At 47.4% G+C, this 121,754-nt stretch overlaps 3 protein-coding genes and 1 non-coding gene across 5 annotated transcripts; 1 reads left to right on the top strand and 3 right to left on the bottom strand.

The window, feature by feature from the left end:
- Positions 1 to 6,470: 6,470 nt before the first annotated feature.
- LOC144136519 (amine oxidase [flavin-containing] B-like) lies at positions 6,471 to 74,872 on the bottom strand. Its single transcript, XM_077668897.1, has 14 exons — positions 74,719 to 74,872; positions 43,063 to 43,157; positions 42,030 to 42,173; positions 40,158 to 40,265; positions 38,929 to 39,020; positions 37,203 to 37,344; positions 36,035 to 36,095; positions 33,080 to 33,168; positions 30,360 to 30,519; positions 27,323 to 27,422; positions 24,946 to 25,057; positions 22,914 to 23,011; positions 6,880 to 7,057; positions 6,471 to 6,681 (listed from the first exon to the last, which is right to left on the bottom strand). Exons 1-14 carry the CDS (start codon positions 74,768 to 74,770, stop codon positions 6,526 to 6,528), a joined length of 1,587 nt encoding a protein of 528 aa, XP_077525023.1. The 5' UTR covers positions 74,771 to 74,872; the 3' UTR covers positions 6,471 to 6,525.
- A 9,949-nt stretch (positions 74,873 to 84,821) lies between these two features.
- On the bottom strand, positions 84,822 to 84,894 carry TRNAR-CCG (transfer RNA arginine (anticodon CCG)). Its single transcript has one exon. It is a non-coding gene; the product is annotated as a tRNA-Arg (tRNA).
- A 5,976-nt stretch (positions 84,895 to 90,870) lies between these two features.
- On the bottom strand, positions 90,871 to 103,406 carry LOC144136525 (putative phosphatidate phosphatase). Of its 2 annotated transcripts, none has more exons than XM_077668903.1 (6): positions 103,145 to 103,406; positions 101,194 to 101,319; positions 97,902 to 98,003; positions 94,170 to 94,451; positions 92,323 to 92,505; positions 90,871 to 91,275 (listed from the first exon to the last, which is right to left on the bottom strand). In XM_077668903.1, exons 2-6 carry the CDS (start codon positions 101,230 to 101,232, stop codon positions 91,153 to 91,155), a joined length of 729 nt encoding a protein of 242 aa, XP_077525029.1. In that variant the 5' UTR covers positions 101,233 to 101,319; positions 103,145 to 103,406; the 3' UTR covers positions 90,871 to 91,152. The 2 variants fall into 2 exon arrangements, with proteins under 2 accessions (XP_077525029.1, XP_077525028.1); XM_077668902.1 differs by having other exon boundaries at positions 101,194 to 101,345; positions 103,145 to 103,405.
- Positions 103,407 to 109,694: 6,288 nt separating this feature from the next.
- On the top strand, positions 109,695 to 118,882 carry LOC144136537 (carboxypeptidase inhibitor-like). Its single transcript, XM_077668924.1, has 3 exons — positions 109,695 to 109,917; positions 116,339 to 116,455; positions 118,605 to 118,882. The coding sequence occupies exons 1-3, from the start codon at positions 109,869 to 109,871 to the stop codon at positions 118,727 to 118,729; spliced, it is 291 nt and encodes a 96-aa protein (XP_077525050.1). The 5' UTR covers positions 109,695 to 109,868; the 3' UTR covers positions 118,730 to 118,882.
- The last annotated feature ends 2,872 nt before the right edge of the window (positions 118,883 to 121,754 follow it).

Below are 121,754 nucleotides of genomic sequence, written 5' to 3' on the forward strand. Positions count from 1 at the left end.
TCTGCGGTGGTGGACGAGCCCAGGAATGCTGCGTGCGTCTGGCTGTGCAGCCGCAGGGCGGGGACGGTGGCCGCCGCTGCGAGGGAGCAGCTGTCTCTGACCACTGAGCCGTCTGTACACAAACTCGGAATACGGACCCTGTTGGATTCTCGAGGAGACGTCCTCAGTCCCGGTTCCGAAGGCTGCCGTTGGCGTCGGTTCTTAGGCGGAACGGCCGGGGCTGGCCACACTTTCATCAGGCAGCATTGAACACTGAGCACGCAAGGCAGGAGGCACATCTTGCCTGCCCACAGATAAATCACTTGAACACTGAGCACTTGTGCCAGAAGGCACATCACATCCGTTCACATCCGTTCACATCACTGTGGAGGTGGGACGACATGGATTGTCCAGCTGGTGGCTGTGAAAAAATGGTGAAGCGAGTTCTAGCTTTTGAAGACTGGGGTACCGATGATGCATCAGGAGGCTGCCGAGGCAACACTGGGCCCGCCGAGACTTGATCCTGTGCATACCTTTTAGAACCGTAGGGAAAAGGTAACTGAAATAAATCAAAATGTTCATCCTCTTCCCGATTCAGTTGTCTCGGTACCTTTGCCAGCTTGGAAGCCTTCCATACCTTGCCATCATCTAGGCGGTATGATGCTGGACCATGTTGTTGAATGACCTCCCGTGGTGCGGAGAAACGTCTGTCTCCTTTGAACTGAATGAGGGGTTTACGAACTGTGGCAAGGTCCCCTGGCTAAATTCCGGGTGGTCGTGCTCCACGTTTGTTATTTGTGTATTCTTTCATCACTATCTGTTTCTTCTCCATCCTTTTCCTCAAATCTTGAATAGCCAGATATGGATTCTCAGCAAGCAATGACGGAAACCCCACAATATCTAGCTTTGCACGAGATCTATATATGCCCAAATACTGTGTCATTGTGGTTTTCAAAGCCGACGTTCCAACGATGACAGTTGAACAAAAGACTTGAAAGTTCTGTTAAATCTTTCGATTTTTCCGTTGGCTTGCGGGTGATATATTGGAGAATGAGTTAACTTGATAGCCCTATTACTCATAAATTGCTTAAATTCATTTGACATGAACTGAGGGCCTTGATCGGATACTATCTCTTCTGGATAGCCTTCATGGGCAAAAACATTGGGTAAGAAATCTGTAATATCTGTAGTTGTTACATTATCTGTCATCTTCACCTCGGGCCATTTCGAAAAATAATCAACTAAATTGATGGCTCGCTCAAACGGACCGACTATGTCGATTGCCAACTTTTGCCAAGGCTTCTCTGGAAAAGGAACAAGGTGCAAAGGTGGCACAGATGTTTTCGCCGTTTTTACGTCATGAATGGTAGTAGTTGGAATGATCTCTTCCTCCGACGCGTATACCGTAGCTGGAATGTAATCTTCCTCTGACTCGTATGCCGTAGCTGGAATATAATTTTCCTCTGACGCGCAGTCTTACACTTCTCTCACAGAAGATCGATGCCGATTGCAGACTGACTGAAAATGTCTAACTCGTCCACAATAAAAACAGCTTCATCTTTGTGCAGGACAGGTAGGTGCCGATGCTATGTGGCGATCCGATCCACATCTGTAGCAGTAGCAGTGTGGCATGTTGCGCGTTGCGCGTCTGTTCGCGTTCATTGACGGGACGTTGTCGAAAAAGTTGCGTTCATTCGGAACGCTGGTAGCAACGCTGCTGAAGTTGCGTCTACTCGTAGACGGTGTTACGATGCGTTGTTGCGCCGGGCGTCTTGAAACGGAGGCATGGTTTCTTGACGTCGGGGACGAGCTTGATGTACTTTTCCTTGAATTTGCGGAGGAACTCGTGACAACGATGGCGTTGCTTGGCGCTGTGAACAAACTTCTTGTATTGGTGCTGCGACTTGTTGAGCGTCGCGAGCCTTTTGCTCATACCGCAAAGCAATATTCGAAGGTGTAGAGAAGGAGATATCGGATCCTTCTAACAAAAGGCGTCCGAGAACACGTAGCGATGAGACGCCGGTCACGAACCTGTCTCTCATTGCTTCATCTGGGGACGCAAAATGGACGCGTTTTCCAGATCTCGGAGTGCGGCGATGTATTCTGTGACTGACTCATCTGGCTGCTGCACGCGGTTGTAGAATTTAGGTCGTTCTACAACCAAATTTGTCAACACAGAAAACTCTTGGGCAAGTAATGTCACTGCATCCTGATACACATGTGGCGCAGTGCCTGCCGTCTCTGTGGACGCTGATGCTGGAAGCGACGCAATCTCCGCCTGCGTCGTAGTAAAGTGCAAAATAAATCCTGCTCAGTTCGTCCCCTAAATTGCGTATCAACAATGATTTATTGCCTTCAGGTGATGCTGAAGAACCACCAGATAAGTTCGAATAAAGTTGAAATGTCTGTATCCATTGTGCCCAAGGCACCGCCGGCCGTCCCGGTCTCTGAAGGAAAGACTCAGGTGCATGAACGCCGGAGAACACTTGTGTCACGTTCGACATTTTTTTGTTGATAATCTTGTTTATAGCTTGTATTTCTCTAGTGCAATCCGTCCCTCAATTCTACTTTCAAACGTCATCGACAGAAATGACGTATTCGCCTCCCGAAGCAATATTCAATATGGCGTTTGGCTTCCTCAATAGTCGGTTACTCGGCCTCCCGGTCTCTCAATGGCCGGTCATGAAAACGGCGGCAGCTTCCCGGCTCCTCCAATGGCCAATTACGAAACAACAGCGGCCTCCTGAATCGCTGCTAACGAAAATGCTGACCCAGTACGACGTACTTGCGGTTCTTCATTCCTTCCGCATTGAATACTGAACATGAAAGTTGGCGGCCTCCCGGTCTTCAAGATTGCCGGTTACAGAAAATGGCGGTCAACGGTCTTCCTCTTTCCTCGTCTGCGCAGCAACAGGTTGCACACAATGGCGGTAACTGCGTAGGTCCGCTAGGCTTAGCTACCTCCTCAACCGGCTGAGCTCGAGACGCCTCAAAACGTAACCTCGCTCATTTTCACAAGAACACTCTTCACGCATCTAGGAACGCCGGTGACGGACGCTATCACTAGCTTTCCATAGCGTCAGTACTCTGGACGAACGCGGCTTCTCGGCAGCGGCCCGGTACTCAATGACGACGCAGGAGGAAGCAAGCAGACGCCGAAATCCTCCAAAGAAGAAGTTGAATTTGCCGGCTAGGCCTAATAAATCCTGTCCTCGTCACCAATTTGATGCCGGCCTGGACGGCCGCAAGAAGTGTGTCGAGGCTGAGCAAAACATGACGAATGACGTTAATGGCGGGATGGGTTTTTATATGGAACGATCACATGGCAATCCAAAGTACAAATACACATAGACAAGGCCAAATCCAAATCCAATCCAATCCCTCAGTCCCGTCCTGTTTTGCGGTTTTGCTCTTCATGGTGATCTGGAACCCTCATTATAGCTATCTTATTACCACGTTGGAATCTGAGCAATACAAGGCTGCTCGATTCATCGTTTCCCGTTACTCTCGGTATCAAAGTGTAACAGCACTGAAAATATCGCTCCATCTCCCGCCTCTGGTCATGCGCAGAAAATTCAGCCGTTTATCTTTTTTCCATACTCTCTACCACAGCAACACACCATTTGCAAGTTCACATCGTCTTCCGGCACTGCACACATCGACTCGCGTAGACCATGCGAAGAAGACTAAACCCATTTTCGCTCGGACAGAGCGACACAAATACTCACCTTTGGTACTAACTATTGGAGTGGAATTCGCTTCCTTCTAGCATTGCGGCTGTCGTTGAAACATCATTTCAAACAGCTCTTTGGTCATACTTAGAAAATTCCAATGTAGATTGATGTGCGTTTTTTTTCTTTCGTTTGCTTCAGTGTGTGCGTGTCGGCTGTAACGTTCCATGAAGTGTTAGATGCCATGTTTTGTAACTTCTGAAGGTGCGATTTTTTTGTTTTGTGGGATTTGCTACATGCGCATTTTTTCAGTGCCCCCCCCCCCCCTCTCCTATTATTTTGTACCGCATTGGGCCTTTAGGGTATTGAAATAAATAAATAAATAAATAAATAAATAAATAAATAAATAAATAAATAAATAAATATGATATATGCGACAAATCTTTTTTGCATTGATCGCTTTCCCATTGCACCTTTCAGCTGATTTCACCGTCGCTTTTTTCGTTCAGCTACTGCGTAGGATTTTGGTGGTTTGATGCTTCTGGAATGTGGATGGAGACTACAAGGTGCGAGATGCATGTTTACCGGTGGGCACCCAACGGATGGAGCTCCGGAGGAAGCAATTTCCGGGACCGGATACCTCAACTGCGCACTGCCAGCCAGCTTGCCTATGGTGCTGCAAAGGGCAGAGCTCTTCGATATTCCCAGTTGCGAAACTTCACACAGGGACATGGATGCATAGGAAGGAGGAATAAACATTTATTGAGAGATGGTTGAAGCAAAGCAGGTGAAGTCTTCAGTTCAAGACTTCAGTGGCTCTGGCCGACGCCGTGGAGATGGCGATGAGCGCCACGGTGGCGCTGGTCAGCCGCACCTCCCACTGCTCCAAGGTCGCATTGGGCGGCTTTAGGTGGCGTGGTTTATGGGTGCATGCCAGTGTGATATGACATGAAGAAATGTAGGGGTGGCGCTGCATCCGTTGGGTGCTGGCAGTGTAGAGGGTGGAGGTTTGGGGAAACAGTCTGGATTCGGCGCAGCATGTAGTCATCACGGGAAGAAAGGTGCTTGCGAGGGGGCGAGTAGATGAGCCGATTGAATCGTAAGCATATATAGGGTCCATGTGTCAAAAAACACTGGTCCGAGGTGGCGGAGATTCGGGTGTTTACTGCTACTCGCGGTCAATAACGTACGCCATGTTCAAGTTGCTAATTTCGAGACTTGATAGACGCACGGCCACCTGACACCAAAATCAGTGAAACAGATGCGTTGACACTTAACAGCAATCTATTGGTATCACAGTGAGCGTAGTCAGCTGAATTAAGAGGTATCTGCCGCTTTCAGATGGTGCCACCTTCCGTAAACACTTCTAAGCAAGTAACGTTGCTTGTAAGGTGACTACTGGCACTAGTCACTTTTTGAAGGGGAGTTTTTCTTCAAGGTTTGCAGCTCTCGAATCTAGAACAGTGGGAGGCCGCATTGAACAGTTCCGACTCGAACACACACATCCGGGCTGTGACGAGAGCCATAGAAGTCGCCGAGCGCCACGGGCACATGGCCACTTGATGGGGGCTATACCCCCCACCCCCCCATCTGCTTCTTTTGTCGACGAAAATAAAGTTTATCCTCCTCCTACCTGCAGTTATCCACGCCAAACACATACCGGGGAAATGATAACATACCTTAAACTTGACTCGGAAAAAAAACTAGCGCCGCCCGACAAAACACTCAACGGCACAGGCTGGGCTTACAGGCCGGCACCTACACCAACCTAGAAAGATACCATGCAGTTTAGTCAGAAAAATACGATAGGTCATGTCTGCAATACGGAAATGTCTCGAATCTCTACCACGCAGTCTGGGCGTATACAGCAAGCTCTGCTGCTCAGAGGAGCAGCAGGTGGTGAAGCCAAGGTCGGTCGCAGATGGCGCGGCGCACAGCATGACATCACAGGGCGCAGCTGCATTTCTCCTATTGCTACGGTTGATGAGAAATTTCGCATTAGAAGAAAGAAACCCGGGCTCGTCAACGCGTGACGCACAGCGTCGACGCAGAGATCCTCCGGACACAGAGCTGGTCGACGCGGGGCCACATCGACGCAACATAAAGACTACGTTCGAACGCGAACGGCGTAAGCTACAGCGAGAGGAGTCTGGCTTCGTTATACCTGGACCTCGGCTGCTAATGATCTCGATCTGTATCTCGTGAACGAGCCGTGGACTACGTGAAATGTGATCTGAAAGAGCACAGGGCAGACCTGCGTCCTGACGTCTGCATGGATCCACCCGCTAGGGTTCATGAAAACAAGGTCACGCACAGACCTTTCTACCTGGCGAGGTCGATGTCGAAAGACCTCATTTCTGGACTGTTGTAAACCGTCCCGCTGCCGCTCGCATCTACCGTACTAGCGCGAGTTGTGCACAACACCTGGGAGCCCTTATTCGAAAGGTCTTAATTCCCATGCAGGATCAGCGTAAAACAGGCGGTGCGGCGTTCTATCACTTCGCACGATGGAAATTTGGACAGCATTAACTTGGTGATGGGAAGTTTCCTCGCGTTCGTTACGTCACGCACGTGAGAGATTCCGCTCTCGGCACTAGTTGAAAATTGCTCGACGTTCTGCCTTATTGAGCAAATAGCCGCCCGTGCAAACTTTCAGTTTAATGCATATTCGAAACTAAATTCGCTACCGTTAATTCTCAGGAAGTATCTCGGTCTGTATCCACTGAAACTGAACCGCATACTCATACTTCGAAATGTGTCAGCGCTCCTTTGTGAAGATACAGCAGCGCACGTGTTTGCGACAGACAACACTGAACACAGTTGAAAACGGAACGAAAACACTGTGTATTTATATTTGGCACACAGCGACGGGCGGTCACTGTCTGAAGGAAGGCAAGCGATGCCCAAGAAAGGCCCAGCCTGCAGCAGCGCCTGCGGGCACTGCGAGGAATGCGACAAGCGACAGGAAGACGCCGACGGACGGTTGGTACTTCTCCATGAACGTGTCTGTGAACGGGATCTCGGGGATGACCTGCGTGCGGGACGACATGGGTCACTTTGGGACAGTGCAATCGACAAAAAAAAAAAAACTATAGCTTTCACTCAGACTTCGAAGGAAGTCGAAAGTGAACTGCGAACTGCTCTGTCACGGTGAAAGTGCTAGCGTCTTATTAAATCCTTCAAACGTACACGTTTCCGTTCTAAACATGTTATGCAAGGATGGACTCACGTCGTCGCAGGGCGCTTCGGGTTCCCATATGCGCTCCTTGGGGACGAGTCCCTGCGCGTGGAGGACCTCCTTGGCGGCCCGCTCTCCCGCCTGGACGGCGCCGTTGATGTAGCCGGACCATTGGCTCGCCGTCTCTGTGCCAGCGAAGTACAGCCGCCCCACGGGCTCCCTGATGCCGCTGCGTACAGGGAAGAGGGGAACGCCTGTGAGGGCCACGCCAGCGGCACACAGAAATTCGAATCTTCCAAGTTCATGCGGAAGGAACAGGTGAACATGTCCGCTCAGCAACGCTTTACGTATGGCGCCAACCACGAGACCCCGTTACTCGAAGGTTCGTGTATTCCGCATTTCGAAGCACAGGATTGCGGGCTATAAACTCTAGGCCACGGCGTCTGCGCCTCGATGCGTGCAAATACCGAAAAGCGCTGACAGTGAATTTTAGTTCGTCGAAACAGGCGAAACCGACTTGGTCAAAACAGCGGCTGAAGCGCAAAAGCGTCGACACTTCGCAGTGGAGTGCGATACGATAATCGTTACTCCGACGAATTACTGATGACTGTCTCGAACGCGTCGCCAAGTGCGACTGCTGATCCGCTCACTTCAACTCTCCCGCTCTTTCACAATGCCCGCAGTATTTTAAAAAATCGGTAGATGCCAACGAAAATCAGTATTTCCATCGCATAAGAGTGTGTCAGGTGCCCGCTGTGGCTGCGTCCATTGCCAAGAACTCGGCACAGCGCCGCAATCGGTGGACTTCAGCATCAACGCTTTTACGAAGTTTGGAGGCTGACCAAGTGAAAAGCGCAAAGTCATGAGATATCATGCAGGCCCGCTTGCACAAAGCAAATATGACTGTCTAGTCTTCACCCTAACCATATTCGTGGTGCTGACCCGAAAGACGCGGGTTAGATCCCGGCCGCGGCGGTCGAATTTAGATGGAGGCGAAATTCTAGAGGCCCGTGTACTGTGCGATGTCAGCGCACGGTAAAGAACCCCAGGTGATCGGAATTATCCGGAGCCCTCCGCTACGGCGTCCCTCATAGCGTGAGTCGCTTTGGGATATTGAACCCCCACAAAACAACCCCTCACAAACCCCCACAAAAACCCACAACCCTCCCCCCCCCCCCCCCCCACACACACACACACACAAAAACGCTAACCCGGCCGCGGCCGTGTGATGTCAGTGCACGTTAACGATCCCCAGGTGGTCGAAATTATTCCGGAGCATTCCACTACGGCCACTTCGTTCTTTCTTCATCTTCCACCTTCCTCTCTTCCCTCACTGCGCGGTTTGGCGCCATTTACGACGCCATTTACTTTCCGCAGAAACCAGTATTCAAGTCTGCGTTCGTGTAATTAATGCGAAAGTACCAGATGAACCAGTTCGTCATCTGACCACAAAATCTGTCGGCAAAATGTGTCAGAGAATAACAATAACATAAGATAATTGGGGCCTATATGGGAATCGAACCACGCCCGCCCGCGAGCGAGACGAAGACGCTACCACTCCTCCACTTTTTGAACCGCTAGGTTCACCACGCCATGTGAAGCCAATTTCGCGCTGCCTGGCACAGCCCTCTACTGCGCAAGCGCCGAGCAACAGGTGCGCCGCCGCCGTGCGTGACGTCACAGCCACGCAGCGCAGTTCTTCCATTTGAGACGAGTTGGCGCCACAGGTGCGCTCAGAATTAGCTCAGAATAGCGCGAAACATTGCGCTATTACGTGCCCCCTTTCTCCCACCCAACCCTGGTCCCCAAGAGTGATGCCGCGCCAACATAATCCGGGACCAGTATCCCCTCCCCAGAATATCCCAAAGTATCAACCAATTATTACGGGCCTCGTAAGCCGCCGGTGTGCACTCCTCGACGCAGCAGTAGAATTATCGCGGGTGGCTGCAAGTAAGTGGTTATTAAAATAATAATAAAAAGGAAGGAAACTATTTTGCTAGCCCCGGCATCTGCCATCGATACTGAAGCATCTGAGCTGGGGCAGCGGAAATAAAGGATAGCAGGCAGAATGGAGAAATGAAATGACGGAGGTGAGGGGACAGGAAGAGAGGATAGAGGGAGAGGTAATATACACAAACTATTTACACGATAAGAAATGTGTCCAGGTTGCGCACTTGATTAGTTCATGATGGATCAATAAAAACACGCGCACAACAATATGTTCACTACAACTGGAGTGGGGCGGCCAGTTATTAATCGTCCAAGGTAGAACTCGCGGAGCGTTCGGTCACTGCGTGTAACTACCTGGCAGAGAACAGACGGGACGTCAAGCCCGTCTGTTCGAGGAACGCGCAGAGGCTCACCAAAGTTCGCTCACGGGTGCGCGCACTGCCCTGCTGCCACAATAGCGTCTTGAGGGAGTCTGGTAGGATGCCCAGCGCCCTATAGGCCGCGAACATATCGCGACGAGCATCGGCGTACGTGGCACAGTGAAGGAGCAGGTGCACTAGTGTTTCCACTGCACCGCATCCGTCACACACATTACTCGTCGCGATTCCGTGACGCTCCCGCCTCTTCACACATTCGGCTTTCCCCAGGCCACATGCCCGGTGAACGCCGATAGTGTTCTTTCGACAAAGTTGTGGATAGACCGAGGAAATACCTGCTGTGTTGTGGATCGCAAGAATTGTGAGAGACTTAAATGTGCGAGATGCGACCGTTTGCGAGCTTCACGGAACAGAACAGCACAATGACGTACTACCCCTGCTCGCGCCAGTTCGCCATGCACCCTTTCCGAACGGGCGAACGCCACAAACACGTTCGCGAGCACTAGATAGCCAATATAGAAAGAAAGGTTTCGATCTTCTAAATTCTGCGAGGGTAAGTGCACAACATAGCCGCATGAACAAGCAGTTCCGCCATCGAAACCGTCACTTCTCGCTTTCGGTTGCTGTGCAGTCGAGTCTGCGTATGTAGCGATACCCTATTGTTCGTGCGGCTAATAGTCCATTAGGCCATTGTGCGGCCATTAGTGACAGGAGCGCCCGAGGCCGAATTAGGAACGGAAAAGAAGGACAACTTGCACTCCTACATAACGCTACTGTAGACTATGCAGTGCACAGCGGTGCGAACGGACAACGCTTACCAGTCCGTGTATTACATTACCTCTCAGTGATCATCTGCGTTACGGATTCTGTGCTGACGTAACTTTGAACTTGGTTTAGTATGAACGCGTTGCCATGCGTGCGTTATAACAATAATATCGCGGAATCCTTCGAAACGATTGTGCGCCAGCTCGTGAAGGCTACTGGATGCATGGTACAGCTACGATGATAGTTAACATTTGTGTGTATTTATTTTTTGTTCAAGTGAAGCAAGTAGATACAGCATGTTTGAAGATTTCATCTGAGAGCAGACAGCTATTCAACTTTCACAGCTCCCATCGAGGATGGAGTATGCCGCGACTGTACCTCCCTATATCTGAAGAGAGACCATGCAGTGATCACTGAAGAATATAGGCCGCACCAAGTAACCAAGAACGCTGGCTAACATGTCTGCTGAAAGGTAAATCCTGTCAAGCCGAGCACTAGAGGAGCACTGAAAATGAGTAAATGTCACTTATCTTGCTCAAAATCCACCAGGTTGTATTCGCATCCCAAATCTAAGTAAGGCAGCACTAGGGTCATAAAGCTTAACACTGTTCGGTCATCATTCCTACAAACGCAACTGAAATCACCCAACAGCATAATTTTACGATCCTTGCACAAATGGTCGACTAGCGACAGAGAAAATAGCCTTCTATCACGCTGCTTTACAGGGGCATAAACACAAATAATTCGACAATATACGCCCAAAATTGGGAGGTCACAGCAGATAAGTCGCGGATCATCATCCAATTATCTTCCCATAATCTGTGCAATACGACACGGCAGTAATCCCCAGTGTGCTGGCCAGGAATAGCATGCACCCTCCTGATAGGCCTCTGCAATGACTATTACGATGACATTGAATTCTGACAAAAAAAAAGGCTCCACAGCAGCTTCAGTCTCCTAATCAGAGGACAGCTTGGTTTCCTGAATGGTAGCCACACTCGTACACCTTTTTAAAAGATGCCGTAACTGATGTTGCCTTCCACGTTAAGAAAACCCCTAATGTTAAGGATAGCGACCTGAAATGGTGCGACGCTCGCCATTTTTGGTGTTTGTCTTACTGAACGCCATCCCCTGTACTGTGGTGGCCCGCCTGTAAATCGGCGGCCTGTACGGCAGACATCGCCCTTCGTTTTCAGGTTACCCTTCTCAATGCCACCACACCAGGTGTATTCTGCTCATGGTCACCGACACACACATCATCTGCAGGACGCTTCAAAGGTGCGCTGTTGTCGATCGCCTCTTCCGAGACAGCCAAGGCCAAGCCCTTGAAGCCAAGCGGACCACGTCACTCGCAACCACGCTGACAGCCGACGGGGCACCGAACACACTAGAGGCTGACACTAAAGGCGACACACTACCACACTTCGGCGACGAACGGGCATCGCCGGCGAAGAAGGCATGTCGAACATTCACTGGCTGTAGCGCCTCCACTGACTCTACAGAAGGGGTGTCCAGCTCTCGTGATCGCTGGGTGACAGATGGCTCCTGAGCAGCAAGCACAGGCAGACCTTGGTCCGGTGGCTTTGGGTCTGGAGACGGGAATCCCTGATTGTCCGTACTTGAAGCGGTCCCTTGCCGTTATTTGGTGCAGAAGCCTTTGGCCCTCTTCTTTTGGGAGCTCATGACTCAGTTCACCCGACGCTTCCAAAAACATCCGACGCATCCATATTGTGTTCTGACACCACTTCATCCTCATGTCTCCAGTTGCCCTGGCGTAACGTGTCAGCTGACAGTTGTCTGCTGTGTGCCCGAAGAGTCGGCACTGGGTGCATCGAGGCGTACGACACTGACGCCGTACATGACCCTCACGGCTACAACGAAGACACAGCGGAGGCCTGCCTGGAATCATAACTAAAGCCTGTACCCCGAAAACGTTGACCATGCGAGGAATTGTTCTTGCTGACACTCCGTCCTTAAGAGTGAGCGAGAGTTCACGGTTCGCTGTTTCCATGTGCTCCGTTCCAGGGCACCGCCAGTTCTCACGCTCGATAGTTTTTACAGTTCCAAAAGGCTCCAAAGCTTCCATAATCTTCTGGTGCTCCTTATAGCGCGGGAGCCAAAGAAGCTTAAGCTTCACGTTTTTTGGTGTCCGGGTCAAACACGATATATTTTGGACCTTTGGCGTGGAACTCTGCTTTGTCAATAAGCTTCTGTTTTCAGGAACTGCTCTCGCAGGCAACCATCCAAACGTGGCTCATTTAGTACTGGCCAATACACAGAACCTCATGGAGGTCCAGAATCTGCTCGAGCGCGCCTCGGAAGTTGAGAGCACGGTATGGGCGACCCTTGAGGTCAGCATGCAGAAAGACTTTGTTGAGGACAACGTTACGGGTAAAAAGTCGAGGGAGGACAACTTTGTACGAGTCCGTGGTAAATCCTAGTGTCGGAAGACCTAAGCCAACGGCCTATGCGCTGTTTCCAGCTAGAAGCATTTCAAGACAGCCGTTCATAACGACTTGTTGTTGTTGTTAGCCTATCAAAAGATGGCACATACCCACACTGGGGGATCGGCCAAGAATCGGGTGGCTATTCACCTGAACGCAGTTAACAAAAAGGAAAAGCACGTGGGAGCGCAACACCGGTGAATTTTTCGTCATGAACAGGAAAGGGATGAGTGTTTTGATTTTAAAATTTTAAGAATAATAATAAAGAGAGGAATTAAATATTAATGATTTAGTCAAAATGTAATAATTGATAGAAAAGAAAAGGTTGGAACACTTAGCAAGGCAGTCGGTGAGATTCTATAAGGAAATTTTGAACAGCGGTGCAAACAGATCTGTGGCTGAACCCAAACGTGGTGGCGCCAAATGATAGCAAGAGCGGGCTGCTCAAACTAAGGCCAAGATGCTGGCTGCAAGGGCTCCTCCAGCAACCTTTTTCTCAGTGAGTTGAATCGGCGACAATACAGCCAAAAATGTTCAATAGATTCTGGCTCACGGCAAAATGCGCAAAGGGGAGAGATCGCCAAACCCAACTTGTGTAAATAGAAATTTAGAGGGGGGATGCGGCAGCGCAGCCTCGTCAGGGATACTTCAAGCTGCCGAGAGCAACAAATTTTCCTGTTCCAATAATATTTAAGGTGCTCATAATCCGCCGATGTTAAAAGTGATGTGTCTTGCGTGCTTAAAAACGCACGTCGCCGAAATCTAGATGCTGTAATGTAGGCTGTAGCCGGGATGATTGGCAACACGGGGCCGCTGAGGGAAGCCTTTGCGAGATTATCAGCAATCTCATTTACTGTCACACTGCTGTGGCCGGGAACCCATACTAAATGAACAAGGCTCAAATGCGGAGGAAGTAGGGATAAGAAAGTTGATAAAATGGGACCGTTAACCTGTGCAGCGAGGGACGAACACAAAGATAAAGAATCAGTAATTACTGCAACTGCTGTAATAGAGGGGCCTAGCTTGCGTAGAGCAAGTACAACTGCTAGAAACTCTGCTTGAAAAATAGGGGTGAAATCTGGAAGGCGCAGAGACAAGGACCAGTCTAAATGCGAGCAAAATATTCCCACACCTGCTTTTTCATTGCATTGTGATGCTTCAGTGGCTATTGCTATATCTGTAGGTAGGGTCCTCAGATGATCTTCTAGAAGACCATTTAGAATACCCGGTGGCAAAAGTTTTGCATTTTTTGGGAATATGTCGTCGAAAACAATGTGGATAGTGGGCCCATTCCGAAGCGCAGGAAGGATATCATAAATGTTTACATCTAAAGGCTGAAGTAATCTTTGCACAAACACTACCTGTGGGGAATTGAAACGAGACCAGGGGACACCAAAAAAGGAGGTCGGCTGAGAACAGAAAATGCTTTGGGAGCGGTGGAAATGGGATTCATAGATCCTGAGGTAAGTTTGCACAGTTAAAAATTGAAGTCGTGATAAGAGAGACGGAATGCGGGCTTCAAGGTACAGCACATTGATAGCCACAAATTTTGGAAGGCCGAGGCACATGCGAAGTGCTTCCCTCTCTAAAAGGACGAGAGGGCGAAGTTTATATGTAGCCGAGCCTGAAAACAACACTGACCCAAATTCTAAAATTGGCCTGACATACATTATGTAGATCATTAATAGCGCATCTCTGCGCATGCCGTACCGGTGATGACATAATCTCCGTAACATGCCCACGGCACGAGCCCCTTTCGCCGCGACATGGTCAATGTGAGGTCGCCAGGTGAGTTTGTTATCATAAATGACCCCTAGGTATTTTAGGGATTGAACCTGCGATATTATTTTTAACTGGCAAGTGAGAGAGACCACTACAGGAGTGAATAGAGGGAAAACAGGAGTAGCGGACTTGCCAACATTTAACTTCAGGTGTAATGCGCTCAACCAGTGCTCAAGTGTATTCAAATATGACTGCAACAGACCATGCAGAGAATGTATATCCGGCGCAGCAGCAAAAAACGCAATGTCGTCCGCATAGACGTAAGTGCGTACATGGCGGTGGAGAGGAATTGAGCTTAACAGAATATTAAAGAGCACAGGAGAAAGAACAGCTCCTTGCGGTACACCTCGCGTTTGTCTATACCTCTCTGAATGAACACCATTATGGACGCAAAAGAATTCCCTGTTATGAAGAAATGCAGATATCCATGCAACTATATAATCTGGAAATTGAAGAGACTGTAGCCTATGTATCAGGATGGAGTGTTCTACACTGTCGTAAGCTTTGGCGACATCTAACGTAACCAAAGCCGCGACCAGGCGTTGACGACGAGCAAGGAGAATTCTGCTCTCAAGATCAGCATGTACAGTACTCACGGATTGAAATAGGACATTCGGAGCGCTAGCCTTGCAGTGCCACGCAGGCATGTGGTAAACCACAGGCCGGCTCATTGGCTACTGTAAGGAACAATTCTGCTTTGTAGATGTTCTCCCTCTCGCGCCATACCACAATGCACCACCTTGGTTCCATGAGCGTCTACGGGCGGCGCTCCATGAAGCGACGGCCACGCGCTCCGAATGTCCTATTTCAATCCGTGAGTACTGTACATTCCATATCGAACACCGTGGCCGGAAACCGAGTTGGCACGGGCTGAGTATACTTTTGCGGTCCACAATGGCTGACACCCGAATTAGTAACAACCTTTCTATCAACTTTACAACGTTTGATGTTAAAGAAATTGGCCTAATATTATCCAATTCATAGCCTCCACCCTGATTTTTAAGTAAAGGGATCACCTTGGACAGCTTCCACTCAGAAGGTATCCAAGCGTGTTTGAGAGAGTAGTTTATTAGGTGCAATAAGGAGTTGGGAGACTCTTCAAATAGAATCTTGAGCATCTTTGTGTTAACACCATCAGGGCCAGGAGCAGCAGCTGGCAAACTATGGACAACTTGTGAAAGCTCTGATAGATTTACTTGTCAGGCATTATCATTTGGTACGACTGGTGCAAACAACAATGGTCGCATAGGTAGTAAAGACGAGAACCGCTTTTGCAGGCCTGTGGCTATTAATTCAACCGCCTGGATAGCTTCTACAGGTGACATAACTAGTGACTGAAAATTATGAGAGGACATGAGCTGTTTCCTAGACCGTAGAAAACCGAATAGTGCACGTCGGTTGCCCGCCTTTGAAAGATAATCGAAGTGTTCTGAGTCATATTTTTCCTTTGCGCGAGAAACTGTGCGTTTAAAGGTGGCTGCAATAAATTTATAATCACTCCAGTTATTCGGACATTGGTTATGAAGAAGCTTTTTCCATGCTGCCTTCCTCCACCTGTAATCTCTTGTACAGTCCGCATTCCACCAGTTAGAAGAATTCCCTTTTGTTGGCTGCACCAGGAACTCCGACTTTTTACGGCTTTCCTCAATAGCCAGACATATGCTTGCTGACTGGTGGACCTCGGCGATGTTAGACACTGGAGCAAGGGCAGAGCGCAACGCCGTCTGAAATCTGTCATAATTTACATGTGACCGCAACTGAGAAGACGCCGGAGTAACACGACATATGATATCAAAATGAATAGGTATATGATCACTTGAAGTGCCGCTATCAACTGTCGACCAATTCGTTACGCCAATTCCAGGACTAATGAACGTGAGATCTAAAACAGATTGAGTGTGTGAGCGAAGATAAGTGGCCGATCCTGAATTTAAGCACATCAGGTTGTGATCAGAAACCCAGTCCCAAAGGCGCTTGCCGCATGAATTAGTCCTAAAACCCCAAGACACATGGTGAGAATTGAAGTCCCCAGCCACGAGAACTGGGTTTTTACAGTTTATGAGTAAAAAATCCAGAGGTCTAACATCCTGGACTCCATTGGGGAAATAACAATTTGCTATTGAAAATGGAGAGCACCCAGGAAGTACAAAGTCTATTGCCAAAATCTCACAGTCAGGAGACATTTGTTGAAAAGATACCACAGCCCTGTGGCAAAATTTTGAAGAGACTAAAGTTAGTAAACCCCAGCCTCTTGACTGGCGGTCTAGGCGAAATGACCGGTAATTTTTTATATGAAAATGTTTGTCGGTTGAAAGCCACGTTTCTTGCAGAATTATGACATCCGGATTAAGCTGAGTAGAAAGGCAGTGTAAATCTTTGGAAGCGGAAAGAATAGAGCGACAGTTCCACTGCAGAACTCGCAACGACGCTATGGTTGCGAAAGTCTAGCAGCAGCAACTGCCTGCTCCAAAATGGTATCCTTGGGTTTAGTGCCAAGCTGCTGCTTCTTTGATTTGGGCTGGGTGCCCTGAGAAGACAACGAATGAGACATGGGGGACCCACTGCGCTTAAGAAGCCGCGCATCAGGCTCCACCATCTCAGAATCATACATTATATCAACATCCCTCGAAGTACCCGAGGTAGGTACAGCGGAAGTGACAGAAGTTTGTTCCTGGGGTTGTGATGCTACTGGAATTTGAGACCGGATAAGAGGAGAGGGAATTGCAGTCGAAAGAGGTGCCAAACTAGCCTGCACGGCATGTGTAATCTGAGTCGCTAGAACATTTGTAAAGCACTCCGACACACTTGCGACAATCTTTTCTACCATTTTAGACATCGAAGCCTCCACAGCAGCCGCAATTGCCTGGGACAGCGTCGAGTCTAACATGGCACCTTGCCGAGCGGTCACACCGGCATAACCGTGGGCACGTTCTTTGACCTCTGAAATAGCGTCACGGCGCGAACAGCGTTTCCTGTCAATTATTTCCAGAATTTGAATTTCCTGAGCTCGAGAGGGACAATTTGAGTAATTTGCAGAGTGCGCACCACCGCAAAGGCAACACTTCTCATTCTGCTCAGTGCAGGTGCTTGTTGAATGACCATCCCCACAGTTGCGACACCTCAAGTTGGATTTGCAACCGCCAGCGCTATGTCCATAGCGCCAGCAGTTGTTACACTGCAGAGGCCGAGATGGTAATGGGTCTACCCGAAAAATTAGAGGCCATGCCTTTATTTCAGAGGGGCAGGAAGTGCCGGCAAAGGTAGCAATCACTGATTCAGTGGGCATCCGCACGTTGTTTACATCCCGGCTACAGCGGTGCACAGCAACAACACCTGCAGCCGACAGAAGCTCAAGAGTCTCTGCCGGAGACAGGGAAGAGTCTACACCTCGTACAATACCTTTCGTGCACGCCAGATGAGAAGGGATGAAAGAACTTACCCGAAGGGAGGCAAAGGATGAAGAGTTTAGTAAATCTCTTACACAGGCGAGGTCTGGCGATCTGCACAGAATCCCACCGCGTCCAAACTGGCGAACCTCTGAGATTGACTCATAATGAGAAGTCGCCGACTGGAGAGCAGCCCGAACAGCACCAGGGTTGTTCATTCTGATGGCACCACCATCCTTAGGCACCAGCGCGACAGGGATACTGCCGACACCACTGCGCAAAAAAGCTTCCAACGGTAGGAGATCAGTTGACAGAGAAGCCGACCAGAGGGAACTCCCCTGGCCGGGAGACTGGGTGGACATAGTCCGGGCTTACTGCCTTACCACGCAAAGACGCAGAGAGAAAATGCCACAATCAGCCACCCGAAACTAAGCCGATCGTTCCCAGCAGAGCAGAGCCGTCGGGGCAGCGATGAACAGGACGAACGCCACTGGGTCGAACGATGTCCTCCTAACAGAGCCACGGCACTTTTTCTTTATTGCATAGAAGTACACCCACCCTGACAGATTTCAAGCCAGATTTAACCGGGTCGCGTCCCGCAACCCGTCATACATAATCGCACCAGCATCCTGCCCTCACTTTGCCCGCACATCAAAATTCCGGGAGATACACACATGCATCGAGTAAAGGCAGCCAGGCAGGAGGTCGATCCTGCTCAGCATATACCCCCCGCACCATAGCACACTGTTCTCTGGACAGCGACTTCGTAGAACGCGCTGGCTCCGTGTACCGATCTGTCATGTGGCTATTCCACAGGCTGAACAGTCCCATGAGCACTAAAAGATCACATGGAACCTTAGAACCTTCTATTGTAGGCAAAAATCTTATAGTATAGGGCGTTATCAATCAACGTCCTTTTTGAGAGTATGTTGAAGAACGTCCCAAAAGAAAGATGGCATCAAGACGAAATACAAAGTAATGATACTCAACGTTTCAAGCTGAATAAAGGCGCGTCTAGTGAATACACAGTTCTTAAAAACGTAACTTCGAGATGTGCACTGAGGCCTATGTGAGTAATTATGAGAATGATAATTACAGATGTCTAATCAAGCAAGTACCAAATTTCCTTCGTTTCCGGTAAATTTACTTCGTGTTTGGCGTGCAGTCGTAGCGGCATCATGCGGCATCCATTGAAAACCCCCTCGCAATGTACGGTGCTGGCCCAGCAGATGGCGCAGATGGCGCACCGCACACAGATTTCGCATTTCCTCACGTAAGGAGACTTCAGTGCACCTCAAATTTTTGTTTCCTTGAGGGCTTACTGTCCGAGCTGGTGGGCTCGCCGAAGACTTCACGGGGGGGGGGGGGACGCTTTGTGCGTCAGAGAGAGATCACAACAACACTATAGACTAGGGCGGGTGAAATATCTTCTAGCCGATCCCGGTGTCGTGCAGCCTCTACTACTCGGGTCAGTACTCTAATCGGTGTAAGATATGTAAAGCCAGAGCTGATATCAATCACATTCTTTGGAAACGGCCTCAGGCTCCCTCAGACGGAATAAGCATGAAGTCTTTAGACCAATGGGAGACATTATACTCCTCAGCTCCGATCCGGATAATCAACTGAAGACCGCCCATCTGGCCGAAGCCGCCGCTATAGTCCAAGGTCTCCTGCTGTCGTCTAGGTGGGTAGGCTTAACCCCTTCCATAGATCTGTTTGACAAATAACGGGTTACATATGTGTCCCGTAAATAGGGAACCACCCCGTCTGGTGCTTGCGTGCACCACCGATTTATTTCGGGCTTAATAAATGTTGATTCATGATCATTTGCAATCCAACCCAAAATCCATTCCAATCGCGGCAAAGTGGAGGTGCCCACCGACAAAGTCAGCCAGTTACGCGCCTTTCCTTTCCTAAAAAACCCAAAGGATTTAGGCCTCGAATAAGGTCAGACTGGGATCTGTTTGCTTTGTGTATGCAAGCGGGCAGATTCCGGTGAATGAGCTAGAGCGCACTTTGCGCCTACTAGGCCAGTGTAAAAAAAGAAGTGCAAGGCATTCAACAGTAGAAGTTATACGTCCACACATATATCACAAAATGCAGGGCTTGTTGGGAGATGTCAGAGAAGGAAGAGGTGACCGTTTTTTTGTTTTTTCTGGGTTGCTTTGCACGCACGTGTTCAATAATGCAAGCCTGACAAGATGGGGAAGGGGTGGGAAACGTCCGTTAGCTCAGTGACCTGAAACCGCACGGGAATAAAGTTCATAAAGGGACGATGTAAGCATGCACAAGAAAATGCTAGCCACGCCTCTCCGAATTGGGTTATGGTACACAGCTGATGTAATTTTGCTAATGGAAGAGTGCACGCTTTTGGCGCGACATCCATGTTCAATGCGACGTGGACGGGCGATTCGGCTGGTCTTTCTTTTTAAATCAGAGCTTTATAGTATTCACTGATTACACGCGGCAAAAACAGCGAACAAAGGAAGCGCGAAATGAAGCATAACCAATGCAGGAAAGTCAAATTGTGTACGCGTGTAACTATAGCTCTCTGACTAGTTACACGCAGTCATGTGCAGTTTGAAAGCCGCATAGACTAAAAAGTTGTTGCAAGCTGTTGCTCAAGGCCAATAAAAATTTAAACAAGATAAGCGTTCATTTCGGGCGTGCCACGTGTTCGTCCGAATGTAAGACCTTCATTTAACTACGAAATTAAAGAAAAACAAAAAACGGGACGTAACATAAAAACAAAAACGGGGCGTAACATAAACGCGCAATAAACAAACTTCTGTACGTTCGTTTATTAAGTGTTTTGTTAACCGTAAAAGGAGAGTTTTTGCCCAATTCTAGAACGACATCGTTTTAAACGTCCCTGGCCGCTATCATAGTCAGTCACAATGCACACTACCTGCCACAATGGTAGGATATATATATATATATATATATATATATATATATATATATATATATATATATATATATATATATAGTGATTTCTGGCAGCTGATTTGGTCAATATAATATAAAATCACCAAAAATTGAGAAACATAACAGGATTTAATTCACGACGTTTCGGCTGGAGGACCAGCCTTTTTCGAAAAAGGCTGGGGTTCCAGCCGAAACGTCGTGAATTAAATTCTTTTATGTTTTTTCAATTTTTGATTATATATATATATATATATATATATATATATATATATATATATATATATATATATATATATATATATATATATATATATATATATATATATATATATAAGGAGTCCAATCCCGTACATTTTGTGCGGCCTTCTTGCTAACATAAATTGCCGTAGAGCACTTTGTCCGAATTATAGTTTGCCCTAAAGTGACTGCCTTCATATTGACTCCAAATGTTGTGCCTTCTAGTCGTGCGGGCAGGACACTTTATTTTTCTTTGTTTTTTCTGCAAAGGCGCCCGTGTGCTGTGCAATGTCAGTGCACGTTAAAGATCCCCAGGTGGTCGAAATTATTCCGGAGACCTCCATACGCTGTTCCGGACGCGATCATACAAACCCTAAGAGTCGACCCGATTTCCCGGAACGTCCACCCGGAACACAACCGGGGAAGAAGAGTAGCCAGGGCCAGAGCTCTCCTACACAGCCACGGAGACGAAACGGGGACAAGGCTCATTGACGCCGCGGAATACGCAGAACGCTTGCGATTCGCGGTTGCAGTCGTCTATTCGAGTGGGAAAACGCCCATAACGGCAGGTGTAGCGTGCGAGCGCGCAGAAGAAGAGGAGGAAGCAGCGGTGGCATTCGCCCTCACGGATCTGACGTGCACCACGGTTCTTTGTGATTCGCGACAAACGGTCCGAAACTTCGTCAAAGGATGGATATCACAGAGCGCGGCCCGAGTCCTGAGCAAACGACAAGTCCAGCGGGAGGTAGATTTTTCAAACCAGAATTCAGTGGTTCCCGGCGCACATGTGATTAGTATCGAAGGCATATCGCAACCGAAAAGAGATGGCACACGCCAAGGCACGCGCGCTCGCGAACCGCGCCGGCGACCGTCGTCCATGGGACAGCACCAACGACTGCTTGACCAGCTACAACAAAATTACCAAGGCCCTCTGCCTGACCCGCCGAACCTTCCCTCTGCCCAGCGACAAGCTTGGCGACAAGCCCTCAGACAACTGCAGACCCCAACCCGGAACGATACCACAGACTCGACCCCGGCACATACCCGACAAATATATGCAAAGTCTGCCACACGGATATCGCCACTTTAACCCACATGCTCTGGGATTGTAACAAAAACTCGCACGGTGCTAACTTCGGAACCCTCCCGCCGCGGTGGGCCGCTGCCTTGCGCAGCCCCAGCCGCGGTGACCAAATCTGGGCCGTTCAGCAGGCCCGCGAGGCGACGGCGAGGCAAAACATCGACGTCCAAACGTGGGAGACCTAAGGCCCCGTCGGCGAAAGCTCTGCAGGACTTTTAAATAAAGTTGTTACCGACCGACCTCCACTACGGCACCTCTTCCTTCAGTTCTTCTTTCACTCCCTCCTTCATCGCTTCCCTTACGGCGCTGTTCGGGTGTCCGCCAAGATAAATTAGAGTTACTGCGCCATTTATCTTTTCTCAAAAAACAATTTTCGCCGCGGTGGCTCAGTGGTTAAGGCCCTCGGCTACTGATCCGGAGTTCCCGGGTTCGAACCCGACCGCGGCGGCAGTGTTTCGACGGAGGCGAAACACATAGGCGCCCATGTTCTGTGCGATGTCAGTGCACGTTAAAGAATTATTATTATTATTAAAGATCCCCATGTGGTCGAAATTAACCAGGAGCCCTCCACTACGGCACCTTTTTCTCTCTTCTTTCACTCCCTTCTTTATACCTTCCCTTACCGCGCGGTTCGGGTGTCTAGCGAGATATATGAGACAGATACTGCGTCATTTCCTTTCCACAAAAACCAATTTTCATTTTCATTTTTTTTTCAATCTAATCTCTGCACTGCGCAATACAATGTCAATACACATTTCCTAATCACTTGAGCCGACGATGCAACACGTGACCAGTCACTTACCGTGAAACGGGCTTGAACCTCTTCAACCATGAAGGGCAAGCAGAGCAACGCGCCGCAACAACTACGCATTCGAACGAAGGAGAAATAAGAAAGTAAGAAGAAAAGAAAACAACACCGTTGCACTGCGGCTGTCAGGACAGGTATGTGCATAGCCCACGTAGTCTGGCTAAGTGCGCAGCAAAAGGGAATAGCAGCTGCGTCAGCACGGCGGTTGCGCGTGCGTGCGCACATGTGTGTGTAACTATTCACATGAACTGTTTACGTTTCGTTCCGGCCCGATAGCAGCTCTACTGCAGGCAGGATTAAAAAAGAGCAAATCAAAAGGCAGCTCACTTCCGGAACGTGGTGAGAAATCCAGGTGGCATCATGCACGTGTAGCAGCCCCCCGCGTACTGTTCGCCTGCCCAGTTGTACTCCTCGTAGTGGATGGGCTGCATGGAAAAAGTTGGATTTCCTTGTCACAGAATTAAAAGGCACAAAAGTCTGTTTCTGCACGTTCTCTTCGCATGTGCACCCGCATAGCCCCCCTTAGACTACCAGTCTCACCAAAAAAATTGTTGAAATAAAGCTGTTTTTGCCGTCCGAGGATGAAGTTTATTTTGTTTATAATTCGTTCTTGATAATGCACAGTTAAAGAGGCAGCTACACTTTCAAAGCAAGCTGTAGATTGTCACCATGCAGACTGCAAAAAATATTCGAGCCTTATAGCCATAAAAAGACGAGAGAAGTGCAAGTACATCGTCGAGTTACAAATTATTTAGCTTTGAGGTTTCATGGAGCGCCTTCGGCTTGGGATGCCACCACAATGCGCCGAACACCTTGCGTATTCTTTGCTAGACACTGTCGCTCACAGCGGTTTACCAAGAAGCGAAATCGAAGTTCAAACATGAAGTGGCTCTTTCACGGACCGCTGTGCTATTTCCCTGTGCGGCCGTCTGCCGTGCGGAAGGTGCAGCCAAATTGATACCGCTACTTAAACTGTGTACGTCGCACTGTACTGGGCTATAGGTTTAGAGTACTTAATTCTTGTAGTGTGCTTTGTTTTCACATGGACACAGGTATGCGGCCCACCATCAGGAGCCATAAGAAGCTGCTCTACATTAATTCTCGAAGTGACCAAAAAAAAGTCTCACGAGGAGGGAGTTCGCTGAAAGGCGTCGCGTGAGTCACCTGAGCTATTAATCCATACCACAGAAAATCTACCAACAATGACTTGATATTCCTGAAGATGGACCGGTTTCCAATGCTGCTGTAATTACCACATGGCGCTGAAATAGCTCCGGATTTCGTATCTGTGAATTGTCTCTCAGGCCATCTTGCCCCTACAGCATGAACTGCGGCATGATGATGGCAGACATGCTGTCCGGATATTCACGCAGTACACTGCAATTATGTTGAATTAAAAACCTTAGGGTGAAATAAGTGACATATAGCACAACTAGCACACAATATGAAACATGTGTGCAGATAACGCAATAGTATGCTGACATAAAGATGGCACAAATGGTCAGGACCGCTACCCACCAAGGAGAATGTTGTGGAGCAACCAGAACTAACACAAGCGAAACGCACACAGGTTGCCTGTTCCTGTCTTTCCAGGTTCTGCCGCACGATTATTTTTGAAGCATCCAGAAACTGCCCTGACAACCTGTTCGATAGAAGACAAAACTTTCCAGTATGCGCGAAAAGCAATGTAGGCGCGTAGTTGCCATATAATTCTAATGACGACGTAATTCCTCTATCGCGCAGTTCCGCGCGCGAGTTAAACTTTCACCTCTACAAATGTGTTCTCGAGCCTAGGGCTTCAGACACCGCTCACGCGTCCCGGGAATTTCGTCTCTAATAGAACACTTCCCCTTTTGTTCCTCTTGTCCAGGAAGTTGAAGGAGCTTTCCACGCCCCTTGAAACTTCAAATGAAAATAATTAGTAGCTAATAATTAATTAGTTAGTTAATGAATAAAAATAAATACTTATCAATTAGTAATTAGTAATATATGGGAGAGACCTTTGTCCTGCAGTGGGCTTAGTCGGGCTGATGATGATGACGGCAGTAACTAATAACTGTATTGCGATTTTTTTTTGTCAGGTAGAGTAATAACGCAGAGTAGCGTTTTACGGCTCCTGAAGGTAGGCCGCATACCTGAGCCCGTGAGAGAGCAAATGACACTATAGGAATACTGTACACCTGTAACTCGGTAGAGTACGAGGTAAATAGATTAAGTAGCTAATTACCTAGCGCGGTACCAAGTGGCCACAATCCCCTCACGGCAGGAGGCCGCCCAGGGGAATAGCGCAGCGAGTTGATTCGCGCGGAAGCAACGATTTTCCCCGCTGCGTGATGCAAAACCGGAGCGAGTTGCTCACATGAAGTGCCTCTTCCGTCTTCAAGGCAGCCGCGTACGCCCTGATGATCATCTGCTTCCGCTCATCGGGCGACAGGTTCACCAGGCTCCGCGCCTTGTGGGCTGGCAGGAACCTGGAGGAGAGGGAAACGCAGGGCAGGGGTGCAACAGCACTCAGGAAGGCCCGCTAAACGGGCGAGCTCCCTCGTGTTTTTAATGATTTCGTAGATTTGGTGCGCCAGTGTCCAAATGAGCGCGACCAGGGGGAACGAGAAAGCGCACATACTGGCCCGATGATTCCGGGATCCCAGTGGTGTCTCATACGAAACCCCGTCTCCCTCGCGCGATGAGAAGCCTCTACAGTTCGATGACGATCGTAGTACGCGTCAAGAAATTCTAATTCATTGCAAGCGGTTACAGAGCGGTACTTTCAAATGCGTGTAAGCGGCGGCTGCATTTTTATGGATGAAAAACGCCAGGGCGCCCGTGTGCTGTGCGATGTCAGTGCACGTTAAAGATCCCCAGGTGGTCGAAATTATTCCGGAGCCCTCCACTACAGCACCTCTCTCTTCCTTTCTTCTTTAACTCCCTCCTTTACCCTTTCCTTACGGCGTGGTTCAGGTGTCCAACGATATATCAGACAGATACTGCGCCATTTCCTTTCCCCAAAAACCAATTATTAATATTATTATTATTATTATTATTATTATTATTATTATTATTATTATTATTATTATTATTATTATTATTATTATTATTATCATCTCACCAAAAGCGAAGAGTTTGTGCGACGTAAGCTACAAGCCGGGGTGTTCCCAAACCGCGAGCTTTATAGCAAGTCGCACCCAGAGACTTTCAGTCCCAGGTGCGAATGCTGCGAGAGCATAGCGGATGATCCAAATGATATGGACGCGTCCTAGCTTTGGAGAACCTGACAGAACAAATGAGTCCTGAGAGACACTGCTACTCAAACATGAAGAGAAGGCACAACGCCACAAAGGGGACAACGTCTCGCCCTGGCCGCAGCTGAGATACAGGAGATCCCGGTCGACGGCTGAGGAGGAGGAGGACATGGCTGGGACCGAGCTGCGCCTCGGATCCCCAAGTCAACCTTTTGACGGGTGCTAATAAATACTGTCCCCCCCCCTCTCTCTTTCTGTAGATTTTTGGACATAAAGAACGACGACACAACATACGAAACTGCAGAACTGCAGGTATAAAGGAGATTTTTCAAGAAAGTGGTACAAAAGAGCAAAAATAATGATGGTTATGACGAATATCATTGTTATTATTAGTGGTTTTTGAGGAATGGAAGTGGCGTAGTAACTGTTTCACTAATCGGTGGGAGTGAAAGAAGAAAGAGAGAAAGGGGTGTCGTAGTAGAGGGCTCCGGAATAATTTGGACTAACTGTGGACATTTCTATAACGTGAACTGGCATGACACAGCCCACGGGAGCCTTTTGCGTTTCGCCTTCATCGAAATGCGGCCGCCGCGGTCGGGATCGAACTTCGGTACTCTGGCTCAGTATGCGATCACCCTAACCACTGAGCCCCCGCAGCGGGTCGGGTATTATTATTATACCTATTATTGCTGCTAAATAGGGAAAGGGAAGAGGAAAGGAAAGAGTCAGATGGGCAAGATCTTTCCTGAAGGGGGGATAATGAATGATATATTGGAAGTCCGCAGGAAAGGTAACACCGTAAAAAAGCACAAAAGGAAGAAAAAAGAAAATTTATAAGGATAAATACAAGTACATAAGCAGGATGTACTGAGCGCACAACGAATTAACAAAGCAAAATATAACGCAAAGTGACCAGTCGTGTTTGGAGCTGTCAAAGTTCCACTCACAAATTTGTCAGGTAAAAAAAATTAGTTTGAGAGAATTGTGCACAAAGAGACAAAATGTGTGACATGTTTTTGACATCACAGCAAAAAAAAAAAAAAGATTTGTATTCTGAAATTCCTCTTCGGTATGACATGGTTTCCTGCGGCGCGGAACGTCCGTGCAATTACAGACTCAATTTCCCGAGCGAGAAAAATCGCAGTTTCCAAGTGCTTGTCTGACACAGGCCGGAAGTGAAAATAATAACGCTGCACGGTACTACAAGAAAAGGAAAGAAAAAGGAAAGTAAGCTTGTTAACGAGAAGAGCATTCCTATGTGCGGCCATGTGATGAGAACACAACGTGGCAACCAATTGTTCTCAACAATGAAATAACATTTTCATTGCAAGAAACGCCCAGTTCCTGCGCTTCATACGTGTCCGGCTCATTCCTTACCCCCAACGTATTGCTTTCTCCTAACTTTTTATCTACTCTACGGTCTTCCAGAATTCAATAGACGTCGTCGTACCGCACGTACCATAACCCACTTCAGACGCTTCAATGAACAGCACTTACCCAATAATGGCCGGGTACTGTCCGTCTGGTTTGGTGTCGTCGATGGTGTAAACGACAGGGCAGTCTTCCGACAGCGTGAACAGCATAGCACCAGAGTAACCTGCATGCAAAAAAAAAAAAGAGAACGCTGTCTCGTACTTGATGAACAAAAGCTTTCCCGAAACATGCGTGTGAAGGTAATGATTCTTTACCACCTAAAGCTATGTCCGCCTTGGTGACTCAGCGGTTAGGGTGCTAGGTTGCTGAACCCGAGCACGCAGGTTGAACCCGGAAGTGATTACCGTGTTTCCATGGAGGCGAAACGCATAAGGCGCCCGTCTGCTGTACAATGTAATTTTACGTTAAAGATCCCCAGTTCGTGGAAATTATTCTGAAGTCCTTCGCTACAGCACCTATTACTCCTTTCCTCCTTCCAATCCTTCCTCGATCCTTTCCTTGGCGGCGCGGTTCGGGTGTTCACCCAGAAGTGAGACAATTACTGCCCCCTTCCTTTTCCTCAGAACTGATTTTCAATTTTCTAAGGCTACATAGAGGCCGCAACTACAAGGCACGCCGTAGCGATAATACTCCATACTGATCTCTACCAAACACTTGCACCGAAATATAAGTACACACGGGTGATTCGGCGTTTCGCCTATAGTGGTGAGAGTGGAGGTGGTCTTAGTTATTTTAGCGCTCTTGCAAACAAAAACCCTTCAAAGATCGTGCTCACGATGGACGGCGTACGTCGTGACATAAAATAATAACTAAAACTGCACCATGTAGCGAAATAGAATAATTATTGCCGACAGGGCAGGCCTACGAATCCCGTCTTGGCACGTCAGACAAGCCTTCAGGTGGAGTTTGTGTAGGGCGAACTTGCTGTCAGGCAGCGACAATTATATACACAAAATGGATTGTGCCAGTGGTAAACCCCATGCTTGTCAAGATGCATGCTTGTCAAAACGTGAAGCCGCAGTGCAAGGGCTCCTCTAGGTGAAACAATCTTTTTTATTCTTGCGCGCTCTATTGCCACAGTTGTCCATGAGCTACGACCTATGCATGATAGGCTGAAACAGGCATTGTTTTTTAATCTTCAGCAAGCAATCGTTACTGCAGTAGTTAAGAGTTGTGAGTTATCGGGGTTTCACACTCCAAGCAACATTTCGGGTTATCAGGTACTTCATAGTGGAGGACTTCACAAGATTAAGGCCTCCATTGTGGAGGACCGGTTATCAAGTGACAGGGCGGCTACTGGGGTCATTTAATGCGCGCCGAAATTTCGGCTACACGGGAGCGTTTTGCATTTAGCCTCCATCTAAAAAACACAGGCATAATCGGGATTAAATTCCAGATCTCGTGCTCTACCTCCGAACGCCATCATCACTTAGCCACAGTGGCGGACTATACTACGGCTGTGTCACCATAAGCGAGAGACCAGAAAGCAGCAAAAGGTAAGAAAGGAGAACTAACTCGTAATGGCGAACCTCGGCATGTTTCCCATCGTCTGCATGTGTCATTTCAGCAAAAGCGGACAACTGCAATAGCGAGTGTTTGCACGTGGGACGAGTGCGCTCTTAGATGACCCAGAGAGGTCAAGAGAAGTCCTTCGCTATTCAGCGCCATATTCTTCTGGACCAATTAGCGCTGCATCATAGTTTCAAAGGTGTTAAGTTTGAAACAGCGCGCATAAGCTACACAAAGTTGGAAGGGAGAACATAGCGCGTAGCAGGTACAGGTGTGCCTGAAATCTAGGCTACCACTTAGGACAGGGTAAGATATATGAAATGTAATATGACATGGTGTGATAAGGTAAGATATGAAAGGAAAAGATGTGATAGGATAGAATAAACGTTTCTTCGGAAATGGATGGCTTACTGGAATGTCGTTCGGGTATCCTTGACTTATCGCTAACCTATAGCTGGCATTTAAAGTAGCATGTTAGGACAGTTTACTTCAGGCTGACCTCTCTGCTCTCTTTTTGTAAACTTATTCTCTCTATCTCTAAGCCGCGCACGCACATATAAGTGTTGAGCGCACTGCACGTGTCTAAAAAAAGACAAGACAGCGTGATTTTGGGGGTGTATATTAAACCACGCTGAAAGAAAACGGCTAGCTGTGTGCTATAACTTCAGCGGATCAGAAATGAACCTGCGAAGCATAAGTGAATTTGCGGATAAAAAGAAATAGCACACTCGACACGATTTTTGTCATTTCTTGAAGTCTGCTTCTTACGAGCCATTCAAATACGAATAAATCAGTCTTAAACTCGTGCCACGTTGACAGATTTAATGCTAAGTGCTTAATGCCTGAAGTTTTAACGCCATTGGCGCGCTGCGACATACTCAAATTCAATGGCATTAACCTTACTGCCATTTGTGACCTACTGAGCTCGTCACAACTCATTTGCCGGAGCAATGCGTCCTCTCGTCCAAATTCCACACGTTAGAAAGCATGCAGTTTTTTTAGGAATAACATCCTATCTAGTAGCAAATTGTTTATTCACAGCTCTCAGTCAGGTGAGGTACCTTTAATACATTTTCGATGGCAAGGGTGCCATTTATGCCAGCACTTCTGACAAGGACTCTTGATTTGTGTGTTCGCACGCGAGTTTCTGGCTACTTTTTCGGATTGTCAAGCAAGAAAAGCGGCTTTTTCTACGAAAATAATTTTTATCTTGTATTTTAATAACATTCCCGAAATATTGTGCTCATTATTCTTGTTTATATCTCGGTAAAATTTTCGACTGTCTTGCAGGCGTCATCGTCATCGTGATTTTCGGTTAATGACATTAAATCTGGATGTGTAGCACCAACTCCGAAAGAAATGGCATTAACAAACTCAGACCTTAATCATTTACTGTCATTTCTTGCGTGACGCACGAGTCTAAGTCTGGTGCTCTTTCCTTTTTTTTTTTATGCTCACCTTTTTAGGCCTGCATGAGCATACTTCCGTTCAACAACAAAGTTTGACTAGCAGGAGGCTCGGGAAATATTTTGTCAAGGCGCCTGCTTTTGTGTTTGGCCGGTATTCTGCAGGAAGATAAAGTCGGGCTCACCAATCTTCCTCCAGAATGCTTCTTTGTAGTAGACGAGGCACTTCCAGACAGAGCCCATGGGCATCCGTTGCAGAAGCTGGTTCCGCTGCGGAGGCAGCGGGGGCGAGTAGTGCACCCTCATTTGCATAGGAGGGGCCATGGCCATGATGACATGGCTCCCCTGGTGATGAAAGGACAGAAAAAAAATGATGGTAAAGTCATATGATAGAGCCGACCGGGAATAATAATATCGGTCTATAAGATACGTATGATGTAGACAAGGAATACTTGAATGGCTGAAAGGTGGAAGATAAAAACGTTGAATTTCTTTCTAATCTAAGATATTTTTATTATAAATGAAAACGAATTTAGACGATATTTATATGTTCGTCATGCACATTAAAACCACATTTCTATGAAAAATTCTCAGCAGGAAATCAGCGCTAATTTCTGTCAGTCTCTTTCCGTTCTTCGATTGTGTGCTGTTCCATCTTGGGATCGACCGCAATGTAATACAAGCCTAGGCCAAGTAAGTTTGTTGGATCGAAGAAACCGGTGCCGTTCTGAACAAACAAGGTAACAGGCGCAGATGCTAGCAATTTATAAAACAGCTACGGTCAGCACACATGTGAGCATTCGTTAGAAATGAATCTACGAGACGGCCCCCCGTCGGCCCAGAGTTGGTTTCGTCCGCCACTGAGGACCTCATTCCTAATAGTTGGGACACCCCAAACACAAGTCCCCGAGCATAAATCATTAACACTGGTACGGTCCGCACTTTAAACATGAATTACCGAATAAAATAGCAAAAATGGAGCAAACGGTCGTCTAGCACACTTTGTAGTAGAGGCGGGGTACGCTTCACAAGCCCTGAGGTAGATTTCCATGACTAAAAATACTTAATGCTTACGGTTTACAATGGAAACAGATGGCCCCTTCAAAACACGCGAAGTTCTTGTAGTTTGGTGTTTAAAAACAGTTTAGAAGCTTCCTTCCTCACCCAGAACCCTATCCGAGTGGTGTGTGCAGTGTTTGTGTAGTGGATCCGGCGGACCAATAGAACATCATGTGGGACCGTGCCAGATTCCCGACCGAAGCTGCCTCCAGGACATACCCGCCCGAACTTCAAAGTGCAGTGCAGCTTACAGACAACACTCAACTACGGGCCGTCCAGCAGGTCCGCGGCGCGCTCGAAAAGCACAAGCCTCACGACCCACCACAAACGGGCCGAACTGGGGTAGTGTAGAGTAGGGCATAACCCCGGGTCTACGCTTGGCCAACGTCACGACGCGTTAAACCGTCGGTTGCCAGTATTTTAATAACGTTATTCCTATCCTATCCTAACCTTCCTTTAATTGCTAACTGCGTCAAGGTGCTTTAACAAACTGAAAAATGGGGCTGGTTGGTGCGTGATCTTGCGACGAAAAACAGCGTTTGCACGAGACCGTGGAGATTGTGGACACGGAGACGTCGCAAGATCATGCGTCCAGTTACTACGCTTTGGAGCGGGAGCATGTCTGCTGCAAACATGAAGAAGTGAATACCGCTATTTAGTGACCGAAGTCTACCCCGGTGCTCTGGCAGCGTACCCTTCCCAAAAAGAGAGTGCGCTGTAGGACTTACCGGTACTTGCTTAAAAGGGAACAGCGCAAACACAGAAAATGAGAGGAACGTACAACACAGGCGCTGACTTACAACTGAAGCTTATTCGAAATGTGCGCACGCATTAAGTAGTCCTCGAGGCAAGCTGTCAGCTGAGCCAACGTCCAGGGGCGGTGTGAAGGGCCGGATAAAAAGCGATAAATTCTTAAAAGCTATAAAAATATTTTAATAAGGAACGATGCCTGTCAGTAGAATGACATGTGAAAATTAAAATAGCAGATGCAGGTGAAGGATGAGGATAACGGGCATGCGGTTGGTTAAAAAGGAACGTGGCTAGCACTTTGTGTAAAAGAGGGGTTAAAAAGTACTCCGAGAGAGATAGGATTAATTTTTCAGATCCGATGGGCAGTCTCCTTTGATAATAGTTTATGCATGGACTGCAGACACACGTGCCGCTACGGTTTTTGATTAGGTAAGCTTCATATATCACGTGCGCGCTTTCCGTAGTATGTTTTCAAAATCTTTATCTTGTCGAAGGCTGGCACGCAAGATAATTTTTTACAGTGAATGGGAAAGTTGCTGCATGTGCCGGTCTTGGTTGACTTCGAGTGTTCCATCAGACGCTGGCACTTATCTATGGGGCAGAAACGTGGAGACTAACAAAACGGGTTCAAACGTAAATTGAAGACAACGCCAGCAAGGCATGGAAAGGAAAATGGTAGGAGTAACGTAAGAGACAGGAAAAGGGCAGAGTGGGTCAGAGAACAAACACGGGTTAATGACACCCTAGCATCAAGAGGAATAAGTGGGCTTGGGCAGGGCATGTAATGCGAAGGCAAAATAACCCCTCCTCCTTAAGGGCAATGGAGTGGATTCTAAGGGAAGGGAAGCGTATAAGGGGGCGGCAGAAAGTTACATGGGCCGATCAGATTAAGAAGTTTGTGGGGATACGGTGGCCGCAGCTGGCAAAGGACAGGGTTAATTGGAGAGATATGGGAGAAGCACTTGTCCCGCAGTGGCCATAGTCGGGCTGATTATGATGAAGGTGCTAGAGGAATGTTTACTCCCTTTTTACTCCCATGTAGTTTAATTCCTGCTTAGAGCGCAGAAATAGGCATGCATGTATGCAGCATGCAGACCTGATATTCCTGGCCGTCCAGCGTCCTGACGACCACGCCAGAGGGACTCTGCGCAATACTTGTCACGGGTGAATTGAGCTTCACCCTGTCTGAAAAGAAAGGAGAAGCAAAACAAGAGTTACACTGCAATTCAGGAGGCAGAATGCGCTGTACAACAGCGGAAATTCCGCGTTCTGCCGCTGTGCGGTAACGTCACGCACGCCGAGGATCCAAAGTAGTGGTACATCTGGCGACCGGAGTGAAAACGATTGTTACGTACTTCTAGTGTTCCGGGGCATTATTTAGCTATTGTTCCGTATCCGCACAGTTACTTCGAAACATGCCCTGTCGTCAGTTTTGCATTGTAAAGCACAACGCGACAGGGGTGAATTCCCTGCCACAGGTTGCCTCCAAGCATGCAGCTCCGTCGGCGTCCCTGTTTTTGGTTTTTGGTTTTGGTTTTATGGGGGTTTAACGTCACAAAGCGACTCAGGCTATGAGGGACGCCGTAGTGAAGGTCTCCAGAAATTTCGACCACCTGGGGTATTTTAACGTGCACTGACATCGCACAGTACACGGGTCTCTAGAATTTTGCCTCCATCGAAATGCGACCGCCGCGGCCGGGATCGAACCCGCGTCTTTAGGGCCAGCAGCCGAGCGCCGTAACCACTCAGCCACCGCGGCGGCTGGAGTCCCTGTTTTATATTCACGTAATCAGGTCGTGTGGTTAGTTATGGTCGCGATGGGTGTGTGATTTCTAGTGCATTTATGCTCCATGTGGTAAATAAACTGTTTCAACTATATTCTCTCTTCACATACTTTCATGTAATAGGAAGCGGAATTCTGAATCGATACATCTGGGAGACGTATTTTACAGCGATAGCCATTATTGGTGGCGAGGGAAACCAGCGGACTCTCGCGTGTTCTCGTGACTAGACCGGCACTTGGGAAGGGCAGAGGTGCGAAGAGGGATGGCAATAAAATTGTCTGTGGCCTATGATGTAAAGAAAGGCGCAGTCGTCTCACACTCTGTGTACCTACACAATCCACCAACCACAACGTGAGAGAAGGGACAACGGAGGAAGTGAAATAATAGAGAAAAAGAGACAAAGAGGCGCCGTAGCGGCGGGCTTCAGATTAATTACTAATACCTGGGACTCTTTAACGTGCACTGACATCGCACAGTAAGATGAGCGTCTTTTGCATGTCGCCTCCACCGAAGTGCGGCGCGCCGAGGGCAGAGATTCGATTCCGCGTCCTCGTGCTAACCTAAAGCCGCAGAAGACGCTACCACGTCAGTAGCGAGCTCTGACTGCACACGTATAACGCTGACACAAAATCAACCACAAGAAATCTCACATTTTTGCACATGGTGCTTAGAAAGGAATTTCTTGATGTCGACTCTCTAAATTTAGCGCCGCATTTCAGCTATCATGAGCCAATTATGTGCGCTATGGAGCAAGAAAATTTGAATAGCACGGAAGAATGTGTTGTGTGAGTGTGGTTGTGTGTAGTCTGTATGCAGCAGAGCATACAGTATAGGTTGTATGGTCTTGGTTGTTGCCGTTGTTCCTTGGCAGGATACGACGAGGAACCAGCACTTTTTTCTTCCTGGAGGGTTCCGGAATAATTTCGACCACCTGGGGATCTTTAACGTGCACTGACATCGCACAGCGCCCGGGCGCCTTAGCGTTTTTCCTCCATAAAAACAAACCTAGCCGCGGCGGCTACGTTTTTGTGGAGGAAAAACGCTAAGGCGCCCGTGTGCTGTGCGATGTCAGTGCACGTTAAAGATCCCCAGGTGGTCGAAATTATTCCGGAGCCTTCCACTACGGCACCTCTTTCTTCCTTTCTTCTTTCACTCCCTCGATCCTTTATCCCTTCCCTTACGGCGCTGCTCAGGTGTCCAACGATATATGAGACAGAAACTGCGCTGTTTCCTTTCCCCCAAAATCAATTATTATTATTATTAAGTCAGGTAAGGTTACAAGCACCAGAATGTAAAAAAAAACATCGCTCGCATTCACTGGATATCGAATACTGAAGGAAAAGTCTGGGCTCAGCGCGAGTTGTTTCTCAGCCTGATCTAAAGGCTGCTGCGGCAGAGACCGATGCCTTCACCTTTTCCTAACGCTGTGAATCGAATGGAATCAAAGCACAAATTGGTATGCTGGCTAATCGACTCAAAGGTATCAGAACAAGTGCGAAGACGAAGGAAAGAAGGAGAGGAAGGAAAAATGTAGGAAGGGTGGAAGCGAGGGGTAAAAAGAAGGAAAATTGGGAGGGAAAGAGAAGCAGGGGGGATTGAGGGAGGGAAATGCTTGAACTGGCTTTGATTTATAGGAGCGCAACTTGTTTTTGGATCTTCCGTGTCAGCCTCATAATAATAATAATAATAATTGGTTTTTGGGGAAAGGAAATGGCGCAGCATCTGTCTCATATATCGTTGGACACCTGAACCGCGCCGTAAGGGAAGGGATAAAGGAGGGAGTGAAAGAAGAAAGGAAGAAAGAGGTGCCGTAGTGGAGGACTCCGGGATAATTTCTACCACCTGAGGATCTTTAACGTGCACTGACATCGCACAGCACACGGGCGCCTTAGCGTTTTTCCTCCATAAAAACGCAGCCGCCGCGGTCGGGTTCGAGCCCAGGAACTCCGGATCAGTAGCCGAGCGCCTTAACCACTGAGCCACCGCGGCGGGTGTCAGCCTCATCCCATGCAGTAGCCTTTGTGTTAACGAATCAGATTTTCTCAGAGCCTCAAGGCCTCGTGCTCGATGTCGTCATGCACAGTGAGAGATAAGTTGCCAGCATTGCTGGGTATTGACGATTTAAAATGTGAAAGTCTGAAATTGCCATCATCTTCGCCTCAAATATCGGTAAGATCGATGCATCCGAATCGCCCCGCATTTTCATGCATCGCGGCGGTCCAACTAAGAAGCGATGCACTTTTAGGGGCAGAAAAATATCAACCCACCTCCTAAGGATTCTGCCATCTTGAGGCTAATCTGCATCATTCCTCCCTTCATTTTTCTTTCCTGCAGAAAAGAAACAATAAGTATACATACATTGAGGCGCGACAAGTCTGTTATGTTTCTGATTCCGAGGTTAATTTAAAAGCGATACTAACAACGAATTGATATTAGCGCAGTAGGAAATGCAAGGAAACTTAATTTGTTGCACTTTTATTTTTGTGTGCATGCTACACCACCATTTTATTTTTTAGATTGTCCAAAAAAGTTTTCTTTAATTAAATAAGTTACAAATTCTGGTTAAAATCAGGAGATATCATGCAAGAAATTTCCGGAAGCTAGCATACGGCAGCTTCGCTTGTGGGCTTATGTGTCAGTTATCGGTTAACTCACGCAATTTTGAGCAGCTAAGTGGCTTACTTTACTGCCTCTTTAGCAAAAACAGCGCAGAACAGAGGACGGAGAAAATGGACTGGACCGACGTCTACTTTCTCCGTCCTTCGTCTGTGGGCTGTCTCTGCTAAAGAATCATGTACCAACTACCTCAAATTTCCGTTCTAATTTACTGTCACAGGTGATGCTACAATCTGCAGGTTTTTCAAGCTGGACGAACGAGCGGCGGATTGTGAAGCATAGGGGATGATGATAGTGAATTCTTATGGCGCAAGGGCATCTGTGGCCAAAGAGCGCCATGGCACAAGGTATTTTTGTAACTTTTCACTCTGATTACGCTGAGCACCAGGCAGGGGAAGCTTGTACCGACTGCATTATCGATGGGTACACAGCGGCACTGGGGTTCGAGCCCCGTACCTCCGCATGCGAGATGGATGTTCAACCACTAGGCCACCGCTGCAGTCTAGTGTAGGGGACTAATACAATTTTCATAAGAGGTAGGAATGTAGAGATATTGTTCAAACCAAGTGAAGGTATCATCACAACTAAACCGCTTCGCCCTCAAATCAACATTCTTGACCATTCTGAAGTCATACTAAAGCGAAATCGTACTACATTAAGCGAGGACAGGGAAAACATTTCATGCCCGTCTCGCGCATAATACTTACTACCACATTTTTGCGTCTCTTTATACTTTGAGCCAAGCTCCTAATGCGACTGCATTGTTATCACCGACAACACGTACTACTACAAGCAATTGAAAGATCGTGGCGTCATCACCTGTCCACCGTTCTTGACTGAGATGATCCGCTTGACGCCTCCGCACTGTTTCACGTACCATAGCAACCAAAGCAACGAGCCCTCGTAGGACTCTGACGTAACGTTGATGGCGATGAAGAACTTCGCCATTTCTCGGGCCACGCTGCAGTGCACAGTGAAGGAGGTTAAGAGACCCTGCACAGGGGCTGACGGAGTGTTCCAAGTCCATGGACTATGTTCTACTGGGACTGAATATGTGCATAGATGGTGACTTCTGGAGTGGACTGTAGTGTGGACTGTGTGGAGTGAATGTGTGCATAGATGGTGACTGCGGGAGTGGAATATGGGCTATTATAAGTGACTGTGCGCATAGCGGGGTAGATCCGACAGGTTTTAGGACATTGTTAACATAGAAGTGACGCTACGGTGGAGCAATTGCCGGCAGAATAAGCAAGGCTAATCCCACGTGTAGCATTCAACACCTCAACTCAACTCCAAGTACATAATGGATATCAAGGAGGGAAAGATAAGTCTATGAAGGATTCACTTTACAGTAAAAAAATAAATACATTGACTGGTTCTACATTAAGGCTCACTAAGACCTGCAACATATCAGCTGTATTTGGAAGGCACTTAAAGGGACATTGTGGAGAACTCCACGCATATCTTATTGTTAAAATGAATTCTGCGGCTCTTTCTGGATATTTTCATGTTGTTTTTTTCGTGAGCGCGGCTGCAAGAAAGTGACCAGTACTGCCAAGCTGAATTGAAGCTCACAAAGGCAAATGCTGTATTTTCCTGCCATGCAGCGAGACATTTCACTGTAACCGGTTCAAGAATAAGTACTTCGTTGGCTCTATCACAAACGAATATGAACCACACCAGTCGTATACTATAGCTGAAAGTAGAAAGACAAAATATTGCTTTTTTCGCGTTTCAATTCGGTCCGGTATAGTACAAGCAAAGTAACCATAAGTGGAAGCTGCGTGCGCTTCTTTCGACTGCTCATAACATTTTAATCTTCGGAATCCTGGACAGCGATGTTCGGCGGTGCTAAAGCCTGGGCATCCTTTGTTCGAAACAGCTACAAATGAAGGGAAATATATTGCTAGGCATTACTTTTCTGTATGGTTTAAGATCAACAGAACAACAAAGAGCAGTGGCCACAAGAAGTCTATTAAAAAGATTTTGACGCGAAAAGGTCACTATACGGCTATTCAGCTTCATCGCAGTGATTTATGTATGCTGCTGCTATTTGTGATACAGTAAAACCACGAACCGAATAGGAGAATTTTGTTCTTAAGAAGATGTTAGCAATTTCAATCTCTCTGCGTCAATGAATTCTTGTCCCCGTTCAATCCATTGGCCTTGGTCACTTGATATTATTGTTTGCAGGGTATAGGCTTAGGGTAACGAGACAACGGAGACACTTCACTGTCTTCAGGACAACAGAGCGGATTTAAAGGGAAGGCAACCGTAGCAGTGAGTGTCAGACGGTTAGTTGGGTGGATGAGCTTCGGAAGTTTTGCGTAGATAAGGTGGCCGCAGATAGCACGGCACAGCGTTAATTGCAAGGATATGGGAGATGTCCTGCAGTGGGATGTAGTTAAACGCTGATGGTAAAGATGATGAAAGGTTTAGCGATTCTTACTATGAACTGGCCGTCGTACGGGCCATTTAGGAACGCAGAAGCAATTACCCGACAGGTTAGTCGCATGCTCACATCAGTGAGTTTCACATCTCCCACCTTGTCCAGCAAGTGCGGTCGATAAAGTCCTGGAATGACATCCTGTCCCATTCCTCGGCGTGTGGTGCATCCCAAGGCGAAGCAGCGGGAATCTAAGAGGGTTGTAAAACACAAGCACGAAGTGAGGAAGCCTTATAGTGAATGAGACCAATCTGAAGAGGACATGCTTAAAAAATATATATATATATATATTCGGTGTTGTTGGACATGAAAGAAAAAGGCTAACCCATAATAAGACGAGCAATTTTTAGACAAAAATTGCCGTTTTTGCCAGCTCATGTCCTCTTAAGGAGCTAAACACCAGGCATATATATTTTGTGGGCAGCTTTATGTTTGAGGTAACGGTCTCTTGATTGTGGAAGGCCGTGCACATGGAATGGCTTTTTGTGTTTCTAGACACGCTTGTATTTTGTCGTGTCGACGGTGTGAAAAGCACAACTGTCGCAATGCCTGGTAAGCAATACATGGTATTGAAATCGCCTGCAATTTAGCTTACGCCTTTCTTAGAAACACACATTCCTCTAGATCGAAAAACTCCCCATGCTGGCTTTCGTAACGCTAGGTGTAAAAGCATTTTATTAAGCAGCATGTAGGGGATGTAAAATCTGCATATCAGTTACTTTGAAAAGTCGAATAAAAGGGTACCTTCCATGAGTTAGAAAGAAGGGCAATCATCATCTCAATGATTTTTATTGTCATGAATGTTGAGGTCCACTGCTAAAATTAAGAACATTGCAAAAAATACAATGTATCAGACGTTAGAACATCCACGTTATTTTGTTTCTGGGGCCATATTGAACCATTTTGAATTCATAACACTTATTCTGTGGCAGCAATATTAGAATTTGAGATTTATTAAAGACAAATTTAGAAATGCGAACTTCTTGGTGACGGGACTTAAACAAACCTGGAAGCAATTGCGCTTCTTGTACATAGCCTAATCGGAAATTGTATGACTGCAGCGCGACGAACAGGATATAGAAGGAGGAAACACTCAGGGACACAACAAATCTTTACTGGCTGGTCAGCCAATAAGGATTTCAGTGGTGAGTCAGCGCTGTGTTGTGTCCCTGGGGAGTGTTTCGTCCTTCTATTATGTCCCGTTCGTCGCGCTGTAGTCACAGAATATCGTCACAAACTCGCCGAACAACTTACCTTGTCGAAATTTATAATCAAATTTATGTCAAGCTGTCTATGCTTGAACCACCAAGTAAACGCCTGCGCCTCACCTCCTCTCCCATCTTGTCCAAGCTGCGGAAGAGGTTGTTGACGTCCATGTTGACTATCGGGTTCCAGAAGGTAGGAAAGTCACCGCCGGTGGTCACGTACCGCTGGCCCTGGTCACGTGGGCGGTGAAAATGACATTCGCGAGTCAACAGCAAGTAAAATAAAACTGATGACTGCTGAGTGAGTTGGCGCTGTTTATTACTAAAAGCGGAACAGCGCGAAAGGAGCAAGGACAGAAGACTGTGTCGTGCTACTTGTGTCCTCATCCTTTTTGTACGGTTCCGCTAAGGGTGGTAAGTAAAGTTTTACGGAAAGCTATAGCCTTATCGACACTGCACGCGCCAGTGGCATAGCAAGTGTGCTCTACTACATCAGGCTTGCACACCATCAGCACCTGAGTGGACTGGCCACAAACCAGAGCTTCAGTGACACTATAACGTTCCTTCCGCAGCTCCGAAACTGAAGTGTTTAAAAGAAAAGATACCGCCACCGTCTGGAAGACATTGAAGTAACGAGCGTTAACTGCCGCCATCTTGGATTAATTAATAATGTTATCAATTAATTACTATTATTGGCCAACATCTTGCATTTATTTATAAGTCACCAATAAATCATGAATTGGGTTGCTATATCGATTTATTATGGGGGCCGCCATCTTGAATTTCTCTGACAGAAAATTTCACCATGAAGGGAGGTGGTAGCAGACCCCAAGAAACGAGATGAGGAAGAGCTCAGCGCTCTTAAAATAATTTATAACTACCGCGATCATGGGCCAACCACAAAAGCCCAACGGCAACCCTTCTGGCTGCCGTCGGGTTCTCTATTTCGTACTACGCCACGGTCAAATCCTCGTCATTTTACACCCTCAACGTAAATTGATATCCCTGTCACACGGGCACCGCAAGGGACTTTAAGAACCGGGTCCTTATATCCAAAGGAGTAAGGAGTGCAGCTACACGGCAAAAATGTTGCGCCTTTGCCGCTAAGGGCCTTGGAAGCGAAGGCGCTCGTCAGAGACCCTTGGAGCCCAAAGGCGCGGCCTTAGAGAACCTGCGATCGCAGTGCCATCCAACATCAAAAAGTAAAATCAATAAAAAATAGATACAGCGAACAATGTTTGAAAATATTTTTTTTAATACGAAAGGTGTGTCTATCTTTGCTTTTTGTGCGGGTGTTTATATTTTATGCCCAGATTTCAAGGCAGTGAAAGTGTTGTAGCAACACCGAGTGCCCCTGGTGGCCAAGGCAACACACAAAACCTGCTGCTGCTGAAGAGAGTAGCTGTTGCAGTACTTTTAAGGAAGCTATCCTATCAGAATAAACAAATTGTCTGAGCGCAACGAATGAGCAGAATACCCCACTTTAATTTTAAAACACTCACTTCAGCCGCCTCGAGCACAGCAGCGGGTGCTAAGCCTGAACGACTGTTTCACCTTAGGGCTGCACCGTGTAGCTGCGTCGCTGCTCCTTTAAGCTTTCGCTCCTTTGGTGAAAAAAGGTGCCTTGCTGGAAAGGCCTTCGAGGTATGCCGTGTGACAGGGGTATCAGCTGAATTGCGTCGCCAGAAAAATTGCAAATTTTTACCAGCAGCCTGGTGTCACCAAAAATAATTCAGTTTCTGCGAAATTTGCAATGGTCGTGCTTTGCATTATTGATACGCTCCAGCCAACGACTCACTAAAAAAAAAAATTCAATGTCGCCTTTGTGCGAATAGAAGCCAACACCTGTGGCTCTATTGCAACCAAGCGAAACAACCACACGTGTCTTTGCTGTCTTTTGTGATGTTTCAGGCAAGCACCGCTGGATGGCACTTTCTTCCTGAAGACCCGCTACGTAACCGCCCCTCACTAAGAAGAGCGGGTGTCTGCGCGTACCAGAATGGTGAAGACGGACCGGTCCTCGTAGTAGACGCAGTAGAGTTGCTTCTCGAGGCCCAGCTCCTTGAGAGTGCGCAGCAGGTGGCGCTGGGTGGCGCCAATGTACGCACCCCCGATGTCCAGGTAGCCATAGTGCTCGCCCTGGGTGCGAGAGGACCCGCGTACTCAGCATGCGAGCGCGTCAATGGGGCAGCTATTGTGGCTAAAGTGGTCAACTGACGCGCCTTGGGATTGGGAGGCGGCTGGAGCTCTGTCTTCCGATAGTATCACTCGTTTCCTGTGAAGGAAATGCATCTTGCTGCACAGTTCATCAGGAATAGATAATAAATAGGACACAAATACCTTCAGGGAAATCTTGCGTGTTAGAGGAGTCACAACGCTGAAAAGTGCAAGTATTCAGATTTAACTTACAAGCAAAATAAAAAAATAATTCATGAAACGTACAGGCTTATCCGTTAGAGTAATTTGTGAAAAGTGATGAACACCTGCTTTGAAAGTTCGGTAGCGTGGCAATCATTATTTATTGGTTTGGATTAATTGCTGAATTCTTGATCCCTACTGCCGGAGGTTTCAGGCATCTTTACTAAACACGGCGGTGTAACGCAGAGAAAACGCTACCTTCAGTCTTGCGTAAAATATATTCGTGGGCAACGCAGGTTACCAGATATGTTAATATAATATATGGTTTTGTGCCAATTTTCGATGAGTCACCGTGAGTGGTAGTTAGAGCTTAAAGACATCGCTATAAGCAAAGAACGCACAAAAGTCGACACCGTGTCTGCTCGTCGCTATTACTTTTTCACTAGAAGTGTGATTTCTTCTCAAGAGGTAAATTCATGGCGAATCAACATGTTGAGACATTGGACCTTTTAGTGAATAATTTCTCAGTAAAAGTCACAGATGAGGTCTCTGGAATAATTTCGACCACCTAAGATTGCGTACTGTGCATCGATATGTCAGCACACAATATGATTTTGCTTTTTAGTTACGTGAAGAAATTTCTGAGCGTAACTACGTATCCCCTTCTTACCTGAACGGTGTACGTTCGTCCACCGACGCGGTCCCTGGCTTCGAGCACCACCACTTCTGTGCCTTCCTTGCGCAGTTGCCGAGCAGCCGCCAGACCTGAGCGACGCATACAAATCAGGAATTTCAGCCTACGTCAGCCTGCAGTTCTGGAACGTACTCGAGAGACCGGGTCTAACAATGCACGTATTCATATACTTGTCAATCGAGTACAGACTTGATTTTCTGGCACTTTTACGTTGCGGCACCATCCATTATTTTACTTTCGTTTGCAGGTTGGGCCGCAAAAGCTAAAGCTATTCATGCAACAGAAAGATTGACGTGAAGTGTAAAGGCATCTTGCTGAAGCAAAGTTCCGAGCTTTCCTTTAGTCGGAAGTGTCTACCACATATGAAACCGATAGTTTAGTGTGTATTCTAAAGCGACTGCATTGAAGGCCTACGAAGCAAAGAGATGAAGAGATGAACTAGTATACTTCAATTAAATTCACCTTTGTTTTTCAACATTTCACAATGTTGGTAGTTGTGTTCCGGAAACAACGATAGAAAACATAAAGAAGCATAAAAATCGAGCCCGAACATCTGCGTGAAAACCACATATCCACATCATTACATCATGGCGGAGACGTGCTGGCGGACTCCTAATATCAATTGAATAGCGTGCGCTAACAGGACGAACACAGGAAACTTGGAGAAGACGAAAGAAGCGCAACTTCCAACTTTAATAACCACAAAAAGATGCCTGACGCTCTTTTATAGCTGCTGGGGTGTCGTATCGTACACCTTCACACTCCAGCAGCTATAAAAGAGCGTCTGGCATCTTTTTGTGGTTATTAAAGTTGGAAGTTGCGCTTCTTTCGTCTTCTCCAAGTTTCCTGCGTTCGTCCTGTTAGCGCACGCTATTCAATTGAAATGTACCATCTACCCCGCCAGAAAGTTCTACTCCTGATATCGTGCCAGTAGTTTGCTACCGAATGCTTTCGCCTGGCTTCAGTCCGATAAAATTCAAGGATGCAATTCAACGTGTTTGGTAGGCCTGTTTGCTGAAAGAGTGGACATGAAACGCGCCGTAAAAAATTGAACGATGCCACCGCTCAGAAATGATCACAGAAGGAGTGGCGGCATTCGAATTCTATGGCTTGTTGCAATGCTGCAAGAACGGACATGAGGCTTGTGCACAGTTGGCCTCGCACAGCACAACGAAATGGGCACACATCCAGTGCAGGCTACATGAAGCTTGCCAGGAAGAGCGATGGAGTTAGGGTTATGTTTGGAGATGGGGTGAGCTAGACAGGGCATTCAGGGAGGTTTAAGGACAAGTAAAAAAAAAACTACATTTTGAGGATCATCTGCCGATATTTTCCACTTCCCATGTTGAGTCCCACAGCACAGGGCGAACGCGTTTCACGAAGCTGAGAAAGTGGCTATGTTTCGATGGTCGGAATTTGGGTCACTTTGTTGCGAAGAAATCCAAGTGGCGTGTGGAGGCACATACACCACAATTCCACTTTTCACGTGTTAAGAGATGACAAGCATATCATTGCAGCGGTGTGAGACAGTTAATTTCCAGGAAGTGCCCGAAAAACTCATTTGGATACACGGTATAGGACCCGCCGAGGTGGCTCAGTGGTTAGGGCGCTCGGTTACTTATCCGGAGTTCCCGGGTTCGAACCCTACCGCGGCGGCTGCGTTTTTATGGAGGAAAAACGTTAAGGCACCTGTGTGCTGTGCGATGTCAGTGCACGTTAAAGATCCCCAGGTGGTTGAAATTATTCCGGAGCCCTCCACTACGGCACCTGTTTCTTCCTTTCTTCTTTCACTCCCTCCTTTATCCTTTCCCTTACGGCGCGGTTCATGTGTAGAACGATATATGAGACAGATACTGCGCCATTTCCTTTCCCCAAAAAACAATTATTTTTATTATTATTATACACGGTATGAAACCCACCGCGGTGGCTCAGTGGCTAGAGCGCTCGGCTACTGACCCGGAGTACCCGGATTCAAACCCGGCCGCAGCGGCAGCGTTCCGATGGAGGCGAAACGCAAAGGCGCCCGTGTGCTGTGCGATGTCAGTGCGCGTTAAAGATGCCCAGGTGGTCGACATTATTCCGGAGCCCTCCACTACAGCACCTCTTCCTTTCTTCTCTCCGTCCCCCTTTATCCCTTCCATTACGGCGCGGTTCAGGTGTCAGCCGAGATGCGATACATTTCCTTTCCCCAAAAACCCATTTTCATTTTTTTTTTACGGTATGAAGTGGTAAGGTGCAAAATTGGGCGAGTTGAATTTGATTTATGGTGAAAGGCAGCGCAAAAAGAACAATGACGGAAGGAAGAAGCAAGACATGACACGAGCGCTTTTTTCGCAAGTAAAACTTTATTAAAACAACTCAAAGTGTATACAGACCTCGTAAAAATTTAAAGAAGAGGTAACCAAAAGGCTGTTCTTTTCGCACTATCTTTCACCATGAATGCTTTTGGTTATCTTTTTACGAGGTGGGTATATATATATATATTGTGTTCTTTTCAAAAAAGATTCTACTTGCGAAAAAGCGCCCGTGTCGTGTCTTGCTTCTTCCTTTGGTCCTCCTTTTCGCGCTACCTTTCACCATGAACGGCATGAACAGCCATCGGCAATGTGATACGGCCTTTCCTGGTCGAGCGTGTCAAAGATGTGCTGTGCCGGCATAATCCATAATCCCCACTCTTGAAAAACAAGAGACAAGATGTTTAAACTTAAGATTCTTGTTCAATCTAACCCTTTCGTCCAGCAAGGGGCGCTGAGATGTGGCTAATTCCCGCTGCCTGCGAAGTTGACCTCTTTTGCGCAAAACGAATCAATCCCGAAAAGTACGTTGATCATTTCATGAGTGCAGGAGCATTCCAGATGGAGCGACAAGGATGTGCAGAAGTGTTTTTCGCAAAACGAGAAGTAGGCGTTGAACAGGTCTTCTATATATATACACACACACACACTTGTCTCTCGTGTCTGTGCTGGCCTCGCACCGATCATGTCGCAGTATAACGCTAAGCAGAACACGAGCTACGCCTGGTCAGTATCGGAAAGAACACTCTTGGACTCGCTATCGCCTCCTCCAAAGTAGAGATGTTTCTCTCTGTAGAGAAGCGAGAGCTTAGGGAGCAACGCCTTCTCGAAGGCCATTGATACCTGGACAACAAACAATACTTGACCCCGGCCGGATGCAAACATATATCAGTGATCTTGGAAAAACACGGAACTTTATATATATATATATATATATATATATATATATATATATATATATATATATATATATGCAGGAAACAATGCACCCGAATCCACACAGGTCATCGGCATTCCACCCGGCATGGTTGCTGAGTGGTTAGCGCGCTCGGCTACTGAGCCAAGGTACCCGACTGCGGCGGCCGGGTTTCAATGGAGTCGAAACACAAAAGGCGTCCGTGTACTGTGCGATGTCAGTGCACGTTAAAGATCCCCAGGTGGTCGAAATTATTCCGGAGCCCTCCACTACGGCACTTCTTTTTGTCTGTTCTTTCACTCCCATCCTCCTTTCTCTTACGGCGTGGTTCGGGTGTCCACCGAGATGTGAGACAGATACCGCGCATTTCCTTTCTTCAAAAACCAATTTTCAACGGCACTGTGAAGGAAAAACGCTAAGGCGCCCGTGTGCTGTGCGATGTCAGTGCACGTTAAAGATCCCCAGGTGGTCGAAATTATTCCGGAGCCCTTCACTACGGCACCTCTTCTTCCTTTCTTCTTTCACTCCCTCCTTTATCCCTTCCCTTACGGCGCGGTTCAGGTGTCCAACGATATATGAGACAGATACTGCGCCATTTCCTTTCCCCAAAAAACCAATTATTATTATTATTATGCGAACGATATGCACGTTTCAATAAGGTTGTGAATAATTGGCCCCTCCATAGAATTAAGCAGTAATAAGTGAATTCGTGCCGACCATTTTCATTCCCAGGCGTCATCATGCAGCTGGTTTTTGAAACAAGCGCTTGATTGCTTTGGTTTGCAAGCGTCGTGTGACGCAACAAGTCGAAACTTTAGGACATTCATCCTACCGCACCCACAGTAAAAGCTCGTTTTTACGCTGATAACTTGCTGCCACTTTCTACTGATTGATCGAACTGTGTCAACCTCGGGAAACGAAGCTTGCGCGTTTTTACGTGCCACTTAATGCAGAACTCACGAATATTGTAGCTTATTTTGGACAGAAAAATTAACACCGCTCATCGCTGTAAATAATGAATTAAGCTGCCTATAAATTCAGCTACCTAATGAATTTCGCTGCCTATGACATCAGCTGCCTGTTACGTTGATTTAATTGCACACACGTGGTTTCACATACGGCGTAGTAAGCACATTCAAAAGTGAATAAGGGATTCAAGGATCGCCTGATGCTTATGTAGAGCGGCGCATTGTATAAAGGTAACAATAATAATAATTGGTTTTTTTGGGGAAAGGAAATGGCGCAGTATCTGTCTCATATATCGTTGGGCGCCTGAACCGCGCCGTAAGGGAAGGGATAAAGTATAACGGTACTCCGAGTTACAAATTATGACAGGACGTGGAAATCCAGAACGCCGATTTCAGGTCTCAGGCGGAATACAGTTGTCACTAATATGTGGCATTTTGTTTGTTTTGTCTTGCACACGTGACACGATAACTTGTTCTGGCTTCAAATCAATCGTTTTGTTATGCATGTTTTCTATGTTTTTCTTCTTTCTTTACTGTGCACTGTTGATGCACAAAATATGTTCAAGCACGTACTGCTTGGACCCATAGACAGTGGCTAGTAATGTAGTAGTCTTCCAAGCTATACGTTTGTTTTTGTATTTTTCTGTACTATTCCACTCCTTGATGGGCCCGAGGCGTCTCTGCAGTATATGTAAATAAATAAAAAAAGCGCACATCACTGTAAATCACGATAGTCAGCTCTGCGGTGTAGCTTAACACAAAAAAATGTGTTCCAAGCGAGAGCCCACACAGCATAAACGGCACAGTGGAGAACTTTCGACAACTTCATGAAAATTTCCGTGCCTGAAAACCAAATCAATTTTCGCAATTGTTCATGACAATGTGTAGGCTGAGTTTAAATGTTGAGTTTCATGTTAAGTGGAAAAGGTGGTACAAAGAGAAAAAAAGATAGAGGAATGAGCAAATAAATAGAGAAAAGTGAACTGCAGTAATCTTGGTGCAAGTCTCGGACAGCACGCATTGCTCTGGGAAGTACGCGGGCTCAAACATGCTTTATCTGAGGCCACCGCATTATTATCTTGACGGCGGACGGAAAGGTACTCACGAGGTGATAATCGCGCGAGCGAGTAAAAAAAAAAGTTACAATGGAGCAGGACCATCAGCCTCTCAGTGGAGTTTGCCGTTCCTCGCTTCAGCAGATATATCTCCATACTTGAGCATGACCAATTTATTAATTTATTAATTGTCAAATAAATATACGCCGCTGCATGCGCGTCCTTGAAAGTGACACAGTAGCATAGAACGTGAGTTCATAGGGACCTCCGGTCTCGGGTTTTGTTATTTCCGGAATTCGAGGAAAAAGATCGGGCTCTATTTTTTTGAGTTCATATTCAAGTTGAAATCCGGTAATTAAAAAAATTCTCACAATTAGGAATTTTGCGTCTTGCTCAATTTTTCGATACATTACGTGCCCGATTTTTTTGCGTATTACTTTCATGCACAATCTAGAAATGGCAGGTAGCACTAAGAAACTGTTTACCGAATCAGATTTCTTTTATATTCATTGCAGTCTTTTGTCGCATACTATATAGGCAGCAAAATTTTATCGGACAAGTGTCCTAAAAATATTTATTACAGGCCTGCCTCGCGGATAAGGCATTCACGTCTCCTCATACCTTGAGACATTTCAAGCGACTTGATTACGTGACTGCGCTGAGAGAGTTTTTTTTTTTTTTCACGCATTGTAAACTTTTGCTGCCCATAGTACTTTGCCATATCCCCAAGTGCGGCACTTCCGCGCTTGTTCTAAACCTTTACAGCTTTGTATAATAAAAAAACATTTAAAATCACAGCGGCCATTTTAACCGCAAAATAGCCATGCAGCAGAATGTTGGTGTTGGTATTGTTACATAAAATGACCCCAGTAAGACTTCCGGTCACTACCTGTGTACTGACCTGTCGCTTGTGGAAGTAATTCTTAAATTCATCCTCTAAATAAGTCTGGCCACAAACAGCAACTCGAAATTTAAATGTAAACTCCGCTCAAGAAAAAGTGCAAGACATCAGCTAGTTTTCGTGCTGTGCCTTCAGCAATGTGCACTGAAAAAAAAAAAGCGGTTTATTGAGGCACATTTTTTGGGCAGAAAATCAATTTTTAAGGAATCTGTTCGGGTTGCACGAATAAGGTAAAACCGTGTTTTGCACCAAAACGGAGGGCCCTGTGGAATATGAAGGAGTTAAATGTGGACATGTGTACATGGACAGCAGGATAGATGGCTGGGCCCCTAGGCAACGTTAAAGAGACTGGGTAGGCCTTCATTTTTGGCTGGTTGTAGCGCGCTTTGTATGAAAGCATAGGAGCGCCTTTGCATTACATTGCTTCGTTCAAACCGTGTCAACAGCTTGCTCGCAGCGCGCTTCACCGAAGATGGCGCTGAAGAAGACTGTGAGAGGTCAATCCGCTCGAAATTTTATGAATCCTAGCTCACACACACTTCATAAACTCGTGATTTAGCTGTCGTTTAGTTCGCCTAGAGAAGGCTTCCTCCATTATGAGCGCATTCTGATTCGTCGTTTCTCTAATTCCGTGTACAACCACGGTGTCACCATTGAGGTCAAACAAGTTCACGTGAAAGGTGCCATTCGTAAGAAGCCTATAGCAGCTCCACTTCTGTATCATGTTGTGCCTCACGTCTTGTCATGAAAGCAAACCGGCAGGCCACATTCTTCTGTATTTCTTGCGGCAGTTTTCATACCGTCAGTATTTCAAGTTTAGTTGCCAGTAACTGCGCATCCGAATACGAAACCTATCGCAGAATGAAACGTAAGAATTATTGCTTCCGGTATAACTGTATCAGCGACTAAAGTTTACAAGTTGGTTGACTGTAATACAATCACCTTCATCCGTATACCGGGCTTACAGTCGTTGATCATCATGCCGTCGGATAGCAACCTCCGTTTCTGTTTTATCGTTGCGTTGTTGAACGACTATGTCACTGGTTCATTGCTTGCACAGGAAACAGTACTGCGATGCAGGTCAGCTCCCCCCCCAGGGGAAGCATGTACGCAGATAGAACGCTGCAGAACATCCCTCCAGAACAAACACGGGACCTAGCGTCTGCAGCCTCGGGGGACCGGCGCTTTCGCTTTCCGCGCCAACGAGCTTCCAAGACGGCGGCAGTTAATTTGGCGCCCCGCAGGTCCATTGTTTGTCTGCAGCAGCGTCGCGACCCGACCTTTTGTATAGGGAGCGCTCTGGCCATGCCTCTGCTTGTGTCTCCACTTGGCGACCTTTCCTCCGGATTTTCGATGGTCACAACGTCAGCGCGTTTGCACTCGGCGCACAGCCCTATAGGAGCCCCAGAGTTACTGCCGTAAACCTAACTAGCTAAGGTGTTTCTCTGTTTTTAACTGGTAATAAAAAACGCACAACCTCCCCCCTCCCCTTCCCGCGCAGAAAAAATGGGGCAAACGCTTCCAGATAGGTGGTGCAGGACGCCGATTTTTCTTTTTATTTTATTCACACGCGCACTTACATGCAAAAAAAAAGAGCGGGAGAGAAAAAGAGCAAGATGGTGGAAAGGGCATGGATCAATGACTTACTGCGAAATTTTAGGGAGCAAAAAAATTCACAGGGACGCCTAATTCAATTATGTCTTGGCAGCGCGAGAACATTAGCATCTGTTGATGCCACCACCGGAAGTGACGTCACTGAGGGTCTGGTTATGACACTTCCTGCCTCGTGACGTCACTTCCGTCCAGCCTATGGGAATGCCTTCCGGTCTGGTGACGTCACTTCTCTGCATCCAGCGGGCGAATTTTATGACCGGCGACGCATTTAAGCCCCACAAGGCTTCTAATGCTACTGCATTAAAACATTTAGTTGTGGCCATAGCCTGCAAAACGAAAAATACTGCAAGCCTCTCGCGAGGAATAAAAAACATGGCTATTTATTGACTGAAATTGGCTCTCCGATGTACCCGGATGTATAGCTGTAGCCGCGACTGCATGTACTACTTCGTGTGCGTGGGTGTGCATGTCTTTCTCCCACTACATGACTAGGGGACAGGCTAGCAGACGTATTTTCGTGAAGGCTCCCGTCTTTTTGTCTAGCCTTACACGAGGATTCCTAGGTACGGCTCTCAGCTAATAGCAAATGAAGATTATTATTATTTTGATCAGTGCGCTCTTAAGTGACATGTGACAGGCAGGCAGGCAAGCAGGCAGGCAGGCAAACCAACAAACCAACAAACAAACAAACACAAACAAACAAACAAACCAACAAACAAACAAATAAATAAATAAATCAGTGACTTTGATTAAAGTTTAACGCCCCCGTTACCACTGGTACCACCCACTCGGCGATGTGAATGATAGGAATGGACCTGAAGCAGCCATTAAAACCAAAACTGTAACAGAAGCTATTGAAAAGGTCTTCACATCATAGACGCCCAGTGCTTTGAGTTGAGCCAGTCCGTAAGTGCCGGTAGTTAATTCCGGGGGTGACATTGCGGCCACCTATGTTGCAAGCTCTGCCTTGTCATTCATGCCGACAAGCCTGTTTTCAGTCAAGTTCATGACAGACAGAATTAGCGTGCAGAAGAGGCGCTGGCTACTTCTCGCTTGCCGGTCTTAATCGCGTAATGGACGGCCTTGATTGATTGATCGAGAAAATTGATCGATCCATTCAAAAATTGTCAAAGCAGGTGGCCTACATATTATATTAGTACCGAACTATACCTATGAGCCAGGCCGGCCTTGAAGACCACACTTTCAAGCCCAGGCTGGCGCGAGCTTGTCGCCGCACGTCAGGCAGCCCGGCCACTTTGTCTCAGACCGCAATTGATTTATCGACCGGCGCAGAAACCCTTCCCGGGCATGCCGGTGTGCACACAACGGAACTGAAGGGACGTGCCTGGGATGCCAGGTGCGCCCGGTGTTTCGTCCGCGACGGCCTCCATCGCCCCCCCCCCCCCCCTCTCTCTCTCTCTCTCTTTGTTTATGCTGCAACGCATGAAGCCTCACGCGCGGCGACAACATCGGGTCTGGAGCATCCCATTATGTACACCTGCCCCGCGCAGCGCCTGGGGCTCCATCGCCAGGAACGAAAAAAGAATCAGAAGGAGGACACGCACACACAAACAGGAGCAGGTGTTCGCGCAGTGGCGATGTCGCAAGATGGAATGAGACGCTCGCTGTCGTCGTTTTTTGACATTGCCGCAATAACAATGGCTCTTATGACGGAGATGTTTCAACGCGGAATGTCTTTCCGACTCTTTTGTTGGTTCGCTTGTTCGGTGAGGAAAAAAAGCAAAAATCTTCAAACAATTGCATTTTCAGGCTTCTTTTATTTTAGATATGAGTGTTTTCACGGATGTAGAACGCCTTGGAACGCTTAGTGCTCAGAGCGCCTACGTATAGCACCATGGCGCCGGTCCTGCTGCACAGGCTTCCTTAGCTGTTTTTTCTCCCTCTTTTTACGGCAACAGCTTCCGCTCGTAAAATAAGGTGCTGACGGCGGGAGTTGTCATAAGCAAAAAAGGAAGATTGGCAGTCGGATGAAAGGTTCTTTTACGAGAGGGATTTGCTTTTCTTTGAGAGACCGAAGCGGGCCCTAATGATTATGCTTCTATCTGTTCGAAGTTAATCAAATATTTGAGGGGCTCACCGCAAGAGTTCTCCAACGATGTAGAGTTGGCCGAAGCACCATATTAAGCCCCTTTTGCTAGTGCTCCGAGACGAGGAGATCACTGCACCCGCTCATATAATACATCGTTCATGGAGTTTTCTCTAAACAAACCGGAAACTGATGTGTAATAGCGACGTGGCTATTATCGCAGGACTGCGTCATGACGAGTCGGTTACCATCACCAACCTTGTATTCCGTGGGCTAGCAGCTGAAAGTAGGTTACACAGCAGCGGTGGTCTAGTGGTTTGAGCATCCGTCTCGTAAGCAGGAGGTGCGAGGTTCGGTCCCCAGTGCCGCCGGGTACCCACCGGTGATGCAATGGGTACAAGCTTTCCTCCGGCCTGAGGCTCGGCTTGTTTTGGGTGAATTGACTGGGAAATGGGTTTTTGACTCTAGCATAAGTATACGTGTGCACAATGTACGGAAAAACGTACGACTGTATGCACATTCGCGATTGTGTGATCCTCAGCCACCGCTGTGCGCAGCAAAAACTACACTTGCCATGCTGTCCATATCTGCGTGAGCATACTAGTGCTTCGAATTCATATCAACGCGATATCGACGTCTGGAAGAGGAGTACCTCGTAGCTTTCACTCTGGCGAAGCCAAGGGTTTGCACTGAATGCGATTCTTCGCTCTCGCTTTCGTTTCGGTCACCTTGCACCTACTGCTTCCCCGAAATACTCTGCGATTTCAACGGGGCATGTCAAGGGCTGCACGCCGAGTGCGACACTTCTGCTTACAGTGTCAAGAGCCTAGTTTGACCGGCGTTGACCTGTTTTCTTCGTTGACCGCCAGCAAAGTCTTTCTCGCTCTTCCAATGGTGCCTCCTTCCATCCCTTCCTTTTCGTGGAATACCTCAACGCGGCCTTCGACGGCACTGAGAGCAAATAAAAAGCGGGAACTATGCAAACAATCTGCTAGACCCCGAGGCAAACATCCCGCGTCGAAGATACAGCACGTGGAGTGTGACAATCCCCAGACTCAACAAGCCGCCGAGGACGTCTGGCCGTGGCGCGGATACGCGCTAGGCCCCGTGAGCGATAAAAAAAGACTCGTTGAGTGCCGAGCAACGCTGGCTCGGTTCCAAGGGTGTTCGCATTCAGCGTATACCAGCAGCCCGCGGCGGCGTCCCTGTTGGCAGATAGAGGCGCTCGTCCACGGATGGAGAGGCAGCAGCGTATGCAGCGTCGGCCATCTGTGCCACTCGCCGAGCTGCTTGCGGACTGTTCCTGACAGCCGTGCTCGAGCTATGTCACGCCCGGCTAATATTTTCAATATTCGATGTGCTCCCCTGGAAGCTGTAACCGCGTTTCCTCGGCACGTCTTTGTGGTCACACGGCACTCGGTTACTGGGCGACTTAACGTTTTACGCAAGTCAGCTGGTGTGCTCCTGCATTACATATGTAGACGTATGTAACTGGTCTCGAGAAGAACCAGTAAAGCGTTCGTTTGCATATCAAAGAGCGAAAAGCGAGAGGCTGAAGCACCGTTCGCAATGGCCTAATGCGCTCTTCTCACACGAGACGTGTGACGTGAACCTGATCAGCAGGATACGAAACAGAGCTTGTAAGTTAGAACTTTCGGGCACAGTATGAGACACATTCTTGCTACTTTGCGCCCCTTGCAACTACTGGACGATTGAGCTACCATCGAGATAAGCTACCCGTCAGAAACCCCTTTCATTTTCTGTTCACTCCTATATAGAATGAATCCACCTAGTTTTATAACAAGAATTGAGATAAGGGAGTTGAGTGCTTGGTGCCACGACAATATGACCTTTCAGTTCTCTGCGTACGAAGGTTAGGTGACATTTATTTCGGTATTAACACTACCGTTTTCCTGAGTATAATTTTTATTGCACAGCTAATTTTCCAACGTCACATGTCGCTGTGCCTAATACGTGTCCTTATAGACAACAACACCTCGACGCCATTCTGTTTGTCCTTGTATAAATTTATTTTCCTCCAATCTGTTAAATCTTATTCAGCGCATTTTTTATTCCACTATTTCTCTGTCGTCACTGTTTTGTTCTTCTTTATGTTCTGGAAATAAGCCTTGCGTGTTAGCTCCCGTCCTTTCTTTGTACTGCTGCATCAATAAGTAACGGATCTCCGATTCGCACCGTCGATCGATTCCCTCGTCACTGTGCCCAGACACACAAAACAGACTCGGCATCCGCTGTCGGCTGCTGGATGTAGACCCCGGAAGCCCAGATGCTCCGACTGCCGACAGGCTGACAGGTCGAACGGGCGAGGGAAGGCAGTCGCTGTCAAGATAAATTGGCCATACGGCACAGCGTGGCTGAGTGGGCAAATAGACTGAGAGTAGCGGGATCAGAAGAGAGTGAGATAAAAGAGCTCTGGCAGGTCGAACAGCGCGCCTCTAGTTATCTCCTCGATAAGCGAAGGACAGCACGAAAACGTTATCTTAGCGGAGCATTACAGGCATCAAGAAAAGTACTGGTGCCACTGCAATGGCGGATGACATGAATACTTACAAGCCGGAATGCTCTGATAGTTTGAGCCGCGGCAAGTCACACTGAGATACAGACGTGGGCTCGAGGCACACATTCATCGTCATGGTCGCGAGGGTATACTAACAACGTTAACACATTTTCCAACCATTGCCCGTATTGGTATGGGGCTGCAGAGAGTCGGCCAAAAGCAACCATGATATAAAATGTGGTCTGCAAGAGTATATTACTATTGAAACTAGCTCGTTTGCTTGTACCTCCGGAAAAAAGCTCATGAACATTTGATTCGAGCTGTGCCCCCCTGACAGAGCTAGGCCATATTAGGATATGTTACTAGGCTATACTAGGATATATTTAATAGGTCATAATAGGATATATTAAAATATATGTAGTCACATGCGATAAGGGTGTATTAGGCCAACAGTAGATATTTTTTCCCGTTGGTGATATGCACTGCTTATTTCGCGGAGGGCAGGGTATTGTATATTCGCAATGTCTCAGATCGACAACTAGTTGAACTTGGAGCTCGATGTTAGCTCTTCCTTTGCTGTCACCCACCGGGATATTTAAGCTCTACATACGGCGGGTCAGTCACTGTCGAAGTACAGTCGTGGTAGCCCCGTTTGGTTCTGCGGAACAGTGATGTCCGTCGGTATTATTCTGACGCAAGGGGTCAGCACTATAAGCGAATGGAAAGGTAGCGTGCCCAGTCATTTAAAAATTTTGGTTTCTCAGTGTGGGATAAAGTTACATTCCTCGCAACAGCAAATAGCTTGCAGTCATTACAGAAGAAAAACAGCGCAGCAAAAGACGGGAAGAGGAAATAAGGCGCGACGCACACAACGCTGAACTCACAAGTCGCGAGCAAGCTTGAGCACATGCTTGCTCGCCCGTATCACGCAGAGAGGATGCGTTTCAACTTGTACGCCTATCTGGCCATTCTTCATGCTCAAGCTTCCACATCAGGGCCAACCAATAATGGGAAGCAGTGGGGAAGATGCAGCCCGTGAGGTTTAATTTTACTCCAATTTCGTTATGTGGAATATAACGCCTCGAAGCTGCGTGTGTCCTGTGAGAACGTCGTAATGGAGGGATTCGGATTAATTTCGACCACCTGAGGTTCTTTAAGGTCCGCTAACTTCGTACGGAACTTGGGCATTTTGCATTACAGCTACCGCGAGATAAGGCCACCACATATGGCATTCCACTGGCCCTCTGTGGAGAGTCAAATTTAATAGACTAAAGCACACTGGATTTAATGGCTGCACCACTGTCAATGTGTGCCTGCACCATGAATCTGCGACTTTGCTCCATCGAAGCCGTGGAGTACGTCTTGGTCGAACACCTGGTGTTCTCGACATGTAGCAGTCTAATTCAAGGCGTCTTTAAAACTTATGCGCGGTGTTATTCGGAAGATATTTATGAAAGCGCATTAACTTCGGTTCTTTTCCTTCCGACGCTGTATATAGATGACTGCATTTGGCTTTCATTATTCTAAAAGGCACTTATGACATCTGCATGCACCGGAACAAAGCAATGTTTATTTTGTTGCGGTTTTCGCTTCCATCATCTGGCTTCAGGTACAGAAAAGAACTTCAAAGCCCCGGAATGCGAGGTGCAAATGTTTCAACTTAGCTGAAGATACAAAGCACATTCATAGACGCCTTTCATCTTTGGCGCATTTAGCAGCTAGAAAGAAATAGAGTCGATTGTACAAACACAGCACGGGAAAAGCAGTGAAACACGCGTTACGATTAATTTATTGTTGAGCTTTGTAAATGTTACATCGGCAGAAACATCCGGATTTCTCGGTTGTAATCTTCGTTTCTTATTTTCTGGAACAGCAAGACTGCGCAAGTGGTTAGTGCAGAACTATCCCAACATCTGCTCTTGGGATAGTTTCGGCGAGAGCCGTTGCTATCACCCGTTTTGTAAAGCTGTTAAATCTTACACAGAGGAGGACATAACCCCATAGAAAGAAAAAATAAACAAAAAGAAGGAGCCTCATCATGCATCAGTTTTATGATCACTTTTTGAGATAATTTACCTAACAATAATGCTACCGTCATCATTTTTCGTTGCTGCTTGAAATATCTGTCGCTATTACGAAGCGCAACAACTGACGACAGCGGCGAAAAGTGGCACTCATTTTAGGCGCACGTTTTGCCTTTGTTCAATCCGCAGAGCACAATGGCAGCCATTAGGGTTTGACGTGAACGAAATAAAAAAAAAACATCTGTATTTCAAAACTTCACTTTATCGCTCAGAGCTCCATCTGTCTAGACGCTGTAGCCAAATACAGTACCTAACCACTTTCTCACTACCTGTATCTGGGCTCTTAAAGCAACATTCGGCCATTGCTTCTGCAAAGATTGCGCACGCGTTATGCATTACTTTAGCTCCGCATACGCAGCTACTTCGCCTCCATGAACCGCCGTTTCTGTTAGGTTTGTTAGTATACCGAAGTTTCGCTGCTATCTGTGCATCTACGACGCTGCTACGCAGTGGCTTTTTCCTGTCAAAGGACCCCCTTCCAGCGAATGGCGTCGGGCGATTCTCAGGACCCAGATAGCTTGACAATGCAGGGAGCGGCTCCACAATAGAAAGGGGAGTCTATTCCCGACCATAGAGGGAAGGGATTTTCCCCTTAATCTATACCACTCCGCTGTGTCACACTAGCAGGGTCATGAGAATCGGCCGACGCCATTAGTTGGAAGGGGTTCCTTTGACGGGGAAAAGCCGCTGCTTTCTTAAGTTGTACCCGAGTAACGCGACCCCAGTTTCTTCATTTGTATGCGTTTGCGTGATTGCTGAAACGCGAAAGAGGCGCTGAGCATCTTAGGTCTTCATAGGGACGGCTGCTGAGTGGCCGCCACTGCATTACCATTCCGGCAACTGCTGTTGCAGTAATTAAGCGTCAAGCGTTGGCCTTTCTAAAACACGCCCTTTGCGCCTCAAGCCTACTTCGGTGTCGGGCGCTTGCGGATAAACAACACTAGTGTAAGATACGCTTATGGTTATAAATAACAAGGCGGCTGGCAAGCTCCCAGCGTTTTTGTGTACGGAAAGAAGTCTCAAGGACGGGACAACTCGTGACTTTAACGTCGGTCTGTAACGGACGCTTCCTGGAAAAGACATTGGCGTAGTTTCACATAAAATGACAGTTTGTGGAAGGTCAATTTTTGTGAAACGAGGGTTTCTTCGCTGGTTTGGTATGACGTGGTAATTTATTACCACCAGGTCCACAAGAAGGTTACAGTAGCAAAGTCGTTGCGACACACGCCATAAGCATAAACTTAGGCGACAAGCTCTTATTTATGACTTGTTCGACCCTGATCTGCTACAACCTGGTCGTAAATGGTAAACAACGTACCGATGTTCTCTGGAGCCAAGTCAGCCAATTAAAGTCGGCTCATTCGGATCAGTGACAGCTGCCGTTGGTTGCTGCGTTGTTCCGTTCGTGTCGCGAACATGTCTGAAAAATGCTACATATTTGTAGATATTACTTTATGCCACCAGACACACTGTCGCAATAAAAAACAGCAAGATGTAAAACAAGAGAAGAGTGCGTGAGTAATAAATCAATAAAACTTCGTGACACTGGCCATCTAAAAAAATATGTGAAATCGCTGCTACTGGTAGAAAATTGAGTGTGTGTGCACCTGGCCTGTCGGGAACTGCCGACAAAGAAAGAGGACAGAAAATTGACTGAGGTGACGGTGTTTTGTTCACCGTAAAAGCTTCGCACTGTGAGGAATCGACCTTGTGCTTGAATGTTGGGGAGGGTGCTAGCTTCTCACCTTATGACCGAGTCCCACGCTGATCAAGCTTCGCAACGGTTTAAAGCTAAGTATACTTGCCTCGCACTATTCAGACGCGGTAACGAGAACCGAGTGAAGTTGATACAATTAAATTCACAAGGCGAGTAAACAAACAAACAAAGCTAGCCCCTACTATAGCTTCTTTTATACATTGCCGAAGCGGAATCGTCCACCAAATGGCGTTCCCAATTTGTACACAGAAGCAAAAAGTCACTTCAGGTCGAACATTGAAAACGTTCATATCCCAATACCTTCATGCATCACGTATACAATATTATTGCCTTATAATTCATTAATTTCAGGTGCGCTATGGCGAGTGGCTCACGGATGCTCATAGCACTAGTAATAGCCACATCCGAGGGAAATGGGAGCACTATAATCCAAGATCTCCGCATTATCGCGGGCTGGTGTCAAAGCTGATAAGAGGCTTGGCCTCAATAAGATCAGCTCAAACCGTTGTCTGTTGGTGGTGCTTAATTTCCCGTATGCATCGTGCGAGATCTCCTATGAACAAACTTAACACGAGGGCTCAGCGCGACATTTATGAGGACAAGCGCTTGTTTGAAATCTGCTCTCTCAATAGCGAACGTTCTTAAACTCCTTGCAACACTTCTGACAGCATAAACATGAAAGAAAAGAAACGGTAACGCAAACGTACGCGTGCAGTCGTTCAGGGATATTTATTAGGCGCTTGTAAGTTTCTCCAGATTGCGACTAAGCTAACACGTCTAGATTCATCAAACCTCCTCCCACGCTCTTAGATGATCACGCGTCCTCCAGTTTTACTGTTTAATTCGATACAAGTGTACCGGGAGAAAGCCTTTGAAGAAAGTTTGTGTTTCACTTGCCGGTTCGTCCACTTAAGCAAGCCTTTGGTTTAGGTACTTACAAATAACAGTTCGTAACCGTCATTAAGGAAAGTGGTTCATTTCGATTCAAGGGGCTATCGCGGTGGCTCAGTGGTTGCGGCACTCTGCTGCTGACCCGAAAGACGCGGGTTTGATCCCGGCCGTGGCGTTCGAATTTCGATGGAGACGAAATTCTAGAGGCCCGTGTACTGTGCGATGTCAGTGCATGTTAAAGAACCCCAGGTGGTTGAAATTTCCGGAGCCCTTCACTACGGCATCCCTCATAACCCGAGTCGCTTTGGGACGTTAAACCCCATGAACCAAATCAAACCAAACTAATCACTTCGGTTCAACGCGCCGCTTTTAGAACTTTGCTTCAATCATTTCAGGTGAGTCTTAACGGGAAGGGGAGCAACTAGAGCGCATCGCTAGAAATTCAGTGACACGCTGTGTAATTCGCACACTCGATGATGAAATAAAGTATTTTAGTTGTTGTTGAGTTCCATAAACTTTTGACTGCGGGTGAATGCTATTGGACAAACGAGGGCGCAGCAAGCGCTTGTTTTATTGCTATGCATTGCTTGATGACAGTTTGCAATGCAACCATTTTGGGGGGACGAGACCGCCCTCATCTCACGCGACGCGAATGAACCCGCGCCGCCACCGACAACTAACGCGAGACCGCGCAGCTCGAGCAGAGCTTTGGTTCGAACCATCTCGAGGTAACTCATAAATACCCACTGGAGTGGACCTGAATCGCCGCTTTAAATTCAGTTTTTGTAGCCATTAAGTTGATGTGATACAGAGAAAGGCGTCTTCACAATAAAAGCTTCACAAATACCAGCCTTGCAAGATAAGGTCATGCAAGTAACCCATTTGTCGATATTTGTCTATAAGTTGCAATGTGACGCCACTGGTGCAACGGCGCCGACGCATTCAGACAAATGAGCAAGCGCCTCCCCCCCCCCCCCCCCCCCGAAACACACGCACAAAATAAAAATACAATACCAGTAAAACGAATGCGAACGGGCAGACGGTACGTTGGCTTCCCGACTGGTAATCTTGCACGTTCGATGTCAAAAAGTAGATAAGGGCTATGGCGCACAATGAAATGCTGAATGATTTTCTGAAGGCATTGTCATTAGTGCTATTCCTGGAAGCAACCACGAAGAAACGTAAGGTTTTGGCTTATGGTTTATGGGGGTTTAACGTCCGAAAGCGACTCAGGCTGTGAGAGACGCCGTAGTGAAGGGCTCCGGAAATTTCGACCACCTGGGGTTCTAACGTGCACTGACATCGCACAGCACACGGGCCTCTGGAATTTCGACACCATCGAAATTCGACCGCCGCTGCCGGGAGCAAACCCGTGTCTTTCGGGCCAGCAGCCGAGCGCCATAACCACTAAGCCACCGCGGCGGCAGAAACGTAAAAATTAGGTCTGACTGGAAAGACCGTAATTCGGCTGTTACAGAGAAAAATACGAATGTTTGTCTCAGCGTCGTTTTTATTGTTAATCCCGGCACTGTTTCTCGCTGTAACGCTGAAGTAGACATCGAGGAAGAGTGAGAGTGCAAAAAAAAAAGACAAGAAACAAAAGGAAAACCAGAGCGACTGAAAACCAGACACAAGGGCATTGCTTCCGTGCACGGCTTACAGGATTACTCTTGCCGCTCATGGGCTCCTATTCACTCAAAGCATCAGACGCGCGAAGCCTATTCATTCGCTTCCGCAGGCTTATTGTCGCCGGGAATGTGTTTGTCTGCTTGCTTGCGTGTTGAACCTGCTCGTTATGTTTTTATTTTGCGCCCCCTACATCCAATGGTAGTATTCTTTTCATGCTTTGGTTTGTTATTCGCAAACCCAGTCTCGCTGGTTGCTAACGGGGCTTCCTGCTAACGAGGAAAAAGTAGCTCATGGCCGTTGCGATGGAAGGGCTTTTGCAGATCTTGTATGTTCAGATAGGCCCCGCCAGATCGCTTTCTGTACGGCAGCTTGTATGCCCTTTGTTTCTTTTTCTTTTTTTTTAATGGACGCCACTGTACCCTGACGGTTCGGCCAATGTACACACATCCGGAACCGGCTTAGGCCATGTTCGCGTGGTTAGACTTCCTTTCGACACTGCGATCTTTGCTGAAAGAACGTTTTCACGACGCCGGTGCGATGCAAATACAGCGAGGAACTTCTTGTGAAAGCACGAATTCCTCTCTCCAGCACTCCTTTTAGCCATCGCGTGAAAGGGCGGGAATGGGAACGTCATGAAAGATTCATTTGCTGAGGAAAAAAAAGAAATGAACTAACTCATTCAAGCTTCTATGCCTGTTAAACGCGACCCCTGGTAAATAAATCAGTGTAGACAACTGGCTATCATTGCGAGTACGGCAAATAGCACATTTGTCGGTGTGCCTTCGTTTCACCATGTATCTTTGTTTTGCAAGCACGTAACTCATCTCCGGTTTTGTATTGCTCGGGTACGGCCTTTCTGTGCTTTCCTTGACCTAATAGTGAAGTGTCGTTCGCATCAACAAACACAGAAGAGTGTTTTCCTTTCGGTGACACTCCGGATTGCTTGATAAATCTGTACTAGCATTCTCACTTTAAATAGCAGATTTCTGTTTTATCTGCAGTGGCACCGGATAATTATGCGCAACTATGCATTTTTCATTATATTTATCCTGGTGGCTTTTTATCAAGAATAAAGCGATGGGCACACATTCGCCTGGTTTGCCTGGTTGTAGGATACCCTTTCACATCAGCGGAAGCACGTATGTGTACACTTTAATTCACTAGTACGCACCTGTCGGCGAACACCGCCAGTGTAACACAGAAAGGTTTTAAGGTTCAAAAACTCAACATACCGCTGGAATGTGCTGCCTCGCTCGCACTTCGGTGCTTTGACCCTTGGTCAATCCACGGATGGATTATCGGCGGGCTTGTATACCCGTGCGCGCGAGGACTGCAGGGTTCCGTAGGCACCCACGGGTATCGGCAAACTTAAGTGGACGATGCGGATCCTGGAATGCTCGGGCTGTTTGTGCGGAGCGCCTGCTTCGCAAGATATGCGCTCGGCGTTCTGTGAAATCGGTTTTTGTTTGTGTACCTTCATTCCAAAGAAAATAACGTTCGTTACCATCGGAGAAGCTGCCTTCCATGCAGCACACAGTAGCGCCATCACTACATGACTACGGAAGAAGGTGACGCCCTGCTTTAGGAAAGCAAACAACGAGCCATTCGCGCAATCGACTCTGTTCTCAATGCTCTTGCTTGTAAAAAAAAGGAACAGGAACTACCCTTCCCCAGATACTTATATTAGTGCAAATCAATGTAATCCTTTCACTGCAGATTAAAAGCTTACTCAGTCACAGTAGTCTTGCAGTGTTCGTTACAGAAATGCACAGCCAACAGTGTATCTCAAGCGTCAGGAAAGGAGCCGCTGGCGGTGTGACAAGTTCGCGGCTAAGTCTCCCTTCGGTTCTCGCAAAGCATGTAGCATGATTGACGAGAATTGTTGCACAGTAAGAGGAACAAAGGCCTTACTTTGCCTATCGCTCTTTCTTTCTGTATGGTTTCTTCTTTTCTTTCCACAACGCCTCTTGACTAGCCTTTAGCATTTCCTGTTGCAAGTATAGTAACACAGTGAAACATTGTTTGGTTTGGTTTATGGGGATTTAACGTCCCAGAGCTACTCAGGCTATGAGAGACGCCGTAGTGAAGGGCTCCGGAAATTTCGACCACCTGGGGTTCTTTAACGTGCATTGACATTGCACAGTACACGCGACCCTAGAATTTCGCCTCCATCGAAATTCGACCGCCGCGGCCGGGATCGAACCCGCGTCTTTCGGGCCGGCAGCCGAGCGCCGTAACCACTCAGCCACCACGGCGGCATAGTGAAACATTGCACCAATGCTAAGAGACAGGAGGCGAATGAAGAGCAGGTAAGTAGTCTCTTTGTGCTGGTACCCTGTTTTGTTGTGTTAAAGCCACCAACTAGGCCAGCTGTGCGGTCTTAGTAAATACAGTATTTTCATGTGTAGCTTTTCACTGGCCTTGTTATTTCCTCAACAGGGGGTCGCTGGGGCCGCCTGTTGGTCAGCCCTCGACTCTCATCGACTTTTTTGTTTTCCTTCCTGAAATAAATAAAATAGAGTGCACTAAATATGGTTTAAACTGGGTGCAAATGTAGTGCAATAGTGTAGCGTAATATTCAGTGCATTGTGCGCATTTTGCTACCCAATTTTACAAGAATGCTATAATCATTTTAGGAAGTTTGGTTTTATGTCTGTAGCCTGAGGTATTGTTAATGTGAATTTCTGTGCAGTTTGCCAAGCGCTTCCAATCGAGCTCTTCTAAGCCCGCGCCCGTACAAAGCGATTTGTTCTTTTTAAAAGCCCGTTACAATACGGTAATGGAAGATATTACAGAGCAAGCTGCGGTGTAATGAGGCGGATGCCGGACGCAGCGTTGTTCAGAGTCCGCCGTGCCCTGCGGCGCCTGCAGAGCATTCAGTGAGGCGAGGATGTACGGGTATCAAGCTCCATGCGACAGTTCTATTAACGTTGTGCTACTTGGTTGATTGCTGATTGCGGAACGAGAGGCCATCAGCGCAGCGATCGCTCCGCGTGGACTCTGAGCGCTGACTGCTCTCAATCTAGAGTGTACTGAGCGAATCCCCGTCATTATAGCCTTGAAATTTGAACCTGCAAAGGCACAAAACTTAGAATCCGTGGGATTGCCTGCGCGCTCGCACGTCTCATCTTGTTGCAGGCATAAACATATAGAGTGTCCTGAATTATGAAGGGTGTCATCTGTGAAGGTCTCGTATACAGCCGCGAAATTGGCCCACTGTGTGCACCTGCACTTCATATTGAGTGCAGGGAATATTGTTGCCATCAGGAAGCGTGTGTGAAATGCCCTTCTCTCCTCCTATATTTTCCCTCTTCCTTGTCACCAGGCTTGAAATGAATATCTGGAATTTTTCTTCTTCTCTGTCGTTTGTGTATCGATCGCTTTCTGAGCAATGCATGGCCAAAACCATAAGCAGCCACGGGGCAGAGCCTTCCTCCTAAGAGATTTATGTTCTCTCATTTCCAATGTGAAACGCAATAAAACTTTAGCATTCACTTAACTATTACTCCATAATTATGTGTAATATAAGCGCAGTTCTTCCTGTTTTCTAACCAGTTTTCCTCTTTGCGTATAATATACAAATAGTCCTTTTCAGCCGGGAAATAATCTAAATATGTATCGTTTTGTGTAATGTCGTTTTTCGCTTTCATATTATAGGGCCTGTACGTCTATACCTCGTATCTGCCTAACGCGGGCGAACAATCACAGGAAAGCGCGCGCCGTGACGATGCTCCGCCATGACCCTTTGATATTTGTTGTCAAGCATCGAACGCGAGCAGCTTACATCATGCTACGCGGCAAGCGGCCTATAGCTCTGCGTTGGCTCTGCCGACTCTCCACCGATGCCCATAGCAACGCTTGAAAAATGGGGCATTGTTCATACGCCGACGGGAGCAAGGCAAATGCGGACTGCGCTCTACGCACTTCGCACGCCCGTGCCGTGCTACCGCATGTAGCGCGTTTTCGCCCATTTCCGAGACCATGTTCAAGTTCATTCTTGCACTGTGCCCTACGTTTCCCCTTTGTGATCGTTCTGTTCGCCGCACGTAGTCGGGGGTGGAATTGACAAAGAAGCTACCTCATTCATAAACACAATTTGATCGGCCACTACACGAGCGCCAGCCAAAAGCCATAGACAGCACTGTGAAGGCCAAATCACGATACCTAACGAGGGGGGTAGGAGAGAGAACTTTAATTTCTGAGGGCTTCTCGAGCATAGTGGCTGGTCAGAAACTGCATCGTACAAGTGAAAACATTTGTCAGTCAGCTCCATTCGTTAAGGAAAGAAAGATAATAACTTGCTTGCTCATTGTCAACCTATTCGAAAGATAAGGTCAAGGCAAGCCAAGGCACGCCATGAGCAAGTATTGCACCGCCAAAGCGCGTCGTGTAGGAAAAGTTTTTCACATTTTGTTTTAATTTTTTGTGGAGCAGACACATGATGCGAACTATGGACATTGCAAAGTTTCTTGCCTAAGTCGATTCACGGCGGCGGATGCAGCTGACATGAAAACGCTACCACGGGTAGGGAACCTTGTGCGCACTCCTGCTATGTATTGCGTTCGAAACATCAGTATTTGTGAACAAAAATGAAGAGCTTCCCGGAGCGTCGCTTGCAGCTAACTCAGTTTGCAATCGTATCGTTCGATCCAAAACGTGCACATGATGAGCATACCGAACCTCGCTCCTTCCTGTTTTTTTTTTTGTTGTTCGAAACTTCGTTGCTTCTCCTGAATCGACTTTCTCGCGTCCTCGCTACTTGTACTTTCCCTCTCGTTTCGCTAACTTCGTCAGCGAGGAACAACGCTGCCGCATCACATCAAATCAGGGCGCTCTTATACAGATCAGAACATGCCGGCCACTCGACTCACAGTAGAAATCCGGGCAATAATCTGGTCGTTGACCTGATAAAGAGGAGCGGAGACTCCGTACGTCTGACTCTGGCTATAAAACAAGCACTCTTCGTGTGCACGAGTGCTTCGCTATCGTACAACGGCGCTGATGAAGTGCTCAGCGCAGTCAGACAGGTTCTAGTCGCCTTGAAGTATTCTCCGCCCGCGCGTACACTATTCTACAGCCTTGCGGAGACATGCTTTCATATTAACAGTGAACAGAATGCGAATCATAACTTTCGTATCAGTATATAGGTGCAGTACACGGTGCGAGTGGAGCTGCCATCGTACTGCTGGAACATTACCTTGGTTACGGCGCTTTTCACAGCACTGCGTTTTGGCACTCAGTAGTTAATAAGGCACAATGTAAGAAACTTTGCGCTAGAGATGAATGGCGGAGTTGAGGGCGCACGAAAGACGTGATACAAGGGCACAGATTTATCCACAGAATAAAACGACGGAAATGATGATGACGATAATCCTTTTGTATAAAGATTGACTCCTTGGCCTATACTATCTGTTCACGTTGGGGGATAAAAGTGTAAGAGGGTACGAAGCCAGCCACCGAGGAGTGCCGCCGCAGTCCACACCATGCGGAGGATGCCTGAATCTGCCGCGAAGGCGAACAGCGTCCTTGGGACGCGTCAATAAATGCCCACCCCCCGATAACCGTGGAAATGAAGGAAAATATACCGGAGATACTCTGTTCCCGAACATTTTACCGCATGAAAAATGTCAAAACTTTCTTTCGTTCTTTTTCTTTTTTAATTTTTATTGTTCCTCAAATAACACCTCACATCTCATCGACCACCAGGTGACGCCGGTTACCGGTTTCGACATGCTGCGCAGATGCCCTTAACCCCGAAGAAAGCCCCTCATGCTGTAGTTTCTCATCTCGATTACCGAGAGACTAAAGAAAATGAATCAGGGTAAGGAGATGCTGTTTCTGCTTAGCGGGATGACCAGAATGAGACCCTGAAAACTCTATCGCTGCCCTATATAGCAAGAGCCATATAGGCAGCCCTGCTTTGCCCGCCCCAGTGGCTAAATAACCTGGAGCAAAGGGAGAACCTCGACCCCAAAGACGTCCTGGCATATGTACTAGAGACAGCATGCGTGACGTTTGCGATGTCGGCAGAATGCACCAGAAGAGACTTGGTCACTAGCACTTTGGTTGGACCGTAGCTCTTTTAAGGCAGTCGCGGAAGGCGGACTCGTTATGGGAGCCCACCACTGATACAAAAATAAGCGGTACACTTAATCTCCACCTTAAGGGTATCTCGTGGCAGCGGTAGCGATTATTTTCTATTTTTAGTACCTGTTCTAATGAAACACATCATTAGCATAGTTCAGTAGGCATACCAGACCATGTGATGCACCACAAGACACCCAAGGTCTCTTTTTAACCAAGACGATCGAACGTGTCTTGGGCCTAGGTGTGTGTCTGACTCGCAACCAAAGGATCATGGCTGCGATTCGCAACTAATTACCGAAATTTCCTTTTAAGCACGATTAATTTACTTTCGATCTTTACGTGTGATAACGACATTTGAGTCACGCTACAACCTCGTTATCACAATTTAAATGAAGTTTTAATAATTTCCATTCCACAACTCAACGTGTGACGTCATGACCTTTTCGTTATTCAGGATTTTCTCGACATCTCAACGCCAACGCCCCCAACTACACGGCGGTTTTTCTGCTGAAAGGAGCTTAACGCTGTCGCGTAAAACGGCCATTTCAAAGCTGAAGAACGCTGTTTCGAAGGCTACTATGTTTGATTTGTTCACGCCAGCTCGCTCTAGTGGGAAATGAACAGGACGGGCGCTAATCCTGCGTACGTCCTGTCTTCTCTACGTTACTGTCCTTGGTTCGCGCTGTCGCAAGTATGAACCAACAAGCTCAGAAGCATGTATACCTGTAAGCAAGCGTAATAAAACTGCGCAGAAAAGTTCAGTGCAAAGGCAGCACACGCCGGCTCCCTGGGCGGTAGCCACGGTGGAACCAAGCCAATAGCCGACCGCGATATTCGGGGAAAATTTGTCGCCGGGATTAGCGTGCCGATAGTAGCGTTGTGGTGCGGATAACAAAACATGGCTAATGTTATACGTGACCTCTACCCATAATCGTTAGTATCGCAGTGCAGCTTCCTTTTCATTAATGCGTAAACTTATGACATAGCAAGTGGAAGTTAGGGACACGTTCATACCTGCTGGCGATAAAAACGACTTGAAAACAGAAGCGTTTCCAAGACAAAAAGATTACGACTTTACGGCCACTTATTTGGAGGACAAGCTGTTCTGAGACGAATTAGTGTAATAGTCTATGATAACATTTTGCGCGCTTACAAATGAAAAGATAATCTTCACAGAGGCGGAAATTTATAGGGAAAGTGAAATATCATGTTCCAAATCCCCGCAAGCCCATTGACGGATTAAGGACAGTTGCCGGGCCAGTTGGTACATGATCTCACCGAAAAACAGCGCGCTTACACGGGACAAGAGAAAGGAGACACGCACACACACAGCGCTGACTTACAACTGCAGTTGTAAGTCAGCGCTGTGTATGTGCGTGTCTCCTTTCTCGTGTCCCGTGTAAGCGCGCTGTTTTTCGGTGAGACCATTGACGGACTCAGTCAACGAATATTTAGACCTTGCCCTAGTGTAATTCAATAACTCGTCCATCTCAGAAGCCGTGCGTTCGGCATATCGGGTTGAGGAAGTCCGTTGTTGCTTGACGCACCAGCATGATTCTTAAGACGACGCGGCCGGAGTTTCCAGTGATCGCTTCCAGGAACGCTCGAATCAGCTCACCGCCAGTGCCACAACAATGATTTACAAGAGAGGTATTCGATGTTCAGCGTTTGTCAAAACTACACAGCCCGGTAGTTTTCTTTCAAGCCATGTGGTGGAACTCTTTAGCACCCCTAGAGTTTACAAGCTTGGGACAAAATTTTCTCTCACCCTCCAGTGATTTAGAAAGCCGAGAACATAAGCGAGCTACATGGAATGACCCAGAGCCAAACTGGATGAACTATAAGTTTTAATGCGAGTCATTCTTTAGCTACCGCACAGAGATTTCTGAGTGTATGTATCCATAAGAGTTGTCAGGTTTGGCTAACTTGTGCCAAAATGGCTACTTTTGGGAAGCCTTGGCTACAAAATATTCGAGCTTATTTCATCAGCAATGCTTCATCAGGCGCCATATTTCATCAGGCGCCGTTTTCGGCTCCTTTTGACATCTTGGCTGTAGGTTGGCTACTTTTCTTGCTGCTTTTACGATTTTTGCGGCTCTTTTGTTGAGTTTAGGACCTGGCAACCTTGCACTATTTCTCCATAGCCATCCCCGGCCGGAAACGGTAACCCATGGCCTACCACTCTCCCCGGTTAAAAAATCGCTCCTGTGCCACCGCTAAGGCCCGTGGCGATCCCCGTACAGGGTTAATCAAAAGTTCCCAGGCTAAAGGGACTGCTTTTCTTCGGTATATCCTGGCACTTCAGACGCCGATAAAGCTATTAAGGTTCTAAGTGGATAGAGCTATGCTTCTTTTACCTTCTACATATATTTCGAGCTTCCCGGGAGTATACTGCTCAGAACAAAACAAAAGAACTGTAGCGCGACCAAGACGAACACAAGACAGAGGCACACAGGACTAGCGCTAAACTTCATCTAACTTTATTCACCGATAGCGCAGCAAATATAAGGAAAAAACCCCGATCACGTGCAGACACCATGTCACATACACCACTATTAACAGAACCGTTCAAGATATGCCATCTCCGATTTGTATGAATTCACAGACGTATCGCTAACACAATATACGCCTCTCTTCCTTATATGAAATGCCTCCAGTAGTTCCCTTGCCCTAGTATCTTTGCTTTTGCCCAAAATCTTTATCTCATGAAAGCGTGGTTGACAGTCAGAACACTCAGTGCAGTGCTGAGGAAGATGCGCACCACTTAGGTCTTTCAGTGAGCGCGCGTGCTCACCTGCCCTTTCATTTATGCACCGCCCTGTTTGGCCCACATAGACCTTCCCGCATGACAGCGGTATCTGATAAACCACCCCGATGCAGCAATCCGTAAACTTCTTTGCATGCCTGACGCGGCAACCACTCTTGTCTTTGCTCGCAATTCGCGCGCAGAGCTGTGCCATCTTGCGTGGGGCCGAGAAGGCAACCGGCACGCCATGTTTGTTAGCCACTTTTTTCAAGTGGTGGGCTACCTTGTGCACATATGGCACAACCTCCGGTTTGACAGCCGTTTCTCTGCTGACACATGGTTGCTACAACTTGATGGTTTTTATCTTCTGTAAGAGGGCTTCAGCAACCGCTGTGATGACAGTGCCTGGGAACCCTGCCGAAAGTAATCTGCCAACCTGCGTGTCATAGCTCCGTTGCATAGTATGACAGCACGATTTCATGAGAGCCGATTCAAGGCAAAGCTTGGCAATGGCGCGTTTCACTGTTTTCGACTGAGCCGAAGCATACGGTAGTAACTGCTTCTGTGCTCGCGGTGCGTATTGCCAACATGCATGATGTACACCCACATTGATATTTATGTCTAAGAACTGTAAAGAACCCCGCACAGGCAGCTCATGCGTGAACCTCAGTCCCCCTCCCATATCTTTAAAGGTATTTAACACAGTGCTCACAGCATCTGTGTACGTCAACTCATTCTGTTTTTTAAAAACTACCAGGAAGTCGTCAACATACCTAAAAACTTTCAGAACCCCCTTCCCCGTTAAACTTAGTTCAAGGGCGCGGTCAATAGATGTTAGTAAGTACAGGCGCTACGCAGGATCCAATGCCGATCCCTTGTCTTTGGCGATAAAATTTGTTGCGGTAAGAGACAAACGTCACACTGAGGTAAAATTCAAGCATCCTCATAAAATTATCTATTGAAACCCCTGAGGAGTTCTGAAATTGAACAGCGCCGCTCTCTTCTATAGCAACTCTTACAGCTACAAACAACTCACTGTGGGGCACCGAATAAAATAAATCTTCAACATCCACAGAAAACACATAACCAATGGAAGCATTTCCTTCTAGAAACCTAATAACATCTTTTGAACTGTTAGTATGAAAAGGATCAGATACAGATAGATGACTTAGGTGCTTTTGCAGGTATCTGCTTAGATTAAGCTGCCACGTTTCCGTCTCGCTAACCACGGATCTAAAAGGCACTGACGGTTTATGCGTTTTCGCGGTAAAAAACACCGTAAGCGCATTTTTTTTACTGTTCGTGATGCTACTCGCTAGTTTGTCCAATTTTAAGTCCTTGCACATCTGGGCTGCCTTGCCTTTCACTCTCACGGCGCTGGCTTTCACCGGAACAAAGTTCTTGGCAATAGCTTCACCGGCTCTGACACCAAACTCTTCCTCGGTGAACACCACAAATCCGCCCTCCTTGTCGGCTTGGAGAAGCTGGAGGCTGTTTTCCCTGAAGTAGGACACTATTTTCGTCATGGTATACTTGTTAGCCCTTTTGCCGCTGTTGCACGTCGATCTTGCTAACGCATCCACTCCATCCAGTAGGCATCTTGCCTTGTTTTCTTCAGAAGTCTTTCCTGCTATACGCCTATTCAAGGCAAGGAACTCATGTGCTTCAACATGCGGCTCATGGCTAAACTTCGGTCCTTTGCTCAAAACTTGGTTTACTTCACTAGGAAGTTCAACTTCTCCCACAATAGTCACCGGAGTCTTTGCCTGCGTCTTGCTCTTCGTCGCAGCAGTCCGCATCACTTGGTTGAGTGTGTGGGCCCACCAAAACTCCGTCATTCTTCCAATGAGGCGGCGAATTGCTTGGTGCTTGCTCTCTGCTAGCCATCTCGGATCCATACTGTAGCATATTGTGCGCACATAGTCTTCGCATCTTCTAATCTGTCGCCACAGCTGATCTTTCAAAAATCTGCACAACCGCTTCAGAAGACCTAACGGAGGCTGCAAGTAACCAAAAAGTGCACTCACTTCCCTAGGTATGATATCCTTTCGAAGGCAAAAGGTAATGTATCTTGCCCGACACGTTGACGCAATGATGATGGAGACAAAGGCATCTAGCTGAGAAGAAGAAGACAAGAAGTCACATACAAAAGGGCCCTGAGCTTTTGAAAGATGGTTTAGAAGAACTTTTTGTTGGGCTAGATGGTGCATACTGTAACAAAAGAACTGTAGCGCGACCAAGACGAACACAAGACAGAGGCACACAGGACTAGCGCTAAACTTCATCTAACTTTCATGAGATAAAGATTTTGGGCAAAAGCAAAGATACTAGGGCAAGGGAACTACTGGAGGCATTTCATATAAGGAAGAGAGGCGTATATTGTGTTAGCGATACGTCTGTGAATTCATACAAATCGGAGATGGCATATCTTGAACGGTTCTGTTAATAGTGGTGTATGTGACATGGTGTCTGCACGTGATCGGGGTTTTTTCCTTATATTTGCTGCGCTATCGGTGAATAAAGTTAGATGAAGTTTAGCGCTAGTCCTGTGTGCCTCTGTCTTGTGTTCGTCTTGGTCGCGCTACAGTTCTTTTGTTACAGTATGCACCATCACCATCTAGCCCAACAAAAAGTTCTAATACTGCTCAGAAGCAGACACTGCGGCTTGACAGCTTTTGACCGACTCTGTACGTGGCCGATCATATGACCGGCGCGCCGGCGCTCGCGGGTTGTGTCACTCGTTGCGTCAGATGAGCGGACCCTCACAAGCGACCGCCACCCTTAGAAGGGGGAACTGCTTGAAAGAAAATGTTTACGTGCAGCCCCCAAGCGCTGCCGACACTCAACGAAGAAAGACGATGCGAAGTAACGCCCACAACAGATGCGGGAAGGCGAGCGACCTTCGCTAATACGCAGCGAAAGCTGAGAGTCAACGGCGCCTACAACAGATGCGGAAAGCCGCCCGCCAACGGCGCGCCCGCGAATCCACCGAGAAACACGAGACCAGTTAGGCGTCATAGTGCGCCAGAACGGCTGGGCCGATGCCTACTTTGCGAGGCAACTTATGCAAGACAAGTTCGGAGTGTGTACGATGGACTGTGGTTTACGTCGGAAAGATCTACACTACGAGTTACTCTCACTGCGTCCTCGTATTTGTAGTGAGATGCATCACGACGAATGCACTCACACTTCGTCTACAACAAGCATAGTGGTGCCTGCAACATTTTCAAGCCGCCCTTTCTGACAAGGGCTGTACGAGCTGCATTTTGCTGCTATGAAGAGCAGTTGCATGCAAGCAGCTGTTGTTATTGTTTCCAGTGGTTGCCCAATCACAATTGCAGCTGACGCGAACGTAGACTACGGCTCCCTTCGATAAGAAATTCACTTGCATCTGGTCTATTTCATTCTGTAATGAGAATTATCAGCTGTACAGCTGTGCGACAGATTCAATTAGTGGGGTATATTGCTCTTTTTAAATGGAGACTGACGCGCGCACGCACACAGGCACAAATACTTTCCCATAAAAAAAAAAAGCAGCCGGGAGTAGCTGCTTCGCCGGTCCATCACGCAGAATACAACGAATCGAAAAAAAGCCTCAATGCTTTCTCTGCTCCGATAACACTGTAAAACTATCGGTAAAAAGCACCGGCAAACCTGCATGTGGCATCCTTCCTTTCACTTGACCGTCGTGCAAAATCTGTGCATTCTCTTTCTTGCGAACTGCATGCTCTCGCGGCAACCACGTGCTTCATGCACTCTTCACCTTTGAAGGCCCAACGAGCGGGTAGACCGCACACTACTTCGTGCCTGTGCAAGTATCGGAATCGCGCATATTCGTCAGTTTCGAGAAGCACGCTGTCTCAGCAGCAGAATTTGCCCGACGCAACCGAGCTCGGCAATGTTCGTAGCAGTTGACAGACCTCCGCCTCATTCCCTGCATTTCCGCGTGACCTGTTCTGGCTAGGAACGAATAAACACCACATTTACCCGAGCGTAGCGCGACCACGAGTGAAAAGGGAGAGTCACTTTCGCAAGCGCTGACCGTTACGAGCTAAAAAAGAAACTCTGGTTACATTCTAGTAAATACGGTACTGCTCGGATGCTCGTAAAAACACGCCGGTGCAGCGTCCAAACATCCGTGCCAAATAAAAAGAACAGAACTCACCGCTTACGCCGGCGCCTATGACGATTACGGGCTGGTTCCCGCTATCAGCCATGGCTCGTCGCTGCCGAGTGAGCGTCGTCAGCTCGTCCGCACCGCCGCGAAAGCCTCACGCGCACCGCACGACGCCGAGAGCGGCAGTGGATCGCGGGAGCTTCCGCCCCGGCGTTGGGTAGGCACGGCCGCCGACCCTCCCCCTCGGACCCTCGCCTCGGCCGCGGCCGAGCGGAGTTCGGGAATCTGCGCCGGCTCCTCAAGCGGCGCCTGCCGGAGCTAGCACGAGTGATGGGCTCACATTGTGTCTCCCTCTGCCTTTCATTGTTCAGCAACAACGACGACAACATTGACTATGAGCGGCGGCAGGGCGCTTGTCGTTTGCTTTTCGAGCGTGCTTCGACAGCGAGCTCCGTGGCGGAAACGCGCGAATCCGATGTGTCTTCAGGGAATTAATGAGCGTGGGGGCATGCGCGGAGAAGAGTAGCTTCTAAAAAGAATAGAAATGAAAAACAACTACACTTCGCACCCATCATAGGCACCGAGGAACTAAAAGGCAACAGGTTTATTATTATTTTTAACGCAGCTAGTATCGCGAAAGACACAGGTGGGCCTTGTAGTTACCTTAAATTAAAGCGAAACGAATTTACCCTCACTTTACGGCGATGACTATGACCGTTTTCTCGCTAATAATATTGCAGACTAAGAAAAAAAAACTGCAGAAAATTACGAGTTCACAAGAGTAAGGAGTAGACGGGACGACGCTAGAAACGCAACTGAATTTTATTCGATGAAAATTGTCTCAACAGAGCCGGTGCGCGCACGCGCGTAAGCAACAACGCCCACAACAAATATATAACGAAAAAAAAATGATAGTGCAGGTCTGTTATCTCGCAAGTGACCAACTATGTCCCATTCATGAAATGGTATTCTGTTGAAGTAAAACAGACCGAGCTGTCGCGTAATCATGCACCAACTGGCCCATCAAGCTAGGCTTGTTCAAATAATGTAGACAAAGGAGAGAAAAAAAAAAACAACAGATAGAAGGAATTTAAGACCACTACGGATGAACAGGAACCAAATCGACCTATCCCGCATAATAGTGCATAAGTCTTAGTGCGGCTCACATTTCGCAGGCTGTTGAAAATAGGGAACAAGTAGCTAACCGCACTTGTGAACCAGTTATACATACTACACATGTTTTAGATTTGGCCTTATTGGAAAACTATGAACGTCCAGGCTATCGCGTCAGAAAAAAAAATATTTAGGCGTGTCGTGTGCGCGTTCCGTTCTGTCATTCCTTCGTCCTTAGCACGATACCGAGCAATACAGCGTTTGCATACGGGAGAGGGAATGCACTCCGTAAATCCATGCGGTGCGCTCAGATGCTCTCATTCATGAGGGCAGCCGTGTGTATTAACTCTTAAAAATGCTTTTGTTGCAAGCTATGTAAAGGCACGTTAGCAAGCGTTCGTTAACCTTAACGTGCTCGAAAGGTGCGTCGCGCAGGAAACAGCAACATCTGGCAGTTTCACAGGCAATGATTCATCGCAAATCGCGCGCCCCATATATTACGCAAAGAGCAGATGGTGTCTAAGTACCACATGCCATGCACGAGCGCTCTTCACAAGATCTACCAGCGCCGCACTCACCGTGTTGCTCTTTAGGATCATAACCGTTGGCAAGATGAACCTCACGTGAGTCGAATCCGCGCTGCATATCATGCACAAACAACTAATACGGGAAGTGCCACATCGTTAACTTGACTTCTTCGTACTGCCGCGCACCAGTGTTTGCTCATGTGTGACCCACGGTAGGCTCAACGCAATTTTGGGAGAGGGCGGTCATGTGTCCAGGGGAATCTTCCCCAGGGTGGAGTAGATTTGTAATAAAGGAGTAATTAAGCATTGGAAAGCTATACAGCTTTATCAGAAACGTCACAGTTAAAGAAAAATTCTTCTTGCTCCGGGGTTCGAACCCGGGACCACTGCTTCACCGGAGCAGTCACTGTGCCAGCTGAGCTAACCGGGACTGCAAGAGCGAAAGATTCGCTTTCGTTCCACCATAAGCTTGCCGTCCCTCATTTATTCTGACCAGTTCAGCTCTGCCTGCCTATGCTGGAGAAGGAATTTCCTGGAATTCAATTTCTGCCTTTCTTTTGTCGTCCGTCTCCCGCGGCCGCAAACATCTCTAGCCATCTCAGTGTCTAGGGCAAATGCAAATGCCGAAAGTGACAATGTCAGCGGTGTCGGTCTCACCGAAGACAAGGGCGGAAACTGACTGGTTTCAGTACGGATTGGCAGCGTTCTCGACTACGGCGAACACACAGGATGCTCGGCGCTCATCTTTCGCCGCGAGCGTTTGTTTTTGCGACTTCCTGTACCAGCGAAGATTCCAGGTGGCGGCGGACCGCAGAGCTGACACAACAACGCTATTCTCAGTGACGGAATCATGCCCCTGCCACCGATCGACGTCGAGGATTGCAAAAGGCCCCGTGTGTTCGACGGGGGCGGTCACCGTGTGTTTCGTCCGTGTTTTCTTTCTTTTTTCTGCAGGAGAGCTGGCTTCAGCGTGTTTGTTCAAGGATGTAGTCTCAACATGTCTGCCATTGGTATTCGCAGTCATTTTTTGCAAACCGCTGAAAGGCAGGCACATCAAATGAACCATATTGCAGGTAGTTCCCGAACGGAACGCCCTGAGGACCCACGTAAGCTTTTCTTCTTTCTCTCCATGTGCACATAGCTGAACTAAGATCTCTATTAGACAAATAGCGTAGAAATATACAACTGTCTTCCTGCTGATGCAGTAAAAAAAAAAAGAAATCACAAAAAGGATTGCGTAGCGGGAGTTGATTCTTTTATTTTTACGTTTAAAATGAACTTTTCAGCAACCACTGAATGTGTTGGTTCCGCCCCGTTGCTACAAAGAAAAATGATGAAACAGCAGTGGCGACCAAGTTCAAGGCTATACTGAAACACACAAGCAAACAAGTACCATACAGTGCTAAAAAAAGAAAGAAAAGTCGATGACGATCCTAAACTTGCATTACGAGAAAAATGAAAGCAGATCCGAGCAACCCAGGTGAGGACAAATATACACACTATGTGTCTCACAAACCGTTAAGTCCTTATATGCCAGTCATGAAACGAAGAAACGAAATAACGAGAGAAAGCCGCTCACTTGTACCACCGCGCATCGGCCCTGTCTGCACCGTGGTGTAGCATACACAAATTCTCCTGAGCTGCGTCACTAATGTGCTTGAGCCGTGACTTTGTGGGTGCCAAAAATGAATGCTAGAAACGACTTGTGATGAAGAATAGTCTCAGAGGTATCATTCTGTCTCGACGGTAATCTCTTATAGACGAGTGAATCAGAAAATCGCGAAGTTCAGCTAATAATTGCGCTTATGTGCCGGTAGCAACACGTGGCGCCCGCCTGAGAGCATTTTAAGCGCGCAGAAGGGACCAATAGGAAAGCGAAAGCATCAGAATTTTTTTTCAAGTTGCAATAGCTTGCTGCAGCGTTCATCTATTGCGTCTAAGACGATATTTTTGAGCAATTCTCCGCAAGTGTCCGTTTTATTTTTGACGGGAGACGTAATACACACAGCAGTCATTATTCGTGGAAACATTGAAACCACTATATATGAGCCCGGTAACGTGCAAAGCAATGTACTTGTAAAGATCTTCTAGCGTAGTAAATTTATATTTACTGCGAAAACTCAAACCTGAAACAGTCTGGAAACCATAAACCCGAAGGGATATTTGCGGGTTTATCGCGTAAGTGCCGCATCGCCCTGAAAGTACAAAAGCAAGAGCACTTGAAAAATAGATCAACACACCCATAAACAGCTTACAAGCGCGCGGTCTGTTTTGTTTGTATTTATTTTTTGATATTTCGGTTCATCAGTTCAGCAGGGGCGTTGCCTTATTGTTTTTGTCACGCAGGACGAGTGGAATGACGTATATACGTGTCGCGCGAAAGGACCAGTTTTTTGATCATGAAAGGCTATGACCACACGAGCGAAACTCTACGCAATTCCAGGTGGCGCTTTCAAAAATCCAGAGTACACGTGAAATATTTATATGTGTTCGCGCTTAACATGCGACCTGTGTGGCTTTTCACTCTCTTTTGTGCCACGTGCATCACTGTAATGCCCAGATAATAAAAGTTGTAAGATAAATCTTATGTATTTCCGGCCTTTCGTCATTACGCGGCTCTACAAGGAGGAAAGAAAAAAAAGGTTTAGGTTTCAGGTTTATGGGTGTTTAACGTCGCAAAGCGGCTCAGACTATGAGATACGCCGTAGTGAAGGGCTCCGGAAATTCCTGGGGTTCTTTAACGTATAGTGGTGAGCAGCCCTGTCTAGAGCACGCCGACGGTGCTCAGCGGTGCAAGTCAGTGCCATCTAACCTTAAGCTCTGGGTTCGAGTTATGCGTCCCGTGAGCATGAGCGGCCAAAATAAAGCGGTACATGCTCGTGGGTTCTCGGCACCCTTTCCGTTCAGTGCTTGCGCTTCACGCCGCCAGGGCTGCGCTGCGGCTTCACGTCCGATATCGGAGACCCTGACTCGAACTCTCTTCTCTCTCGTCGGTAAAAATTTGCCGGAGAAATTTCGCTGTTCCCATCGGCAGAAAATGTCATTTTCCTGTGCATATGACATAACTGTCATATACTTTATATACTGACTTCGTGTTATGTGCCCTCTGATGGATATAAGTGCTGTGCCTTTCTACAGCTGGAGTTCTAACTCCATGGCTTACAGCGTCGCCACTAGCGTCTTGGTTGTTTCGCATTACTATCCGTTTTGTACAAATTCAAACAAATTGCGAAGAAGCCAACATCTCGCATCCGATCCGCTCTTTGTGGTGTCCGGCCTATCGCCGCAGTCGTTAATGCGCAGGCGCGCAAAACGAATGAAAGGCGTGCGCCGCTGCCTGCTCGCGGGCTTACCTCAACCAGCCACGCACCGACGAACATGTGGCAATAAACGTCGCTTCGCCCCCTGGAAAATTGCCTGCTCCTTCGCATGAACCACGCAACACAACACTATTTGTATTTGATTCGGTTTTGAAAAAGCACTACTCGCACAACCCTACTTATTACCCACATCGGTTAAGTGAGAGCGGGCCTGCAGCCGCCCTGAGCCTGTCACTCTGTCCTTTTTTTTTTTTACTGCATCAATTTTCTCCCAACAGACAGCACCCTCGTCTGCTCGGCTTCCTTCTTGCCTGCTTGCCGTCACCACCACATGACAGTATGTTAGATGCAATTTTTTTTTCCTGTCTCTTTTTATTCTACCTTAGCATATTACATAAGTAAGAGCTGATAGAGTCACCATGTCACGCTGTGGTTAATTGTTCCTGTGCAGTGTTCTCCCGGAACGGGTATGTCAACTTGCTATCATACGTCTGCACTGTTGTATGGTAGGTCTGCTGCGGCTTTATGTCCCCTAGTTTTGAGCAGTGCTGTTGGTTTTTTCTTTTTTGAGGGCCGATGTATCGGGCCGCTTCTCAAGGTACTATAACGCGATAATGTTAACGCTCCCGTTTTGTAGCGAAAAAGCAAATTTTTTCTTAAAAATGGGTCTACACCCGATTTCTACCCGAAAATGCACCACCTAAAAGAATGAAGTTTTCCGGTGTACAAAGCTGAATACATCACGTGAAATTTACCACCTATCGAGCGCTTATTCCAGAACGGTATTTTCAGTTAAGTGATGATTTTATATCTCTTTTTTACATCTCTTTTATGACCCGGCTTAATTTAAGGATAAAGTCAGTGAGTAAGTTTTTGAAGTGGAGAGCCGAGACCCGGGTACTGAGCAAACGTCTATTGGCATCATTGCATCAACCGCTGCTGATGCTGACGACATCCTTGTCTAAGGGTTTTTGCGTTTAAAGTTGTCGCTGTGATATTGAATGGATTTTTTGATAATGTAAGAACAAAAGCAGGCAGGTTTTGCACTGCTGCGGAAGTGCTACGCAAAAAATGGCAATGTACACGACGAAATAATGGCAACAAATAATAAATGACGGAAATTTCAGATTTTGTAAACAGACTTTTAGTGTAAGCTTGCATTGCATATTATTTATGATACAATGAGCGAAAAAAGAGGCCACTGTATGTCCTGTACAAAAATTTGCGCTTAATTCGAGTCTGGGAAACCAGAATATTGAACTTTTCTCTGAATAACCCGATTTGCGCCGGAATTTGAACTTAACAAATACGGCCAGATTTTTATCTCTCGATACCTGAAAAAAAAAGCAAAGCCCCCAGCATGAAGGACCCAATTTATGCAGTCCAGTCAGCTAAAAAGTAGGCCACTACGATGTAGGAAATGAAGAAAGGCGTTTTCTCTAAATCAGTCACGGCTGCACATATCTGCGTGCTTGTCCTTGTCGGCTCATGTGCAGAAGTATTGACTAGCAATGGACTTCCTAAGCAGAGCCTTCCCTACCGGCTTGAAAAGCCAACCACGTAGAATTGAGGAATTCCAGGGTAGTGAATATATAATGCCTGTACTAGTAAAGTCTAGAACCCCTGTTCTTGAAAGAAGACAACGGCATACCTCATGGCAGCAGGAAACGAAGAAGAAGATGGAGTCAATGGAGCGGAGGTGGAGCCTGCTGGATATCTCTCCGCAAGATCTGTACTGGGACCCCCGGTACAAGCGGTACTTTTTCGCGGGCACCCTACCGCCGCTACCCGGGGACGCGCAGACAAGCGACGCCAGCAACGCCAGCATAGAGTCCACCGTCCAGCTGGCCCCGACCAATCGCTCCCGCAAGCCTTCGATCCTTGTCACCGACGACCGACTGCCCGCGGTCAGAGATAAGAGGCGGCGCCTTTGGAGACTGCCCCGCCACATCTCCTGGAGGCCCTTTGCTCGAGACGGAGGCCGAGGCGTTGCTCAAGGAAGGCCGTTCAGCCAGGAGCAGACCGTCAGTCAGAGAAGGTTGTCCAAGGGAGAGGGCGCCTCCGAAGACCGGACCTCTTCGAGCAGCCCGCTTGCATTCGCCGTGGCACTGTGTGCGTTCTCGTTTCTCCTCGTCCTGCCCGTGACGATGTGGCTCTCAGGCGCCTTCGGGAACAGGCAAGCTCAAAGGCACGCGGACCGGACAACGGACGCTGCCGAGGGCAAGCGCTTCGAATACATGCTATTTTCGGTGAACCCCTCGAACGCGAGCACGCAACTGACGCTGCTCGCTTCGTCGGAGGACGAGGACGACTTGTTGACGGCGAACACGACTGCACTCTTGGACGACTCGAACTGGAGCACCATGCCCACGGACACCAGTGCTAAAGGCACAAGCGGCGTCTGACCGCGGCGGTGCCTGGACGAATATCTTGAGGGGCGGGCGTTCTGCCAACTAAAAACTGAAGTGCGGTCGACGTTAGCACATTGTCTGGCGCAGTATGTAGCGACTGAGCCATTTCAGCAAGTCCCTCGCGTTTCATACGATTTACTTATAAAGGACACAGGCAAACGAGCAAATTAAAGCTCCCGTCCTTCGACAGTTCGCATAACCCAGTTGCCTTGTGTTCAAACCTCAAGTGCACCGTACTTACCCACGCTGCTAGCTGTCGCGCTCTTGTATTTTTTTTTTTACGGAATGCAGGTTAAGTGGCGTCTGCTGGACAATATTTTTGTGGTGTTGCATGAATTTCTGTTCGCACTGTTCCGACCAACAGGTCAAACAATTACAATGTTCCTTATTGAGAGTTTTGAGAATTTGATCAGTGTTGGCGTCTAGAACTCGGCGGTCTTGTTTCAAGGCGCATTGGTACTTTTCTGAAGTCGTTATGAATGTCATGTGAACAATGAATTTCTTCTGGGCTGGGCACATGTACTCCCATATTCAAGCGCGTCCACCTCGTTTCGACGCTCACACATAACGTTCTAACTTATTTGTGACTAAAACATTAGTAGCTTTCTTCTTGGGGGAATAGCTTATTTTACTAGTATTTACTACTAGTTTTACTAGATACCATTTTAGTGGTTCTATTTCTATTGCAATTATATAAAACCGTGCCGAAAGCATTAAATTCAACATACTTTCACATTTACAGCTGTAGCTGCTATTACCGGAACAGAATGTGTCACTTGACTACTTCGTGGTCGCATGAATTAGTCTTCACTGTACCAATTGGGAACGCAGAATGCTATGAAGACTGGAACAACGAGGCATCAGGCCTATTGCTGTATACACAACAGAAACGACTACAATTACACATGTATAATTACAGTGCTGCCCCTATATGAGAAACATTTCACGCATTTACGGTCGTTTCCGCCTGCGATTGAATGCCACTTCTCATAGGGTCACGTGACGAAGGGCCACGTGGTAGTAATGTAGTCTACCAGCGCTTGGGTGGATGTCAATGAGTGTTTACTTTTTTATTTCAAATTCTACTTCCCCCTGGGGGACTCCTCTAACATTGGAGCAACACCGTTACCACTCCGAGTTCGCTCTCGCCCTGTCATAAGCAAGAATTCTTGGTTAGCTCAGTTGGTAGAGCGACTGCTCCGGTGAGACGGCAGTCTCGGGTTTGAACCCTGAACCAAGACGAATTTTTCTTCAACTACGAAGTTTCTGACAAAGCTGTATAGTTTTCCTTTGTAGCCGTATGGCTGCGCTTGGGTGGATGCAAATCAGTAATTACTTCGCTATTACAAAATAAACTCCCCATTGGAGGACTGCCCTAAACAGTTGGACAAGACTTACCACCGGTGCGGCAGGGCATGGTGCATCAAACATCGTGCGCGTAGCCCAAAGCCAAACATGGGCTCGAACGTGCTGTCCTGTGTTTTCATGCAGGTGATGCAGCCAATGTGGCATTTAATTTGCAGTGACAAAGATAAGCCAGTCTGACGCAACAGTGACGCTAAAAACAACGACAGATCGAAAAGAACGCAGACATTGGTGATTCGCGGTTATCACTGCGTCACTGGAGCCTTGAACGGGTCTTGACAAGTTATCCGCAGACCCGCTACACTTCCTGCTAATTTAAGACAAGGAAATCCATAAAACAGCATAATCTTTCCAACCCGAAATTTCGAGACTAAACAAAACACTCTGAAAGACGAAATTTTTGCCGAGACATTTCTTAACCAAGGGAACGGAGCAGCGCAAAAACATGCAATCACACAAGGACAAGACACGACACGACACGAGCGCTCCCTAGCGTTCCCTTGGTTAAAAAATGCACCAACTAGCCCAAAAAGAAGTTTTACCGAGACATTTCTGTGGAAAGCATTTTTTTTTTTTTCAGGTTGTGCCCAGTATTCTTTCAACCCGGGACGCCTGGTGTCTTGAGGTCTTGGGTGGTGTCTTGGGGTGTCTTGGCGTGGGGTAAGCACAAAAGCAAGCAAGCAGGCAGTAAAATTCAGCGTACGGACTATTAACTAAACCAGTTAAGATGAATGCTCCTGAGCAAACACTACGATTTTTCTCGGAATGGCCAGGAAGTCGGCTTCCCTGTCAGACAAAAGTTTCTTCAGAATGGCCAGGCACCGTTATTTTGGACCAATGATTACGAGTAGTGCTAACGATTTCCAGCCTGAGCACAGGTGCGAGTGCTGCTGCGTGTGGCGCCATGTGGCAACGACAGTGACGAAGAAGACGCCTTCTTGCTTGAGGCAAGTAGCCCCATTCCCATTTTAAGTCACCAATGTCACAGTGTTTTATTTGTTCTTCATTTAAATAACCAAATCTGCATGCCATAAAAAAACATTTTAAGTCCCTGTCAGTCGCCACCTGAGTCATGGTCAATCGCCCATAGTGGGTACTCGCTATTATCTTCTTGATGACGACAACAACAGCGTGCTGGGAAAACAACAAGTCCAAGCGGTGATGGCGAGCGCGGTTTGTGAGCCCCAGAAGACGGCAGCACTACGCCATTTTTTCCCTACAATCACGCGGCATTGCCATTGAATGGGAATTTCTGTAGTGCTGGAAAGCCGACTTTCAGGTTTCTCAGCCGTTGGCATAGTGCACAATAAAAATTGTCCTCTAGCGAAAAAAAAAATATTACGGGAGCGAAACGAGTACCCAAACCCGTTCTACCAAACAAATTGAAAGAAAACGCGAAATGAAAAAAAAAAGTTCGTCCACGACAGGATTCGAACCTGCAATCTTCTGATCCGGAATCAGACGCCTTATCCATTAGGCCACGCGGACACGACAGATACTGCCGTCTTAGCAGATGTAATCATGATGGAAAAAGTTAATAGAGTATAAAATTTGTTTGGTTTATGGGGGTTTAATGTTCCAGAGCTACTCATGCTATGAGAGACGCCGTAGTGAAGGGCTCCGGAAATTTCGACCACCTGGGGTTCTTTCACGTGCACTGACATCGCACAGCACACGGGCCTCTAAAATTTCGCCTCCATCGAAATTCGTCCGCCCCTGCCGGTATCGAACCCGCGTCTTGGGGCCAGCAGCCGAGCGCCATAACCACTCAGCCACCGCGGCGGCTGTAGAGCACAAAATTGTATTAACAAAAAATATTAGTACCAAATAGAGCTTATCAGCGAAACTATATACTTCTTCCCACTTGGATTACGTAATCGCGTGAAGGACGGCGGGGAGCCACAAATTTAAGGCTTTCGCGGGCGACTGTACTTCCCATACTTTCATTGCCTACAGCAAACATAGAACCATCGCATATTTGTGCAGTATGGTCGGGTACAATTTAATCCGCAATGCAGCTCCGCCTATATTCGTGAACACCGCAAGCACTTCCTCCGCCACAAGGCAATAATCCGTTGATAAAGCTATTCTTGTTACATAAACCAAAGGTAATTGCTAGACAAAACTATAAGCACAAGAATTGTGAAGTCTTCGCTTGTTTAACAAGGTACAGCATTGAAATGTAAACTTAGTTAACTGCTGTGCTTGGTTGGCGGAGTAATACAACACTATAGTGAACTAGAATACTAGTAGTTCACTGTAACAACACCCTGCGGAGTGCAGAGTATTGTTGCCAACTGCGTTTTTTTCATCTTGTATTCTGCTCTAGGAGATACCTTTTTATAACAGCAGTTGGCAACAACAGCCAATGGCTGTGTTGCCAACTGCTTGTGATTAGCACTTTTTTTTTAGGTAACAAGGAAGCGTTAACTGTGTCTAGGGGTGGACTTATGGGTTACTGTTGGAGGGGTTGTTGATGGCGGGAGGAGGAAGAGGGGTGGTTCCATTCGAACCATGCATTTTTTGGACCCCTTTCGTCCGGAAAATGCTGCCCAACATCGTTTTCCTCTCCGCTTGAGATAGGGGGCGCCATCCTTGCCTCCTCCCTCATAAATAGGAACCTGACTACGGTAAAGTGTACTAGAAGAGTACACTTTATCTGCGGCCTATTTTCTTCACGCCGGTTATGGCGGTCGTTAATGCGGGAGGAGTTTAACTGAGACATATTTTATGCGGCTATAGGACATTCTAATTAGGTTTCCCTTTAGTACTCAGGTAAAAAAAAAAAACTCAATCAGGTGCAACACATACGTGGGCAGAGTGGACAAAGAAAAACCTGTCCTATTTTTTTTTTTAAGACGCACGACTGACACTTTTGCCAGGAAGTAAGACAAATTTCTTGGTACTGTAGGCGATCAATGCCTAAAAAAACATGCCAGCTTTTGTCTAATTCTACTCAGTGTGACAAAATTTGCAGCTTTGTCGTAAAATGATAAAAACAATGTGTAGGTGACGACGAAGCTCGATCAAAAATTTTAAAACTTCACAGGTGGTGGAGGTGTTGCTTACAATATAAACGAGAAATGGAAGGAAAAGAGAGATGCCGGCGGCAGTAGTCTGCTTTCTACTGTCTGAATTATCTGAGCTGCGGCCGGAAGAAATAAAATGTAAAAAAGGGGATAGCAACAAAGGATAAGTAACGCCATCTGTTATTAGACATCCAACTGTTGGTTCCGGCTTCCATCCTTTGTCTCTAGCAAATGTTTCACTCTAACGCCAATAGGTGGCGTTGTCGCTCTTTACTCCTTAGCTCTTTACTCCTTGGCTAGGTGGCTTGAGCCACCGCCCGATGTAAAGGGTTCAGCCGTATCCATCCATCCATCCATCCATCCATCCATCCATCCATCCATCCATCCATCCATCCATCCATCCATCCATCCATCCATCCATCCATCCAGATTTTTTGTGCCCGCCCGTTACAAAGGGAACTGCCGCACTTCATCATCATCATCATCTGTAGCTTGCCATTTAAAATTGATGTCCAAGAGTCCTGGACCACCCTAACTGAACCTTGTTTAAAACATTTTACACTAATGCTGCGTAAATAACTCGTATAAGGTGAAGCGGTAATTTCCCGCGAACGTGATACACGTCGGCCGCAATTTCCCAAGCGTTCTTAGATGTCTAGACGATGTGGGCACTCCAAGTTAGGTGACGGTCAAAGTGGTTGCCCAAATATTTAACAGTTCTTTCTACTTGCGGGACTTCGCGGTCACATGGGTGCAAGATGAGATGGTGTAAGTACAGTCGTTGGCGCAAAGGAACCAGCTTAACACACTGCAATTTGTCCATAAAATAATTAACAGAAACTTATCATAATAACGACGGAAATAAAGTGAGCTCAATTTTTCTAGCAGTAACGTGTGGTGATGTCTGATAATATGTAACGTATGGCGACAATATGTGTGATAATATGTCTCGGTTAAGTCTAGAAACAGGGCTAGAACAAGATAGGAATTTTATATTGCATTCAGAATATAATGGGAAAATTCATCAAGACAGCGCTTAGTATTTCTATTCTTTGTAAAGCCGAAATGCACAACATTGTTCAAAGAGTATCTGCCGCAGAATGATTGCATGACTAATGCAACATGGTTTTCCATAATGTGTGCTATTGATTGCCGTATTGAGAAGGACCCATAATTTGTGAAGTCGCCTTAATTAGTGTTTGTGGAGAGGCCCGACTATACATGTATTAAGTTCTTCAGGTATATCACCATTTCCATATAGGTTTCGAAATATCGAAAGAACAACCTTCAAAACGCCAAAGTTTCTGTGCAAAGCTCTGATACGAATGCCACCGTATCCAGATTGTACGTTTTCATTTTGCACACGATGCTCCATAGATAGTCTACTAATATTAATGGGAGATACACAGTGTGCGCATACGCTCGCTTCGGTACATATGGATCAATATTATTGACTGCTGTTCTTCGCAACTTTTGAAGCGAAAACTTTACAACTCCCCTCCATTGCTTCTTCGCCGTGTGCGTCGTGTAAACGCGTTTGACCTTGAACAGACCTTGAACCACGTGACAGCTGTGACGTTCAGCCGCCGCCGCTGCCGAAACCAAGCGCTTGCGGCGGCTGCGTTTTTATGGAGGAAAAACGCTAAGGCGCCCGTGTACTGTGCGATGTCAGTGCACGTTAAAGATCCCCAGGTGGTCGAAGTTATTCCGGAGCCCTCCACTACGGCACCTCTTCTTCCTTTCTTCTTTCACTCCCTCCTTTATCCCTTCCCTTACGGCGCGGTTCAGGTTTCCAACGATATACGAGACAGATACTGCGCCATTTCCTTAAAAAACTGTTTCAAAGGGCCGTTGGCGTTCATTGTGTTCATTAGCTTTGGCGTTGACAGCGTTCTAGACCGATGATTTTGAGGAAAGGAAGGGCGCTTAACTGACTCCCTGGATCAGTGGACGCCTCAATCGCGCTATGAGGTACGTGGCGGTGGTCAGAGAGAGAGATGTGGGCTAGCTGCATGCATTAGCCATGACAACGTTGTGGCAGACACGCGGCACTGCAGCAAAAGGCCGCAGCGTTCTTTGGGTGACCGACCTATTTCGATCAACCATTAATTCAAATGCCACTTGCCAGGGTGGCAGGGTGGGTGGTGGTGGTGAAAAACATTTATAAGCAATTAAATTTTTACAGAAAGGTGATTGGGGTAGGACCCTATTGGCCCTTTCCCCTCACAGTACTTGGTGGAGCCCCTATTCCGGGGCCCCATTGGCAAGCAACGCCGCCCGCGTCCGTTGAACCAAGGCCTTTTGGCGCGCTGCCTATCGTTTTCGGAACGCACTCAACCTTACAGACGTCAAGCCGCGTCTACTTGCCCGATGCACCACGCCTTTCACCCTCTAACCAGGTTCAGCAGTAGTTAAACCGCAGCAATTTTTTGTGTATCTATGAAAACATCAATACATTTATTACAGAACATATCCACGTTTACTGTAGGAAAATTCTTTGCTGCTTTATCGACGGACAGATTTTATAGCCTACCCATCAGTTCATTCCCCATATTTCATATTTCCTTCTCCTCATGTTTGTTCAGTCGATGGTGGTGAAATTCTAGAGGCCCGTGTGCTGTGCGATGTTAGTGCACGTTAAAAGCCCAGGTGGTCGAAATTTCCGGAGCCCTTCACTACGGCGTTCCCCATAACCTGAGTCGCTTTGGGACGTTACACCCACATAAATCATAAACCATAAAACTGTCGTATTCGGTGAAAGCTGTCGCAGGTGTTTTTGGTTACAACATATTATGCCTAAAGAGACATTGCCGACACTATACGAGTTGAAGAAATGGGTCATACGACGATCATTGTAAAATATAAAAAAATGAGGAATAACTTTTACTTAAATTCTATAAACGTGCGAAAGCAGATTTGCATGAAAGATAACGACGAAGATGAAGATAGAGAATTCTGTCTGTGCCTTCGCGTCGCAGGGGGAAGAAGATGAAGACGGTGATCTGCAATGCACAGCGCGAGTATGTGTTGCAGTTTAACCCGAGGCGTGTTCGGCTGCGTGCTCTCGCGCAGTGGCCACCGAAGCTGATCTGCTCGCGCGGCCGCGGGCTCGAATCGTAGTCGCGGATATTTACTTCATTTATTGGCAGAAACCCACAAACATTGCAAGGTCCTGCTGGGGTTTACCCACAGGAATAGCGATATCGCACTAAAATTACGATTTTTTTTTAGTGGCGAAGTTGACTATTTCAGTGCACGTTAAAGATCCCCAGGTGGTCGAAATTATTCCGGAGCCCTCCACTACGCACCTATTTGTTCCTCTCTGCTTTCACTCCCTCCTTTATCCCTTCCGTTACGGCGCGGTTCAGGTGTCCAACGATATATGAGGCAGATACTGCGCCATTTCCTTTCCACCAAAAACCAATTATTATTATTAAGTTGACTATGGTGGCGGTAGTGATGCTGACAATTACGGACGATGGAGTAGACTTTAGTAGCGCAGCAGATCTCGCAAAGCTATCACTAACAAATGGACGCCACAATTACGGCTAAGTAACGCGAAGTCCAGTGGCAGCTGGCGCGCAACTGGAGTGCAGGGAGAACGACAGTTTACAAGGCCACTTCAGACCGAAGAGATGCGAGGAATGGACCTCCCTTATTAGACGAAATAGGAGAGGCCGGAACGGTCCACAAATAAGATGCAATTGTCTCTGCCAGCCTCCCAAGCTCACTTGAAGTACATTTTTGCTGTGCAGCTGGTTAACACTGAAATTTCCCGTTGCGACATATTGGAGCAACGAGCAAGAAAACCGGCGACACCATACACTTCTTGGAACGCCGTCATGCAGCTGGGTTCTAATATGGTGCAAAGAAAGAAAACTTTTTTTTATGCGCTTTCCACGTCCCGGTCGCTGGTTCAAGTGGCTTTGTTGAGGCTGCTGCTCTGCGCGGTTGCCCAACACGGATGTCACGTGACCCACCAGAAGCGGCCATAGTGTTGAGCGTAGTGCAGCAAGAGGGGCGGCCCAGCCTTGCTAGGGTAAGTGGGGGTAGGAATATGCGCTAGAGGTAATGCGGTGACTCAGTGGCGTATAGGCAGTGCGAGTATGTATGTGTATTTTCAGGGTAGGCGCCCCATACCTCCCAAGAATACGGCAAAGCGGTTGACTAATGTGGTGGAAGTAGAGGTCACAAGGCAGAAGACTAGCACTTGTTTGATGCAAGTAGGTTTGTGGTGAGTGAGATGTGGAGAAGGGGCAGGAACAAGGCGGCATGTGTGAAGTAGTTCTTGGAGTCTGTCTTAGTAATTGTGGTGCACGGCCCTCTAGTCTTTGGGGATGTCACATTCCGGCACAGGGAAAGGGTTGATCGCAAACATTCCGCGAGCGAGGGCTTGAGCCCGTTGGTTCCCTTCTATTCCCTAGTGACAGCGGATGCACTTCAGGAGCATGCCGGCGCAGGTAGTTGTGCGTGGATAGGTCCTGGGAGGGTCAACAAGGTTGTTCAAGCTGTCCGTGCGCACTGAGCAGCGAGTCGGTCTTTTTCGTCGACAGTCAAGCACAACGAGTTCAAGAAACGTCATGCGCTGGAGACGGAGGCGCGGTAACACAACACCCTCTAGTCTAGAGGGTGTTGGGCAACACCACCCTGCAAAATCGCTGAAATCGTCCCGCCTTGTTGTTGCCACGCGCAGTGCGGACCGAATCCGATGCCGCTGTCACACGGCACTAGCAGCAGTCGGAAATGCGGAGTACGGTGCGCCCTGGACGCCATTTTCACCACGCAGCATGGCAGGCGGGTGAGCCCCTGCACAGTTCTTCATAGGTGACAGGTACGCCAACTGGGACGAAAAAGAATGCAGAACGAAATAAACTTCGACGAAATACAAAGAGGGTACAAAAGTATGAACTTTAGATGAACGACGCTAGACAAAAGTAACACAGGGTAAAAAAATTTGAGTGTTGCTGTCATATGTATTGCTGTCAAGAGGGAGCTCGCTGGTCGTTGTTCGTCTACGCCGCTTCATTCGGGCTGATAATAAACCGCATCAGCTGCCCAACATCAGTTCGTGGCAACTGACGGGCGTCAATACTCACGATGTCGCTGATGAATGTCTCTTGCCAAGAAACAGAGATGCCATGGTCACAAAGAGCAGTGCCCCCCCCCCCCCCCCCCCCCCTTCTACCCATTCGTGCAAGTGGGAAAGACGCATTTCGTTCACAACGAAAGTCTGAGAACACTCACTGTCGCCCATTGACTTGAAGGAGTACATGGCGGAAAAGAAAAGAAGAGCAGTGCATGTGGGATGAGTGATGGTGAGTGCCGACCCAGAGATCTGGCTTGCTTTTAGGCGAGATGGTTAGATTACTCAACCCAGTTTCTTACAACAATTGTTTAGGTAACTTGGGTTGTATGCAGAATTGCTGACAACAGTAGCTAGCAATTTTCGGTTTATGAAAGGAGGCCGTTGGCTTAACTGTGCTCATGTAAATGTAAAGTTGCTACTTTTTATGACAAGTAAAATGAAAAAAAAGGAATGCACTTAAGGAAGCTTATCTAGATTTGTTCATACAGCACCTCTGGTAGTTACAAATGCCGAATAAAAATAAATTATGTGTAAAAAAACTATCTAGCCATTGAAACAACTTGGGTCACATTTCGGTAATGTTACCGAATTGAGTGGACAAAATTTTAAACTGTTCCTAATCGAAGTTCCTTTAACAGGTGTCACCTAATTCCTTCAAACTATGATCCTTAACTTCGCATTTTCTTCTAGGAAAGAATTCAGGGTTTCTGTAGCAAGTTTGTCATGTCGCAATCGCGTATTCTGAAGCACTTTGATGCGCCAGACCCTGTCACGCATAAGTTTTCACTAGAATAATCATACCACGAAGGCGGCGACGAGACAGCCCAAGGCAAAGCCCACCAACACGTCCACCCAGAAGTGTTCGAAGTCCGAGACGCGGCTGAGCCCAATGTACCAGGCGAATGTCACCAGGAGAACCTGCAGCGCGCACCGAAGTGCTGTGGCGCCGGATCCCCTCCAAGGAACGCGCACCTGCAGGTAAACCTGCGGAAACAGACCATGGTCGAATAACACGAAAAAACGGGGTCGTACAACAATGTCCACCCGCCGCGGTGGCTCAGTGGTTAGGGCGCTCGGCTACTGATCCGGAGTTCCCGGGTTCGAACCCGACCGCGGCGGCGGCGTTTTTACGGAGGCAAAACGCTAAGGCGCCCGTGTACTGTGCGATGTCAGTGCACGTTAAATAATTGGTTTTTTGGGGAAAGGAAATGGCGCAGTATCTGTCTCATATATCGTTGGGCACCTGAACAGCGCCGTAAGGGAAGGAATAAAGGAGGGACTGAAAGAAGAAAGGAATAGGTGCCGTAGTGGAGGGCTCCGGAATAATTTCGACCACCTGGGGATCTTTAACGTGCACTGACATCGCACAGCACACGGGCGCCTTAGCGTTTTTCCTCCATAAAAACGCACCCGACCGCGCGGGTGCGTTTTTATGGAGGAAAAACGCTAAAGCGCCCGTGTGCTGTGCGATGTCAGTGCACGTGGCGGGTGCGTTTTTATGGAGGAAAAACGCTAAGGCGCACCGTGTGCTGTGCGATGTCAGTGCACGTTAAAGATCCCCAGGTGGTCGAAATTATTCCGGAGCCCTCCACTAAGGCACCTATTCCTTTCTTCTTTCAGTCCCTCCTTTATTCCTTCCCTTACGGCGCGGTTCGGGTGTCCAACGATATATGAAACAGATACTGTGCCATTTCCTTTCCCCCAAAACGAATTATTATTACAACAATGGCTACATGGGTTCCTTTAAATTTTTTTCCAGCACGTAGACGCCTGAATCGCTTCGATGTAAATCTTGCACCCATATACGTAAGATGTCTGGGTTCCGTCATGCGCTGTATTTAAAGCGGCAATGCTCTGCTTAATTCCTCTTCATTGTGAAAAAGGCTTCCACGAGAGAGCCGAAGCGTTTTCTCAACGACGTTTATTTTTTATCAATGTACCATCCCGACCAGACGGACATCCGACAAACTCATGTCTTCAAATAGACTAATAAATTTTTGCATAGACGTAAAAGCGCAAGAACCCTTTCACTTGAAATGAAAAGAAAGCCACCGTGGACTCAGAAGAGTGGCTGTGCGGACCTTGTAAGTGATCGCCGTCACTATCATAAAACTGCCAGTGGCTCAATTAACTTGGCTAACCCTGGAATTCAGCGAAAAGCAAGGACGCTCGCTAAGCGTCTGAGGCTCGTCCACGGCAGCTCCGCTACACGCTCGCGACAGCCACTCTATATATACCCACACGACCTCGTGGCTATGACGTGGTATCACATGGCCTTACGACACCCACATTGGATGTAATCACGTGGCTTCACGTCGACCCATTCGGATGTTCTAAGGCCAAAGGTCAAATGTCACAGGGCAACTCAAAGTAAGCTAAATGTCAATGGTCAAGGTCAGGAGCCAGGGGTTTGACACCATAACTGTACCACAAATGGTCATACACGGGTGACGTGGTTGGGCTGAAGGTCATTCAAGGTCATTCTCCGGCCTACGCGACGACTGCTTTAACTAGCGTAGTGAAGCATTTGCGCTTGAAAAACCGTCACATATTGTACGGTGAGGGAAGTACCATGTTGACGACCCTTCATGACCGCGTTCTTGAATATGCAAATCACCAAAATAGGCCCAACAGATGGCGCTGCTCACCACCATGTAGCTTATGGCGTAGGCGGCCAGCGAGGCGTGTCCCGACACGAAGCCGAGTCGCATGTCCACCAGCTGCTCGACGGCAGTGGTCGTCGGGCACACGAACCAGCTCCGGTACAAGTTGTGAGGCTTGTCCAGCGAGCAGAATTCGGTGAACACCTCGTAGCCGCAGCGGGTGAGGAAGTTCGGCCGCAGCTTGCCGACGCCGTACTTGGCCACCACAGTCAGCAGCCGCGTCACGGCGGCGCCGAACAGGAACGGAGCAAGCAACCCATAAAGGACCTGTAGGCATGTAATAATAATAATAATAATAATAATAATAATAATAATAATAATAATAATAATAATAATAATTGGTTTTGGGGGAAAGGAAATGGCGCAGTATCTGTCTCATATATCGGCGGACACCTGAACCGCGCCGTAAGGGAAGGGATAAAGGAAGGAGTGAAAGAAGAAAGGAAGAAAGGTGCCGTAGTGGAGGGCTCCGGAATAATTTCGACCACCTGGCAAAAACGCAGTTTACGACCGTCCGCAGAGTTTGCTGAGTGGACGACCAAGAGCGCGAAAGAAGTTTCGAACAATTAAAAAGAAAACGTTTTTGTTTTTTGCGCCACGCAAAAATCAAATATCCAGGAATTGTAACTTGTAGAATTGTAACCTGTATGAAAACCCTCCGCGGTGGCTCAGTGGTTAGGCGCTCGGCTACTGATCCGGAGTGCCCGGGTTCAAACCCGACCGCAGAGGCCGCGTTTCGATAGAGGCGAAACGCAAAGGCGCCCGTGTGCTGTGCGATGCCAGTGCACGTTAAAGATCCCCAGGCGGTCGAAATTATTCCGGAGCCCTCCTCTAAGTCACCTCTTTCTTCCTTTCTTCTTTTACTCCCTCCTTTATCCCTTCCCTTACGGAGCGGTTCAGGTGTCCAACGATATACGAGACAGATACTGCGCCTATTCCTTTCTCCCAAAACCAATTTTCAATTTCTGTTGGAAAGGGACCTCTCACAAACAACATTCTAACAGTATAGATTTGGTATTATTCAGTAATCATTCCCCCTCTTATGAAGTTAATGTAGAAATTACTCCTCTGACTCCGAGCTAATGATGTGTTCTGTTCCGCGTCATGATGTTGCACCATTATCGCGATCAACAATAGCCTATTCGGACTAGCGAAGAGTTGAAGAAAATGGCATACTCGGTGCTCTTTCTCACGAACTGTCTTCATTCCAACGACTGCCAGATGATATAAACACAGACGGTGAAACATTGTGGCGCAGGTCTAATGCAGTTTCGTCGTTTGCTGCGTACTTAACAAGACTACGAAGTCGCAAAATATAATTAATGCATGGCTCAATATTTAATTCATGGTGAACGAAAGGTTCGACAGCGACTGAGAAAAACGCAGAAATTCTATCTGTCGCAACGAAAATCGGACAAACTAATCTTAGCAATAAATGATTTGAAATCCAGGATAAAAAGACCTAAAATATATTGCTTTATAAATTCACTTGCTAATTTCCTAAAAAATCCCCTAAAGGGTTCTGGCGTTCAGTGAGTCATAAAACAAGAAATGAAAGCCAGGTGTCTCGGGAGGACAACAGAAATCCGACAACCATAGTGAATAACTACTTATGTCCTGTTTTCACTGAAGACGAAGGAAATCTACCTCGTATAAGCCCCTGCACAAACCAGCAACTCGGACCTCTCACTGCAACTGAAGCTGGAGCCTTAAACCTTTTTCTGGATGTAGACACTAATAAAGGACCCTGGCCTTTTACCAATCTAGCATATTTTTGTGCAGATATGCCGAATGAGTAGCAAAATTCCTAGTAATACCTTCAACAATTTCTTATAGTCCTTCACCCTTCGTATGTAATGAAAAACAGCTAACATCACACTAACACAGAAATCTGGAGGTAAGTTAGACACCTAAATCTTTAGGTCAATGTCACTAGCTAAGTATGAAAGCCACTAGAACACGTCATTTTCAGTACATAAGAACCCATCTAGAAAAAAAAAAACGCACCAATAACACCTCTCCAGAACGGTTTTTTGAGTTGAACATTTTCTACTCAACTAACGCACAAATATTCCTCGGTATTGATAACCAAAACAATGTGCACGTATATTCTTCGACTTTTCGAAAGGTTTTAGTTTGGTTTATGGGCGTTTAACGTCGCAAAGCGACTTAGGCTGTGAGGGACGCCGTAGTGAAGGGCTCCGGAAATTTCGACCACATGGGGTCCTTTGACGTGCACTGACATCGTACAGTAAACGGACCTCTACATTTCACCTCCATCAAAATGCGACCGCCGCGGCCGGGATAGAAACCGCGTCTTTCAGGTGAGCAACATAACTGAGCCACCGCGGCGCTCTTTTCGAAGCCTTCGACCACATATTGCAAATCAAACTTATTACAAAACTCGAACTAAAAATAGGAGCTGGCCCCATTTTAGAATGGATTAGACATTACCTAAATGACCTCACTGAGTCTGTCGAAATTAACAACTAGAAATTCTCGATAGCTAATGTCACCTCAGATGTACCACAAGGAAATGTTCTCGCTCCGGTATTATTAATAATTTCTATAAACGACTTGTCTCCTACTCTTTCCCATAATGTTATACTTTAACAGCAGTCTCCAAGCATAGTAAGAAGAATGGCAGACGACTAATAACTAATAGAAAATCTTTTATCTGTAGCCAGTAAGAAATGTATTTCTTTCAGAACATCCTAAACAACAACCCTCTTGCCAACGCTTAATTACTATAGAAATCTGTAGCATATAGGCCTAGCTTTAAAGCGTACCGCGACCGCCAGCCGCATGCGCGTGCGCAGAACGGTCCGGTACAGGCCAGCTGCTGATGCCCAAAGCGCCTCGGAACCATTTCCGCATGCGCATAGTCAAGAATGTTCCGGCAGATGTCCCTAAAAAGAGGTCTTCCAGCCAATGACATCGATCGATTGTCAGGACGCCGATGTTTTTATCTCATTTCATGGAGACACCTGCCAGTTACTAGCGATTTCAAGAGAACTGCGATGTCATGAAAGTCGGTCGACGCCACTGGCTGGAGGGTCTGCTTTGAGGGGCATTCGCCGCCGCGTGCTTATTCACCTACGTCACAGCGGCCGCCATTTTGTTTTGTCCGTGGGGCACTGCGAAAGGCTCCCGGCTTTCTCGCCTCCTGTTCCGATCTACACTGCTGAAGCTACGCGCCGGACAACAACGTGGCGCCCATGACGTCACGTGAATACCACTATACCAATGCTAAAACATTCTAATGATTTTGTCCGGAATAAACGCACTCAGTATGTCACAAGCTGAAAGTGTCATGCTCCTGTCCGTTATACAGGTGGGCCGGTATGTGGTTCCTATGAAGAATGTGCTCCGTGCAGGTCAGAGCTAAATGGGCGTGGCCTATGCCAGCCTTGGGAGTACGCGTTCTCGGTAGGGCAAGAAAGAAACTGGATTTCCGCCAGAGAAATGCGCAAGATCTATAAGAATTTTATTGTAACTTAACCTCACAATTACACTTAACGCATCTGCCTAAATACGCACACTTTGTGCGTATGAAAAAAGTTTGTTTTTCATGCCACGTTCTGCTACAATACCCGTACTTCGCTCCATCTTATCTTTCTCAGTAATCATCACCCTTATTTTTTTCTGGTTTGCTCGGGGCGCACCATTGGCTACGTTTCTTACGCAGTTCTTACATACCGTTTTCCGTTTGCTCACCTGAAGTGTCGCCGGCACCTGCCAAGAGAAGAAGCTCCCGCCTCTTCCGCTGATTGGCTCCGGCACCCGGCTCAAGATCCGCACCACTTCCACCACGAAGATCTGGGACGGCACACGAACGCAACGGATGGATCTCACTGTCAGACTGGCCTTATACGGTAGCACGTGCGGAAACCTTAGTAGCCGCTTACGATTCCTTCTCTTGTGCAAATTGTGAAACGGTCACAGAAAAAGGTGAGCACGTTTTGTTTATTGTCACGTAATAGTGACGGCAATCAGAAAGACAGCGTAAGGGGCTTCTAAAACAAAACAGTTTATTTGGAAAGCCTGCGTCCACAAAGAAACGTGTTTAGCCGATAAAGGTTCAGCTCAAGTTAAGGACAACGCAGCGAGCTATGGAAAGAAAAATTACAGGTGTAACGTTAAAGGTCCGGAAGCGGGCAGAGTGGGTGAGGGAACAAACGCGGGTTAATAATATCCTAGCAGAAATCAAGAGGAAGAAATGGGCTTGGGCAGGGCATGTAATGCGAAGGCAAGATGACCTCTGGTCCTTAAGGGTAACGGAGTGGATTCCAAGAGAAGGCAATCGTAGCAGGGGGCGGCAGAAGGTTAGGTGGGCGGATGAGATCAAGAAGTTTGCAGGCATAGGGTGGGAACAGCTATCAAAGGACAGGCTTAATTGGAGAGACACGGGAGAGGCCTTTGCTCTGCAGTGGGTGTAGTCAGGCTGATGCTGCTGCTGCTGATGATTAGGCGGTGGCGGCGTCACAAGAGTGATCAGTGGTCGTCGAACTGAATCTTGCCTTTCTAGGCCGCGCTCAATTTAAAGCAAGCAGGCAACCTTAGAGATAAGGAGCCAAAAGCAACTGCAACAATATGAAAAATGTGAAAGCAGTTGCTCTTGGCCGCGATCAATCGAGATGAGTACGGTCGCATCGCTCGTCACAAAGAAAATGGTAACGCCGCGTGCCGGCTGCTTTCAGCGTCATCGAACAAACAGTACAAAGATTCGCGGCATTATTAATGACCTGGGAATAATAATAATAATTGGTTTTGGGGGAAAGGAAATGGCGCAGTATCTGTCTCATATATCGTTGGACACCTGAACCGCGCGTAAGGGAAGTGTAAAGGAGGGAGTGAAAGTAGAAAAGAAGAGAGAGGTGCCGTAGTGGAGGGCTCCGGAATAATTTCGACCACCTGGGGATCTTTAACGTGCACTGACATCGCACAGCACACGGGCGCCTTAGCGTTTTTCCTCCATAAAAACGCAGCCGCCGCGGTCGGGTTCGAACCCGGGAACTCCGGATCAGTAGTCGAGCGCCCTAACCACTGAGCCACCGCGGCGGGGCTAATGACCTGGGACGCTGCAGAATTATTTTAGCAGCATGCGAACATTACTGCCTCCCCACCAAATTTCCTTTCCTTTGGTAGGCTGCCCAAGCTGACCTGGGAAGGTGAGATTATTTGGCGGAACAGGGGAGATGGTCGCGTTTAGCGCAGTTCGGTATCACTGGGAAAGGCGTTTGTCCTGCAGTGAATTCAACATGATGGCGACTGATGAAGAGAACTTAAGGTCTTTCCTCGTCAGCCACTATGTCAAAAATTAAGCATGGTGTCGTTTGCTCGGACCAACACTATCTTGTTACGATGTCGCAGCAACTAGAGCTCTTCCCGGTGTAGCACGCAGAGGATAGAAATGATTGCAGTCACGTTCTAACATAGTCATGAAGCTCTGTTGGCTTCTCCGAAGTTCGGTATGAAAGGATTGCCGAAAGCCTCCAGAGATGTAAATTAAGCATGAAAAAAGAATATCGCATTTTATCATGCTAAGGATCCGTAAAAGGCTTAATATCTTCACATATATTTCGAATCATTTCGTGATCTTCGCCTGCCGGCGCTACAAAAATTTGTGCGTTGCCACAAAAAGGGTAACATCAGCATCATCAGTTTGCTCATATGCCTTACTCATGCTTAATGGCAATCCCAGATTTAAAGGTCAGATGCCACAATATATTTGATTTTTTTTCCGCATCCAACGTGGCTCACACTCAGGGAAATGCGGCCGCAGCGGCCGCATTTCCCTGAGCTCGACATTTACAGACGTCCATGCATCCTCATTTCAGGTGTATACAGTCCGTGCACTACGCATGTTGAAATGTTAAAATTATAAGTTGTGCGGACAGGTGCAGACTATACAGTGATTTTGTTTTCAAAATCTACTGTTAAAACGTGCCATGTCTATATTAAGCAGCTATGACTGTTACTAACTTTTTTACGTACATCATCGTGCTAAGTTTACGTTTGTTGCAATTGTGCGGCTGACTGGTTCTACTCCTGATTACTGGCACTAGGAGCTGTCACCATTCGAAGAACAGCGTGCGTATCCTCCGTACAACCCACAATGAAAATAAAGCAAGTTGATCATTGGTGCCTTACGTCGTAAGGCATACCCGCAGTCTTGCTTATCTCGGCCGGCGCAGTGTGTTTCGCCTCGCAGTACGGAAGATTGTGAGCTCGGTGCCACCGCTAGACTTCTGCGGTCGACAAAAAAAAAAAAAGATGAGAGCAATGCCTGCCCTTTTGTCGATATAAATATGATAACCCTTTTGTCCTTCAACAGCTTGGGTGATGCTGTTCATGACTGTTCCTAATACATCATAATGTTTCGTAGCGTTTGGCAAAGAATTGGCACGTGACTAAGAAACGAGGGAGAGACCACTGACGTTTCGGCGCCCTTGTGGGATCGCGGACTGTACTACATTCGGTCTCTGCAAGCTATATACCGGGTGCGGACAATCTAGTATTCTTTTTTAACGATAATTGAGCCCTGCGTTCAAGTGTCCAACGACATATGAAACAGATACTGCGCCATTTCCATTCCCCAAAAACCAATTATTGTATACACCGGGTGCAGACTAGTCTGGAAATTACAGTATTAGAACTTGGTCGGAATCGATGTGGTTCCTTCCTTTGAGACATGTCACGTAAAAAAATCCTTAGTTTTTTTGTTTTTCGCCTTTCACGCATATTTCGTTCTCACGTATATCCTCACGTACATTTTGCCCGACTCGCCGCTTTCTCTGTGGCAATAGGTAATTATCAGAGGCGTAACTTTATGGTTCACATCGCGAGTCGAAAATTCAAGTCAACTCGAAATCAATAGTCGTTCATTTTATATTAAGTAATTTCTTGCATTTCTTGCTTCAGGTGCCGACTAGTACTCAGTAACTGCTCGCTGCGCGCGAGAACACGGTATTCGGAGTGGAGCGTTCGGCCATCTCAAGTCGCTCACCAGCACGACGGGCACCGCGAAACAGACCGCGTAGAGCATCGAAGGCGGGATCTGGGAACGGCGCGCCGGATGCGCCAGAGAAAGGTCACCGCAGGCGAAGCCCTGGTTGTACGGGGTCACCGTGGCCTGCACCACCAGCGAGGGAACGCACACTGCAACGCAACCAACGCTGCCATCAGTACCGTCAGAAAGGTCTGACAGCCTTTGAGCAGTATGTGGGACTATGATCTATCACACGGGTTAGTTGCTCACACTATAGTTAATTAACTCTATAGCGCAAAGCACAAAACACGACACAAAGACTGGCCCACCACAAGCACTGACCAGCGATTGTGTGGTGTCGCTCCTTTTGACATGTTTTGTGTTTAGCGATGTAGGTTTAGGCAATACTTTTTACCCACACTGCAGCGCGCATGAGGAATGTAGGGCAGAAAGCAGTAATACTAACGCTAACTTCCCTCAAATTAATTTCTTAGCTGACAGTGCTAACAATTTCTTGGAATCTGCAGCGCCTGTGTCGCCTCCTTGCTATCCGCCCTTTTCCCACTCTACTGCGCTACAGTCATTCCAAGATTCTGTACCATCAAGCCTAAATGTCGGCTATGCTTGAGATTTAATTGATTTTTCTTATTATGTCACCAATGGTAGTAGCTGTATCAGTAGCACTAGTAGTAGTGCTATTGATAGTCGCAGTATCAGTATCAGCATCAGCAGGAGTAGCCCTAGTAGCAGCTTAATCATCTGGCCGGTAGGGCGCTCTTGAGGGGGACTTCTCACACTCAGAACTGTTGGCCTCAGCGGCTGAGCGTTAAATTTGGTTTGGTTTATGGGGTTTTGACGTCCCAAAGCGACTCAGGCTATGAGGGACTCCGTAGTGGAGGGCTACGAATTATTTCGACCACCTGAGGTTCTTTACCATGCACTGACATTGCACAGTACACGGGACTCTAGCATTTCGCCTCCATCGAAATGCGGCCGCTGCGACCGGGATCGAACCCGCGTCTTTAGAGTCAGCAGCCGAGCTCCAAAACCACTGAGCCACCATGGCGGCTAAGTTACGTTGATATCGCGCGGACCATGTGTCGACAGCAGACGGAAAATGCATCGAGAATGATGCCAGGCATCATTCAAAAGGGTTGACAGTCTGTACCATGTCCGGCGCAGATAGCTGCACGCGAAGCTGCAGGCTCACACACTCGCTGAAGTTGCTTAGAGCTGCGAAATGCCTCCTACAGTATAGTCCTCGCCAAGAAGCACTCGCGGAATGAGATAGTTTTAAGTGCTCGACAATGACACTCTAACTGGCTGTTATTATAAACACTGCATCAGTGATATATCCTGGGATAATTCGTTTATTGCTGCACGAAGTTCAAACTGCGCAGTAAGGAACGCGGAAGAAACACGTACACGACCCAGACAGGCAACTGGTTTTGTGGATATGCTTAATGTTTCATCCTACAGCTTTCGCGCCGTTCGTGCTTGGTTAAGCACCACGTCCAAAACGAAGTGACAACTGCCTCAGTTCTAATTGCAAGAAATGAGAAGTAACTGATTATAAACTTATTAAGAGCCGCAAACACTGTTCCGGATGCAACTTTGCCTCCAACGAAACGGAAGATCAAAGATCCTGCGTTCTTGTTATGCAGGTAAAAATCTCGACCTGAGCAAAAAACGGGGACAATAAAGGTCGACAACGTAAGCGCTTGTGCTGGTAACTTTTGTGCTGCCCTTGTTATACTTAGTTCGAACTCTGCCTGAATAACAATAATGGATTAACTCGCCCAACAACACATACCGATGGGCGCCTTTGTTGTCAACTTCTTGCTTCTCTAGCGCTGAGTTGCACTATTCATCTCTACAGCTCTGATGAAGCCATTCGCTTGACAACGTGCGCCATTTAACTGCTCCTGGTGTTATCGCCAGACAGCGGATGCATGGTCTGCATACCCACCCATGGTGATGGCAGCCAGGTGAGACGCCAGGACGGTGGCTAAGTTGTCCTGCCATGCCATTTTGGTCGGGTTTTCGCGCGTCTTGCGACTCCTTGGACTCGCAGCTGTACACACGTTCGCCCCGAGACGCAAAACACGCGCCTCTCAACGTTTGACGCGCACTCGGCTTCGGGTATCGCTCAAAGAGGAACCCCGCTAGCCACGGCGAAGACGCTCGCTGATAAGGGCGCGCCGCCGCCGCAGTCCGCGAAGAAAGGTGAGATCGGTGAGCGCGTTCAGTGCTTGGGTCTGACTTCGAAATGGAGAGGGCAGCCAGCAGCTCAGAGCTCTACCACTCTCGCTGATGCGATAAGGACTGCTTCGCGTTGTTTGTATTGGCTCGGTGCGTGGAATCGGGCAATGAGCGGGTGCCAAGACGGCGGCATCGAGCAGAGAAAAGGTTGCAGCGGGAAAACACGCAAACTTTTCACCCTTTCCCGTGTCACAAGTGATAGCGACAGCTCTTACGCAGACCCCTCTTCGTATGAGAGCACCACCCACAAATGCTCATCATGGACCAAGCTCAGCGTGTTCACATGACCGCATAAAGTACATACATACTCGAGCGCATTAACTACCCGGCTTGCCTGCTAAAATCTCATGCGCCAGCAAGTGAACAATGAAAGCTTTGCGCTGTGACATACTGCGACGGCAACGTCAATTACCCCGCTGATAGATGCAAATAGAAACAGAGTGCGAGAATTTTTCTCATTTGCGGGTGTCTGCGGTAATGTTTTTCAGACCCCAATCCCGCTTTTTGTGCTCTATCCCTGTGACTCTTTGTGCCATTTTTAAAGCCAAAAAGTTCTCACCGTTTTTGAAGCTAAATGGGCAAAACGAACATTGACACAGATCTGTCTCGGGTGCTGGAAAAGCGCTTGGGGTGTGCCTTGGAATAATGAGCACGTTTAATACACACGTGCTGCGCCTTCACAGCGGTCATAGCTCGAGCAGCGGCGTGGAGAAATGGTGGTCTTGCGTGAAGATAGACGAGGTCTCATTTTGTGAAGCACAGGGCCCCAGGGTTGACAGCAAATGTCAAGCAGGGTAGGTTTGGATATGTGTTCATACAGAACACATATGTCGTCACTGGTGGGCACTTGAGCAATCGAATATGGATATCTTGCAGTGCCGGAAGAGCTATAGGCTGTCGTCACTCGTCGTTATGTGTTGGCATCCGACAGTGTGGGGGGGGGGGGGGGCACTTGCTCAACTCGAACGACTTCCCAATGCAGTGCAGGCGAAGTCTCATGGTTTCATCCTGAATCTGGCAGCTCAGGGCGAGTTCACCACATGTATGACTGCTGCCCTCGACTGTTGCCGCCTTCAAGATATCGTCATCCAACATATGTGCCCGGCGACTGCGGGGTGCATAACAAGGAGGCAGACACCTGCCAAGCTAAAATTTTAAGGCGCAACTTAAGCCTTTCTTGGCTCATGAGTGGCGGGGACGGAAGTGTAGACGGAAGTTTGTGGGCGGAAGTAGTCCGCCCGAACTGTCAATCTTAAGTTCTATGGTAAATAAAAAAAATGCAAAAGTTCATAAAGAAACAGTAGTTAAGCAACATATATGTAATGAAATAAAAAGCAAAAATAAAAATTAAGAATAAGAAAAGGTAAAAATAAAAATAAAGTAACAAAAACAAAAGGGCAGAATAAAATGAAAAATGGAGGGAGAGAGGGCAGAGAGACGATTTCACATCTCCGCTCATAAGCAGTCTGAAGTGCAGTCCTGTAAATTTTGGAATCAGTGTCTGGTAGTGCATTCAATTACATTGATATTCCCGTAGGTTTGGCGTATTCCGCGGCTTGATTCAGCTGCTGACGAGCCCATATTAGTCAAACAACAGACAACCCCGAATGAGCTGTTTAAAACTAGATCTTTTTTCAGCACGTGGGGAAGTTATTGCTGCATCGGAGTTTACTTTTTTCAGGCGACGTCGAAAACGATAAGAAGTTTTTCGGTTGCCTAGTAAACAGCCTCGGGAACATACAACTAGAGCCGAATACACTCATGCGACACCCTTTTGAAGCGAAAAGCTTCACTACGCTAGGTAAATCAGCCGTCGCGTAGGCCGGCGAATGACCTTGAACGACCTTCAGCCCAACCACATTAGCCGTGCATGACCATATGTGGTACGGTTATGGTGTCGAAACCTTGGCCTCTGACCTTGGCCCATGAACTTAAGTTGACCTCTGACCTTTGAAGTTAAGTGATCTCTGAGTTGACCTTTGACCTTAAGAACATCGATGGGGTGACGTGATACACGTCATAGCCACGTGGTCGTTTGGGCACGTACACAACGGCTGTCGCGAGCGTGTAGCGGATCTGCCATGGACGAGCATCGGACGCTTAGCAAGCGTCCTTGCTTTTAGCTGATTTCCAGGACCAGCCACGTTAAGCCCCTGCCAATTTTTTTCTTCAGTGCATCGATTTGGAAAGCGTGGGATATTACGACACCCGGCTGCGGGGTCGAAAAAGCGCGCCTCTCGACTTACGAACAAAAAAGACACATCCACTAAGGTAGTAAAACGGAGGGGAGGACCCCTCACAGAAACAAACATATAGGCACGAATTGGACGCTTGCTAACAAGGGACGACGGTCACGGAAGCAAAGAGATAAATGTAAAGGGCACTCGCTACACTACCAACCTCGGATACAACGAAGGCGATATCCGTGACCGTCAGGTTCTTTATAAATGGGTTTGTTAACACAGCTCTCGCAAGAACTAGCTTGCAATAGTTGTGTTCTTCGACATAAATGAGGTATTTGAGTGCGTTTGTCACTCTGAAAACCTGAAAAATTAAAATCCCGGTGGGATTACTAATGATTCTTTACACTTCTGTGCAAGTTGCCTGCCAGCAAGAAAACAAAAAGTAGTGCTTTTTTCCTTGACTTTCAGGGTTACTGAAGGGTTTTTGTTCTGTATCTCCGTGAATGACCTCGCGCAAGTCGTTCAGTTTTCAAAGGTTCTAATGTACGCTGATTGCATTGCTTTTTTTGTGTGTTCACGGATGAACCGCCGTCAGGCCTACAAGATATGATAGCGTTTGAAATATCTAATATATCGGCTTGGTTTCATAATAATAAATTAAAAGTAAATGTAGAAAAACTAAATATTGTCACGTAGTGGTCACAGCAGTCCAGCAGTTCACTCTCGAAGACACTGTGACCCCCATACGATTTGCTTATCGGTAAACATACTAGCACTCAAAAACGTTTTTTCTTTCCGGCACCTTGCCGTCCTATTCGACCAACAGTTGTCTTGGAAAGAACCGATCGAAAAGGTACGCAAAAATCCAGCGTTCAGCTGCTAAGCACTTCTCAAAGCAAGCCAGTATTTCCCGTACAGCGTACTACGCTCTTTGTGTTTTACGCTATTTCAATGCCACACGAGCTTAAGGTGCGAATTATGGGCCATACTCAGCTTAATTTATTTGCCACAGAGAAGCTGAAGAAGAGAGCAATGACACTGCAAGTAATATTACATGTGTCCTCTCAGATCACGGCAAAAATAAGGTGCATCAGGAAAATCAAAAATTGGATTTTGAGTCCATGAGTAATTATAAATTATAAGTATTGGTCACTAATATTAATAACACCAGCTCTCCCCTATCAATCAGTCGTTTTTTTTTTCTCTCGCCCCGTAACGCGAGACATACACTAAGTGGCAGTTTCAATCTGCCTGCCTGTTCGAATGCATAGTGGAACGCTTGGTTCAATTTTTGAAGTTTGGAATGTATTGTCTATCAACGTGAAACTTGCAACTAACTTCAAGCTAATTGCAAGTTGTTCTTTATTAGAAGTCAGGAAGCACATTAGCTGAACCCCGTTTTTTCTTGTCTTTTCGTGAACTTTTATTTTACTTTCATACGATTCGTTGTTTTTGCTTGTACTTCTCGGCTAGATTAAATTGCTCCTTGGCACGTATTTTTGTTCCGAGCAGTTTTTGATTACTCGCTTGTTCTCATTAAGGCTGCCTGATGAAATATCGTTTGTAGCGGACCGTTTGTACCTGCAAGACTATGGGTCCAAATATTTTGTATGTATTCACTTGTAATATCAGCAAGAAATGAGACGTGAACGAGACAATTGAGCTATGGTCAGCAAAATAAGAAGCTCTTAGCCAGGGTAAGCACAATACTAGTGGAAGGTAATTGCACCTGAGGGTGCAAGGACTCTCCTTCAGAAGTGTTAATCAACCTCTCTTGTATATCCTCTCTAGGACCTAATTGGTTCGGGTTTTCTTGTCGCCACCTCGGTTTTCTTGTTCGCGTTTCATTCGCTTATGATAGTACAGTCGTCAGCGCGTCTGTCTAGAGCGCTCGAAAGGCCAGCCGAGATAACACGTCTTGGCGCACCCTGCAGCAAGAATTTTCCCAAACGTGTTATTTCGGCTTTGGTTTCGCGGCCTGCAGCGCTTTCACCGGCGATCGTTTGCAATCGGGGCTGCGGTCCTGCGTGGCGATAAAGATGGAGGCAGTGTCATCAGTGTGGCGGCGCATGCTCAAATGCAGGCAATCTGAAACCGGCGTTATCGGCAGTCGTCGCGCGTGCAGCCAAATGCTGGCCTTTTGAGCGCTCTATACAGACGCGCTGAGGACTGTACTTTCAGAATGAAGATTGTTTTTATTTGATTTCATTGGATTTGAAAAGCGTACTTCGGTTACACTAAAGTAGCCTGTGTTTTTGGGTAGAATTGCTGGTTCATTTCTTGCCGCGTACTTTTCGCTGTCGTTTCCGGTCTGTAATAGGCGTAGTGCGGGGGTTGGGAGACCAGAAAATAGCTAGAGAGTTGCCGTCGGCTGTGTAAGTTTATGGAACGCGGAAGCCCTGGAAAGAAGCTTGCTCGCCATAGTGGCGCAGTGGTAATTTGTTGTGCCTTCGATCGCGAATTCGCTTCGATTTGATCCCGTGCTAGGTCGGTCGCAGGAGAAATGCCAAACAATGTGGTTAATGAGATTTGTGTGCACCTGAAGGAAACTTAAGTGACCTCTCAAAATATTCGCGTGCCTCATAGCCAAAGTGTACTTATGTTCGAACCTCTAGAAATTAGCCGACGAACTGCGTGGAATACAGACTCGCATCCATTATACTGCGTCAGTTCCGCCGAAAATTGTTCGCTATTACTTCATACTGTTCACGGCCGTGAACTTTGTTCGAATCGTACGAGATCTGCCGGGCGTTTGCGCACGGCAACTTTCAAAAACTTATTAAAAACACAAAACAAAGAAAGTAAAGGGCGATTACCTCTGTGGTAATGGTCGTGATCAGCGCTAGTTTGTCCACATAGTGCTTCTGCGATTGTAGCATTTGCATTGAATGCTGCTGCCCCGAATGAATGGGTGACGATTATGTAGGAGGGTTGCAAGCTATGAGTGCTTCATGGTGTGAAGAATATGTTAGCACGGACTTGAGTATCTTGTCCTGCATGTTTACGGGCAGCATCCCGAGAACATTCGTTTTATGTTCGACCCGCAGCACGTTCGTGGTTCTGGCCTTCGGCATGCGTGCAGCGTTCAGAGCACGGCGCTCCAGGCTGTGTCCATGCCCCTGTCGGAGAGCGTCTGGCGGCTGCTGCATCTGCTACATCTGCTGCAGCGCAGGCGCGCAGGAGGTCGCGCCATCCAGTCATTTCAGGATATTTTATTTTCCTTTATAACTGTGTCCCGAGTATTTCGGCAGCATCTTGTAGCGTCCACGCACCAAACCTGACGATGACGAAGTCATCGCGAGGCGCGTGGCACGGGTTTTGCGCGCGGGGCGGTCACGTAATCACGCATTCCATGTTGGTGGGGGTCGCACGACGCATAGGCGGGAAAACTTTGCTACAACAGCTTACAATGTCAAGTACTGCCAGGCTCCACATGCGCTTTCCTCATTGGGAATAATCTGACACGTTCCGAACAACGCCTCTATGACATGATAGTAGTTGTCCCCAACCGAAATACGGCCATAAAAACTTCCGCTGGTCATGGCCTCCATTCTGTAAGCGCAGTCTCGATCGTACACGGGCAGCATCCTCACTATCTCGAACAGTACACATTTCCGCCGCCGCTACACGACGACCTGGTTAAACTGACAAAAAATAATGTCGTATAAACAGCTTCCCTCGCCTTTCCTGCCACCCAGCACCTGGAGCTGGCAGCCTAAGCAGCAGCAAGCAGCGGGTTTCTCCGGTTGCAGCAAGCGCCAGTTACATCTGGAGGCCGTATACACTGCCTATAGGATTCGCTCATTTGCTAGAACACGCGAAGCCCCGCTCTCACTATATGAAAGCGCATCGTTCATTTCTAGATGGACGCGCGCGTCACGGTTCACTTGCGTTCCCTGCTGGCAACCCAGCTCTCGAATCCGCTGCTGTATTGAAGGGCACGCTTACATCAAGGAGGCAGCTGCCGCAGCGGCCGGAAGAGGTGTGGGGAGAGGGAAGGAGGGGAAGGGGAAGCCAGAGGAGACCCACGGAGGCAGTCGCGGAGGCGTTTTTTCCTTTCCAAGTGCGCCCCGCCACGTGCGGAAACAAAACAACTTTCTCTCGCCTACGAAGCCGAGAGCACGTGGTCGCGCAGCAGCAGCAGCAGCACTACGTCCCGTGAAGCAAGGGGCATAAAAACGCGCCGCGCCATCCTGACGGGCATCAGACGAGCCGCCTGAAGCAAACGAACAAGCAGGAGCATCCGCCATGGTGTCCACAACCCCCCTCGTCGCCATCTGCTTTCTGCTGGTTCTAGGTGAGTTTTGCGCGGCCTGTTTTCGCATACTCTCAGGTCCGACAGCCAACCGTCAGCAGCAACGCCGTGCAGAGGCGCATCCTAGATTCAGCATAATTTTGTCCCTTTTCTTCTTTTTTTTTTCTCTCAACGAGCCACACGGATGCCACAAGCACCAGGACAGCTACAGTAATTATGATGTCTGCCGAGCCCACGTCAATTCGGAGTAAAGGAAAAACGTATGCTTAATGGGTTGATGGGAAACTGCAAGCTTGGTCACTCATGCTGTAGACTTGGTCACTGCAGCGAAGCTGCTGCAGTTCTATCGAAAAACGCAGCTGCAGTCAAACTTTTCCCGGTAGCCTTAAAATTGCCTGAGACGTGCCTTTTTTTGTTTTCCATTGAAAATGCCGAGAGATATCTATGAAGCTGGACACGCCACAGTTGTTCAGGCTCAATGTACTATGCGGATATAACATCCGGCCTCAGTGGCCGCATTTATGCTGCTGCGAAATGTTAAGCGGTTAATGATATCCTAGTCGAAATCAAGAGGAAGAAATAGGCTTGGGCAGGGCATGTAATGCGAAGGCAAGATAACCGCTGCTCCTTAAAGGCAACAGGTTGGATTCCAAGGCAAGCGTAGCAGGGGGCGGCAGAAAGTTAGGTGGAGCGGATGAGATTAAGAAGTTTGCTGGCATACGGTAGGCGCAACTGGCAAAGGACAGGGTTAATTGGGGGAGACATGGGAGATGCTTTTGTCCTCCAGTGGGTGTAGTCAAGCTCATGATCATGACGATGAAATGTTAAGCGCTCATAGCGCTCCACAAACGCGCGCCACATGTCGATGTCGATTATGTGCTTAAGAACTCTTGCTCATTTCTCATGAGGCCTAATTACGTAAAGCATAATAACGCCTTAGCATAATCGGTGATCATGCCAGGATTACTAAGGCAGCCCGAGCGGCGCTCGCGACCAGTTCCCAAGAGTCTCAAGGCCTCAAATCCGCAACGATCTGCCTCGCTTTTACACTGCCTTAGTGTCAGAGCCAGCCAACGAAGGCGGACCCTGCGCATCAAGTATGGGGCGTAGGCCGCAGAACTAAAGCGCACGCGTTCACCTGGATTGGAATCGCGATGGCGACATCGTACCCGTCTGACTGCGGTACTTCACGCGCTTCACTGTAACTTTTTCCTGCCGTTTTCCTGCGTACTTTTCGTGGAGGCAGTGCGAATGTATGTAAATGGATTCAGGAGATCATGCCTGTACATACTACTATAGGCAAGAACCCCGCAGCAATGTAACCGAAGTGCGCTTTCGAACCTCGGTTGATGAACTGCATAGAAACTCAAGACATGGCAGGAAACACATGTCCGGAAGCACATGGCAGGGAACAAAAATGGCACAAAAAAAGAGAAGTGCAGCTATAAAAGGGACTTACGAGCGGGAAACCGTTGCAGTGTTGCTCTGAAGGTTTGACAAGACCGAAAGATGATCCAGGGGAAGCTTATTATGGTCTCATCGTGGCAGGCAGGTCGGCTCTTGCACCCAGCTAAAATAATAAGTAAAATACCGGTCAAAAGCAACACGAGGCAACTCAACGCAGTTCTCCGCATGTATTTTTCATTTCGGATTCGTTCTTTTCTTGTTTTTTTTTTGTTTCGTGGAAGAAAAAAAGCTTACACAACGACGGAATGCCGTCACTGCGTCCGTGAAATGTGAGCATGCGAGACTGTGAGGTGAAGAACTCTTGGTGGTTGGTCTCTTGGCCAATCACTCGCGATGTGTCGATTAGAGGGCAATAATTCGCCTACGCCATTGCCACGTGGGCAAGAAGTGAGATGATAAGTTCGAACTATGCCACTAAGGCGTTGCCAAAGCAGTACCACTGTTCCCTGCTACTGGAACCAGCGTACTGAACGAATAGCGCACACAGGGCGAACAAACTGCGTAGCGCAAATTTTCTGACGTCTGGGGACTCATAGCTGAGCGTGGAAAAGAACTTGAAGGACAAGATCCAATGCGCGAGCCTTGCAATTGAGCTCCGTCCTTTTCCAGCTTAGAAAAGACTCCGCGAAGCTGTATTACGCAATCCACCAGGCAGCGCGTGTTCCAGAGCGGCAGCCCTGCTTTGCCTGCAGCCAACTCGCCAGCACCCTTCGTCCTTTCTCTGGGGGGCCCGACCGTGTGACCCGCTTTTTGCCGTCATCGCCGCCGCGAGAAAAACAAAAAAGATAACTGACAAGCCACTTTCGAGCCGCCACCCGTCGTCTAGCCTTTTCCTCCTCCGTGCCTGCAGGGTGGCTTGCTCGCGCGCAGCTCGGTTTACAACGGCGCGTGAGGGACCAGATAAGCATAGGCACGACTTTGCGTTGCTTAACCGCAACGCCTAGTAGAATAAAAGAAGTGGTTTTTTTCTTTCTTGCACCGGCAACGATTAATCACTGGCGGGATGCTACTGCACAAGATGCCGAAGCACTTCTTGAAGGACACTGTCGATGGTTACCGTCTTCGAGATTATTTTTTAGCAGTGATTTTTGCATCTGGGCGTAGAATCGACAAATCATATGAATGGGGAAAGCTTTGCGCAAAGAAGGGAGTAAAATTAACTCGAAGGGCGTAATGATGAGGCCCCTGGGCCCAAGCAGTGCAGGATGCTGCACTGTTAACTTCGTGACCCATGGCTGCCAGGGGCCGAATTCTAGTTGGTCTCAGTGCAGAGAAGACCCATAGCGGGCAGTAGATGTCAGCTTCGGCGTTTCGGCAAGGACACATAGAACATTAAGAGCAAATGAATAAGCTCAGGGATAGAGCCCACTTCCTAGTTAATGCCGGAGAACCCCAGCTCCGACCCTCCGAAGCAAAACACACAAACCGGCGAGCACAGAATTAGTTCCTTGAAGACGCGTGCGCGTTGTTTCAAACTTAGAGGGAACGCAAGAGGGCGAAGCAAAGTGCCGCTGGCGCAGAGAGTCCTGGAAGTGGTTTTAAGTGTTGTCTGCCACGTTTCCTGCCAATGTGGTAATGTTAACGTATTGGTGCTCCGAAGAATGCGACCACGCCAACCCGTGTTCCCTCTAAGTGTGAAACAGCGTGTACATTTGTCTTTCTTCATCTAAACAATGACAGTCGGACCGAGCATAGCAGCAGATGCCAGAATAGACCGCAACGTTGCTTTTTAATTAATTCTAAAGCAGCATGTGCAAGTATGTCTGCCAGCATGAACCGACTGATCACATGAGAGAATGACTACTTGAGGGTGGACACTGAATGTCGCCAACTGATGTGCCCGGTCACAATGCGTTCCACAACTATAGAGGGCGCGTTCTTTTTTTTTTAATATAACCTTCCGGCTCTTAGCTTGCTTGATTGGGCGCAGTGCTGCACGCGCGAAGGTTGGCAGCGCTGATTTTTAGCGACAGCCTAGCAGCTGCACAACAGAAAAACAGTACGCAGCGAGCTTTTTTTTTTTACCACATACTCGACCGCCGTGTTCATAGATGTTAATTCAGCCATTTCAGTAAAGGCTGAGCTTGGTGTCTGGCGCGACTGGGCATTCGATATAGTTGGACGTAAAATCGCTGCTGCACGTCGCTACGTCCCAATGCATGCAGCTGCATCTGTTGAGGCACACTAATAATAAGAACACTTCTCCAAAGTTAGCGACAGCTGGTTAAGCAGCAGCGCAGACATTCGCTGGTACGACACTGACAGTTGCTGCAGTTGCTGACCATTAGTTCTAGCAAAACGAAGTTTGTTGTTTTCAGCTCGCGAATCAACGCCAGTCACTTTCCATTCCTCCTGTCTCAATTGGTCAGTATCTCATAGAGGCTAGCGATTTCGCCTTATTTCTTGGTGTGTATTTGGACAAGTATCTAAAGTTTCATAAACACATAACCAATACAAATAAGAAAATGGCATACGTGTTGAGAATCCTTATTAAAGCCAGTCAATACTTTTCTAACAGCACCTTATATTACGCATTTATACACCCACACGTCAGTTACTGTATAGTATGCTGTGGAACAACGTACGATGCTCATCTAACACCATTGCAGATAATTCAAAATCAGGCCATTCGTATACTTACCTACAGTTCTTATTACATCGATGCAGCATTTATTCTTCAGGAACATAACATCCTCTCTGTATCATAGCCTGTTAGATATTCTCTTGGCATTCTCATGTACAAACTTGTCAGCAATCTAGTCTATCTTCCTCTCATACCAGAGTGTTATCTTGTAAACGCCAACATAACCCGGTTTGCACTCCATAACAGTATTGTCCTACCTTAAGTACGCACCAATTACGGGAAACAGGCAATTCATTTCTCATCATCTGCCCCGCCGCGGTGGCTCAGTGGTTAGGGCGCTCGACTACTGATCCGGAGTTCCCGGGTTCGAAACCGACCGCGGCAGCTGCGTTTTTATGGAGGAAAAACGCTAAGGCGCCCGTGTGCTGGGCGATGTCAGTGCACGTTAAAGATCCCCAGGTGGTCGAAATTATTCCGGAGCCCTCCACTACGGCCCCTCTTTCTTCATTTCTTCTCTCACCCCTCCTTTATCCTTTCCCTTACGGCGCGGTTCAGTTGTCCAAAGATATACGAGACAGATACTGCGCCATTTCCTTTCCCCCCAAAACCAATTATTATTACTATTATTTCTTATCAGTTGCTGTCTGGAACACTATACCGAGAGAACTAAAAAATGCTCATTCAATCATCTTTAAAGCACACCTTAAACGATCAATTCTTAGCTAAAAGCCCTCATTGTGATTAATTCGTTTTATTTTCATCTTACATGCGTTTTGTACTGCCCCCTAACCTTCGTTATAATTCAGTATGTTTCGGTGGTCCTTTGTAATAGCTTTTTAATAGTGTTTATTTCTCTCCTATGTGTCTACTTTAAGTTGTATTTCATATGTATATATTAAATTTCTCATATTCATCTGATCTGTCGCAGCTGTTAAATCTTTTATACGATGTATCTGATTAGGAGGTCCCATTACAGTCTTTGACTTCGGGACCTCCTTCTGCATGATATGATGTATGTATATGAAATATATAAACAAATAAAGACTGATTCTGATTCTGAAGGCCATAAGACCTGATTCATCATTTTTCTTTCCAGCCATTTGCTATCGCTTCGCTATCGCTGCAGTGTGTCGCTCGTGAACGCCGTTGCAATCGTTGCACAGGAAGAACATCCCGAGTTTCGTAAGGGAGCCATCCAGCGTGCCAGTGCGTTGATATGACTGCACAGACACGCCGCTTACAGAAAATGAGTCTTAGTGAGCTAACATGCGACCTTATCAATGCTGTACGCCTGAGCCTCACGATGTCTAATGATTTCCGATTGCGCTAACTCCACTGCAGCTCTAGATTACAGCCCCGTGTTCCGTTCAGTTTCAGCCATTTGCTTGGGCAGGTTTCCAATTGCGCAAAATTAAGTAGTAAGAAAAAAGAGCGAAGTTTCTCGCGACCTAGATGCCTCATCTGGAAGTGGGTTGATCACGCTGACAAATGCAGTTCCTGCCAAAAATGGTTGCACTGCATGCTCGCTCAAGGTTCCTCGCGGTTTCATTATATTTTGCAGCTTAGGTTAACGAACATTTTCCTCTTTGCCATCGTTTCTATAAATTCTTAGTTTCCCCGCTCCTCCTTTTCTTCTATTTGTCCATTTTATATAAAATCTCCTCTTCAGAAAAAAAAAAGGCAAAATCATTTGTCCTTTCTAAAAAAAAGGGTCGCTGTTCAAATCCATTTTCTAGTTGACGGGCTTGTGTGATACAAGGAATGTTCGCGCATTGCCTCTCATTTTACTTTTATTTGCACTAGTTCAATAAAGACGGGACATCCACGAGATAAACCGCATTTAAATCCCCAGTCTCTTTTATTCCAGAGCCGAATTTGTATTCCGATCAGATTCGCCGAGGAGCCAGAGCAACAGAAAGAGTTTAGAAAGAGAGAGAGAGACGGAGATATGCCTCTAACTTTACTTTGGGAACACAACCAAAATCGTGTCGTGTCGGGGCTCGCGATATGGCATCGCTGGCAAGCGCCTGCGTGTAGCCTATCTCGTGCTCGGCTGAACCAGCGAACACGACACAAGGACACGGCTAGTTTTGCATCACGGTTCCAATAGCTTCAGGTAGCCATTACACTTCGCTATAGCCATCTTCGTAACCATCCAATTAATCAATCCTTCCCCACGCGCACAGCAACCAACCGGGTAAATGCGTAGCTAACCCTTGCTCCCCCGCCCCCTTCCTCCCTGTATTTTTTTTCTTCTCTCCATTTTATTCTGTGCACTCTTCAAAGCCCATCATAATTACTGATGCACTGATTCTACTGCGTTAAGCACTTTGCCATATAGTGACCTGGGCGTATATGCAACGAGTTGGAGTCTGTTGACTCTGAGCTCACTGAATTTGCATTTCCATACAGCATGCAGCCAGGCCAACGACTGCGTTTCCAACGGCTACGGCTGCCTGCCGGAGTCCGACTGTCCTGAGGAGGCCCGAGTAAACTACGGAGGCTGCTCGACAGTCTGCTGCGATTTCTGTAAGTGCATTAGGTAGTCCGCGTTGCGAAATCTTTTCTACGCATCTTGAACTGTGGCCTAGGTGGCAGGGAAATATTGTAAACTGTGGGGTTTAAGGTCATGAAGGACGCTGCAGTGGAGGCCGTCGGATTAATTTTGACCACTTGGGGGTTCTTTAACAAAAACAAAAGCGTCACATAGCGCTTTTGAACGATTCCTTGCTTTTTTTTTCTTTTCAAACTGTGCGAAAGCGCTTTCTGATGCGGCCTTTCGCCCCGCCGCGGTGGCTCAGTGGTTAGGGCGCTCGACTACTGATCCGGAGTTCCCGGGTTCGAACCCGACCGCGGCGGCTGCGTTTTTATGGAGGAAAAACGCTAAGGCGCCCGTGTGCTGTGCGTTGTCAGTGCACGTTAAAGATCCCCAGGTGGTCGAAATTATTCCGGAGCCATCCACTACGGCACCTACCTTCCTTTCTTCTTTCACTCCCTCTTTTATCCCTTCCCTTACGGCGCGGTTCAGGTGTCCAACGATATATGAGACAGATACCGCGCCATTTCCTTTCCCCCAAAACCAATTATTATTATTATTATGCGGCCTTTCGCCTTGACCAGCAAAGAGGATCACCTGTGGTCATAAAAAAAAAAAAACGGGAACTTTTATTTGAAAGCAGCTTGCGAGCAAACTATTCGACTTATTAGGAGAGCAGCACAGAGGAATAGTAAAACTGGAGATGCATGCAGCTGACATGTTGGGAGGCTAGGAGAAAAACATGAATTGTGGAAGTTCCTGACCGCATTAATGTAATCATCCTCTTTTGACTCTCGTTCAGCATTTCAACAACATGCAAAGCGATGGATTACGAGCTTGTCGGTTACCGCGCATGGTGCTATTAGCGATTTCCCCACTTTCCTCTTTCGTCTTGTTTGAAAAGAATTGAGATAGCGCAAAAAGCGTCAAAGTGCAGACCGGGTTATATAACAACAAGGTTCATTATTTTTCTGAATTTCATTGCTCTTTGACCCAGCGCCTCGCCGAGACTAGCACTGTCTGCTTTTAGCTTCAACACAATCTGAGAGTGAAAATTTTCCAAATTCGTTGCCCTTCCCGAGGTGAGAATTCACAGCGGTAGTTGTGCCTAAAACAAAAAACAAAACGGAAAGCAAAAAACCATCCTGTGTAGAAATCGCCGGCGCTTGCTCGCGGCAGGGTGAGATGACTGAGGTGTTTCACCGCGCGAATACTGGTTTTGCTTATTGGTCAGTACGGCTGATGAGAGGCTGAAACATGACCTTCGTTTCTGCTGGATAGCTACCACCTTAATAATTTCCTGTGTATGACTATAGTCGAATACAACTCAAGCAAGAAGCGGCAAACACCTGTAAAAGGAGCCCCTCCAGAGATTGGCGTTGACCGGCTGTCGTGATGTCGCAGTTCATACCATTTCACGGATGCACCTGCTAGCTACCTGCGAAGTCGCGTCACGTGATTAACCATGAAGTCATGACAGACGGTCGACGTCAATGGCTGGGCGGTCACTGACGTCGACCGACGGGCGTTTGCCGCTTCGTACTTCAGTTGTATCCGACTATGTCCTGCTAAAAAACCTCAGTCCTTTAGTCTTGTCACTAGCGCCAATGTTTTTCGAGCATGTTTATCTTGTCACTGACGCTGACCATGAAAATTTTCGTTCTTGGTAGCTACGTCCTGGCCCCGCCGCGGTGGCTCAGTGGTTAGGGCGCTCGACTACTGATCCGGAGTTCCCGGGTTCGAACCCGACCGCGGCGGCTGCGTTTTTATGGAGGAAAAACGCCAAGGCGCCCGTGTGCTGTGCGATGTCAGTGCACGTTAAAGATCCCCAGGTGGTCGAAATTATTCCGGAGCCCTCCACTACGGACCTATTCGTTCCTATCTTCTTTCACTCCCTCCTTTATCCCTTCCCTTACGGCGCGGTTCAGGTGTCCAACGATATATGAGACAGATACTGCGCCATTTCCATTCCACCAAAAACCAATTATTAGCTACGTCCTGCTTAGTTTTACATTACCGGCTGGGCGGAATTTTGTCCCAGTCGCTCAGAGATGTTTAACGCACTCGTTGCTCTAAGGTTGAGCAAAAACGTTCCGTCGCTATATTGTATTTCCTTGTTCTCTTCTTTTCTCTGCCGCGAAGCGAAACTGACTGGCTGCAAGAGCAAAGGAGGCGAGTGCAACCCGCTGGACCGGCCCTGCAGAGAGCTGCAAAGTGAACGCGGATCCTGCCCAGAGGGCCAGAAGTGCTGTGTGTGGCTCAACTAGTCCTTGCGGCGTTCACTTCGCTGGCCTCTACACTGACATCGGATTCACTGACAGCTACGCCACGCCAGGCGTCGTCGCTTCTTCGTCGTCAACTGTTGCGAAGAAGGGGATCTAGGCACGAACACAAATAAAAACAACTATGTCAGTGCGATACAGACGTCTCAGCTGTTTTCCACGCAACCAGAAAAGTTCGAAACTGCGAGAGGAGCCTGTGGACCGAACCCTTGTTTGCTCCGTCAGCTTTGGACAGGGCTCCAGTGACAGTGATCCTGCTAATTATTTGCAAGCTTGACGAAAATCACACGTTTTTATTGAACGAGCTGTCCGATATACTGAGCCCCTTGATAAGCCCCTTTATGGCCAGTAAGCAGGGATGCTCACGTTCAGGTAAAACCCCGAATAAGATTCCTCGAGAATGTGGTTGAATACGATTTCTGCAGTCAGAGACGCATGTTCTGTAAATGCTGTGCACAGTGGCCGCTCGCGAGCACTTATTTTCGAACAGACCCTGGGCATTTGCGCGCGAGCGGTGCGAACTTGATTACTTTTTGTACTTTGTGAATAGTGTACAACAATCGTCCTCCCCTGTCCCCCCCTCCTGTCTCCCCTGTCCTTTCTTGATATCGTTCCCCTCTATAAGCTTCTCCTCGCTATGCTCCCCCTTTCCCTTTAATCTCCGTCGGCTAATAATTGTTTTTTTTTTGGGGGGGGGGGGAAGGAAATGGCGCAGTATCTGTCTCATATATCGTTGGACACCTGAACCGCGCCGTAAGGGAAGGGATAAAGGAGGGAGTGAAAGAAGAAAGGAAGAAGAGGTGCCGTAGTGGAGGGCTCCGGAATAATTTCGACCACCTGGGGATCTTTAACGTGCACTGACATCGCACAGCACACGGGCGCCTTAGCGTTTTTCCTCCATAAAAACGCAGCCGCCGCGGTCGGGTTCAAACCCGGCTGCAACTCAGGTGCTTAAGATATTAGGTAGCAATTGCTGCGGCCGGCAACCTTCTTTTCCCTCACTTTTTTCTTCTTTCCTTGAAATAAACCACTACCACCACCACCAGGAAGAGACGCCTTCAAGGAATACTAGTATCTCAGTGGGCAAAGCTGGAGGTAACATTCACAAACTACTGTTATGTCTTGTACTTTAGAGTTGTGTTTTCGATTAACGTTCGATGAATTCAAATTTTTTTAACGCTTACCCATAGCGCGGCCTATTAAAAGGTCAAGTTCAAGAAGAGCGCCTTCGAGCAAAAGGCCGGAACGCAGAAATTTACTGCACGTCTAATTGACATCATTCTATTAGCGGTAACAACGCCTACGACGTCCGACTTTCGAGCAGGAATTTGTTTGAAATAGCGACTGTGATGTTCAAATATTTTCCCAGATAAAAAAATGTAAATAGGTCTAGAACACACACGGAAGTGCTCCACATAGCAGTTCCTTGGTGAAACCCGCAATCACTAGACTTAACTACTCAAACACGTTGTTGGGCACTTGGTGCATTGCATTAAAAAAAAATAACGTCTTTGTTTCTGTGTGCGTCTCCTTTTGGATGGTGTTGTTTTCCTTAATATTAGACTGTTCGTGAAAACAACGCTCAAGAACTGTATCATTTAACGCTAAATATCCATGAAAAGCTTCAAACTAATTTTTTGCAGAGAAATTGGTCCGAAAAAACTCAAATGATGGATCTTCTCCCTTAATAACGCGATTTGTATCGTAATTGGAGCTAAAAAAATGGCGCCCTATCTCTAGTAGCCCAGCTTCGAAAAAAAGATAAAATTCGAAGACGAACGATCCTAGATGTGCGCTGCACAGCACAGATAAATACATGCAGCTGCAGAGAAAGCTGCACGCAGCTTTCTCGGCGGAAAAAAAAAAAACTCATCTTGGCTCGTATAGGAAGTTCAAGCGGGTTTTCTAGTTAGCCGTGACCCCGCCTAATGAGGCAATATTGAAGTATAATTTTTACTTTACACAGTAGAATTAGTAGCAAGCTAAATTAGGACTTCAAAAAATTGTACCTCATGCTTCTGCGACCTTTTGAATTAAGGCGATTGGTGCAAGAACACGCTTTCCACTGCGGAGGAGCAGCGCGAGTGCCAACGAGCCGACCGCAGTGCGACCATTTACCTCAACTTTCTGAGGAACCTGAGTCGCTTTGGGACGTTAACCCCGTGAACCATGAAGAGCAACAAAGAGAAGGCTGAAGTTAGTGCCTTGTATGGTTGTGACTTCCCTAGGTTTATTCGTTAGAAGCCACCGACAGAGATCAATCAGTAAATAAGTCAACCTATTCGAGTTATCCTGTTATAAGTACGGCGAACAACTCGCCGCGTACGGAGGGAAGTTCGCGGCGCATGTTTGCGCGTCGTGGTGGTCTTCGTCCTGACGTGCTCCTTCGTGTCGCCGGTCGAGTTGTCGTCCTTCGTGGTCGTGCGCGAAGTGTTCCTTGGCGTTCGAACAAGTTCCGCGTCGTGCGCAAGCGGAGGGGGCGGCTGCGCTCCCTCGTCGAGTTGAGCGTGGGCCCGGCGTGCATAGTCCGTCGCGGTCATCGCCTCTGTGAGAGCAGTCGTGCTGGACGCGTCGTCCGCGGTAGTGGTAGCGCTCTCGCGGAACGCGCCCTCGATGGAGCCCGAGACCCAGAGCGTAGCGACAAAGGCAAGAAGCGACACCAGCAGCGCCACCACAGACGCGGCGCAAGCGACGAAACTGCACCCGAAGCGGTTCGAGCTGCCGCGCGGCTGGTCTTCGTCGCTGACGTCACCGTCATCGTCCTCCCACGAGATGCTGCGCTCTTCTCTGTCCTCGCGCCTGCGCAGTGTTTAGCAGGAAAGACGACTGTCATCAAGGCGATGTACGGGGTAGTAACTGCTCCTTATACGGCGACACTTAAGATTCTCAGCTCAGGAACGCGGAGAGTTCGTTCAGATTCATCGTGAGGCTAAGAGCGCCATAATAAATAATAATTGTTTTTTTTTTTTTTGAGGAAAGGAAATGGCGCAGTACCTGTCTCATATATCGT

Source organism: Amblyomma americanum, chromosome 6 (assembly GCF_052857255.1).
Source record: "Amblyomma americanum isolate KBUSLIRL-KWMA chromosome 6, ASM5285725v1, whole genome shotgun sequence".
Lineage (NCBI taxonomy): Eukaryota > Metazoa > Arthropoda > Arachnida > Ixodida > Ixodidae > Amblyomma > Amblyomma americanum.

Coding starts and splice junctions, on each gene's coding strand:
- LOC144136519 (XM_077668897.1), bottom strand. CDS start 74,770: ATGGCTGATAGCGGGAACCAGCCCGTAATCGTCATAGGCGCCGGCGTA. Junction 42,174..43,062: donor GACGAACGTACACCGTTCAG/GTAAGAAGGGGA, acceptor TCTCGCACCCAG/GGCGAGCACTATGGCTACCT. Junction 37,345..38,928: donor GACCGCACTTGCTGGACAAG/GTGGGAGATGTG, acceptor TGTGCACTGCAG/CGTGGCCCGAGAAATGGCGA.
- LOC144136537 (XM_077668924.1), top strand. CDS start 109,869: ATGGTGTCCACAACCCCCCTCGTCGCCATCTGCTTTCTGCTGGTTCTA. Junction 109,918..116,338: donor CTGCTTTCTGCTGGTTCTAG/GTGAGTTTTGCG, acceptor ATTTCCATACAG/CATGCAGCCAGGCCAACGAC. Junction 116,456..118,604: donor GACAGTCTGCTGCGATTTCT/GTAAGTGCATTA, acceptor TCTGCCGCGAAG/CGAAACTGACTGGCTGCAAG.
- LOC144136525 (XM_077668902.1), bottom strand. CDS start 103,205: ATGGCATGGCAGGACAACTTAGCCACCGTCCTGGCGTCTCACCTGGCT. Junction 101,346..103,144: donor CCTGGCTGCCATCACCATGG/GTGGGTATGCAG, acceptor GTTGCGTTGCAG/TGTGCGTTCCCTCGCTGGTG. Junction 92,506..94,169: donor ACGCCATAAGCTACATGGTG/GTGAGCAGCGCC, acceptor CTGTTTCCGCAG/GTTTACCTGCAGGTGCGCGT.